Here is a 144,179-nt window from a genome sequence, read left to right on the forward strand (position 1 = left end):
CTCATTTACTCATTCATTCAACAAATTGGAGTGCCCACTGCCCTGGTAACAAAGAGAGACAAGAATCTTTGTGGGTTGTGTCTCCTGTGGTGCAGCTGTCTACAAGAAGGTTTATGAAATTATTAGTGGAGGAGTTGAGCTGACCTAAAGCCACAATACTCAGATTATACCTTTGCCACTTGCCACCCACACTACTCAAGCAGAAACATAAGAATGAGATGCCAAAGCTTCATGCTTCCAGCTCTTGCACTAAGTTCTAACTATAAATATTCAATGTTCTATTCACTTGATGTCTCCCCAGTCAGAAAAGATTCCATGTAGAGTTATATCTACTTTAGGTCTGTAATAGAAAATGTATGCCAGGAAAAAGTAATGTAGGAGTCAAAACCCTCATTATATAATCTTTAGTATCTTTTCTCTTAGTGACTTGGGCAATACATTTTGGTCTCATGAGTATATTGAGCACTAGCATGTAGAACATGCAAATGTGATCAGCTTTGTCCTCCATGAGCTTCCTACGTGAAGATACAGAGACAGACGTATACAAACACACATAAAACTATAAATGAAAACTACAGCTCTAGAGGTACATATATTTTAAATAGATGATATTTGGACTGTCTTCAAAAAAAGTTTTATATTTACAAAGAAAGAAATGAACAATGAGTGAATCAGGAAGACAAGAATGTGTGTTAAAGTTATGGTTTAGGTAATCTTAACACTTCCCACCTCCAATAATAGACAATCCTGTATAATCACCTGTACCACTGACAAAGAAGAGAGTAAAAGGAGGTTGGTACCTGAATGTGACTTTTCTTTGTTGGTTTGTATGTGTGCTGGTCCTGGGGCTTGAACTCGGGGCCTGGGCACTGTCCCTGAAACTTTTTGCTGAGAGTTACTGCTATACTGCTTGAGCCACACACAGTTTCATTTTTGGCTTTCAATTAATTAAGATTGGCTGTTAATGGGAGATAAGAGTCTCACAGACTTTCTTGCCCAGGCTGACATGTGGCTAGAATTACTGGCATGAGCCACCAGCCACATCTGAGTGTGATTTTATGTTTCAAATGTAACCAGTGAAGCCATAGAAAGAGAGAAGGGAAGACATATAACATATAACACATATAACATATATATAACATATATAGCACATATAATACATATAGCACATATAACACATATAGCACATATAACACATATAGCACATATAACAGTGAAGCTGAAATCAGATGCTGAGTTTGAATGGTACAGGGGAGAATACAGTGAAGAAAGGAGCAGGAAATAGAAGAGATGACTATGTTCACCCTCATGAACACTTGAGTTCAGGGGAACACAAGTCACTTGCTACAGTACCAGTTCATTTATATCATCTGGACCTTTTTCTTCTCAGGTATGGAGTTGCTATGTATATGTCAGGCATCACATGTGTTTCGCAGGCATTAACCCACTTCTTAATCACATCTACCATGTCTTGGCCTGCACTGAGTATGTGGGTGGGGAACAGAGCTGATTCATCTTGTTCTTTTCTCATACCAGAGCTGTCTGGTTAATGTACATTAGAAAAGACCATGAATGATGACAGTAGAAAGGCACTAAATGACGCTGAACATGAATGAGGTGATGTCTAAAGTACTCACAAAGTTTAACCGTTGAGGCAATAAATAGGATGTGCAAAGAAAAAAGAAATCAAGGATTCTTAGTTTAAGATATAATTTAGGTAAAAATTTGGGAGGATCTGATTTGAAGTAGTAGCATAACATGTCTGACTTTCTACATATGAACTTAAAGAGACAGAGGGTTAATGGGAGTCTCCAAGAAGAGCTGAAAAGAGCTGTGGGTCTCCATTTGTATGATGGGCCTTTTAGGGTTCCATTTGTCCGAGAAGATTCTAAATATATAGAAGAAAACGCCTAACCTTATCAGAATGTTTTGAAATGTGTTGATCAGGATGAATTCAGATATCGAGACTCGAGCAGGAGCTTAGGAAACAGGATGGAGGCAGAGTCAATATCAAATTTGGCATGGGAGAATTAGGATTCAATATATTTGCTTTAATATGAAGATTTTAAAAAAAGTAGAAAATGATTAGAAAGAAATCCCAAATATAACTGCACTGAACCTCTCATTTGGAAGAGTGTAGGTGAATTTGAGGCTAGCTTAGGCTACAAAGTGGAAACTTGTTTAAAAATAAACCAATAATAATTAAGCAAACAAGAGAAGGAAAGAAGAGAAAGAAAGCAAGACAGCATCGAACTAACAGTCTTCTTTTGCTTTTCTCCTGGTAGAAAAAAGGCACCATCCATTCTTCAGAGAAATCCCCAAGTTTTTGCCTCATTGAGGCAAACAATGGTTTAGAAATTTTACCCTCCCTTTCAATTGTATCAGGATTTAGCCTACTGAGTCCTGGGCTGTGGGTGAACTTACTAAATAGCAGGAATGGGAAACACTGTTCTGAGCCCTGAACGTTGTCCAAGGCCATCTCGATGACTATTCCGGCATCATAGCAAGACAGCAGCTATAAAGCTAGGTGGAAACAGAAGCTACCATTATTTCCAACTAATCATTTCATGTTGACAGTTGCAGTAGCTAAGGTACACGAAGTGCAACTCTGTACCTGCTCACAGTGAATTAACTCCTATTCATTTTGAAAATAGTCCTGCCAAGTCGTCTTCAAAACCCACAGTTATTAAGGGTGGAGTGGGGACTTTCTTCTGGGAATCTTACTTGGAAAAAGCCTTTGCACTTAAGGTACTATAGTGATTATCAAAGAGTCCCAAACTCCCAGAAATGATTGCTGGTGTCCTTCAGACAGCTAGCTGAGCAGTAAGGAAAGGCTTGCTGGCAGGGACCTTCAACATGCCATCCTGTAAGGTTTCAGAATTAGTGTCCTTTTTAAAATACAGATGTCCTGGTTCCATCCCGGTTCCACTCGAAGGCTAGAATTTCATAGTATTACAAACTGAGTAATTCTATGCAGATGCATAAGCACTGTAGATATACATTATCCCATCATCAGGTGATCTCTATGAAGAAACAGTCTTGATTGACAAGTTATAAAATATATAGAGTCCATTATTGTATTTTCTTTTTTTTTTTTTTTTGGCCAGTCCTGGGCCTTGGACTCAGGGCCTAAGCACTGTCCCTGGCTTCTTCCCGCTCAAGGCTAGCACTCTGCCACTTGAGCCACAGCGCCGCTTCTGGCCGTTTTCTGTATATGTGGTGCTGGGGAATCGAACCTAGGGCCTCGGGTATACCGAGGCAGGCACTCTTGCCACTAGGCTATATCCCCAGCCCCATATTGTATTTTCTTAGTTAACATTTTGTTAACATGAAGTGGGTTGTGGATGTGGCTTATTGAGAATCATTTATTATGATAAGTGCCTTTAAGGCAGAACACTGTATGACATGCACACTTAAAAACAGGTTTTATTCAAGTGTCATACAACCACCAGGCTTCTAGTAGTGTCTTCCATTTTCAGATGATGGAAACAGATACAGAGAAAAAAAAGTGCATTAACCAATATCACAACATCAAACTTTAAAACAGTAATATTATACAAATGTGGTGGTAACGGTACACCAAAGATACCCCCAAATCAATCAGCAAATTCTAGAAAATGGTCTTTAAAAAAGAGACTCCACTCTCCGTATCAGAAAAGCATACTCCTAAAAGTTGTATCAGACACAACAATTGGCAAACACACTATTTAAATCTGCCCAATTTATTCCAACATCACAATAATATACAAGAATTTTGCAAATAATTTATTAAAAATAACTGTGATATTGCATTTTTGACTAAGGAATAATGAAGCTATTGAGAAGTAGTTGGTTATTGAACCAATATTACTTCTGAAAAATGAGTGCCATTAGCCAACCCTGTGGAGTCTACATAGACACATTATAAATGTGAGAATTGCATTCAGAATGTCTGTATAGTTAGCACACATAAAGAATTCATCAACTAAAGCCAGCCATGAAGTCTGGCCTGGAATTTGGCTGGTCAATAAATTTAATTTTTTTAATGTTTTAAAATTTAAATAGTTTATCCCAGCCATGTATTTGCTAAAAACTATATTAAAAAAACTAAAACTTAATTTTATAAACACACAGATACGATTTAGCAATATTATCTAGAGTCACAAAAATTGCTTTTGCACAGATCTTTCAAGATCCCAATATTATAAAGCTGATTTCAAAAAAAATCCCTCTTTTGAATTTACAAACTATACTTTTCATTAAAGACAGAAGCTATAAATGAGATATTGCATACTGAATAATCCACTTCCCAACTCGAATTATGCCTTTGCTTTGCTAACATAGAATGGTGATTTTCATAAAATGGCAATGTAGTTCTATAGTTTCAATGACAAAAATTAAAAGATTTTTTGCTAGAAAGTAATGAGGAATCACCAAGATTTTTATAACAATAAAATTAGTATTGTATTTGTTTTAAGAATAAAACAAGAATACATATGCTTATATAAAACAATAGGAATAATTCACTCTATAAGAAAAAAGGGATCAACTTTTAAAAATATTTGAGTTCTCAAACCCAAGTAAAAAATATAAAGACAAAGAAGATAGAAAAAGAAAGAAAGGAAGAGGTAGGAGACATTTGTTATTTATAAGCCAAAAATATTATTGGAATAAAACTACATTCTGAAGGCATTTTTTTTTTTTTTTTTTTTTTTTTTTTTGGCCAGTCCTGGGGCTTGGATTCAGGGCCTGAGCACTGTCCCTGGCTTCCTTTTGCTCAAGGCTAGCACTCTGCCACTTGAGCCACAGCGCCCCTTCTGGCCGTTTTCTGTATATGTGGCTCTGGGGAATCGAACCCAGGGCCTCATGTATATGAGGCAAGCTCTCTTGCCACTAGGCCATATCCCCAGCCCCCTGAAGGCATTTTTTGAAAGTTAAATTTCACTAACAAAGTAGGGAATAGAGAAAATGTAGATTCAGTGCAAGATTCTCCATAAAATAAAACCTAAAAGGCATCTCCAGCAAATTGGAATTGTATTAACAGTCATCACCTGGTTAGAAATCTCCCTTTGCACCATAAAGAAACTACATGTTACAAGAGTTGAAGAAGAGCAAGAATGCACTACACACAGTTTAGGTTGTTTAGGAAAACAAGTTTCTGAGCACCATTCAAGTAATTGTCTCTTTTGTTTCCTGCAGATAATATTCTCTACCATCTCCAATTAGGTTATATTTCAAGTAGTCTATAAATTTAGGTTGAACACTTAACTAAATTTTATTGCACTATAGGTTGGCTGTAGTCATGTTGCCCAAATGTAAACAATAATGTAAATTTCCTTGAATCTTCCATCTGTAGATCTGTAGATCTGCAGATTGGGTGAAAGACAAGTAATTGAAAAATGATGCAAAAATAGAAATTTGTTCTTACTTTACAGAGCTTCTCTATAAATATACCTTTGGCCAAAGAGGCTTTTACAAAATTAAGGAAACAGCTATCAAATACATTTTCTACTTTGTTTTTTTCTTTTATGGGGTGGTTCTGAGGCTTGAACTCAGGGCCTGGGCACTGTTCCTCAGCTTCTTGGCTCAAAGCTAGTGCCCTACAACATGAGCCAAAGCTCTATTTCCAATTTTTGGGTAACTAGTTGGAAATAAGAGTCTCACAGACTTTCCTGCCCGGGCTGGCTTCAAAATGAGAATCCTCAGATTGAAGATCTCCTGAGTAGCTAAAATTCAAAGCATAAGCCACCATTGCCTGGGTACATCTTCTATTTTTTTTAATCCTACTTTATAATTGAGAGGAGAAGAGATGGTAACACATCTGGCTTTTGTTGCTTTATAGAACATGTTCATTTCTTTGTGCATGCTTCTGCTAATGTCCTAAATTTGGGCTCCAAATTATTCAAAAATTCAAGCCCATCTTCTTCTTGTTGGTCACTGCAACAACCTACAGAACCAGCCACAGATCCTCTTCCTTCATAGTTGTACGTGAGGACGTAGTCTTGAGCGTGCTTATCACCGTCATCCTGGTTGCAGAGGTGCACCTTCTGCCAAAGGGAAAAGCACAACATATTTTATTATTATTATTTTAAGCACCAAAACTTTACTAACATAAAAGTAATTGCTTTGATTTACCTTTCCTTGCTTAATTTTTAATCAGAGTGTGTCCTCTAATGGATTCCTACATGTAAAAAATGCACATGATTGGTCTGTATCATTAAATCAAACTACAAATTAAGCATCTAAGCATGTTTCTAAAAATCCCACATGACTGAAAGTACACAAGGATTCACCTTAAAAACTATTGCTTTCCCCCTTTCAAAACGATGACTGAAAGTGAGAATGCATATATGGAGTTATATTCAAATGGGATGTAGGCTCAGACTGTCCCAGACTGGCCTAGAGATGATGCACACAAGTGTGGTATTATACAATTTTTTTGTGGTTTCAAAGAAACATACATCAGATGTACAAAGCCCTAAGAGAATATCTTACTCATTACACCTGCATTTCACTAAGAGCTTAAAACATGTAAATAATCAGTTAAATCTGAACATAACTACATCAAAGAAAAAAATAAGCTTCTAAAAAATAGTTACCATTAACAGAAAATAAAGGTCTAAATAAATATTATGCGGGACCATTACAGAGACTATTAAGGAGACTTAATGAAACTCACTTCACCGAGGCGGGGCTGAGTGAAACTGTACCACTCCGAGTAATTGTATCTGCAGTTGTCTGTCTCCACGTGCCCTCCTCTGCAGGAATCCAGGGAGTGGTGATGACCAGCCACCACCCGGCAGGTGTCCAAGGTCTGATGTCCTCCCTTCATCATCTCAATAGTCTCTTGCCCTCCGTTTTTGATTCCTGATCCCAACGTGCCACAAATTCCCTGACCAGACATGCCCACTGTGTGGGTAGTGAAGCCATTTGTGGAATACTGAAATGAAGAACAACTCGTGTAGAGGAAATGAACAACAACAACAAAAATATGAAAAAAGAAAATCATGAAGAAGATAATGCCTTGATTTGTTTGTGCGCCTGACGATAAGTGCTCTGAGGGCAGGTGGAAGCTAACTGTGTCTTGAGTACCTGGTTACTACACTATTATTATTGAATGCAGGGTCTTAACACAGTAGGCAAATTGAGAATGCCAATGGTTGGCAACTGAAGACAAATAGACAGTTCAATGTGTATTCCTTCTTTCTTTGGATTCCTAACAACTTTATTCATATTCATCCAGCATCCCACCCCTGGATATCAGCACCATTTTCTCAAATATATGTACTTTCTTATTTTAATACATTCCCCTGGGCCTGACTAGAGCAACAACCAAAGTAATGGTCAGTTTTTGCTTTTACGTTAACTTGAACGTAATCCTCACAAGCCTTAAAAAAAATAAGATTGCTATAAAACTTAGCTATAATCACAAATCCTCTCACTCTACATAAATATAAACACTACACTAGGCCAAAGAAAAGTAGCAGAATGTCAAAACTTCAGCTACTAGGTTGTATGTTTGGGTACTCTAATGTAATTGTAGTGATTTATATAATCCCTTTCTAGATAACCATCATGCTTTTGTTTTATAAATCTCTCTTCTCTGATCATCAACTATGCTTCTCTTAGGGAATCTACTCATTCCTCTTCCATCTATTAGGCTAGAAAAACTCAGAGCAATAGAGAGACTCGATAGCATTGCTGCTTCAGATATACACCCTCAGGCTCTTTTCTAACCCACATCACAGCCAGAGAGAACCCATTAAACTTCTTCCCAGGACGATCAAAGTCTGAAATGATGTTACTGCTGTTGCTGGAAAAAATTTAAAACAATTATCCTGGTGATCTCTGACTAATTAAATTCAATATGGTACAGCATGAGCAGAATTTTAAATGATGCAAAACAACAAGAAAACCCCACAAAAATCAAGCCACACAGAAGCCATGAAACATTTGAAGTAATAACAATAATAATGGCATGTTAAAGGGTTTGGGCTATTAAATAGCACTATATAGCCCTGTTGAAATTGGTCAAATATCACCATAGGAATATAAATCATATGGCATGTTGAAAGTAATTACAACAGTGATATAACACTCATTTCCGTAACATGGAGTTCATTTCACTTAGCATCATCTTATGTTTTCATAGGAGCATAGCTATTAGGCTCTTGTGATCCTCTGCTGTGACTACTCTGAACCTGTGCTAATTATTCCCTATGCGGGAAACCATAGATACTTTCAACACACCATGTGAAACTGTAGCTTCTTTTGTTGATGATCCTGTTGTATCCCTTCCTGCGGTTGTACTGGCACTATCACTGTATCTCATCTGAATATACTGGATACTGTATGTACTGGTATTAGAACTAGGGAAGTGAAAGGGAATATCAAAATCGAGAGACAAAGGATAAAAAGACAAACGACTCCAAAAGCAATACATGCAAAACCATTTGGTGTAAACCAACTGAACAACTCATGGTGGGAGGGGGAAAAAGGGAGGGGAGAGGGGGGAATGAGGGAGGAGGTAACAATCAGTACAAGAAATGTACCCAATGCCTAACATGAAACTGTAACCTCTCTGTACATCAATTTGACAATAAAATTTTAAAAAGGAATATAAATCATTTAATCTGTCCCATAGGAAGGGTGATATTTTATGAAAAGTTTCCTGATACCAGATAAAATTATTTTGGAAAGAATACATATTACAGGCCAATACATATCTGCATTTATTTTGTTTTTGTTTATGCAGAACTGAAGAATGAAGCCCAGGGCCTCCTGCATAGTGAGCATGCATTCTACCACTAAGCCACATTCCCAGCCCCTCCATTTATTTTTAAAAGACAGACTTACCACTTTATCATCTCCTGGAGCTTCAGTGTTTGATACAAGCAGGTTCTGCTGGGGGAGATCATCAGGAAGCGTTTTTACTTGTTTTGTTGTCCCAGAAGTCCCACAAACTAATGTAAATAGAATACCTGTAGGAAGAACAAAGCACAAACTATCATTAAGTACTGTGAAGTTATGAATTTAAATGATTAATACAGATAAATCATAAAACAGCAAATCATAAACAAAAGCCTTGTAGATATACAAATATGATTGCTTGTGCCAAATAAATGCATAATGTATATGTGCCACATGCTATTTTTCTACACTGAATTTTACGTCTATGGTGAGGAGGCACTAAAGCATATATACCTAAATGTACTAAAATTGTATGTTAAACATGATTGTGTATTTAATAGAACTACAAATCCACAAATGATTGGCTACAGGTAATAATGTTGATTCTAAGAGGTTTCTGAAGGCTTTAGTTTAAACTCAAGGAAGAACTTACAAAATAGCATTGCTATGCCCAACAGGATTGCAAGAATGGCCCATGGTCCAAGTCTCACATCTCCACTTCCTGATCTTTCCCTTGAGCGAGTAGCGCAGTCACTTGGGGTAATACAATCACATATAATGACATTCAATGATGTGACTGTAGACAGGCCTAGTCTATCTGAAACTCGGATTGGAACTTCATAGGACCCAAACGGAGGATCATTCTGATAAGAAAGACGTGCTGCTGTATCTGAAATAAAGAAGAATGACATCAAGCATTACAGATAACTGATTTTATGTGAGCACAGAAAATGACTTATGGAATAGTTACTGTATTTCCCTACAGATGGATGGGTGGTGTATGTGTGCACATACTCGCATGTGCACTCACTAGCACCTAGTGTTGAACTCAGGGCTTTGTGTTCAGACTGAACTTTCACTGCTCAGGGATGGCATACCACCATTTAAACCACACCTCTTATCCCCTAGGGACACTCTTGATAATGGATTGGTACAAATGCCAAAATACAATCCATGTGACTATCATAAACACATTGCATCATAGTTCACATAAAAGTTCAATCACACTGCCTCATTCTTTGTTGTTGTTGTTACTGGTTTTGTTTATTTTTTCTGATGCTACAGCTTTTTTTTTTTGCTAGTGCCAAGATTAGAACTTAGGGTTTTGAGCTTGCTAAGCAGATGTTGTACTGCTTGGCTCATGTCTCAACTTTTTCCCACGATCAGCACCAACTTCATTCATCCTATTTTATGTTTCCAGCTAAAGCTGGGGTGACAGGTACACATCACCATACCCAGTTCTGTCTTGTGTTTTTTCCTGTTAAGATAGGGGTTTCACTAAGATTTTTATCCAGGCAGGCCTAGAACCACAGCTTTTCTAATCTGAACACTTCTGAATTATAGGTATAATTACAGGTACTGTTACTTGGCTATGATATCTCTTATAAGGTCTTCTGGTTCTTGTATAATACATGTTATCTGCTCATAAACAAATCTTCTCTGTCATAAGGCTTGTTAAAGGATTTGATTTTTTTTAATCATATGTTTAAAATATTCAGTTAAGCTGATCTATATATTCTTTTAAACATGATCCATTAGAGCGTTAGAAGACTGAGGTTCTGGGTATTCTCTTTAATTTGTTTGCATACATTATGACAAATAAACACGAACACTTGTAATTTATTGTCAGAGACTCATTCTGAGAACTTCAAGCACATCTCACTGAGAACATACTAGAAAGTTATAAGTCATTTTGCTGCAATTGCATCTCTTCTTCCCATAGAGTACTGGGCTCAATTACGCATGTTTTGTTTTGATGCATGTTTTGAGATCAACAGTAGGAAGTACAGAGAAGAATATAGCCCTCGGTTCAGGCAGAGAACATCATATAAGTTAAAGTGTAGATAACCATTTCAGATAACAATCCAGCTCTCACTTAACTATCCAATGAGGCATTCTAGTATTCTGTGTAGTCTTTGAAGCTCCAAATATGAATTTGAATTCTTAAGCAAAGAAACCAGTGAGTTAAGATTTTTAAGAGAAAATACTGTTAACCTGTGAGATCTATTTTGTAAAAAATTATCAGATATCATGAGATGAACAAATCAAAGTTATGGCTCATAGAGGACCACAGTCTAGTTCATTAGTCATTTAATTTACTTTCTGTAATAATCCCATTTTACACTTGGGTTAACTGATGCTGAAAGAGGATAAATCACATGCCAAGAGTTACACAACTAATAACTGGTGGGACCAGCATTCAACACTAAGCCTATCCAACTTCAAAGCCTCTGTTGGACTGGTTCTTAACTTGGTGTTTCCCAGGTTGTGGAAAACTTCACCCAACAAAAACTGTTGAGATTTCATTTCACTTAGCATCATCTTATGTGTTCATATGGAGATAGCTATTGAGCTATTGTGATCTTCTGCTAGGATTATCCTAGACGTGTACTAATTATTCCCAATGAGGGAAAACATAGAGTCTATGTTTCTTTGGGTCTGGCTCACTTCATTTAGTATATTTTCCAAGTCCTTCCATTTCCTTATGTATGGAGCAATGCCATTCTTTCTGATAGAGGCATAGAATCCATTGTGCATATGTACCACTGCAAGTTATGGTAACAAGTGTTTTAACATTGTTGGTCTTATTTTTCAACATACCATGTGAAATTATGGCCTTTTTCTTTTGTCTTTTTTTCCCTGTGGTTTTACTCCTGATGTCACTGTAACTGATTTTCATACCTTGGATATTGTGTATATATATATATATATATATATATATATATATATTATATTGTATATATAGTATATATATAGTATATGTACATATTGTATTGTATTGTGATATATATATATATATATTGGAACTAGGGAAGGGAAAGGGAATATCAAAATTAAGAGCCAAAGTATAAAAAGACAAACCAATGCAACAGCAATACTTACAAAACTATATGGTGTAAACTAACTGTACAACTGATGGGAGGGAGGGAAATAAGGAGGGGGAAAGCAGAGGAAAATGAGAGAGGAGGTAACAAGTTGGATAAGAAGTGTACACACTGCCTTACGTATGAAGCTATAACCCCTCTGTACAGCACTTTGATAATAAAGAAATGAAAAAACAACTGTTTAGAACTGACAAAGTTAGGGGCTGAGGCTATAACTCAGTGGCAGGGTTCATGCCTAGTCCAACTAGACAGAGGGCTACTCTAAATGGCTATATAATTAAAGATGCCCCTTGGGGTCATCTGACGCTGAATCTTTGGAATGTACTGACGCTTGGCTTCTTCTTTTATCCACTCTTGTTTCTCTTCTTATTGCAGCTATTGATCCCAAACAAATTCTTTAATAAACATTCAACCTGAGATAGTTGACTCAGTTCACTTTTGGGGAACCAACCTGACACAAGTGGGGACTCCCTCATGATCCAGGATGCTATTATTATGTTGAGAATGCATGTGGGTAAGCATTTAGAGCAGGAATAAAAACTCAAGAATCCTCTAAGAGAATTCTGGGAGCGAGAGGCTAACTCTAGAGGGGCCTACTGCCCATCACAAAATCTGAGAAACCTGTGTTTTCTTCACTAGTGGATCCCACAGAGAAAATTATTTCTCTATTTAGTCAAAGGAAAAAAGAATGGTTTACTCATCTGGATGTTGAAAAAAAAAAAAAAGCAATGACTACAAACATATACCATTAATTCTTGCCAATCTCCACATTCGTTGTACTCCAGAGTCAGAACTCTCCAAACTAAAGTCAAAGGGAGGGCCATTTTCAGGCTCATCAGGATCAACAGCAACAATCTCTGCAGAGGTCATGGTGGCCTTGCAGATCACCACTGTCCGCTGAGGAATGAATGGGCCGTTATCATTCACGTCTTCAAGTACAATCCCCAGGGTCCCAGTACAACTTCTTCCAACTAGACAAATGGGAATCAAAGTGTGTATTTTAATCAATTCAGTTTTCCCCAGAAAATTAAACATAAGAAAATTAAAATATGCTTATTTGTTCTTAGAATGCATAAATTACAGTGACAAATATAGCTGTAAGCTCTGGCCTCAGGAATACCAAGAGAAAAACCTTATTGCTTTCATTTTTATGTAAAAACAGTAACTACTATTTAAATATATTTTTCCATTTATTAAATCACATGAGAGTTCTAATAAGGGAATTTTTAACTGAGTTTTAAGGGGGAAAGGGTGCTTCAATTATTTTTTTAAAAAAACAAAACTATGCATAGAAGTGGAAAGGCATTTTTATACATCTCAATGATCTGGAGAAAATGAAGGAGAAGGAAGATGAACACTGACACTATAGAGAATGGGTAGGAGCTAAGAAAGCTAGGCTAGAGAACTGACAGTTTAATAATGTACATATAGAAAGAAATTAAGGTTCCTGGACAAGAGAAAAGGAATAAGAATAAGATGTGTTTGAAAGATTGAAATAAAAAGAGCACTTAAAAATGTTTAGAGGGTGGAGGACTCTAGAGATGGGGAATTAACATTGTTATTATGGGTATAGCCTAAGTAAGTTTTCTATTTACATAGTCAGCAAAAACTGCTAGCATAACTATTCTGCACAGGACATTGTCTTGGAAAGTCTGGGTCATTCAAAGATGAAGAATTCCTAGGTCCAGGGCAAAAATTAACAACGTAGCTATGAAGTCTGAAACTAAACACACACAAAAACTTGTGTGCCCCACTGCTTGGGCTATATTTTTTCCTGAAAATTTACATTTTATTGTAAAGGTGATATACACAGGGGTTATAGTTACATAAGACAGGTAATGAGTACATTTCTTTTTGAATAGTGTCACCCTGTCCCTCATTTTCTCTCTCTCTCTTTTTTTTTTTTGGCTCAGTCCTGGGGCTTGAGCACTCAGGGGCTTGAGTGCTCACGGCCTGAGCACTGTCCCTGGCTTCCTTTTTGCTCAAGGCTAGCACTCTGCCACTTGAGCCACAGCGCCACTTCTGGCCGTTTTGTATATATGTGGTGCTGGGGAATCGAACCCAGGGCTTCGTGTATACGAGGCGAACTCTCTTGCCACTAGGCCATATTCCCAGCCCTGTCCCTCATTTTCTCCCAGCTATTTTCCCTCCTAAGCCCCTATTCTCCCAAGTCATATAGTTCATTTCCAACATAGTGTCTAGTGACTATCACTGCTGAATGGGTTCACCATTTGTTCCACTGTTTCTGTGATTCTCTTACCTCTCCCCAAATCAGATAAACTTATACCCAAGACAAAGGGTACAGAAATCAAAAACAGCAATGAAAAGAAATAAACCAAAGGAAAAAAATAAAATAAAATAACTGCAAACAGTACAATAAAAACATCTGTTTCCATTTCTTGAAGTTCATTTTGATAAGCATCATCTTATATGATCATATCCACATAGCTATTGAGCCCTTGTGATCATCCCCTAAGAATATCCTCTTTTGTTCTCATTGTGTGACTATTTCGAGTGCTATCTAATCAATCATGTCCAAGTGTAATTATTTGTCTTTTATTATCCATTGGATTTATGACTAAACATAGAGCTTCCCTATGTCTCAGCAATCCCACTCCTCAGCATTTACCCAAATGGCCACAATCTAAGCTGCACTAAAGCCACAAGCACAACCATGTTTATTATAGCATTGTTTACCATAGCTAAGATATGGAATCAATCCAGATGCCCCTCAGTGCATGAATGCATCAACAAAATGTGGTACATATACACAATGGAATTCTATGCTTCGGTCAGAAAGAATGGTATTGCTCCATTCATAAGAAAATGTAAAGACTTGAAAAAAAATCATACTAAGTTAAGTAAGTCAGAACTAAAAATATATAGGCTGCATGTTTTCCCTAATTGTAATAATTAGAATGGGGCTATGACTTATAAGAAGCTATCAACCTTGAGAGGTGAGAGACCAATCTTATCTATTCATTTAGAATCTATGCCAGGACCCCAGTGGCACAAAGACTGGACCTTGAAAGTTCCCAGGCCATCACAGCCAAGAGCACCAGGCACCAAGTTAGGAATTGGTTCTGAACTATAGGCCACACAGAAGAAGCATATACAGGTAAGTAAAGGATAGCTAGATAAGATGTGATAAAATGAGAATGAGAGAGGGAAAAAAATGAAAAAAGCAAGTAATACCTGTTATTTAATAAAAACCTATCAACTATAATTCCTAAATGAGTAATATTAAAAGAAGCAAACAAAAAAGATTAACTCACTCGGTGTAAGCCATTTAAAAAAAAAGGAAGTCAATAAAGATAAATAGCACAAATAAAATAGCAGTATCTTAATAAGGATTCCAGAAGAGGAAAATGGATAGAATGGCAGAAGAGAATACTTATAGTTTCTTGTGAGACTGTACAACTATTTTCTAGAGATGTTTTTAATATCACTGTGCTTGTCCTCTAATGAAATCTCTTGAGTCAAAGTGAACATGATGTAAGTAAATAAAGGAAGCCAGTCTTAGTACAGTGCTCTTTTTTTTCTATTTTTATTGGTTAGTTAACATCGACACTATGGTATCCAGTGTTCTTAAGACTAGTTTTATCATTGCCTCTAACACTGAAGATGCTATTATGAAGGTAGACATGAGTTAATAAATGACATTAAATCTTTCGAATACTGTACATGTCATTCTGGAGAGAAATAAAAACCATAAATGTATAGGTTCAGCTTTACAATTATATGTGCCTGAGCTGGGAACTACACCTTGGTGCTCGAGCATTTGTTTAGCATATGTAAAGCTCTGGGTTTGATCTTAACTCCCAGCACTATAAGTGTGTGTGTGTGTGTGTGTGTGTGTGTGTGTGTGTGTGTCTGTGTGTGTCTGTGTGTCTGTGTGTATTTAAAACTAGGAAGTACATAGGGGAAGATGTATACAGCTGTGTTAAAAACAAATTTCTTACCTTTATCAGATGCAAGAACTGTAATGTTATATATGCCGTTTCTGATCATCTCAGCTTCTCTATCCAAGCTTCGGAAAACTTGGATTGATCCTGAGTTTTCATCCACAGTGACCCACCCTTTTGGATCACTTAATTTCTTATACCTTTTAAGAATGAGGAAATAACATATTAAAATGTGCAGGCCAAATACAATGCAGATATCAAAATAAGCTACAGATTTGTAAAGCAGAAAATTTGGGGGAAAGAACCACAGAACTATGAATACCTTATGCCATTGTTACTACTTCCCTCTGGGTCATTAGCTCTGTAGCCATTGCTTCTTGTTCCTGGGGATGAATTTTCTTTAATTCGGACAATTTGTGTTGGGGGACTGCACTCAGGCCCCTCATCCTGGTTTACCACTGTCACAGTAACCGTGGCTGTGCTCATGGCCAGGCGAGAACCAGAATCTCTAGTATATGGAGCCTCATTCACCACCCCTATTTGCAGTGTTACCTGTTGTCTTTCTTCATAATTCAATGGCTGCAAAAGCAAGGGTGATGAAAGTCAGATCAAGCATTTAATAGCTGCCAATATTACCTTAGTGCAATATGACTTACTAAATTTGGAAATATGTATGAACTTTATCAAGAGTAGTCATAGGAACATTTAACATGTGCCTGAATATATGACAGTGGTGGAGAAAACAGAACCCCTCAATTAACTCAGTATTTGTGTAGGGACAAAACAAAACAAAACTTTTTTTGCCAGTCCTGGGGCTTGAAATCAGGGCCTGAACACTGTCCCTGGCTTCTTTTTGCTCAAGGCTAGCACTCGACCACTGAACCACAGCACCACTTCTGGTTTTTTCTATATATGTGGTGTTGAGGAATCGAACCCAGGGCCTCATGTATGCAAGGCAAGCATTCTACCACTAAGCCACATTCCCAGCCCAGGGGAAATTTTTTTTTTTAATTTTATGACTGTCTTTTAAAAAGGGAGGGACAAGAAAACACAAAAGTTTACTGACATTGCTCTTTATTACTATTTAATTCCTATACTTAACAGAATTCTTCATCTCCATTATACCCTAGTATGTTTTTCTATGATATTATAAATTACAAATTCTTAAATTCTTACCTTAATGACACATAAAATTCCTTCATTGGTTTTGGGATCTGTTACAATTTTAAAATTTCCATTTTCATTGCCTTTCAAGATTGTATAATTAGCTCTCCAATTTGGAGTACCAACTAAATCTTTATCCTCAACAGAAACGCGTAAGATTTCTATATCAATTGTATTTTCTTCCACTGATGTCATATACTACAATAACAGAAAAGAAAAACAAGTTCATTAGTTAGGCTTCATAAAAATAGACCACCATGTGAAGCAAGCTCCGTCTTCCAATTTCTAAAGTACTGTGTTCACATGACTTTAACGCCTTCACACTAAGTTATGATTACATCCCTGAGTGAGTGCTGTATCTGAAATCAGGAGGCATGGCTAGAGATGTAGGTATTTATCAATTAGTAGTTTATACACTTTCCTTTTAAAAACATCATACACTTACGGAAGTACGGGTAAATGTAGGCAAATTGTCATTCACATCTCCAATATTAATGACACAAGCTGCAGTTGTCTTCAAACCAAAATACTGACCATCCATGTCCTGCACTTTTATTTTCAACTGATATTTTTCAACTAACTGAAAACAGAGAAGAAAGATAATGATCAGGGTAAAGCAGCAATAGGACAAAGAAAGTCTGATATTACGTGCTTATCTACTTGGGTTAACAATTAGCAAATTCCATAGCATTCACGTACTGAACAAAAAAATTCCTCACACTAATAACTTCCAGTCAATGTAAAGTGCTACCAACACAGAGACTATATTTTCCACAGCCATAAGTATCCTTAAAATTGCTTGGTAATTAATCAAAATCTTTTTTTTTTTTTTTTTGTGCCAATCCTGGGGCTTAGACTCAGGGCCTGAGCACTGTCCCTGGCTTCTTTTGCTCAAAGCTAGCACTCTACCTCTTGAGCTACATCCCCACTTCCAGCTTTTTCTGTTTATGTGGTACTGAGGAATCAAACCCAAGGTTTCATGTATGCAAGGTTAGCATTCTACCACTAGGCCACATTCCCAGGCCCCAAAATCTTTATCTTCATTACAAAACTGCATTCCTATATTCCAAAGATATGTAGCTGTGATTTCTACAACAATCTTGTAAAAGACAATAAAGTGAAATATCCTCCTGAGACAAGATAGATACTAAAGATTTATAGAAAGATCATTAAATAAATATGAAAATAAAGGTTTGGGGCTAGGTAAATTTTTAATTGGATAGGAAATAAAACATGACTTTCAGAATTCCCCATCCATGAGTTGTTGTAGAGGGTTGATCACAATTTTTAATGCATTTCTTTTCATAATGGTTCTATTTCTTCTAACTGTATGAGATATGGGAAAAATTAACAACATATTTACCTTCCAGATAGAGACAGGGGAGACTTTGTTTCTTTTCTCAGGCACAGAAATAATATAGTCTTAGGCAGTGGAAAATACCTCTGCCTAAGATTCCTCTTCTACAAAACAATTATAATGATTCCCTTTTCACTTAAGTCATCTTTCTTTCTAAGACAAATCACACAGGAAAATCAGCCCTTGCCTTCTCCCTAGAACATTCATCTTCTTTTACAAAGCCATCTACTTCCTGTAAATTCCATACTCTTAAAACTTTCTTATCTACATGTAGTCAAACACTAAACTTCCTCTCTATGTTTTTTATACACATGATTTTCCTGGTTTACTGCTCCCTCATAATCTATCACTTGTATAGACTTGAAAAATAATGGCATGTGTCTCAAGAGAAGATTTACATCTCCTGCTGTTTATTTTCAGGAAGGAACGCATATTTTCTTTCTAATGAGTTGACATTTATTGAAAGAATCAATTGGCTAATAAAACAAGAGAAGGAAGTTTTGTTCTTTTTATTATCTGCCTACAAAACACCTAACGGCATTAAAAACGAGAAACCACGGAATAGAGAGACAGGTTGTTTCATTTCACAGCTGTGTAAGGGAAAGAGCATAGGTGATGCTGTTGAAGAGCTCACAGACAAAATTCCTCTCCCTGTAGATAGCAAATGTCTGCGCCTTTCCACAAAGGTTCAAGTTTTATATTTAACACTTCCTATGCTTACTATTCAAAATATGTTCCTATGAAAACATTTGATTTCATGAACTATAAAACTCAGAAACAAATTAGAAGTTCAAACTTAGCATGTTATTTTCTTAAAAAATTATTTCCCTTTATGTACTTGAGATTGAAATTTTTCCAAAATTTTGGTTTGCATCCTGCTTTTTAAAAGCCCTTCTGCAAATAATACACAATATTATCCAGGTACACAAAATTATCCCTTATCTGTAATGCTTGTGGCTAGAAGTGTTTTGATTTGGGGACTTTTCTGATAATAAAATGTTTACCTATACACAATGAGATTTTTTTGGTGATGAGCCTTATTCCAAACACACATCCATTTATGCCATATACACTTTTCCACATTATTTTATGCAACATTTTCATTATCCCTGTGTTTTGACTATCCCTGTGTTTTGTCCAGATCAGATACGAAATATTCCACTTGTTGTATTATACCTATGTACAGAATGTTTGAGAATTTCAGATATTCAGATTAGGACTAAGTTGGACTGTTACATAGCCCTGTCATAATCAAGGTTGATGCATTGGCATTTATGTTACCTCTCTGTCCAGCTGAGATGATGTTGTAGTGATCACTCCTGTAGTTGGATTCATAGTGAACAGAGTGGGGGAAGGTGGCATCTGCTCAAGGATGGTGTACTTCAGGCGTGTGTGCATAGTGTCAGGCTCATCTTTATCTGTTGCACACACCTGACCCACAGAAGAACCTAGATGTAAAAAATTCCTAGTTAATTTCCAAAACATTCACATTTTCAAGTTCTCAGACTTTTCTCCTCTTTGCCCACCTCAGAAAGTTCTGGACTACTTTATTATTTCCCAGGATTACAGATTGTGTACATTTGAGACATCTGTACAAAGTATCATGTCCTTTTAAATATGTTTATATCTTTAGAATTTGGTGATCATATCCAATTTTGCTCCATAAGCCTATAAACATTAATACTAAATACTATGAACCTTGCACTTCTAAACTAAGAAATTCAGAACTAGGAGTTGGTGTCACACCTATATGTAATCTCAGCTTCTCAGGAGGCAGAGGTCAGAGGATTCTGGTTCAAAGCCAGCCCATACGGTCAAATTTAAGAAACTCAAGTCCAACTACTCAGAAAAAAGCAAGAAATGGAAGTAAGGCTCAAATGGTAGAGCACCATTCTTGAGCAAAAAATCTAAGAAAGAGCATGAGTTCCTGAGTTCAACTACATGCACATGTGTACATGGGCATACACACACACACATACACACACATTTGAATTTTTTTGGCTTTTTTCTGTTTGCAAGTGTTCATTTAGATTAATCATATGAATAAGTTTTCTCTAATAATTATTGGTTCAATTAGGGAAAAGAAATCTCAAAGCCTGCATTTTTACGTCCAGCTAAAATGAGCCATTTCCACTAGATTAGGAAAATATTTGTATTGTTCACAATGACTGTTACAATTATGATGAGAATATTGACACACATTCAATCATTGCACACATCAGCACTTATTTTCAGGACTAACTATCCAATTTCTGAAAGACTATTTTTTTTTGCAATATGTTCTCCTAAAAGCATTCATTTCATCTCACAGGGAAAGCATTTTTCTTCAAAACTAGTGCTCTACCACTTGAGCCCCAACTTCGACTTCCATTTTTTTACTCGTTAGTTACAGATCAAAGATCCATGAATTTTACTGGATAGGCTGGCTTCAAACTAGGATCCTCAGATCTTACCCTCTTGAGTAGGTAGGATTACAGGTATGACCCACCAACTACAAAGCAACTTTTTTGAACTCTTATTTTTGAAGTACTATGCTAGTACTCTCTTGTATCTTATGCTATTAGTAGTCTTCAAAATAATCTGGCATACAGAGAATCCATTATATAGATGAGGAAACTAAAGTTTGTCTCAACTAGGAAACTTCCCCAAGGATGGATACATAGAGAACAACATAGGAAAATTTCTGTCTATGTTCTTTGTTCTTGCCCCCACATTATTAATACTACTTGCCAGTGGCCACCATGGAAACACATTTAAATTGTATCACTAGAATAGATGCTCACCAACTGGGCAGTTTTCAAAAACTGTAAAAACATATGTTGATTCTGTAAAGATTGGGTAGTTATCATTTTCATCCTCTACTTTGATCAGGAGGGGCAGTGGGTACTCTGGTGTGTAGCCATCTGGGGTTGTAGCAAAGGCAGTTATCTGTGAAGAGAAAAAAAATAAGGTACAATAATCTGGTTTGTAGTGCTGGAGACAGAAGAGAATGATTCCTACATGTTAAGTACGTGCTCTGCCTCTGTGCTGACTCCCTATCCCTCTCCTGCAAAAGAACAATCTCCTAAAACAAATTCTGGTTCAAAGATTCTCAGAATTGCTGTGCTTGTCTTTCCATTTGTCCTATTTGGGAAGTATTTTTGATGCCTAAAGAGTTAACTAGTATCTCATGGAGCAGTATAATGTCATGTTGTAAGGTATCTCATGTAACAGCACAGATAATTTTCATTTCCTCATCATTGCACTGCATTGTTCATGAGGAAAAAAGTTTTTTGTTGTTATTTTCCAAAAAGTAGTCTTGCAGATTTTGTTTTGTTTGAGAGATTCAGATTGCAGGGACTTAAAATCACAACTATCTGGATCTTTCCTTTGGGCTACCAATTATCTCTATGTAGTTAAAAAGGATATTATCTTATTTTCTAATAGATAGGATTTTAGGTTATTTCAGTGGTTATCCTGAGATGAGTCTCCTCCTTTTCATATTTTAACTTACAAAGTAGATATAGAACTTAGTAATTGTTGTAAGTTATTTAATAAACATGACAATAAGTTGTATAACTTATGACTTTTAATGTTACAACATGAATTTTTATTTATACATTTCTCATAAGCACTATCTTAGACAGAGTAGACTTAAGAATCTTACAATCTATATACAAATTCTAAACCTAAATATGTAATTTAATGCTTGTGTGCCTATTAGTTCAGTTAATTTAGTATCCTGAGCCATGATTAATGCATCCAAATTGGATAGAAAATAAGTAAAACGGAGTTAAGCAACATGACCAGGTCCTATTGAGAAATGAAACCAGTATGAAGACAGGTTCTTACCTATGAACTCTCATCTCACCTTGGAATGTTAACCAGATACTTAAAAGGCTGAAAGCTTAACTGTTCACTGCACAAGCTGCTTTTCTATAGTGTAAAGATGTTGAGATTCATATAACTTTGAGCCTCTTTATGCTCTTTGATATCTAAGCTTCCACAAAGGTTCAAAAATCTTCTCTACCAACTAGATAACAACTCTTCAAAAGGGTGCTGATTTTTTTCTTTTAAAAAGAAAACTCAAACAAATAGTAAAACAATAACACCAGAAAACACCAACCAGAATCCAGTTTTACTTATTCTACTTAAGTTATTTTTGTTTCAGCTTAATACTGTGCTATCAGATATAGCCAGAGAACTAGCAACAATATCAGAAAATAGAAAATGCAAATGAACTGACAAGGAGAGATCAAATGGCCACATTTAATGCACACACTTTAGACTTTACCTCAAAAGATTCATATTGCTCACGATCAACTGGACCAGTACAATAGAGATTGCCAGTATCTCTTTCCACATAAAATAAATTTAGAGGTTCTTTGTCAACTCCGGGCCCTCTTATGGAATAGTATATAGTGTAGTTTTGTGCTGTGTCAGATTGAACCTAGAGAATAGGTTTTATAAACATAAGACAAAATTTGTTTCATGTACTCATACAATCACATGTCCATTTTTACTACAATAAATAAGTTCCCTCTTTATTGTGGAATATAAATAAAAACATTAATAAATTGAGGAGACCTAGCAACAGACAAATTTCAAGAGCAAAGCATGAACTAAAGAATATACTTACAGCTTAGACTTTCAGAGTAAGAAATATTTTAAAAACTGATATCTATGTGATCCAAAATTCAAAGAATCTTTTGTCCAGTATTAGAAAGCAAAATAATCACAGAGTAGTAACGATCTTATTGTCATTAGAAAAAAACACAGAGGATTTATAATGTGTGACAAAACATGAAGAAACTGAGTTTAACCAGAGGTGGTGGCTCACCACCTATGATCCCAGTAACTTAAGAGGCACAAGCAGGGGGATCTCAAACTCAAGGCCAGTTTGAGCAATACAGTGAGATCCTCTTTCACTTCCCAAAAGTAAAAAATAAAATAAAATTTAAAAATGTAGGAAGCTTACATCTATAACCTTAGCTATTCAAGAGACTGGATTCTAGAGGACTGAAATTCAAGAACCAGTACACAGAAAAAAATGAGCGATTCTGGCTTCAAAATAACCAACAAAAAGCCAGGCTATAGGCATGGCTTAAGTGGAAGAGCACCACCAAAACAAGTCAGCAAAGCAAGCAAACAGGAGGCCCTGAATTCAAACCTTAGCACCAGCAACAAGAAAAGAAAATTGGAAAATAAATTTGTCAATAAATTTTTCTCCATCTCCATTTGTCTCCATCTTCCTTATTATAGAGTTGGGGTGGGGGGAATGGAACAAATAATGAAATAATATCTTGGCAAGGGTGACATTCTGGTCCTTCATTCAGACAACTACTTATTTCCAAACTGTTTTCCTCCTCTCAGTAAGAGCTTAACTATCATTATAGCAGGATAACTAACATAATTATTTCCTAGCAGTTTCTTTCTCAATATTAAATAGTTTTCCTCTAAGCCTCATTAAATGTGTTAGTGGAGTATAAAGGAATGTTCCCTCCCATCATTTCACAGTTCTGAGGCTGATGGATACTGGTTTCTAGTAGTTGAAGAAGGCAAGATTTTCAGGAAGTCCCCCAATAAATTAAAAAGAGAAAGAGATGTGGAACTAATTTGGGTTGAGGACTAGAACTGGTCATTAGCAATAGAAAATCATGTATGTCCTTTTCCACAGCAATGGAAGATATTTTAGAATATCCTAAGAAATGCTCAGGCTCTGTGGTATCCTTATTTGTTTATTCATTTTTTTAATTCATTAAAGAAACATGTAAGCTGGATGCAGGATTGCAGTCCTCAGTCAACCCAAGCAGTAAAGTCATTAGATTTTTATCCCCAGTTAACCACTAAAAAAAAAAAAAACAAACAGAAGTGAGCCAGACACTGGTGGCTCATACTTATAATCCTAGCTACCCTGGAAGCTGAGATCTGAGGATCATGGTTTGAAGCCAGCCCTGGGAAGGAAAGTCTATGAGATGTTTATCTCCAATTACACACCAAAAAGGATGAAAGTGGAAGCATGGCTCAAGTGTTAGAGTGTTAGCCTTGAGCTAAAAATTCTCAGGAAAGGTGCCTAAGCCCAAGTTCAAGCCTCAGAACCAGCATTAAAAAAAAAAAAAAAAAAAAAACTCAACAGTGGAGCTATGGCTCAAGTGGCAGAGTATCAGCTTTGAGATGAAAAATCTAAGGGACAGTACCCAATCCCTGAGTTCAAGCCTCAGTACTGGTGGTACAAAAGGAGAGAGAAAGAGACAAAGACAGAGACAGAGGGGCTAGGAATGTGGCTTAGTGGTAGAGTGCTTTCCTAGGGTGCATGAAGCTCCGGGTTGATTCCTCAGCACCACATAAGCAGAAAAAGCCGGAAGTAGCACCTGTGGCTCAAGTGGTAGAGTACTAGCCTTTAGCAAATGGAAGCCAGGGACCGTGCTCAGGGGGAGTTGAAACCCAGGATTGGCAAAAAAATAAAATAAAATAAAACAGACAGAAAATGTGTTTCAGAGTACTAAATGGGCTTTACCACTTAATATATGTCCTTTTCATAACAAAAGCTGCAAAAAGTAGACACAACTGTAAGAAAATATATTTATACTCATACTGAAATATCTGATATATGTATCCACTCATATATTCATGTACAACTATTTTTGCATGCTTTTTTGTGATACTAGTAATTGATCCCAGGAGCCTCGTGTATCTCTTATAAGCTATGCCTAGTCATTACATGGCTATTTTTTTTTATTTTTTTTTCAAATTTTTATTATCAAACTTATGTACAGAGAGGTTACAGTTTCATATGTTAGGCATTGGATACATTTCTTGTACTGTTTGCTACCTTGTCTCTCATACCCCCCTCCCCCCTCCCCCTTTCCCTTTCCCCCCCTGAGGTGTTCAGTTCACTTACACCAAACAGTTTTGCAAGTATTGCTTTTGTAGTTGTCTTTTTTTACCCTGTGTCTCTCAATTTTGGTATTCCCTTTCAATTTCCTAGTTCCAATACCAGTATACACGGTTTCCAATATACTCAGATAAGATTACAGAGATATTTTAACTGCATATTCAACATCAAAAATACTTGAAACAATGGAAATGATGGGCTTGCTTGACAGAAAGAAAGGTGACTTTACCTGTTGAAGGAAAAGTGGGAAAGGACCCAAGGAATTCTCCAGCATTGAACAAGGAATCGGAGCCCATCTTCTCTTGGCACGATTTAGTACTTTTTCTGTAGAATATCTTTCCTTTACCACCTTGATTTAAATGAGAGAGAAAAAAATGAAGTCAATGACTATTTCATTCCCTACAAAACTCTAAAACATTCTTTTTCTCAAGAGGATTAGCTGAGGAGAGGTAAAACTATGGTAATGGTTGCAAACCACATAGGGTATCAGCATTGAAAAAAGGTATTAGAGAAAGATTCACACAAAGTGTCATCTTGACAGTCCTCTTGAGGAAATAATTTGGTAGTTATATGGAAGTAAAAGGGATGGATTTGGAAGCATAGAAGTAAAACAGTTAAGAAAATAAACGTTGCCATGCAAAAATATGAGAGGAAAAGATGCAAGAAAAGCAGTGAGCGTGCACCCTCCACATTCCACATAAGTGCCTCCCAGTGACCAGCCACTAGGCAGAGCTAGGGGATCAACAGAGAAATCAAGATGTGACAACTCTCAGACTACTACAACAAGAAAAGTCCAGTGGATGAATACTGAGTATCACAATGGTACAGTCCCAAACCTCCTACTAAATTAGTCATCTATTTCCTAACACTACAAGTTATGTTAAGTTGGAAGAGTTAGAATTTATTAGAGATAAAAAAAAATTCAAAACTTGTTTTTGGAAACCCAGGCATAGTGTGGATCAACAGATGTTTCCATATGTCTGATCTCAGTTTTCACGCTGTAGATGATTTTCTTTTATGTCTCAAATGAGAAAGAATGGTAAACTATAATAACCTGTGTTGGGCAATCCTTTCCACTGTAGAGTGGTTTCATGCAATTCATTTTCCTTCAAACTAAACTATCAATGTTATGACTCCACGTCATACTAATAACTTAGCTAAACCAAGAGAAATGACATCACTATACTTCATTTATATAGTCTTACATACCTCTGCTTGACTCTCTAAAAGGACCGAAAGTTTCTTCTCTTCCTGACTCTCTGTGTTGAAAAGTAAGATGGTAAAAGTTCTCTTTTCCGAGGACAAAATGATTGAGTTTGTTGTATAAACTGAACCATCCTCTAAAATTTGGAAATCAGGATCACTGGAATGTATTAGATTTGCAGACCTAAAACAGTCCTTCAGATTAACTGTAAAAAAAAAAGTATATATATATATATATACACAATAATCATGCATAAGGTAAAACAATATGTATTTTAATAGTAATCTATGCATACCAGGGGAGCCACACACTCAAATTATACTCTTACTTGTACACTTAGCATTTTAAAAGGTATATGAACTGATGTGATTAATTGCTCAGATATATACACCACTTCTCAGGCTTGCTTTACATCCTTTCATAGAAAAGACATGTCTTCAAATTAAGGCATGTGAATTCCAGTGTTTGTGTATTTAAACCAACATGAAAAGTGTTTTTCCTTATTGACTGAAACCAGCTACAGAGTAACACAAAAGAACATGAGAAATACACAAAACAGAATGTAGCTGTCGATAGTTATTAAAATATTATGGAGCTCTTTATGAAATCCTCATCATATTCTGTGTTGTCATGGATTGATCTCTCCTTATACACCTGAGTTATGTAAAAACATATTAATAAAACACACTATGTGGAAGTAAAATACAATGTCCAAATATCCTATAATGAAAATTCAAAAACAATGCCTCTAAACTCAAGAAATAGTTTCAGTACTATTTCTCCTTTTCTTGGAGGCTAGCTTAGCATATGGCTATATCTTTCATTTAATGTAAACATTAAAAATTATTCTATTACTCCAACTAAACTTGTTTATCTACTTCATGTAAGCATGGTTTTCAATGAAGATTTCATTGGAATGAAACTGTTATGTATTACAAATTATAATGTGGTGTATTAGTTTAATTATTCATTCAATTCAGTTATGGTTCTAAAAGTATACACTAACTTTTAACAGAGCATTCCCATTTATGAATTATTAATATTTTAACAGGCTTTTATTTTACCTCTACCAATAAATTTCTCAGCGGATAGTTGAGAAGGAACACGTAGTACAACTTGCTTGCAGGCATCACAGGCAAATATTAAGATCTAAAAAAAAGTATATCAATGTTGTCACAGTTAAGTGGTGATATCTAAAAAAACTTATCAATGTCATATATTAAAAAGATCTTGCTTTTATAAACTTCACATAATAATATCATGAAAAGTACATACACAATGTCACATAATGCCAGAGCAGAAGCAATAAAAATAATGGAAAAAAGAAAGCAGAAAAAGAGTTGACAAAGGGCAGCCCAGAGTCTAACTGAAATGAGGAAACAGACCAATTTCCTAACTGAAGAAACATTTGCCAGATAAGGCAAAAACCAGAATGAAGGCTGTGGAAACAGATGACCCAGCTCCTTTAGAGGAACAGCAAAAGAGTAATAATAAAGGACAGCTAGGGAAGAATGATAGGAGATAAAACAAAAGGTCAGTCTGGGACATGTCAAGTAGTGTATTGACAAGTCATGGTAAGAAATGGAAATTCTGTTCTGTTCATATGGAGAAGCAGTGGTTGATTTAGAGGCTGCAGAGTAGCATCATCGGGTATCTATACGGAGTCATTCTGTTGGATATGTGGTGAGTGAAGTAGAATAGACTATGAAGAGGCATTAGTGAAAGCCAGCAGACTAATAGATGGCAAAAAAAAAAACAAAAAAAAAAAAACCAGGAATCCAAGAGAGGGATGATGGTGACTGTAACTACGATGATAATAGAGAAGGCACAAAATGGCCAGATTAATACAATATTTACTGAATATCTGCTATGTGCAAGATGCAGATCAGTAAACATGGTTTGCATAAAATATGTGATCCCAAAGTAAGACCTATTTACCAATTCAGTAAAGTGGGAAGAATCCATGACAGGGAAATACAGCATACAATGTGAGCTCACTTTGTCTAACAAACATGTCACCTCAAGAGTAGTGATAAATTATGAGATGATAAGTTAGCTAAGATGAGACAGGGCTTAAATTCCAAATAGGGCCAGCTCATGCTAAGGCCTAGAATTGATGCTGGCCATGAAAAAGAAACCTAGAATGGCTATAGAATTTGTATTCTACAAGGAGGAAGAAGTTTAATGTCAATTTAGAAGTGTTGGTATGGCCAGTTTTTGAATAATATTAACAAACTATATGGATCCTTTCTCCTAGCGATAAGAAAAAACCAGGATGGCTTTTGTATGAAAACAGAAGACTCATGTGTTTCAGGCTTAGTCTTCAGCTGGTGGCTCCAGTAACTAAGAGGCGATTAGATCCAGAGTCCTTGGCCTAATCAACAGGTCCAAATGTCTTAGAGTCCATGCATGATTGCATTATTAGATGGTTAAAGGTAGGAGGCAGGGCTTTGTTCATGAGAATAATGTCTTTGAAGGCTATGTCTTGTCCTGGCCCCTTTCTGATAATTTGCTGGCTGCTGGTTTCCTGGCTGCTTTGAGATAAGCAGTTATCCTCAGCAATCATTTTTTTCTCCATGATGTTTCTGTCTTCCCACAGATCTAAAAGCAATGGATCCAACTGGCCATGAACCAAAACCTTGGAAACCCTGAGCTAATTTGGAAACCCTGAGCTAAAATAAGTCTTCCTTCTTTTGCCCTGTTTCTCTTAAATATTTGTCACAGCAATGGAAAGCTACACTAACAGAAACCAAAGGCTTGTTTCAAGCAAATAAATTACATAATCAGCTTTGTATTTGAATGTGATAAGTTGGAGCAGTGTGGCCACTAGAACAAGACAATGTCACTTTCATTTCTGATGAAAGCAGGTAAGTAATTCAGAAATTCTCATGCCAAAACTAATGAGATACCATATTTTTAAACTCCTACAGCACCAAAGAGCTTTCAAAAATAATAATAATGTGTTGTTAGACAATAATGTAGATAATACTGAAAGAGTAGAAAGAGGAACCCACAAATAAACTTCTGATGCGTTGCCTCCAGAAAGAAAGGAAAGAAAACACACAGGCTCCACCTATGATCGAAGAGAAGCTCTTCTGCTTCCTAACCTAGGACTCTCAAGTGTTAAACCTATATGAGTCTACCTCGTAATGTTGACTCAAAGTAATCTATCCTTTATATGAACTTTGGATCTACAGTGCATCACTTATTTGTTCTCAAAACTTTAAGCCTCAACTTACGTGTGGCTTATCATCTCTGCTGAAAGGTACTTTGCCAAGTTTAATAACTATACTTATTTTCTCAAAAAGTAAAAATTCACAAATGTATCTGCAATATGATTTTTATATACTACAATCACAACAGCAATGGGAAAGCACAAGAAATAGTGGCAATAAGCGATAAATAATGGCAAATAAATAAACAATAAAAAAATAGCAAGGGAACAGCATAAGCTCCCCAAGGTCAGTAGATGTTGTCCATATTACATTGACGACTCATTAAGCAAGAACATATGAATTGCAAAATAGATCTGTTTGCATTTGTTAGGATCTTACCTAAAAACCCAAGAAAGCCTACCAAAGAGGTACCATATAATTGTAAGAGAAAAGTTATAGGAGCAGAAATAATTTCTAAAATACAGATATTTAAATTTTCATACCCACACATAAAAAGTGGTAAGAAGTCATTTTCAAATGTAATAAACTGTTTGACACCAAAGATGTCAATTTAACAAGAAACATATAAAACCTATTTGAGGAAAACCTGAGAACATTTCTGCAGGGCAGAAAAGTAGTTTTGTATAGGATGGAAGACATACCATTATCTGAGATAGGAAGAAAACATCAATAACATATATATATATCAATCATCATTAAAATAAGTTACAGTTGTATGATGTCAATAAAATCTCAGTAGAATATTTCTGGAACAAAAAAAGTTGATCCGAACATTCAGAGGAAAACTTGTCTTAAGACAGGAGCATTATGAAAAAGAACAGTCAAAGAATATTAGCATTGGCAAATGTTAAAAGATTCTAGAAAATCTCAATTAACTAACACAAGGCAGTATCAGTATAAAAATACATGGGCAATAGATGCATGTGTTAGGAAATTAAGAGGCAAACAAGTTCTACTTACATTTGACATGACTGTAGGCAGCCAAAAAAGACCTGAACCCTTTCTGTTACTGTGCATCAACAATTTATGAGAAATTCTATTTATTTGAATTCTTGTTTACATATCATGCTGTCAAACTTTTGGTTGTTTTCCAAGTGTAAAATGGAATTCATTGTAGTTTCCATTATAAATGAAGCTGACATTTTTTTTGTATTTTAAGCGATAATTTAAGTTTTATAGAAACCTTTCATGTCTTTCATACTAGACTTTTCTTATTAATATGTAAGGATTCCTTATATTTATATTGGACTAGCCTTCTAAAATATGGTTTGCAATTTTTTTCAGTTTATTGTTTATTGTTTAACTAACATTGCTTATGAGGTTTGGTTGCGGTCTTTATTTGTATGTTTTTGCCATACAGAAATGTGTGTGGTTTTATATCATGCATTTTCTCAATTTTAAGAAATCAGGGTCATAAAGTCATTAGTTTGACTCCAAATTAATATAAATGATTATTATTTTCTTCTATATCCCACATAGTATCATAGTTTATATTTTAGTGTTCTATGCTAGAAGTTTTGTTTGGCATTCCACATGAAGTATGGTTTTACTTTCTGGCAAACGTCTGCTTTGTGGAAATAGTATCAAAGCCATTCTTATTTAGCAATTCCTATAGTAATATTAATCTTAATGCCTTAAATGTCTTCTATCATAAAACAGTTCTCTGTCAAGTTGTATACAAGTTTATGGAGATAAAAGTAGCATCTGCTAAAATCATATAAAAATTTAATATTTCTTTGGTCCATCTCAAGTATCTATTCTGATTTGATACCTGCCTACATATGAAATTAAGAATAGCCAAGTAAACAAAAATTAGCACTAAGTAGACAAAGTGATAGATACAAATAAACACATCCATAAAGTATTTTTGAACTTAGATTTATTGAGACTTAATGATAGATTCATGGAGAGAAACAGTAAAGAAGACTCCCAGTTGAAGAACAAGGAGGTACTAGCATGATGATGACAAAAGAAAACAACAATGTTTGGAAAGATAATAAATGCTGGGTCACAGCCTATATTACAAAAGACCTATTGTTCAATGGGTGATATCTGAAACAGCATTCTTAAATTAGGATCTGTTGGCATCTGAGTGTAATTTTTAAGCCATAAAGTTTATGAGATGTCATAGGAAAAGGATGTACATTCCCAAAGGGCAGAACATATAACAGAGCTCCAGGAACATCAGCATTTAAGAAAAGATGGAACAGTATAGGCCAACTCAGAAGCAGAAAAGAAAGACACACTTGTCAGGGGCTGAGGTGTGAGGGAAATGGAGAATTGGTGTTTAGTAGATATGAAGTTCCTGTTATGATTTAAAAAAAACTTCTAGTGTACAATATTCTGCTATGGCTAAGAGTGTTTTGTACACCTAAAAAATTATGAAGAGGGTAGATCTTGTACCTTGTTAGCTAGAGAGAAGATGGAAAAAAGGAGCTTGGTAGAGAGTCGTTTCTGAGTTAATTAGAAAGATGGGAAGAGTGGAGAGACACACATAAAATATTAGATTTTCTGAAGAACAGCAACAACAAAAAATTAGGGGCTGGGAATGTGACCTAGTGGTAGAGTGCTTGTCTAGCATGCAAGAAGCCCTGGGTCCAATTCCTCAGCACCACATACATAGAAAAAGCCGCAAGTGGCACTGTAGCTCAACTGGTAGAGTGCTAGCCATTAGAGGGGGGAAAAAAAAAAAAAAAAAAAAAAAAAAAAACCAAGCCCCAGGACTGGCAATAAATAAATAAATAAATAAATTTAAATGCCCTTTAGATTTGTCAAGGTTGATCGCAGGTGACACGAAAGAAGCTATGTTAAGCATTCAGGCAGAAGGTTGGGGTGGTTAAGACATGCAGGAGGTGGTGTAATATTAGGAAGGGCTAAGGAACTAATCTCTAGCTGCTAGAGGATTACCTGAGAGAACACTCAGAGCAGGCAGCAGAAAGGATGCCCCACCCTTTAGATCATTCAGTTTCACTAAATCTCACACTCATCTGCACATTTCTCACAACCACTCAAAGCTGCCATGGCTTGACACAGATGTATACAAGAGTGCAGAGCAAGTTATCCTTCCATCATGAAATTAGAATAAGGAAGTACTTACAAGGCCAGCCCTCTCGACCTCACTCATTCTCATCTACTAAACTCAGAAGAAGAAGACCAAAGAATGGGACTCCATTTCAGCTTATTCACTCATTCCTGCCTTTTTCTGCTTTTCTTTTTTGCTCAAGGCTAGCATCTACCACCCGAGCCACAGTTCCACTTCCGGCTTTGGGGGTGGGTAATTGGAGATAGGGGTGTCATGGACTTGCCTGCCTGGGCTGGCTTCAAACCATGATTGATCCTCAGATCTCAGCCTCCTGGATAGCTAGGAATAAAGGTGTGAGCCACTAGCTCCTGGTTTACACTTTTATTTATTAAGAACTCTTTGCAAACTGGGCATAGAAGGACCCGCCCCTCCATTGCGTTTATCCTTAAGATTAATGTGAGCCCAAAGCAGGAAGCTCAAGAGGAAGATGATATTTCAGTTCAGCTACCAGCTACCCTTCTGAATCTCCTGAAATGAGCCTTCCTACTTTTCCAGAAGATCCTGAAAAGTACAATCAAACCTTTGATCCTCCCGGAAGCTGCTCACCCCCCCCCCCAGCACCGCCCCCTCCCGCCCCCCGCATGTCTTAGGGCTCTGGGCTTTTCTGCCTGGGATTTGGGGCTGCCCCCCCCCCCCACGCCAATAAGGCCATTTCTTTGATTCTCAAATCAGAGCAAAAAGATCATTTCTGCGGGGCTCCTAAGAGCGGGAAAGAAACTGGAGCGGGGAGCAGAGGCGGGATCTACACACCTCCCAAGACCCCAGATCTGAACCAGGGTACCCATTCCTCCCAACATTTCAGGCACGGAAGCTCCCCAGCTAACAATGGAGCCCACACCTTTGGTCGCCGTGAGCCCGCCCACCTTCCACCTTTGGTCTTTCGGAGCGGTGGGTCGAGCAAGGCGTCCACTCGCGCCCACACTCTCCTAGTTCCCCCGGTACACACACAGATCCAGGTTCCTAAAGGCAAAGGGAGGAATCGCCCCTTTAACCCCAATTACAGTGGCTTGGGGCCCCGTTGGCCCTGAGGCTGCCCTAGTGTTGGCTTGAACCCGGCCCCTGGACTGGGTGGCGGTGCGCTCCGGGACAGTGCTGGAGGAGTGGGGAAGAGACTGTGCACCCGAGCTCACCCCGGCGCACCCCGGCGAACCCAGCGCACCCCAGCGCGTACCCGGAGGCCAGGGTTTCGGATGGGCGTTCGCGCTCCCGCCTCCGTCGCTCTCCGCGCGCGCTGATTACAGCTGCGGACACCCTGCCCGCCCCCTGGGGACCCGGCGCCCAGGTCGCGCACCTCTTCCTGTCGGCCCTCCCCCACCGCCACCAACTCCGCTTCCAGCCATCACGAAGCCCCTGAGACCTAATTTTTCCAGCTACCCCTCCCCCAACTTTTCCCCGTGTCCCCAGCGATCGGTGGTCCCGGGAGCTCTCACCGTGAGGCTCAGCAGGAGCTGCCCGCAAAGGAATCCGCTCCGGGAGCGTGTGGGTCCGGCTGCCGCCATGGAGAGGCCTCAGAGACAGGTCGCTGGCCGCGGGAGCCGGGCGCAGGCTGGGTTTCCAGCGCAGGGGTGCGAGCTCGACCAGAGGCGCTTTTCTTCTCGGTTTCTTTGAAGCGAGTACGTCTCACCCAAGGGGCTTTTCCTCCGGCCGAGGGTGGGGCTCCTGGCGCGCCCGGAGACACTGATCGGCCCCTCCTTGCTCTTTTCTTAAGTCTTCATTTCTTTCAGAACTCAGCAGGTGGGAACTCCCTGTCGTCGCCACCCTGCTACCAGCGCTAGGTGTTTCTCACCAGTGGCCGCCACCTATATGCCCCGACCCCCCCCCTCCCACCTCCGACGCCCCGCGTCCGCCTGGAAGAATCAGCAGCTGGCCCTGCCCAGTAGAAGCCCTGACTGTAGGGAGACTCACTCCCGAGCGCGCCGCTGGCCCGGCCCGGCCCCGCCTCCTGTCCCCCAGGCCCGCCAGGTCCCTGCCCTGGGGCAGTTACAGACCCACAAAAACTGCCCAGGGCCGAAAAGGCTGCACCATTTGTCACTGCCGCCTTAGGCTTATCTATCCAATGGTGAGCCTTAGTTGCACAGTTGACCAGTCGTTTACTGAATAAAATTCTTTCAGATATCCAAATATATTTCAGCACACGTTTCTCCCGGGTAAAGTTTTATAGTTGGTCTAACAATGACGTCAGAATAGTACCATCCTCTAGGAACTTATACATAAGGATGTTGGATCAGTGCTAAGGGAAAAAAAAATAATAAAACCAAAGTTGAGGTATTCTGCAAAGTGTCTTAGTGGAGGTCCCAGGCAACTGTCTAAATCTGAGCTACTGGTTTTTTCTTTTCGAACTTCCTTGCACAAACCTCATTTGTGTGCCCGAATATCTCCTAGTGCAGAAGTCTCTCTTCAACACCGTCAAAACCAGAGTTTTGGGAAAGGATGGGGGTAATTGACGTTTTGATTTGAAGAGCACTTAAACTTGATGAATTGTTGCAGCACTTAAGCAGGAAGATTAAAATTTAAAAAAAAAACTGTGCTTTCAGCCCTTCTGAAAGCCATGACATGGCATCTGACTCATCCTTCTGTCCCTCTTTTCAATTACCGACTTAAACCCAGTAAGTCTGTCCACAAAGGAGAAACTTGCCTCTTCCATTCTGTTTGGTTTGTCTCCTTAGAAGTAATTCTAGAAGGCCTGCTTGAGGAGCCAAGGATCACAATGGCACCATTTCAGTCCTTGAAAATGTTTATCATCACTCACACCACTATGCACAAACTCAGGCGTTATACAGAGCATATATTCAAACCCAAAACTAATGTCCAACTTTACAAGCCTTACACTGGATGTATTGCTTCCATGCGAATGCCACATAATTAGCTGTTCTATTGTCTCCCTATTCATAAAATTATCGCCAAAGCTTTGTCACCTAGTAAAAGAAACCTGGCTCATGAGGATGAGAACAGTTGTCAGGCTATTCTTTCCATGTTTTTTAACTATCATGTTTTTCTGGAAATGATTTCATAAACAACTGTCACCCCATTAATGATGACTTCATGATCTCAAGCTCTGAGAAGTGAGTTAATCTCAGCTTCCAGAAATCCACTCAGACTGTCATCACAGCATCTAACAATAGAACCTTTCCAAACTCTGGCCTACCTTTCCACCCCTGATGCCTTAAGAATGGATCATGTTTCCTCATTCCTGAAAAGGGTGGAAGAGCAACTTGACAGCAATCATCCTAAGTATTTATTGTCATCTCACACACAAGATAACTGAGACTACTAAAAATGGTGAGTTTGCTCATTTCACACACATATGTGGGTATTCATACATATGTTTACTAATCAAATTCAACCTAGCTCACATAGCAAAATACATGTTTGAAATAAAACATAATTATGAAATGAACTATAAACCAGTTCTTATTACAGCCATTTTCATTTAGTAGACCCTGAATAAAAGCAAGCCAATGAATGAATTCTGCAGCAATTATCCTGAAACTGAAGAGAACAACTCATAATAATGACTCTTTGCCTTTAATGAACAGGATCAGTATACTGACATATCTTTCCACCAGTAAATGTACTATGGAAGAACAGACTGTTGAAAGTACAAGATTTTCATTCTTCTGGTATTATGTAATTAAAAATATTTGTCAAGGACCCACTGTGCCTTGGGTAATGTTCAAGGACTGGTAATAAAGTGGCCCACTGATCAGAAATAACACTTGCTTAAGGGAAACCCTGAAGAATTGTAAAATGACTACTAGGAAGAAGCATTCTCCACTTGAGATTTACACAATGTCAACATCTTTGGGGGAAAAAAAAAGACTCATCATGAGTAAGGTACAAATAGATTAAAAGTAGCATTTCATAAAGACAGATTACTGATGTGAAAAAATATTTCTTAATGTCTTCATGGGTTATGAAATATACTCTCTTCTTCACTGGACAAGGAACTTGCCATTGGGAAAGATGACCTCATCTTATTACGTTCTTGGCTACGGTGCCTCCCAGCTTTCTTCTATCCTTTCTAGAAGTGTCACAGCCAGCTGCTTGGGCTCTGATTGGTTTCTAAATGTTACTGTACTTCTAAATATCTCTACACACAAAGACATCTGCATATTTTCAGATCATTGCATTTATCTGGTTCCTTCTTGTACATGTGCTTTGTACAGGCTTCATCCTCTAGAATTAACCTCTAGTTAACTCCACTCTATAAATGTCAGTTTGAATCCCCTCCCTCCAGACCAAACCTTCCTCATTAAACGATTTAATATAATTTATAAAGTTTATGGCACTACTTTAAATTTCTTTGTGTATTTTAATTAAATGGATGTAATAATTGGTCTTCCTTTGGTTCACTGTTGTATTCTCCAGCACTATCACAATTCCCACTATAGACCAGACACCTAGGTGAATGAGTGAGCAAATGTGCAAGAAAATAAATTACAAAAGAATGGTGCATTTGGCCTTTTAATTTTTGGGCAAGTCATTCCTTTTCTTGTTCTGTTCTCACTGTTCCTTAGCATACTGATTAATATCTTAGGTCAAATTGATTTAATATGTTAGAATATATTTGATAGTATATAAGATGGAGTTATCAACAATTTTTAGAATAAGAATCGAAAAGTACAATAACATGGAGGAAGTTTAACTTAGAACTCAAGAGAGACTAATTTACATATTGGGAACCTAATGCCTGATAAAAGTGGCAGCATATACCATGAAAAGAAGAAATCATTGAGTAATGGCCTTGGGGGTGGTGGGAAGTCTCATTATTAGAGAAAAATAAAACTGGTCTTCTAGCCAGGCTCTTGTGGCTCACACCTGTCATCCTAGCAACTCAGGAAGCTGAGATCTGAGAATTGTGACTCAAAGCCACCTGGGGCAGGAGAGACCAGCATACTCTGATCTCCAATTAACCACCAGAATACTAGAAATGGAGCTGTGATTTGAAGTGGTAGACCACTAGCCTTGAGCAAAAGAGCTCAAGGACGGTGCCCCTGTAGTGGAAAACAACATAGGAAAACAACCATATGGCCCAAGAGTAGGAAAGATATTTGAATTAAAGTCTACAAACATACAATCAAGAATTTTTTAAAGATACATTTGACTATATTTTCATTCAGGCTTTCTATCCAACAAAAATAGACACTATGAGTAAATAGGTAAAAGGTAGATTAGGAGAAGCCATTTGTTATGACCAAAACAAATAACAGGAAAAATATCAAGAGAATAAAATAAACTCCGGCATGACAAGAAGAACATGACAAAAACCACAAAACATAAAACAAATTGAAAAAAGAGCATGACCAGGCATTTTATAGCAGAGGAATCTCAAAGCATACAACATCAATTTTAATAAACCAGAGAAAAGGCCAAGTAAAATAATAAATTATCATTTTACACATGACTGGAAAAAATAAGAAGCCAAATCATAGCAAATATGAATAGAATATAGATATTTGAGAAGCCTGGATCATTGTTAAAATAATTATGTAGTTGACAAAATGTTCATCACAGCCAGGAGAGGTTGTTGTATACCCTAAAATACAACTCAGCAATGCCTTACTTGGTTTTATAGTCTTGAGAAATTCTTCTTGAAGTGTATAAAAGTGTTGTACAAGGATTCAGGAACAATATACATTATCACCTTAAATATTGGCAGATCTACCCCCATGTGTCACTGTGCCAAACTAGAACCATTGGCCTATCTATAGCAGCTTCGTTGGATCTTAAAAACATAACATCCAGCAAAATAATCAAAACAGAATGTTACTACGTTTAATGTCAACTAGGCAAAAATTGTTTCACAAAAAAGCAGTTAGGTTTTCTAAAACTTATTCAGAAATATCTTAAAGAAATTCAGGACCCACGCTTCCAGAGACTGTTCAGTATCCCCCAGTTACAGAAGGCACCCAACTCCTACCTGCAAGCTGTGTGAACCATATAGCCCTAAGAGTTAACTAACCAGGGAGACGGGTCAGAGCAGATCCACCCCCTGAAAACTGAAAGCAAATCAAACCAGGGGCAGGCAAACAAACCATAGACCATCATGAGGGAACCAGAGGCTGGAAAGAACCCACCCAAACAAGAAGACTCCTTTCCTCTTCATTTGTTTGTTTGTTCCTGTTGTTTTTAATTCTCTGTTTTATTTTGTTTTTGTGTACTTTTTTCTTTGTTTCTCTTTTCACATTTTTTCTTTGAAATTACTTTTGTTTCACTAATACCTTTACTCTTGTTGGTTGACCCTCAGTCGTATATCATTTTTTTTTCTTTATTGTCAAAGTGTAGTACAGAGGGGTTACAGATTCATCTGTAAGGCAATGAGTACATTTCTTGTTCAACTCTTTTAACTCCTCCCTCATTTTCCCCTCCCCTCCCCCCTCTTCTTTCCTCTTCCCCCATGAGTTGTACAGTTGGTTTACAACAAATAGTTTTGTAAGTATTGCTTCTAGAATGGTTTGTCTTTTTATCCTTTGTCTCTAGAATTTGATATTCCCTTCCCCTTCCCTAGTTCTAATCATTTTGATCTTGTTCTTTCTTCCTATTCTACTCTTTTCCACCTTTCCATTTCACTGAAACTAAGTCAAAATCATCATCTCCCATTCCTTTTACTCCATTCTCTTCACTACTCCCAAAGTACCCTTCTATATTTACTTCCAGGACCTCCAGACTCCACTGACTCCTGGTTATTGGCAAGCTAAATAGAGGGTATCCTTGTTCAACCTGAGTGAGTCAAAGGGGTTCATACAGCAATCCCACCAGTCCAAAGAGAACCAAACGTAAGAACAAACTTGCTCATGGCTATAACTATTTTTTTTATTAAAATTGTATTCTGTGTGGACACCAAATCTGCTTTTATAAACAAATGAAATTCCTTATGGACATAAAGAATGAGACTAAGGAACAGAGGAGGGAAGGGGTTAACAAGAGAAAGAAAAATTCATGTTTATATTGGAATCTTATTTGCTTTAGTAACTGGAGAAAGAAAATATTAACAATTCATTGCTTTCCTAATATATACATACAAATACATATTTACATATATATTTGTGTGTATAAAATACAGGTGTAAATTTGTTTATATTTTTGTAATCAGGAAATGATCATACAAAGAATGATCCATATGCCAAATTAATAGAGGAAGAATTAAATTTGAGCCAGGAGTAGGAAAGACAGACCGTAAAACTTAATGATAGCATAAAAACCAGGTGTTTCCAGTAGGAAATGAATGTAGAGTTGATATGCAGTTTGTTGCACACAATCATCATATGAAAAGAAGGTTGATAATCTATTTCAATAAGATACATAATTTCAGTGTCCTCCAGAGGAGTGTTGACTACATAAATTTAGTTTTTCATAATCCATCCATATGAGATGAAATTCTGTGTGGCGTAGTAGTAGTAGTAGTGGTAGTAGTAGTAAATGAGAGCACAACTTCAAATCAAGTGAACCCACCAAGTCAATAAATTATAATGGTGGTCTCATGTGTTCTGTTGCATATCTATATAAAGATATCCAGTTGCAAATAATAGGTGTCCATGTGAAAAGAGTGACTGAAACATTTTATTCATTCGGCAGTAGTATTTTAATTATAGAAGAAATATGACTACTGCGCAAGCACTAATCACTAATAGGAAGCGAACTAAATTCCATGTCCTAACCAAAATGCAACTGATCCATGAGCCAGACTGCCTCCCTACTGTATTCTTTGGAGCTTCCTAAGACTACCATAACTCAAGAAAATTCCGAGTGGCTTACTAAAGTCTAAGCAGATGATAAATACATATGTCAGGAATCCTAAAAAGGTAAAACAAGAGAACATGAAATAGATTTTAAAAAATTAATGGAAAACAATTGTTTTGAAATCCTTTTAACAATGTTTCTCTTTCGTGTTTAAAATACTGAAGGTGTTCAGATCAATAGCAATTATATAAATTATCTTAGCCAATTTTATAATGAATCTTCAAATGCTCAAGAAAGTCTTTTTTTCTTCTAAGTTTGGTGAGTATGATATAATCATTTTAATCTTGAAGTACATATAGTTGTGACGCTAAAGAGAACAGCATAGGGTTTTAGTAATATTTGATGAGGTAGGTGAGAGATACAAGAAAGAATATGGAACAGTAACCACTACTATGCTCTGAGGAGAATCATTATCACTGTAATTATGAGGAAAAGTGGGAGAGAAAAATGTACTTATTTACCTGCATAGCTACCTTAATTCATCCTTCTATAAGTTTCCACCATTATCCATTTGGAGGTTATGAGAAAGATCTCCAAAGATAGTCCTCATTTTCCTTAGCAATACGTTCTTGCTGACTTGCCTTCCTTTTCATAGAGTACATAAAAACTATCAGAGGAGTGTCTATAAGCTTCTCCACACTACCCACCTCCCTGTGTTACTGCCATCTCTGTGGTCTTCTCTACCCAAAGGAAAACCCACTCCTGTTCAAGGCTTAGGGAAATTTTGTGCCTTCATCCCCCCTGCACCATATTCAAGTCTATAGTTCTACCATTTCAGCCCATTGTTCCTTACAGCATCAATTGAATCCACTTCTCTCTTTCTATAAGAACAACAATAAAAATCTCTGCCTCTTCAATTTCTCCTTCTAACTACTGTGCCTCATTTCTCTGCTCTCCTTTACAGAAATAAAACTCAGAGAAAGTTCCTCTGTATTTATTGACTTTTGGGTTTTTTCCATCAGTATCTCTTGACCCTTCCTAATTAACTCTCTCTTCTGCCTTCTCACTTGAAATAGTCTTACAAAGCTGAAAGATGTGTTTATAAATCTAATGGCCATTTTTTTCAGCATGATCATAGTGTCTTCATTGCTGAAGTTAATACACTCATCCTTGTTTTACTTTTGTTTTTCCTTGTCTATCCCTTTAGTTGATATTGTTCCTTTATTCTAGTTTTACTTGTACTTAATCCTTTGCTCATATCATCCAGTACTAGCACAATGCAACAAGTCTAATGCTGTATCCTAGACCTCTCTCTTGAATTCTGGGTTCCATTGGCCTAGAACAATCTCAATTTAGATGTCTAGTAGGTGTTAAAATTTAATCTTTCTTATCTGGAGCTCCTAATCTCCTCATTACGAATGCTCATCCAAGATAATTATTTTCCTTTTAATTAATATTAAATCCATTCTTCTAGTAGTTTAGGTCAAAACCTTAGAGAGTTTTTGTTCCTCTTTTTCTCTTATACTTAACATCCATCATTTCAATATAGCCTATGAAATGTGCCTTTAGAATACAATAGGGATTCATCTTGATTTCATCATCTCCATCAATACCAGAATGATCCAAATTACTGTCATCAGTTACTTGTGCTCTTCCAAAAGCGCCCTGATTGGTATTTCTGCTTCCAATACTTCTCATTTGGTCTTTTTTTTAAAATTTGGTGGCTATATTGTCTCTATTAATAAGGAAGTTTAAGGCCAGACATGATAGAACTCACCTACAATAGCAATACTTAGAGCTGTACCAGGAAAGTCACTCACTGAAGGCCAGCCTAAAGTTGTCAGCAACAGTGGGATAAAAAGGTATCTGAGAAATGGAAATTGAGATTCACTAAGTTTTACCAGGTTCTTGCCATCTTCAGAATAGAGACAAAATTAATATCTCAAAGAAAGTCTTCTTACACACAAAAAGAGTGAAATGTGTCTTCTCAAAAAAAATGTTACGAGGCCTGGAATTTTTTTTTATAACATCTTAAAGACAAAATTTAATGGAAGGGAACATTATTGATGAGGGAAAAATTGGGAAACTTTAGGAATGGGTCAGGATTTGTAGAATAGCATTTTAATTACTCCCCTTCTATGCCTTACACATTATGGGAACAGCTAATTTTATAAGGCTGATGATATGAACATGTCATTATAATGAGGTAAAGGGAAGTATTTGTTTCTGATGTTCATTTGGATCACAGTCAATTTTGGGTGGTCTTGCTTATTATGGCTTCCACTGTCATATGATATCCTTGTATAATGCAGCTGTGTGGTTCCATCAGCCTCAGTTACCATTGAGCCTGCCTCTATTTTACATTGAAAATATATATACTGCAAGGAGTCATCAACTAGAACCATTGTCTGGGAAGAGGCAAAGTAATCAAAATGAGTACCAACTTAGTTAAAAACAGAAGGGAAGCTCATTCAACTTGGTGTGGGGTGAGGGGTGGTGTGCTGATGTTTGACAGAGATGGGCACTCTTCTTTAGTTTTTTCACACAAGGTTAAAGAAAAGATAGTGTCATTGGAAACTAAGAAGACTCAGCATAATAAGTAACATTGAGGGATTTGGGATTTAGCTAAGTGGATGAGAACTTGCCTAACAAATGCAAGGCCCTAAGTTCGGTCTTCAGCTCTGAAAAAGAAAGAGGGGGCAGGGAGGGAAAGAAGGAGAGAAAGAGGGAGAGGAGAGGGAAGGAAGGAAGCAAGGAAGCAAGGAAGGAAGGAAGGAAGGAAGGAAGGAAGGAAGGAAGGAAGGAAGGAAGGAAGGAAGGAAGGAAGGAAGGAAGGAAGGAAGGAAGGAAGGAAGGAAGGAAGGAAGGAAGGAAGGAAGGAAAATAATGCATAAATAATTACAATTCTCTTAGGCTTGTTTGATGAGGATTTTTTCTGGGCACTGGTGGCTCAGGACTGTAATCCTAGTTACTTAGGCAGCTGAGATATGAGGATTGAAGTTTGAAGCCAACCCAAACAGAAAAGTCCATGAGAGTCTTATCTCCACTAAACTACCAAAAAGCCAGAAATGGAGCTGTGGCTCAACTGGCAGAGCTGTACTTTGAGCAAAAGAAATTCTGGGACAGTTCCCAGACCATGAGTTAGAGCCCAAGAGTGTGTGAGTGTGCATGTTCGTGCGTGCACACACACACACACACACACACTGCCTCCATATGAGTTCATCTATGTTCTTTAAGCCACTGTTGCTTGCAGAGTAATGAAAATGCTAGCCAACTCATTAGGAGGCTAAGAGTGGGAGGATCAAAGTTCGAGGCCAGCCTAGGCAGAAAAGTTCTTGAGACCACTATCAACCCATAGCTTCATATGGTGTCGTGTGCCTGTTATCTGAAGCTACATGGCAGGCTGATATTGGGAGATACTTGGTGCCAGGCAAGTCTGGGAAACAAAGTCAACAAAAGTGTCTCTACAGAGAGAAGCTGGCTATGGTGCAGTGATAAGAGGAAGGCTACAGCAGGTGAATGGGGACTCAGCCAATGGAGGCTTTCCTCATGGCGCATCAGTATCATGCTAACGTAGCAAGCACAAGAACCTCAGTTCAAACATCTAGTACCAGCAGTAACAAAAACACAGAAAAACATTTTATATAGTGTATAATGTGTAACAGAATTCTACCTCAGTCAATCACAATTAATATTCATCATTTGTTATAAAGCAAAGCCGTAGTATTTTTTTCTTGGTAACAGGCAGAAATTCTACAATTACTCTTTGTTAAAAAATCATCTTTGTTCATTCCAAAGTCTATTCAAGAAAGTGATTTAAATAAACAGCTTTGAGTTGTGACAGAAATTAATAGGAAAATATTTAATTTTCCTGGATTAACTGAAAGATGAGAATGTGCTGGGATTGTTGGAACACAGCCAAGGACTAAGCCTCTCAGACTGAAGGAAATGTATTGGTTACATTATACCCCTCATCACCCATTAGAACAGAAAGAGAACTATGGCAGCAATAGTGTCCTTATTTTAATGCATATACATTTAAAGAGAATATTGTCAACCTTAAATGTTGCACACATTAATGATTATTAACAACAAAATCTGTAGGCCTGGGGTGTGGGACTATTCTCAGAAGGCAATTGGTCTGGAGTCCAGCTTCAATGTCACAACAAAAACAAACAAAATCATGTCAAGTTCAAGTCTGAAGGAGATACATTTATGAACACATAAATGGTGATGCAATAAAGAATAGAATCATTTGGCTGAAAAAAATCACAACAAAATCCTGTCTAGAGTTGAAAGATCAAAGTAAATGACGTTCATTGACCTGGGCTGTTTCACCACAGAAGTTAAGGGAAGAAATTTCCTCCTCAATCCCACACTGATTGAGTCTTACAAATCAAAGCTTGGCTTTAAAACAACTGGAAGGGACAACGTTCAAGAAATCCATTATTATGCTATGCATGATTTCTATGTACCCATTGACGGATCCTATATTTTATTTTGCTTTGACACAGATGAGGAGAACACTGAGGTACCTTCAATACTCAACCCCAAAAGAAAATGAGTTCTTAATACACATTAAATTTATTGACTCATAAATTTGGTTAAATTCATTGTTTCCATCCAATCTTTGTTCTCTCCATGTATCAGCTTAGAATTAAAGCATTCATATATGGTCTGCATACGTATATACATACATCTAAATATGTACAATTACATGTATGTGTTTACACCCATATAAATGTATTTCTAAAAAGCAATGTCCTTGAAAAATTGGGAAAAGGTGGGCATGAATGCGCAAAAGGAGAGGTTGACTTTGAGCAGTGGTAGTTCTCCTATGGGGTAGGAGAGAAGGCCAGAGTGATGGCACAAATGCAGTCAAGCAGGTAGTGTAGTGAAGCTTCTAGAGCTCACCTTGAAAGTTTCCACATGCTCTGTGAAATAGAAAGCAAATCAACAATGGACCATAACGTAAGAAGCTTGAACAGGTATAAAAGTATTGCCAAAGAAAATAAGAAAGTGAATGGATTGGGTAAAAGGTGTGACAATCTCTGGACATTATTCTCATAACCTCTCTTTGGAGTGTAGTGGTAAAGACTTAAAAAAGAAAGTATTAAACTAGCTATGCAACTATGTAAGTAAATTAGTTTTTTCCTCCAACGTTTAGGAGTACATAATTTTTAATACTGCATGTTGCCTTATTATAAATATTGAGAGCCTAGTATTATGGTTCCTGCATGTAATCCTAGCTAATGAGCATGGTAAGATTGGGAAGATAGTAGTTCAGGGGCACCCCAGACAAAACAATCCGTGAGAACACATATCTACAGAAAAGTCTAGGTATTTTAGCATGTCTGTTATCCTAGCTACTATGGACAGTACAATTTGGAAGGTTATAGTCCAGGAAGACTCAATGAGAGTGAGTCAAAATAACTAAAAAATAATCTTAAAAGTCTAATCTCAAATAACTCAATCTCAAAAAAACCCACAAAACCTCAGAAATAACTCAAGCAAAGATAGGTCAAGTTATGGCCCATGGCAAAGAATTTGCCAATAAGTGTGTATCTTTGAGTTTAAAACCCTAATATTTCTATGATTTAATTAAATTTATTTTACTATTATTTATTTTTATTTCTGGTGTTGGTCCTGTGGCTTTAACAAAGGACTTGGGCATTGTCCCTGAGGTTAAGGCTAGTGCTCTACAACTTCAGCCATAGATACTCTTTTGATTTTTCTTTGGTGATTAATTGGAGATAAGAGTTTCATAGGCTTTCCTTCCTGAGCTGGCTTTGAACCATGATCCTAGCTCTCAGCCTCCTGAGTAGGTAGGATTACAGGTTTAAGCCACTGGCACCTGGTTCTAATACTTTATTAGTAAATAAAATATTTTATTCCCATCAACTAATTTTCTTTAGGACGTACAGGTTCTAATTTATCTTTACAAACATACACTACAAATGCACTATTTACATTCATTTTCATTATACTTACATTAGTCTGTATATGCATTTAAAAACAGTTCTCTTGTTTGTAGAAAGGATTCAAGGAGATGTAAATATGCTTTTTTTATCTTACATGAGCATGACACCAATTCCAAGAGGTTTTTTCTTAATATGCTCACTTATTTTATTGGGCCCTACAAACTCTGAAAGGTTTAAGCATTCTTAGTGATGATTTCTCTTACCAGGATTTATTTTGTTTGTTTCATTTTCTAAGTAGAAAGACAAAGGCTGGGAACAATGTTACTTCAGATTTATTAGAGAAGCAAATGAGACAGGCTGGAAAAAGGTTGTACACAGTTGCATCACTCTCAGTTCATTTAGGATTTTCACATAGAACAGGGATTTATATAACTGACATACTGCAAAAAGATAACAAAAAATCATTCACTAGACAGATGTGAATGGCTCCTGTCTATAATCCCAGCTATTTAGGAGGAGGACACCTGGAGAATGGCAGTTCAAAACAACCTAAGCCAAAAGGTCCAAGAAACTCCATTTCCAATTAATTACCAAAAAGCTAGACTGGAGATGTGGTTCACCAAGTAAGAAAAACATGCAGGAGTCCCTAACTCAAGCCAGGTACCAGCACTAACAAACGAAACCAAACCCTCAATTCTAAAACATTTATTTTGAGCATGTGGCATAGCTTTAATAACAGCAGGTGACATTTTCTACAAGTAGATATATGCATAGGTACCAAGTTTTATGAAATACTTTTGATTAAGCTTAGAAAGAATTAAAATTTCCAATAAAGCTTGGAAGTATTTAATAAAACATACAAAATTACATGATTTGATCTCTTTTGGTGTTTCCATGGAGTTTCTTTTGCATGAAATATTTGAATGCAAGATTAGGAAAATTGGACTGTGTGCTTCCCTCACTATAGATTTAAGTATAGAAAAACAATTAATAAATGCTAACTTGTTAATACTGACACATAACTTAGATGAAATACAGTATTTTATAAACAAACTTCATTTGTTAACAGTGTGAAGGAATTTCTTAAACCTTACAATTATTGTTAATTTTGAGTAAAAACAGAAAACAACTGAATTACCTAAGTCAAACAAATCATAGTTTCTCTGTAAGTATTTATGTAAGTGTTTTATGTATTTATGTAATGTATTTACTATGGTAGTTTATAATTTGTAACATATTTTGAAATTTCAAAATTCATGTTTCAGAATAACATATACATCTCACAATAAAAAATTACAGTACCTCCCTAAAAGTATCTAAAAATAGCTATCAAATCATACATTATAGACATGTAAAGTCAGATTAGATTTGTTAAAACTACACTTTTCTTTTGTCCCAATATGTAATTTCATATCAAGAAGCATCTTTGCTGAGAATGAGAAAACTAGTTACCAAATATAAAGTCAACAGAATTGTTTATTTTTTAATAAGTAGTTAATGATTTTTAAAATATTTTTGTTTAGATGAGGTTTAAATATGATGAAATTGTTATTGTCTGAGTTTTACAGTTTTCCACAAATAAATATTATTTAAATACATAGTTTCTTATTAGATTAATAAAATATAATATCCTATTAAAATATATGCCTCCAAAATAATTTATTCATTCTTTTGTTCATGTATTCAGTATTCAATGAATGTTTGTAACTGTTATTGGTTTAAATCTTTAACATAAAATTCTCAGACACTATTTTGAATTTCCCATTATTTTAAAAGTAATTCCCAATGTAGAGTGAGTACTGAGTTCCAATATGGATGTTAATTCAATTTCTGGCACGGTAAGAACTAAACCCTGGAAATCAGGGTGGTAGCCTAATATCTTCAGGGCTGGTTGTAAAATACTGGAAGATGAAAGGTAATAGCCACCAAGATGGTGGGTCTGTAACAAACTAGAGGATGAATATTCTCATCAAAGTTACCAGTGTATTATGTTGGACATAGGAAGTGTATCTGTGAGCCCATGGCAGCTCATAGGGATGGGGAATACCATCCTTTCATGGAATTCTTAGCATCTTCTGGTCCCTGTCATCCCAACAGAACCCTAGGAACCAGATAATAGCCACATGAGCAGAGAACCAAGGAGTAAGCTCTAAGAGCTCCCTGAGAAAAGGCACTGCTGGGGTCAGCACTTCTCAGCGGAGTGAAAAGTGAGGAGAAAATTGAGATCATGTATCAATGGAAAGCTCTACCTATGACTATTTAAAACTCCTTCTTAAACCATTCAGGGAGGCAGAAAGCACTTCTTTGGCACTAAAGAAAATAATTCTGGAAGCATAATTCTCCCTCCCCCCACCTGCAGATTTAGAAGAAAATATTTAATCTACACATCCAAAGTGAAAATTTCATTTCAATGACCCTCCACGATAGCCAACTCTCCCCCAGTCTTCTAGAGCATACCCAGAGTACACATAGTACAGTCTTGAAAGGGCTAAGTATACACACAGAGAAAAGAAGATGAACATTAGACCTGCAGAAAACAAAAATACCATCAGACAAGGAGAATGTAGGGAGCCTTCTACTGACCGTCCCCTTGTCTATACATGACTTTACATCCAAGAAACAAAACCACTAGCAGAAGTTGCTAGTGCTCCTTTTACATTCAATGAATTCCTACATATGCAAGTGTAGATGTTACTCTCTGCAAAGCCTTGTTTATTTCTTTACACAGGTCTTTGCTAGTGTCCTAAATTTGGGTTCCAGATGATCTAGAAACTCTAGCCCTTCTTCTTCTTGCCGATCACTGCAGCAGCCTACAGAGCTGGCCATGGAGCCCTTTCCCTCATAGTTATATGAACGGACATAGTCTTCAGAGTGTTTGTGTTCCTCATCTTGTGCACACCGGTACACCTTCTGTATCAAAAAAGAGCACATTTTATTATATTTTTTAAAAACACCTAACCATAGTAGCATAAAAATGATATCTTTGATTTACCTTTTACTGTTTAATTTTTAATCAGAGTGTGTCCTCTAATGGATTCCTACATGTAAAAAATGCACATGATTGGTCTATATTCTAGTCATTCTTAAAATATAGCAAATCAATAAGTGTTTCCAGCAAAGGCAGTTACGATCAAAGCTACACATACATCAAGCAACAATTTTCCATTTGAACACTAGGTGTGGATGGTTGAAAATTACATTTGTAACTTCTTCACATATGTGGGGAAGGACTAATTAGTCTGATTTTTTCTTTGTACACTGTGTTTTATAGCCTTAGTAGAGCTAAGATCAAACTATGCTAACAAATCTGAACAACAACAAAAAGGATTACAAAAAGAGTACCTGAAAGAAAACCAAAAACAAGCACTTAACATTCTATCTAGTTGATTTTGATAGTCAGGACTTCATAATTACATTGAAAGCTCATATCCATGGACAAGAGTCTACAAATTAAGACCTGTCCATCCTCTATTACAAATACTTTATTCCAGATTATTTTTTTCTGGTAACTTTTAGGAAAGAACCTATTTGCCTTTTAATTTTCCTAACCACTTTCACAATAGGCACTCAAAAATGAAGTTTTGCAAGCTATCATTTAAAACCTGAACCTCAAAAGCTTATTTTGCAATTTGGGTTTAGTGCGTATATCCGCATCTATGATGATACATTAGAAGTCTGATGGATTCCAGGCATACAAGAAGCAAAACTTTGAGGAAATCCTGACATATAAATAATATTTAACGTTCATGCAATGTGAACTTGCAGATATTGGTACTTACTTCGCCAAGTCGAGGTTGGGTGAAACTCTGCCAGTCCGTGTATGCATATCTGCCAGTTTCTACAACCCCTTGTCCTGCTCCTTTGCTGGACTCTAAGGTGTGATGGCCGCCTCCTTTGACCATCTCAAAACTTTGCTGTGTTTTGACTCCCTGGCCACCCAGCGTGCCAACAGACATACTTGTGTCACAAATGTTGGATGTCTGTGTGGGGATCCTAATATTTGCTTCCTAAAAAGTAAAGTTGGGGGTTATAAAACAAATGAATCAATATTCACTTCCATTTCCCCCACTATTAAAAAAACACTTACCTGCTATGCCTCAGTTCCTTATACATATATATAAGATAGTGATAGTAGCCTTATCTTAGATGCTATAGGTTAAACTATGTCCCCTTAAAAACTCACGTGTTGCATCCCTGCTCCCTAGTATGACTGTGATCTCGATAAAATGTCTCTGACAGACTCATTTCTGTATGTTTGATTCCCAGCTGGTGGTACTATTTGGGGAGGCTGTCGAAAATTTAGTATATGATGCCTAGCTGGAAGAAATAGGTTACTGGGGCAGGTTCTTGGGAGTGTCTTGTCCTTGGCCCTTCTCTCTCTGTTTGCTGTCCATTTGGAAGTAAAAAACAGCCTCTGATAGGCATTCCTGCCAACAGGATGTCTTGCCATGTGCATGGGGCCAAGTCATCATGGACCCTGAAATCACCAGCCCAAGTAATTGTTGCTTGATAAGATGTTTATGCTACGTATGTTGGTCATGGTGATACAGAAGTAACTAACATATGGGGCTGAAGTGATTGTAGAAGTAATTGCTTAAGATAAAGTTGTTCTATCCCTATTTGATACGTGTATTCTTATAGGGAACTGGGGGGGGCGGATTTGAACATAAATATGCACACTGTGAAAAGATAATAAAGATTTAATTTGTTTGGGCATCACCTACAAAAATACTAGAAACCAGAAGAAAGGCTTAGATCTTTCCCTAAGGCCCTTCACATGGAATAGAGTCCTTCTAACACTGTGATCTCTGATTTCCAGCTTCTAAAACCATGAGGATACACTTCTATTGTTTTAATCACTTAATTTGCACAGCTTTGTTATGATTTTCCTTTGAAGCCAAAACAATAAGACTGTGAAGTTTAAATGACTTAAAATATGCAAGGTTCATGGAGCTCTTCTAGGCATTGTAAGTGCTCAGTAAACACTACAGTTATTTATTGTTCCCACTTTTCAGTAATAACTACCTTTGGATCCTCATACAATTTAAAGGGAAATGAAATCTGATTTACCATCACTTCTTCTCCAGGTCCTTCCGTATTTGATACAATTAAATTTTGCTGGGCTACATCCTCTGGGAAACATTTCTTCTTTACTGTTTTCTTAACAGTTATGCAAAAACATGTAAACAGAATGCCTAAAAGAATACAAAAGAAACCGCAATATTCTTTTCATCTTGGTATACATTATATACTTTGATTATGAGCTATTGTTTACTTAAGTACAACCTTAAAATAAATTCTATCAAATGTGATTATTTCTGACTAAGACAGACTACATTTAAAATGTATTAGTATATAGAACATTTCTGCCTTAGATGAATAAAATCCATTTTCATAAGCCCAAACTTAACCTCTGTATATCTCTTATATCTTCTCCATTGAAAAGATAGCTTCATTTGACTGAAATTTAAGGTAGTTTATTAGTATTTAAAGTCACACAGAGCACTCAGCAATCAGAACAGTAAAATAAAGATCATTAGACACAAACATAAACAAGGAAGTTTTATAAAATCAGTGTCTGCTACTGAAAGTGCACATCACAACTACTATCATACTAAGAGAACATCCAGTTTAATATGAAACTGAAATGAAGTTGAACTCAGACACAAAAAAGACTATGAGAAAGTTTCATAAGTGAGATAGTTCTTTGTAGTTGAGAAATATTTGAATGTGAGGATTTTTTTATTACCTTTGCATCTCCAAAAAGAAATATTTAGAAAGTTAGATCTTTGCTTCCTTTAAATGCATGACTTTTCTTCAGTGGTTCATGCATGACCATTTTTACTCAATATAGGCTCCTTATAAGGTATACTAAATCTCTTCATTACTACTACAGAATATAAATACCTAAGAAAATTTCAAAACTCTCATTTTCACTAACTCTTTTTGTATTTATGTATTCTTTATATAAACTTGACAACTTGGAAGACTGTAATCCTTAATATAGGAGAGAATACTAATAATTTTATTCAACATTTTTATGCTTTTCTTGACCTCTACTAGATAGACTACAATCCTACTTTCACTTCTTGCATAGCTGGGACTACAGGCCATGTCAGTACTCTCAACTTTTATCGGTTGAGATAAGGTATCAACCACGTTTTACACAGGTTAGCCTCAAACAGCAGTCATTCAGGTCTCTACTTCGTAGGTAGCTAGAATTATAGGTCCTGAACCGAGCTTAATTTTTAAAAACTTATTTCTATTATCTTTAAGTAATTGTGTAAATGAGTTGCCATTTAACAAAGCAGTTTGTGAACACAATGCATCATGATTAATGTCAACCTTTCAATATTCCCAACCCTTTTAAGTACCTACTTCCTGGTGTTTATATTGTTGGACTATGAGTTTGCCTTTCTAAGGAATTATACTATTTGAATTCTCTCTTGAAAAGTATGCTAAGTAAGACAGGCCCAGAATTTCCTCATATATGGAAGCAAGATTTAGCTTATGAACTTATAATTAAATATGTTGGGTGCTATGGAATGTACACAAATAAATGCATTAACTGAAATATGCTAGATTAAAATTTTTATTTGGCTGTTATTAATATGTTTCTTCTATGACTCAGAATCTCAAGTCATGAAGTAGCACATGTTTATTCAAAAGGTCATGGGTACCATGAATACATATAATTTGTGTGTGTATGTATATATATATATACACATATGTGTGTAGGTAGGTATGTACATATAGACATATATGAAGAACTTTATGATTTTTTGCCTAAAGTGCCACAATTTGAATAAGTTTCAGCCAAAGACCTACATGTTGACATCTTTTTTCATACATCGCAGTACTATTGGGAGAGGGTAAAAACTGAAAGAGGCAGGACCTAGAAGTCTAGTCATTGTGGTCACACCTTTAAAAGGACCCTGGCTTCTTCCTGTCTCCCTCTTTTATCTTCTGTCTGCCATGAGATGAGCCATTTGACTACACCACAGGTGCCCTGCCTCAAGTCTAAAAGCAACAGAACCAATCAAAGGTGGACTAAAACCACTGAAACTGAACCCAAACACGCCTTTTCCTCTCACAGATTGTTATCTCACATATTTCATTATAGCAAAGGAAACCAGAACATCACAAAAACATTGCATAAAACTTCAGTTGACACTGTCTAGATCATGATACTTACATAATAACAATGCAGAACCCAGCACCATGGCAGCAATAGCCCACCTGCCAAGTATCACATTGGTTGGTTTTGCATCCCTCACACTCATTCTACACTCAGTTGGTGCTGTGCAGTCACATACTCGCACTGACAACATATGTTTTGCAGAAGCACCATGTCTATCTTGTATTTGGATAGGCACAGAATAATAGTTATAATTCATGTATTGTTTTTGACGCAGAATGGCACGTTTACCTAAAGGGGAAAATGACAGAGAGAATACATGTTGATATAACCTTTCAATAGCAATGTTGTTTCTGCTTCTCATTTGGGGGAATAGTATTAATTTAAAATAAAAACTAATGGTGAGCCATTTCCTTCCTTAAAAATGAATTTGACTTACAGAAGACCAGGAAAAACAATTGATGTTACATTTACTTACATCACACTAACCTACATTTGGCATGTTATTCAAATGATCATTTTAAATAGATTCATATAAGTCTCTATGTTGTTTTAAAATTATCTTTAAGTAGGTGTACAAAAAGCTTTTAACTCAACATGTCAATTTATGAATACAGTGCATCTTGATTAATGTCACTCTTTCCATCATCTGCCCCCATCTCAATTCTTCTCATGTTACCTGTTCCATTTTCAAACATGTACATTAACTGTTAGGATTGTTCCTCTCTGTAATCATTTGTCATTATTCCCTTAAACCTCACCCCTGAGGAAAAAAGTTCCAGATTCCTGATTTTTTTGTTAAACTGTCAAAGATAATTAGAATAAAAATCTAAGTGTTAAAATATATTTTAAAACAAGGTATTATTATGTTATAGGATAAATTTTAAGTGTATATATATGCATATACATATATATATAAATATTCTAAACATATTCTAAAGTGAAAGTTGGGACTGTCAACCAACTGTGAACTCATTGATTATGGGTTAGTGAAAATACTTACCATCCTGTGGTTCTAAAGTCCACAGTTTGGAGGCAGAATTATCCAGAAGGAATTGAAAAGGTGGACCATTGTCAGGCCCATCTGGGTCTACAGGTTCCAGAACAACATAGTCCTTGTCATGCTGACAAATGGTCACTTCTTTTTCAATTTGCGGTGGGTGATCATTAGTGTCTTCTATACGAACCACTAACGTTCCAGTGCAAGATCTGCCAACTAAAATAAATTTTTGAAAAATTAAGCTATTTCTTCATAGTGCAATGTGTTTTGTTTCTGCAACTTACACAATACATGAGTGACATCTGCTTTCAATGAGCTTTCAGACACAGAAATAATGACATGTCAATCTGCCTGTTACACTGGTTGGTTGGATGAGGGGATCTTTCCATGTGCTTTCTGAAAGGTATAATCTGTGAAGCAGGTCACTACAGAATCACAATGTGAATGACAAACTCTTTCTTCCCCCTTTCTTTATGGAGTGCATGTACATAGCCTAAGAATAAAATATATTTTACATTTGATCACGTCACCTCCTCCTCCTCCTTCTCCTCCTCCTTTCTCCTCATCCTCCTTTCTCCTCCTCTTCCTTCTCCTCTTCCCCCTCCTCCCTCCTCCTCCTCCTCCTCCCCCTCCCCCTCCCCTCCCCCTCCCCTCCCCTCCCCTCCCCCTTCCCCTCCTCCCCTCCCCCTCCCCCTCCCCCTCCCCCTCCCCCTCCCCCCCTCCTCCTCCCCCTCCCCCTCCCCTCCCCCTCCCCCTCCCCCTCCCCCTCCCCTCCCCCTCCCCCTCCCCCTCCCCCTCCTCCTCCTTCTCATCCTCCTCCTCCTCCTCCGCCTCCTCCTCCTCAGCCTCCTCCTCCTCCTCCCACTTAATATTTTCTTCTTGCTTGACTTGGTACACTGGGAATATTCTGTGCATCTACCAGGAACATTTACTCCTCTTCTTTGTTTAATAATGCTTATTATTTTTCTGGTGCTTGAGATGGAACCCAGGGCCTTGTGTTTATTAAGCATGTGCTTCACCAATGAACCACACTGCCAGTCAAACTCTATTATACTTAAATGCTACCACTCATTACACTTGTGACTTCTACTGATAACGGTAATCCTATTGTTCATGATTTTTCTCAGCTCCATGCATGGCTTACCTGAGCATAAAACATGTAGTACAATAAGTCATATTCATCTGAAGAGCCTACTGAGTTTTCCAGTATCTTTTGACTAGCTGTAACTTAATGCTACTACACTTAATGCTACTGTCCCTTACTCATTTGTTATCTATCACTAATATTAGCCCAATGCTTCACACATATTCTCAAAACATGTTTTTAATCAAGTGTACTTACTACCTTATATATGTAACTGTAAACCCTCTGTGCATCACCCTGACGATAAAATTAAATTAAAAAAGAAAAATGTTCTGAAATATTCAGATTTTATCATTTGTGAGATGATAATAAGCTTCCATAGATAGTACTTTCAAAATTAAATTTCTCATTTTTAACATCAATCAATGGTTGGGCTAAATACTGGAAAATATGTTGAATTTATCATAAGGTCAAATAAAATTCATTTTTTTCCTTAACTTGAAATAACTCTTAAATCATGTGTAGGGATTGCTTTTTCTGTTGGACAATGAAAAAAGTAAATTACTAAAAGTAATTTTTAAACTACATAAACAAAGTAGGTCCTATCATTCTTTCACAAAGGTGTTTTACAGTTACCCACTTTTCCTAAAGAATTTAATGATAATTTAGAAATTGGCTCCAGCATTATTGTACCAGCTAGTCTTATCTAGATAAAAAAGTGGAAACCTTTTTCAGTTAGGCAGAAAGTCAGATGAATCAGTTCATCTGGAAAAGCCCAAGTTCATTGTTATCTTTAATATTTAAGATAATTTGTCTCAAATGGGTAACTATCACCAATACAACAAAGTGAAAGGGTAGAACTTTTATGCATATCTTATTTTTTATGTTGATCTTATGTATTTGCATAGTTTATGCATTATCATGACAATAGATGCAAATAAAAGAGACTTATCAAATATTTTGAATGTACATATGAAATATTTTAAAATATTTTTAAATGTCTGAATGACAGAAGTGTATATTCAAGAGTTTCAAGTCGCTACAACAATGGCAGGACATTCTTTACAAAGTAGGCTTTAAAATTAACCTTGGAGATTGCTATCACAGCAAATCACTATTTTACCCTTCCTTTAGGACTTCGGTTAAATGATGTTTTCTATTATTGGATGCTTAGAACAAATTTACATTGAGCTCAACTGTTTTTAGTAGGTCAAATCCTTTTATTGTGTTCATATATATATTATAACAATCAAAGCCTGAACTCCTAAGCAAAAGGAAATTCTGGAATATGCTAGCAATTTTTTCCTCAGCAGAAATAAAATAATATGACCCTTAAACTTCTTTGTCCATTAATCCCTAATGCATTACTGGTGTACCGGGTCCTGAATTAGTAGTTATCAATAAAATTAACAGTTGTAATGCATACATTTTTATATTATAAATTACTATTACATTAATGCAAACATTAGTTACATTCAATTTTGATCTAGAAATAAGCAGATTTCATCCCAGATTTTCATAGAAATTGTGTGTGTGTGTGTGTGTGTGTGTGTGTGTGTGTGTTATTTCTAGAAAATCATACTCACCTCTATCTGTAGCCACTACTGAAACGTTGTACTGGTTGTTTTTCACAAATTTTGATTCTCGATCTACTATTTTCACAGTTTTCAAGTTTCCAGTTTGCTCATTGATTTCAAACCAGTTATCCTCATCTCCTAACTTCTGATACCTAAGTTTTATAAAGCAAACATAAGAAACTAAACTAATGAAGAGATAGCCTTAAAATTTGTCATTCCAAAAAAAATACAGAGAGCTTTCTTAAGTCTGAAATGAGTTTACATCCCAACTTAAATTGAGAAGCTATTTGAAAAGTATTTTACCTTAAACCGTCACCATTGCGGGTGTCTGGGTCCAGTGCTTTGTATCCAAGGAGTTCTTGGCCAGCTGGAAGGCCATCTTTGCTTTGGATAATTTTTACTGGGGGCTCACATTCAGGGCCTTCATCACTGTCTTTCACATTAACTGTTACAGTTGTGGTACACATTGTGGGAGTCTGCGAGTTTGCTGCTTTAGAGAACTGTGCTTCATTAAGTACACCAATTTGCAAAACAATTTGGCGACTGACTTCATAGTTCAATGGCTGTTTAATAAAAATACTTCAGTGAGTTTACATATATCGTATAATCAAGCAATTCATGATGCTAGTTTTTAATATAAAAGAATTATAAAAAAAAACAACTCCCATGCTCCTGGATTGGGAGGATTAATATTGTCAAAATGACAATATTGTCAAAGGCTATCTACAAATTCAATGCAATACCCATTAATATCCCAACACCATTTTTTAATGAAATAGAGGAAGCAATCCAGAAATTCATATAGAACAACAAAAGACCCAGAATAGCAAAAACAATCATAAGCAGAAAGAACAGTGCTGGAGGAATTACAATACCCAACTTCAAGCTGTATTATAAAGCTATAGTAATAAAAACAGTGTGGTATTGGCACAAGAACAGGCCTGAGGATCAATGGAACAGAACTGAAGACCCAGAAATGAACCTGCACAACTATCCCTATTTAATCTTTGATAAAGAAGCTAAAAAAATAGGATGGATGAAAGATAGTGTCATTAACAAATGGTGCTGGCAAAACTGGCTAAACATCTGCAACAAATTAAAACTAGACCCTTATATATCACCCTGCACCAAAATCAATTCCAAATGGATCAAAGACCTTGAAATAAAAACAGATACCCTGAAAACACTACAAGGAGTAGGAGAAACACTTGGGCTCCTTGGCACAGGATGAAGCTTCCTTAACAAAGGCCCAGAAATGCAACAAATCAAAGAAAGATTGGACAAATGGAACTGCATCAAACTGCAGAGCTTCTGCAGGTCAAAGGACATAGCTTCCAAAATAAACAGAAAGTCCACAGAATAGGAGAAGATCTTTACTGGCCCTACAGTGGACAAAGGCCTCATATCTAAAATATATGCAGAACTAAAAAAATTAATTCCTCCAAAACAAAACCTCAAAGAACCAACAGCCCCATCAACAAGTGGGCTAAAGACTTAAAAAGAGACTTCTCTGAAGAGGAAATAAGAATGGCCAAGAGACACATAAATAAGTGTTCTACATTACTGGCCATAAAAGCAATGCAAATCAAAACAACACTAACAATAACAGATGCTGATGGGAATGTGGCCAGAAGGGAACCCTACTACATTGTGGTGGGAATATAAACTTGCTCAGCCACTCTGGAAAGCGGTATGGAGATTCCTCAGAAGGCTAAATATAGAGCTCCCCGATGACCCAGCAGCCCCACTTTTGGGCATCTACTCAAAAGACTGCAAGCAAGAACACACTAAAGCCACCAGCACAACAATGTTCATCGCAGCACAATTTGTCATTGCTGAAATATGGAACCAACTCAGAAGCCCCTCAGTAGACTAATGGATCAGGAAATTGTGATATATATATATATATATATATATATATATATATATATATATACACACACACACACACACACACACACACACACACAATGGAATTTTATGCCTTTATCAGAAGTAATGACATTGCCCCATTCATAAGGAAATGGAAGGACTTGGAAAAAAATTATACTAAGTGAAGTGATCCAGACCCAAAGAAACATGGAATCTATGGTCTCCCTCATAGGGAATAATTAGTACAGGCTTAGTCTAGTCACAGCAGAGGATCACAAGAGCGCAATAGCTCTTCCCTTATGATCACATAAGATGATGTTAAATGAAATGAACTCCATGTTATAGAAATGAGTGTTATATCACTGTTGAAATTATTAGGGTGAAACGCTAGCTTTTTCTGTTGATGATCCTCTTGTATCCCCTTCCTGTGTTTGCCCTCCTGCTATCACTGTATCTCATCTGAGTGCCCTGGATACTGTATATACTGGCATTAGAACTAGGGAAGGAAAAGGGAATATCAAATTCGAGAGACAAATGATAAAAAGACAAACATGTCCAAAAGCAATACTTATAAAACCCTTTGGTGTAAATCAACTGAGCAACTCATCGGGGGGAGGGGAAGAGGGAGAGGGGAAAGGAGGGAGGAGATAACAAATTGTACAAGAAATGTACCCACTGCCTTATGTATGAAACTGTAACCCCTCTGTACATCACTTTGACAAAAATAAGTAATTATTTTTTAAATGAAAAAGAGAACAAGTAAAGCCTATAGTCAAAAAAATTATATAATATATTTTACATAGTATGTAGTATATATGAACAATATATGAAATAAATACCTATATAATATATGCTATATATTATATATTATGTTATATATTCATAAGATATATATATATACATATATATAAACTATATATTTATAAATAAAATCAGTACTGGGGATCCAACCTGAGACCTTGCACATGCCAGAGCAAATGATCTACTATTGTATTACATCTCCAGCCACAACTATCATTTTTACATTCAAAATCTTACCAAAAGTTGGTGCTAGTATAAAGATGAATAATTAGCTTCTTACAAAATAAACACTATTCCATGCAAAAATATTGATGTTAAGGTTTAACTAACTTTTCTCTTCACTTCTCCTTTAGAAGATACTGTCTTTATTTATTCACTGCTAATTTATATATCAATAAATATGCAAAACAAGTGCTGTTAAAAATTCAGATTACTTTATTAGCTATATAAAAATGATAAGTGAATTCCTTCCCAGCAAATACATAAAATTATTAGCTAATACTTAGCTATAATAGAGCAATTCTGTAGAGCACTGAGCCTGAATATCCAAGTCAAAAGTTATAACAATATTACTTAGTAACATCTTTTAAAACACATTACATTCAATGGTGCTTAGCTTTTCATCCAGTGCTTAGTTTTATATTGAATAATTAGAATGACTCCTAAAATAGCATTTAAATGGTGAAGGAAAAGGCCTAAGAAAACCATTTAAAAGACAAATAAATGAAAAAATAAGTAAATAAATAGGAAAAAGAAAAAATGTATGGCATAAAATTAAAGAAAATTATATGAAATTTTTATTTTAAAATTTTCTACATCAAGCTACTATAAAATATCTGTTCTCTTACTTAGAAATTAATGAACTATTAGCTTTGAAATAAGTTTAAGCATTTTCTAGGAATTGATCTTATATAAAAAATATCATTTGTATACATTCCCTGTGATTCAAATTGTTGTCTTCACTGTCCTTTATGGTCTGTATAGAATGACTCACAGAGCACTGGTGAGTGTCTAAAATCCCTTATTTTAAGGCACTCTATGTATGGGCAAGGAAGTATTCATTTTTAATGTCACTGTAGGTACATAAGTTAGCATCCTTTGAAGTATACCTAGATTATTTTACTAATTTACCTTGACAACACATAAAACTCCTTCATTTGTATTTGGATCTGTGGTAATTTTGAAGTTCTCATTTTCATTTCCCTGTAGAATTTTGTAGACAGCCTTCGAGTGAGGAGTGTTTGGCAAATCTTTGTCGTGCACATTCATTCGTAAAATCTCAACATCAATTCTGTTTTCTTCTACTTCTGTAGAATACTGGGGGAAAAAAGAGTCTTTTTATTATAAGCCTCTAATTTTAAGTGTTGTTTTCTACTCTAAATATTGGCTTTAAAATAAATTCATGTGGAAATACACACTTGTCTTGAATAAGAATTTGAATTTCAAAGTCAAATTCATAGCTTACTCCTTTCTTGGTGAACTGCTTTTTTTTTTTTCAATTTTTTTCTGTTCTTCAAAGACAAATTATATCGTCACTTTGGAGTTTCTCAAAGTTGATTTTCCTAGCCTTAGATTTGTCTCTTTTTTGAATCTCTAAAGTATTTTCAGTTTATCTCTCCTTTGTAGATAATGTAAGCGCTAAGTAAGTGCTTTATATTAATGTAGTAAGCACTTCGTATTTACAGAGAATGGGAATATACATTGATTTTCTTCTATTATTTGACACTGGTTTTCACGATAGTGTTTTTATTTACTTTGATTCATTGGCAAACATTTTAAGGGAAAAGTTTTCTCTTTTTTTGAGAACTTAAATAATAGACCCTGGTCCTCCAGAAAACATGATTAAAGATTGCAAGATATTAAAAAGGTTAAAATATAAAGTAAATCAAAATCCACTAGAGTTGTAAGATAGATTCATAGGAAGTGACTAGATCTAGGTTAGAAACTTAGTTATCTTGTAAATGATAACTTGGTTTAATTAGTTTCTTAATGGACTGTCCATTTCCTCATATGAAACATGGATAAAACATGTATTCAATATTAATGTAAAAATCTATATGAATGTGTCTATCCTTGCATGTGCAGGTTTGTCATTCTTTAATTTGTACTCAGGTGTAAATTCATAAAAAAGAAAATAAAACTGAGCAGAAGAGAACCACTCCCTCAGAAGTGTAGTTCACTCCCTAAAGCAAAGTCAGGAAAGGTCAGAGGTGGCCTAGGTGGGGGTTGAGCAGCCTCAACTCTGACTCCCTCAGAGGATTATAAACCACTCTCCTTTCTATCTTCAGAATGAAATTGACAGCTTATTCTTTCCCACCTTATAAAACTAGTTCAAGGCATCTGCTACTGCCAAGTGAGAACCAAGAAAACGTTGAGCAAGCAAACTGTGTCAAGGGCAATGTTGCTGGGTGGTGAAAAGCACGACTGTTTGCCTACATCCAGGAATAGCTAGCATGTTCACAATAGTCATATTATTCTCTCTATGCTATCTGCAAAGGACAACTATTCAAATAAAGATGTACAATCTCATAGAGATGGATTTATTTCTTTTAGAAAGGTAAAGTTACCAAGGTAAGTGACCAGAGTGGAATACTCACAGAAGTTTCTGTGAAATATGGTGAGTTGTCATTTTCATCCTCAAGTGAAATCGTGATTGTTCCTGTAGTGAATAAACCAAAAGGCTGCCCCCCCATGTCCCGCACTTCCATCACTAACTTGTAAGTATCACACATCTGAAACAAAGAAAAGGGAATACTGATGAACATCTCTATTTTCTTTAATTTATCATAACTACTGTTTGTGTAAATATTGTATAAATATTTATAAATAAGCTTTTAAAGATATATATGGGTGCTAAAGATTGAACCCAGAGACTTGTGTATACTAAGCATGTGCTTTACCACTGAATTACACATCCAAACCTAAATTTAATTTTTTAAATAAAAGCACTGTAAATATTGATACAAAACAAAGACAATGGCTAGCCAGTATATGGAAATCTAATGTTTAATATAATGCTTCAAAATGTAAAGTTACCTTGCTAATAATTGCCAACATTTAAGTGAAAGCATATGCTCTTTATTTGATTAATGAATAAGTAAATTGGTAAGCTTATTTGATAAATGGATAAACAAATTTGTGCATTCAGGCAATGGCATATGACATTATAGTGTAATAAAGAGAAATGAGCAGGGGGAGGAGAGAGGGGGGTATGAGGGACAAGGTAACAAAGAGTACAAGAAATGTATCCAAAGCCTAACGTATGAAACTGTAACCTCTCTGTACATCAGTTTGATAATAAAAATTTGAAAAAAAATCATACCTAGGAAGTTTAAAAAAAAAGAAAAAGAAAAAGAAATCAGCTATCAAGCCATGAAAATACATAGAGGAAATTGAAATGCAAATTATTAGGAGAAAGAAGTCATTTTTAAAAAGCAAATATTATGGGATTTCAGTTATGACATTCTGAGAAGGTAGAACCATGGAGATTATAAAAGATTAGTAATTTCCAGGAGCTAAGGGGAAGGAACAGATGAATAACAGAATCACAAAGGATGTTTAGGACTGTGAAACTTATGTATATGATACTATAATAATGAACATATGCCATTATACATTTGTCCAAATCCATCTACTGTATAGCACCAAGACTAAAGCTAAAACCTACTATAGACTGTGAAAATAATGTGTCCAAAGAGGCTTATTGGTTGTAGCAAATAAACTTTTGTGTGTAGGATATTGACAACAAAAGAGGTATATGGGAACTCTGTGTAGTCTCTATTTAATTTGCCCATGCATCAGGAAAATTAAGCTTATTAATTTAAAAAATGTCAGGTTCCAGTGGCTCACAATTGCAATCCTAGCTGCTCAGAAGGCTGAGATCTGAGAACCACAGTATGAACCCAGGCCCAGGAGTGAAGTCTGTGAGACTTGTAGCTCCACTTAACCACCAAAAAATGTCAGAAGTTGAGCTGTAGTTCAAGTGGTAAAACACTAGCCTTTAGTTAAAAAGGCCTGGGGGCAATGTTTAAGCCCTGAGTTCAAGCCCCAAGACTGGATCAGACACATAAAATTACATATATTGGACTTGAATAAAATTACTATTTTATAAAGCAATTATAAAATAAATCTAGGGGAGTATAGCATCAAAATATCAGGTTAGGTCAAATATAGCCATAAAGACCTTGCCTGCTAGCATGAATTTTCCCTATTATTTCTGCAGATGCAAAAGAAATCTCCAGGGGGCTGGGGATATGGCCTAGTGGCAAGAGTGCCTGCCTCATATACATGAGGCCCTGGGTTCGATTCCCCAGCACCACATATACAGAAAATGGCCAGAAGTGGCGCTGTGGCTCAAGAGGCAGAGTGCTAGCCTTGAGCAAAAAGAAGCCAGGGACAGTGCTCAGGCCCTGAGTCCACGCCCCAGAACTGCCCCCCCCCCCCAAAAAAAAGAAATCTCCAGAAAGGGCCTAACCAAAGCCTGCAGATAAAAATACTTATAGAGGAGGTGAGGATGAACAAATCGTAACTTTCCTTGGCGAATCGAGCTTAATAACTGAGAAAGTAATTAGTGCATTACCTCTCTGTCCAGTAGAGGAGTGGTGGTAGTGATCACGCCTGTATCTGGATGTATGGAGAAATGCTTTGGCTGATCCGGGATTTGCTGTAGGATTTTAAATTTCAGACGCGTATGTAGAGTTCCGGGTTCATCATTGTCAATGGCTGTCACTTGTGCCACGGAGGTTCCTATTCAGATAAGTCCCAATTGTCAAAAAAAAAAAAAAACAATAAAATCATGATATAATTGAATTCTAAACAAAACTAAAATCAAAGTATTGCTGTAACGATTGTCCCAAAAGGAACAGAAAAATTAGTTTTAAGTCAAACATGATGGTGCACATTTGGGAGTCAAGATCAGGAGGATGGTGAGTTTGAGGCCCACGAGGCTTATAGAATAAGACCCTAAATCTTACAAAGAAAAGATGAGTTTTCCTGATAATACAACGAGTATGTTAATAGTCTGCAAAATGCTTCCAAGTGCCTTGGGAATGTTCCTTGGAACGTTAATTAGTTGTCCTTCTATTTATATTCTACATAGAGTAATAGATGAACAGTCTCCTTCCTATCTTTGATAATAGTAATTCACAAATTCTTTCACTCAGACTATTCCAATTCAGGGACTGTTTCAGAGTGGAAATTTGTCTCTGACAACCCAGCATAATGATGTAATTAATGAATGAATCCACATCTTTGCATGGGATAACAAAGATTTCATGTTTTCATACTTCAATAAATGTGCTGGATCGTCAAGCTAGGCAAGTAATTGATAACATACATGAGAAGTAAACATCATGTACCTGTCTGAGGATCATTTAAATGAGGCCAAGTGTGAGAGCATGAGGAATTCCATTTTAGTGATCCAGTGATTGAAAATGCTCTCAGGAATACATCCTTACATGGAAGCACAATGGAGAATAAAAAAAATGAACCTGCCCCTTAGAAGATGAATGGATTAAGAAAATGCTGTAAATATACACACAATGGAATTCTATGCTTCCATCAGAAAGGATATCATCACCCTTATTTGTAAGGAAATGGAAAGGCTTAGCAAAAAAAAAAAATCATATTAAGTGAAGTAAGAAGACCCAAAGATATAGCTATACCCTCATGAACACAAAAGATGATGCTAAGTGAAATGAACTCCATGTTATGGAAACGACTGTTATATCACTGTTGTAATTACTTTCAACATGTGATGTGAAACCATAGCTTCTATTGTTAATGATCCTCTTGTATCCCCTTTCTGTGGTTGTACCTGCACTATCTCTGTATCTTATCTGAGTACAGTGGAAACCATGTATACAGGTATTAGAACTAGGAAACTGAAAGGAAATACCAAAATTGAGAGACACAGGGTAAAAAAGACAAACGATTACAAGAGCAATACTTGCAAAACTGTTTAGTGTAAATCCACTGAACAACTCATGGAGGGAAAAGGAAAGAGGGAGGGGGGAGGGGAGGGGGAGATAACAAACAGTACAAGAAATGTATCCAATGCCTAAAGTACGAAACTGTATCCACTCTGTATATCAGCTTGACAATTAAAAAAAAGAGGACCCAAAGAAACAGGCTCCATGGTTTCCCTCATATGTAATAATTACTGTATGTCTAGGATAGGCCTAGAAGAGACTCACAATAGCTCAATAGCTATGTATATTAGCTGCTAATTTAAAACACAAACTAAAAAGCTTTATTATGATCATTGTAAAGGCTAGTAAGAAGAGTTTTTGCTTCATAAAATATTGGGTTTGATATAGTGTCAAAGATGAAGCATTCTGTTTTCAACTTGTTTTGGAACTATGCCAAGAAAAGCAATGTATATGTTGTTATAAATCTGATTGACATCCTTGAAAATACATTGAATCTTTATAAGGATTCCAATTGTATGTGGATTTATAAATACATCCATTCACAGAGCTACACAGGTGAAAACAAACAATATGAACACTTCTGGGTTACATTCAGATCCATTATGGATTGATGTAAGTCCTTAGAAACTTTATGTATTATTTAGCAGCCCTTGAATGTATATAGTAATATTCTGCATTTCTGAATATATATAGTAAAATCAGCACAAAAGTTTCATTTTTAAAAAGTGTATGATCATATAAAACTAGAATACTGTGATTAGTATATTCTTGAAAACTCAAGTATTTTAAAATGTTCTCTTTATATAAAATATTAATGCAAAATCTAATTGGAGTGTAAATTTAGTGCTTTTCTAAAATTTTCATCATAATAGGCACTGGTTATAAGCTAGGATAAAAATGATAACTAATATCCAACAGTTATTTAATGAAGAATATAGAAAAGCAATAGAGATATTATAAGATAGTAACACTGCCGTTGTGCATTGATAGCCTACAAAAGCTGAACTCTGAATTTCAAATACTAATAAAATATATTCAATGACTTTTTCTGTCTGCTGAGATATAATTTTCTTTCTTGTCACTCTTACTAGATTAGAAGGGAGAGTTAAATTTTACCGCCATGTAGCCTAAGATACCCTTAGAGAATATTCAGGTTCTAAATAACAAATTAGATTGCAAATTTTTGTAGGGTTTTGTTCTTTTTAATTTATACTGCAGGGTTGGTTTACTGTGGTTTTTCTACGAGTGTTAAAATATACTTAAAAAATAGTTCTTCCTTGCCAAGGAATTATTTAAATATTGGTCTTTTTTTTTCCCCTTGAGTATCCTCTTCCTCCGTGAATGATACATGGCAGAGTACCTCAGTTTTTCATTTTCTTTATGAGATATTTTGGATGATCAGCATTTTTTTTTGGTATGTGAAACTTACACTAGTGTTAATACACCTTGCTATCTCAGTTGCCAGTCACCAGTGAGAAAAATCATCAATTTCTGTAATTATAAACCAGAGCTAAAACAAGACTGATAAGGAAATATATATATATATATATATATACACACACATATCACTAAAACATGGAATTTACATTGTGAAATGTGAAGCATAGCAAAGTTGAACAAATGGGCTCTTGTCTCAAGAGTCAAATGGAAAGATATTCCTGTGTTCAAATAGCTTTCTTTGTGAATAAAATGGTCTTTAGAGAATAGAATTATTTAAATGCCACTTCTGTGAGTGAATGAGTGGATGGATGGATGAATACCTTTCCAAGAAAGAGCCACAATGGAAATAGTATGAAAAAGGCAAAAGCTTACATTTCCGGCCTGCCGGGGGTATAAACAAATGAAGTAGTGCAGATTGTACATTGCCTTAATTTATGTGTCTATGGTGAATGACGTTGCCTGTGTACCCCAGTTCTGCCTAAAACTGTTATCCGTCTGCATTATACTAAAATTTAGCTCATCATAAAAAAAAAAGATACCCTTAGAATGATGATAACTTAAAAACAATGAATGGATGAATGAGTAATTTCTCATTTTTCTGGGTACTGGCCCATATAACTCCGTCATCATATTCTCTATGAAATCTTGTCTACTCTCTGCTGTACTGAGCACTGACATTACTGTAATAAAAAAATAAGCAACTTTCCCTCCATTACACAATTTCTAAGCATGCACATGTAAACCAAACAACAAACAACTTCAACAGCAACAATCCTTAGAGAGAATGGAGTTAAATAAATGTTGTCAGAATTATGAAGTTTTGAAATCAAAGGAGAAACACATAGAATTTTACTTTATTTTAGTGAAGACAATATATTCAGAGCCCTTTCACCCTCAATAAGCCTATCATATAACTTCAATTTCTAATAGGAAAAAATAGGTATAATCCAAAATACCATAAAGCATAAAACTGTAATGGTATAATTAAACATTTTAAGTATGACACATATGTAGTACTGAATAATCTTATACTACTATAAAATGTGAACCTACCAGTTCGGCAGTTTTCAGGAACACTAAACACCGTCACTTTAGTTTCAAAATAAGGGGCATTATCATTGTCATCTTCAACTTTGAACAACAAGAGAAGAGGGTAATCCGGAGCATAGCCATCAACAGTGGTTGCATAGCCATAGACCTGGAAAGAAGAAAAGCAACAAGAGCTTGCTTTCAAATGCCAAGCTATGCACAAAAATAAGCCCAGCAGCAGCAGCAGCACAAAATGCACCATTGAAAATGATCCAGCATGTTGTTTGTGAGAAATGACACAGTAGAGAGATATCATCCGTCATTGTACATGTCTGCCATATGGCTTCAAATCCCTCCAGGTGTTAGTTCTCATTATCCTCCCACTAAGTCTCATGAACTCCAAATACCATAAATCCAGAGTATTCTCTGACCTAACTGCTTTCTGTTCTATTAGTTACAATTCATAGATACCATTTCCAATGACACCCGTAACAATTCTTTGCGATTTATAAAAGCACTGTTCTTTTATGGATACACTAAATACACATCACAACCATCTCTGGGTGATGTATATTCACATATTTTCTCATTTCTGAAATAAATGTGCATTTCTTTCCAATGCAAATGCTAGTAAGTGTGAACAAGTGTATACACACATAACCAAACTCTATCTCAAAATTTATGTTGGCCCCAACCACCATGATCTCCTCTTCATTGAAATTCTGCTGAATTTGCTCTTTTCTTTATGTGGTTTTGCCAAGTAAGTGTTCCATAAATAGATGCTGAGTTAAATTCGTCACTGGTAAGGCCAGCTAAAACTTCTCACAGTGAGCTCTGGATTAACTTAGATCTTTATGAAATCTTCCTGCAACCATTTCTACAGTGGACTAAAATTAAAAGCTTAGATACCACACTCTTTTCCTCTCTCACTAGCCTCACTAGTCAGTTTTCAGGTTCTAGAGATTGTGGTATTTTGTACCTCCATCATTAATCTTCTCTTTACACTTGATAGTATTTTATATCTTTTATAGTATTGTTTGCCCATTTTGTTCAGAAGAAATGAAGATCATTTTCTTTTCATGAAAAGATCACATGAGGCCTGAAATAATCTACCTTAATATTTGAATATAAGTGTAAGCATGATTTCATGTGCTACTGACTCAGATGCAGTAGATTTGTTTCAAATAATATTCTGGTTTTATTTTTCACTACTAAGGAGCCAAGTATATCATAATTGAAATCGTTATTAGTTGTAGGCTGAACAAAACTGGAAAGGTTGGTGAACATTAGAGCATAGTTGATGCTTTAAAAGAATCTATTCATGTTCATATAATAAACATAATACTTTCATATCATTACAACAACTTTCAAAAAATGAAGAAAAGTAACAATTTGACTCTCACAACCCTGTTATTTTATATTAAAAGCAATAATAATAGGTTTAAATAAATATCAGTATAAAAAGACAGATAGAGAATAGGATTAGTCATACTGCTCGCCAGGCTAGAAGAGTGAAAAATTTCACAGGTGTCATAATACGATATCATTTCTTTCTATGAATTCTTCTGGAGCCCGAGAAAACTCATCCTTTTATGCAGCAACTTACTGAAATTGTTTTCTTTGGGGAAACACAGAGCTGTGTGATGGAATGTGAGACCACAGTTCTGCCTTCGAGAAAGAGAAAGCCAGAATAGATTAGGCAGAGAAAAGGAGAACAGTTACACCAAAATTGAACAGGTTGAGAATGTGAACTAACAACACATATACATAGACAGAGAGATTTGTGTCCAGAAAGGAAAATAAACCATGATCCATAATAAGGTTCTGTTTGAATACGTAAAAAGTGACCAGACTTAGACATATCTTTCCAAAAGTACAGATTCCCCCCACATCCATCTGTTGGCAGATTCTTCCTTTTATAGAAGAATTTGTTTTATTGGAGAATATTCTCTCCTTCTATGACTACTATTATTTAAAAAAGTCAAACTTCCATCTGTGAATTTCCTGGGAGATTAGATTGATTTAATTGTTCAAGACAAGCACCCAAAATTGCAACATTGGCATGATTTGACCAGCAAGACATTCACTAGCTGAGATGAAAGAACACAACATGGGTCAAGAGAGAGCAGGCACAGAGTCCCTATGCTCATCCATGGCCCCTATTCCCAGCAGTCAAATCAAATGATTTTAAATACAATAACCTATTAGCAAAATTTCACAATTATTACATGCATCAAGTAGAAGTAAAGAATTGAGAAATCCCACCAGAACAAAATGTCTGGAGCATGAACATGCTCTGCTCTACCATTACTGTATCTTTAACACAATATGCAATTTATGCAGTAACGACAACGTTATTGCTCTGTGTGCAAATCAAACTAACTGCTGGATGTTGCAACCTGTCTCAGATGTCAAGGAATACCTGAAGATGTCTTGATTTCTAGAGAAGTAAAGCACCCAGGATGTTTGAAAATGTGAATTTTAATACAATGAACATTATTAAAATATATTATTTCCATTTTAATTTTCTCTCTGAAAGAAAATTCTTCTACCTGCTGCAAGTAATTTTGTAACTCTTTTGACATTTGCATCTCATTGCCATGCTTCACTTCATACATTTTACTAATTGGTAAGTGGAGTTTCGTGATGCCTTTTCTGTCTTACCCATGTTAATGAGCATTAAGGAAATATGAGTATTTCTTAAAAGTAAATTTTGTCCAAAAGCTAATTTTGAGCAGAAATCCCAAATTATTTTATTCACTTGTACCTTAAAAAATGTTTAAAGTAGTGAAATAGCTTATCTACCCTTCCTTCTGGCAATGACCACAATTAGAAGCAAAGAGAAACCAAAGGTGGAAAAAGGAAACCCTGTCAGATGAAGTCTCCACGACTAGATAATGAAATGCATATTGTAACAGAGTGACTTTTAGTATTACCCCTTTATTTCTTGTAAAGAAGCTGTCGAAGCAGGAAGAACCTTTTATACTCTATCAAATATCTAATTTGCTCATGAATAGAAATATGAAAATAGTTGCAACAGGGATGGAGGTGTAACTCTTGATGCAACATGCATGTGACATGTGTGATGCCTCCTGTGCCATCCCAACCAAAGAAGGAACAGGGCTAGGGGGAGGGCCGAGGGTGGAAGAAGGGGTGAGGGAGGGAAGAGGGGGAAGATGAGGGAAGTGGGAGGAAAAGGGTGAGGGAGAGGGAGGAGAGAAGGAAGGAAAGGAGGAGGAGGAAAGAAGAAGGGGGAGGAGCAGGAGGAGGAGGTAGAAGAAGAAGAGGAAGAAGAAGAAGAAATAAAAATACAAAAAATAAAATGATTACAATGGAGCTTTGCAGATCTGGGATAAACTATTTCTCTTAAGTAACAGTTTCCTATTTTTCGGGGAAAAATATTTTTTAATATAGAGAATTTGAGAGGAGATATAAAATTATACACTGTCATGATGATTCTACTATTGTACTCAATAGTGAAATATATAAAGTCTAAATTGTATATTATTTTAAAACTTACACTACTTTATTCAGTGCTTTGGTGGACATTCTAGAAGCGGACTCAGTCTTCGTATGAGTTAGAAGATCTCTTAAGATTCTCTTCTCTCTGGCTTTCTGTTTCAGATTCTTACTGGAGTCAAAGACCCCAAACAGGGTTTGTGATTGCTGTCAATTTATTTTTAAAAGAAATCTACTTTTTAAACAAGCAGTTCTTCCGATTGTGGAGATTATCTTACTTGAAGACCTTCCTCTACTAAGTTCCTCCTCGTCACTGTCAATTCTTAATGTTGACTTATGTGGTCACCAACTCCTGATCAACTGTTAGGTACCAATTAAGACAGTAGTGACTGGGGCTGGGAGTATGGCCTAGTGGCAAGAGTGCTTGCCTCTTACACATGAAGCTCTCGGTTTGATTCCCCAGTACCACATATATGGAAAACGGCCAGAAGGGGCGCTGTGGCTCAGGTGGCAGAGTGCGAGCCTTGAGCGGGAAGAAGCTCAGGACCTGAGTCCAAGGCCCAGGACTGCCCCTCCCCGCCCCCCCCCCCCCGCCCCAAAAAAAGACAGTAGTGACTAAGTTTTCCACTTACCAATTACATTTTTCTTTAAACTTTTAGCAAAGAATGTTTTCTTTACTATGTTCCCTTACTTACAATTCAAGACAATAAAGTGGAATCAATACCCTTCAATGTCATCTCAAAGTACCATTGTGAGTTTCATCCTTCAGATCAGAGATGAGAACACTGAAGAGAGGTGTGAAATTCAAACAAACAAAATGGCTTAATTTTCAGAAGACATAGAATTAGGCTTTGAGTAAAATAAGATAGAATAAAATGAACTGGTAAATGTATTCTGAATTACTAAATTGACAAAACCAACAAGATTGCATTGTGGAGAAACAGCAGTAGAGAAAAAGCTGAGAGAAACTGTGGGAGGTAGCTTCAGGAGATGAAAAGAGTCAACGTATTATGGGACACTGAGAGACATAACCAGAGTAAAAACAAAAAGCCACCATTGTGACTAATTAAGGTATTTTATTATAGAGAATTTTTTTAGATAGAGTCTAAGTCTAGCCCAAGCAGGCATTGAATTCATGATCCTCCTGCCTAGACCTCCAATGTGCTGAGATTATACTCATGTACCACCATACTTGGCAATGGAGAACTTTGAACTCAGTAAAATTCTTGGTCATGTCTCCAGAATTCTATAGATCAAAATCTGACCTTTGAAATTCTGCTGTGGCTTCTCTTACCTTTGGTTCACTTCTGATTTACTTTTCGTTATTTTACCAATGGTAACAAAACCAATTTTGAAGTTTATACTGGGTATTCATAACGCCTCAAATATTAAAATACTTTATTTATAACATTTAAAAAAGCAATGTTGAAGATATTAGTGAACCCTTCATAAAAACACAATTCCAAACAAATAGTTCAGTAATCTTACCATAAACTGATCATACTGCTCACGGTCAATGCTTCGTGTACAATAGATATCACCTGTGTCTTTCTCTATGTAGAACAAATTCAAAGGTTCTTTGTCCACCCCTGGTCCACTTATGGAGTAAAAAATGGTGTAATTCTGTGCAGCATCAGATTGGATCTACAAGTGAGAGTTTAGGAACAGAACAATCATGGTATTGCCATCATCTTCACTTCAAGTAGGTAGAACTATTTTGAGACAATTTATCAGTTATGAAGCTCAGGTTAGCCTTCAACTTATGAATCTCCTGGCTCAGTGTTCAGAGGGCTGGGATGACAGGCACATATTCGTAATTCAGGTGATCGGAGCATCTTAATACTACTAATATTTTAAAACTCAGAAAGAATATTGTATTCATTTTTCAAGTAGAAATTCTGAGCACCCAAAACACTTTTACCACATATGGCAACAAATAAGATGAAATATACCTGCTGAACGTGTTGTGGAAATGGACCTAGTGAGTTCTCCATCAGTGAACATGGAATAGGAGCCCATCTTCTCTTACTGCGCTTGAGAGCTGACTCTTTGGCATGTCTTTTCTTTGGAGACTACATTTGATAAGAAAAAATGAAATACAGTGTTGGTTATTATGATCCGAGCTAGATTTCTGCCCTCCTGCCAAAAATGGATGAATGTGGAGAATATACGTAAGGATGACTTATGAATATTGCCATAGAACTCTTCAAAACATTTCTATTGGGGCTGGGATATGGCCTAGTGGCAAGAGTGCCTGCCTCATATACATGAGGCCCTGAGTTCGATTCCCCAGCACCACATATACAGAAAATGGCCAGAAGTGGTGCTGTGGCTCAAGTGGCAGAGTGCTAGCCTTGAGCAAAAAGAAGCCAGGGAGAGTGCTCAGGCCCAGAGTCCAAGCCCCAGGACTGGCCAAAAAAAAAAAAAAAATTCTATTGTTTAAGAGTAATACACAATAAGCATACAAAACATAAGATCTGAGGCTGCATTTTATCTTCTAGTACCACATAGTTCCTGATTTAATCACTTATTAGAAATGTATACATGTCATCTTGAGTTGGTTGGTATAGATCTTCCTAAGATAGTTATCCATTTACAAATAGTTAAGTAATTTTGTTACATGAAGAATAGCAGTATTATCAAATCTCGTTGTTGTTGTTTTTGTTTTTTTAAAGAAACTCCTCTACAGTGGAAGCATTTATGTAGCTACATAAAGACATGGAGCAGCATTTATTCATTTTATTTTATGTAATGTGGAAATCCTTCACAATTTGGATTTAATTTAAAAATATTCATATTCTGTGAATTGATTTTCTTGAAATCAGAAGGGACTTAGCTTGGAAATCTTCTGAGAAATTGAGTTGCTTGTTAGTATACTATTTTATTTACATGACCAAAATTTTCATACTGGGGTTATTTTAATTGAGATATGAACCCTAGTCATTTTCAGGACCAATTACCATCTTTCTTTAAAACCAAAACAATGCCCATGAGCCCAAGCCTGCAGTCAAGACATCAAAACCCATGGAATAGTTAGAGGCCAAATCCCCACTCTCTAAAGACAGAGATCAGAAGAAACGTTCTATTAAAGATGGGACCAGCTTCTAGAAAATCTTTTGCTTTACAATGAGAAACTCAAACCTAGAGCCAATTAGTAGTGAAGGGTGGAGTATTCCACTCTCTAGCCTGTTTTACTTTCTGAGTTGAGACCCACCCCTGCCTGATCTTGTTCTGCAGGTTGGCTGTTCTTCCTGCCACACCTCAAAAACACTATCTGAGTCCTTTGATGTTCTGACTTTGCTCCCTGGCTAGAGAGTCATTCATCATTATAAAGCTGTGTAAATAGCTCTACTCCTCCTCCAGAGTCTAGTCTTCATCTGTGTACATTGTAAGTAGAAAAGACAAAAACAAATTATTGTTTAATAGCACTTTCAATGTGAAAAATTTAGAATTTTGCATGCACTGCTACTGGTATCTTTGCTTGTTGTACCTTTCTTTCCCTTGATGACAACACAATTTCCATTTCTTTTTGTTGCTGGTACTGACTGTCTGAGAGTAAAATGGAAAAACTCTTGCTTTCAGAAGACAAAAGCAGGTCACGCGTGGTATAAATGGAGCCATCTTCAAGAATTCTGAAGGCAGGGTCACTAGACAGGATTAGGCTGGCTGACTTAAGACACTCCTCCAGATTCACTGTGGAAAAGAAATGTCACAACCATTGGTCAGGCAAAACAGGAATAAAGCACGCCTTACAGGAATGACGACTTTGAGTGAGCATGGGAGTCAGAGCAGGGGTGGGGACACTTTAGCAATTGGTGTTCCAAAAGTTGAGGGTCAAGATAAATTAGTGGAGTCCTAATTCTCATGACTTCCACTGAGTTGATTTTTAAACTGCATTGTTTTCTCATTGCTGTTAGCTCTAATCTGTACCAACTTTACCTAGTATTCCCACGTGTATGTGTGTGTGTGTGTGTGTGTGTGTTTGTGTGTGTGACATATACACATACACAAGCTAGTCCTTACAATTTAGGGTAGTGTAAAAATGACACAGATTCGGTAGAGACTGTATTTTGAAATGTAATTAGGATATATTGCACGATCAACTCTGAGTGTGGGCCTGGGACAGCCAACTGCAGTTTCCACTAGACTTCAAGAGCAGAAGGGAAAGCCACTGAAACTCTTCAATGAAGTTAAGCTATGGTGTTTGGTACATTAGGAGTATTCCATTCTTTTCCACTTAAAATACTTTCAGTTTCAGATGATTCAATTATGAGTCAAAAAGCATTTGGACACATTAAAGACAGATAGATAGAAATGCATACATATACAAGAAATCTGTTGTTTTTATGTTAGATTGTTGATTTATCAATGAACTCTTGTTTTATATAACAAATATTATGACTATGTGAGGTAAAGAGATTTGGGACTCATTTGCAAAGTCTTTGATAGTTGTAACTATTGTAGCAAGTAAGAAAATTGATCTGTTCTTAGCCAATATATCATGGTATGGCAAATAATCTTTCCATAACCTCTGGAGATTTAATAAACTCAATGTTTAATATGCACTGATGATAGTAAGTGCTACTCAAATTTTATAAGATATTCACAAGCTATTCTCATATAAATTCTTGCTGTATAATTGTTCTCTTTTATCAACCTCAAGTGTAAATTTTATCTGGAACATTTAAATTTTGACATTTAGTTCATGCCTAATCAAATAAAAAAAGTTGGCAACAGAATTCAGACAGAAGATTTGTTGATACGAATTGAAATATGCATTTAGTTTTCATGTTTGGTTCTAGTTAAATTCAGATAATTTGCTATTTTTCTGGCAAGAAAAGCATACAGCTTAGTTTGCTATTTTATTTATTTTTAACTATCACCAAAAACCAAATAGCCTGTCTTTCACTATGTGGCTAATTTTAATGTCAAATAGTTTCCTTAAGGCTATTATCCCAAATTTTATAAAACCAGCCTTAAACTAAACATGGCAAATTATGACTACTAAATTCTCAATACAGTTTCTCACCTTTGCCTATAAGTGTTTCAGCCTGAAGATGTGAAGGAACTTGGAGAGAAATTTTTGGACAAGCATTGCAAAGTAATATCAGAACCTCAAAAGGAAGAAAAAAAAATGAGGATTTACATATGATCATATATTTTCATATTACAGTTCTATCAAAGTATCATTAATTTTTAAAACAATTTTAGCTTTTAATTTCTCTATGTTTTAAAAAAATGTTTAAATTAACCAGCAGAGAAGTGAAACAGAGTCATTTAGTAACAAAGAAAAACTTAAAGAAAAAGGTCTTAAAAATCTATCGTATTAACTAATTGCAAGAAACACACAGACTTCACAAAAGTTGCTTATTGTCTCTAAAACTATTTATAAATGATGTTTTGATTAGCCTGAAGACAGTGTTTATGTGCAATTCAGTAATCACATAGTTGGACCAATTCTGAAATAATCATTTTTAACATTTAAAGGCATAATTCATGATGTAAAATATATTTGAGGGTTTTATAACCTTATAAAAATAATGCTTACAACAGTCATTGTTCTCTAATAACTTTTTAAACAATTTTTGCAAGGACTTTAAAGTCGAAATGATCTCTAATTGTATAGATAGCTAAAACAGAAATAATGCTCAAAATATAAAAAATTGGACTGGGAATGTGGCTTAACCCAGCATACACAAAGCCCTGAGTTTGATTCCTCAACATCACATGAACAGAAAAAGGAGGAAGTGGTGCTGTGGCTGAAGAGGTAGAGGGGGGGCTGGGAATATGGCCTAGTGGCAAGAGTGCTTGCCTCACATACATGAAGCCCTGGGTTCAATTCCCCAGCACCACATATATTGAAAATGGCCAGAAATGGAGCTGTGTCTCAAGTGGTAGAGTGCTAGCCCTGAGCAAAAAGAAGCCAGAGACAGTGCTCAGGCCCTAAGTCCAAGCCCAGGACTGGCAAAAAAAAAAAAAAAAAAAACACCTCAAGAGGTAGAGGGCTAGCTTTTTTTTTTTTTTTTTTCTCAAATTTTTATTATCAAACTGACGTACAGAGAGGTTACAGTATCATACGTTGGGCATTGGATACATTTCTTGTACTGTTTGTTGCCTTGTCCCTCATGCCCCCCTCCTTCCCCCCCTTTCCCTCCTCCCCCCTGGTGTTCAGTTCACTTACACCAAACAGTTTTGCAAGTATTGCTTTTGTAGTTATTTCTCTTTTTTTACCCTGTGTCTCTCGAATTTGGTATTGAGGGCTAGCTTTGATCAAAGAGAAGCCAGGGACAGTGCTCAGGCCCTGAGTCCAAGCCCCAGGACTGGTACATATATATGTACATACATATATACATATACACATATATGCATATACATATATAAATACATATACATATATGCATATGTACATATATGCATACATATGCATATATTCAAGTACATAAAATTTTTAATAACTTTAAGTCACAACTACTATTCTACGAAGTCAGACAATGCAAAGAAAACATTCTGTCTGAAAAATAAAAATCACCAATTCAAAGACTTCTATGAGTTCAAAATTCAGTTTTCTTTTTTTGATACTATTTATTTGCTTTGTCTTCTCAGCAAAAATGACTGCATTTTGAACATTTAAATAGAAAACATATCATAGTCAGGTTTTTCAGAATCATATAGGTGTATTTTATAATCAATGTTTCTCCAGAGGAATATTTCTAGAATTACTGGACAGCATTATTTGTGCAGAGGAAAAAGAAGCAATCAACATTCACATGAGTGATATGAACTCTCTCCAATGCAACAAGTCACTTGGATAGTTTAGATTTGCCTTTTTAATGAGCTCATGATTTAAAAAATCTGTTAGGCAGTTAATATGAAAAACTAGAGTTTTAAGTCACATTTTGCACTTAATTTTAATTTAAATAGCCACTTATTAAAACATGAGGGGGCTGGAAAAGGGCCTAGTTGTAAAGTGTTTGCTTTGCATACATGAAGCCCTGGGTTCAATTCTTCAGCACCACATATATGGAAAAAAGCCATAAGTGGTGCTGTGGCCCAAGTGATAGAGTGCTCTCCTTGAGAAAAAAGAAGTCAGGGAATGTGCTCAGGCCCTGAATTCAAGCCCCAGAACTGGCAAAACAAAAACAAAAGACTTTCTTCTCTATTTGACTTCTTAAATATCTACATTCCTAATGCCAGGAAAACGCATTGAATTATATCTCAAGAACTTTTTGAGGAAAAACCCATCTCTTAGTAGTATTCTAAAGCTAGAATATACATTTATATATATATATATATATATATACATATGTGTATACATCTGTACATATTGCATGTGCATATGCTTATACACACATTTAGGTATGTATGCATATATATACATATATGCATCTGAATATATCAGAGGACATATTTGGATTCTCGCTGCCATCTTTATTTTCTTTACTTCCTGTCCTATGATCTAAAACATCACCTCAGTGATTTCCCTTATAAGAAAAGCCAATGGAGGCTCCCAGTGTTCAGTGGTCTTCCAGTCCTCAGGTTAAATTGGTCAAGTAATTTGCAAGAAGTCATGGTCACAAACTCTTTGAGTCAATATGGGGTTAAGGAAGAATGCACTCAGAATAAATGTCAAAAGATACTAGAAAAGAAAGAGACCAAAAGCAAAAGAAAGCTGGGTGGAATGTCTTAGGAAAATTGGACCCCATTTTACCCAATACTAATTCAAAGTAAACTCTTGAGTTCTATGAATCAGAAGTTGACCCCCGAACCTGGGTTGCATGTATCTGGAGAATGTGTGTCCTCTCACATAGTAAAACCTTCAAATCGTTGAAATGTAGTTTAAAACTGACAGAGTTTGATAAAATGTAAAGGAAGAAGATAGAAATTCACAGCTCTTCACTTCACATCAAACATAAACTGACACGCTAATCGCCTCAACAAAGTAAGAAGAATCCAAGTAGAAAGCAATTGAATGGGAGTTTCAAAGACTGTCACATTTTTGTATTATTTTTTCCTTGAGTTACACCATTTACTTAATCTAAGTTATCCTTTTATCATAGCTCACAAAAGTTTTAAAAATTCTTGCATGATCCATATCACTAAGAATCCTTTTTCTCTTCTTTCAGCTCAGCAGAATGATGCATGTTGAATGCATGAGTTTATTTAATGCCTAGTACAAAAGCAAATCTCAGAACTTTCTGGGCCAAATGCCAAACAAATGAATTTATTCCACTATTCCTGAGAAAAACAACACAGCAAGACTGAACATGGCATTCCCTCACAAAGCTGTAACATACTGGCCTGGGTGCTGAGAGGATAAACTGAACCCTCCTCATCCTGGTTCACAAGCCTATCAACTCTTGCCTGAATTTCCTCAAATCTGCTTTTGTCTTCCCAGTCTACCTGCTCAGTTTTCCCCTCCCCACCTCTTCTCTATTTCAAGCCCAAACTGGTGGGTAGAGACCTGCTTGAGTCCCTAATCCTTTAGATGTTACTCACCAGTAGATAGAAAAGGAGCTGCTTACAGAAGATGCTCCCTGGGGCAGCGTAGGCCACAGCCATCAGAAGGGACCCAATGGCCAGGGATGGTGACCAGAAAATGGGGTGGCCCTGGGATGCACAGGGCAGCTAAGCAGATGCTGGCACTTGTCAGGATGTTCTGTGGCCACCTTGGCACAGCTGAGCTGGCTTTGGAAAAGAGTCAGGAGGCCAGTGATAAACGACAGGAGGAGGAGCAACAGGATTGCTTTCCTCCTATGCCCTGGCCAGTCTTTCTTCTTGCAGTCCAATTACCTCTGAATGGAAAGATGATTTTCTACAAGTGGAGAGAGTGAGGTCCACAACACCCCAAATCCAAGCACTAGCTCCACCTCACAGCAGCTTTCAAAATTTCTCCTGCCACTTAACACATAGTCAGAAGCAAGAGGGAACACCCTCCCTCCTGAGTCCTCCTCCCTTTCCCCCCAGGTTGATGCTGTCAAGTCCTCCCCAGTTATTATGCACTCCCACGGCCTCCCCTCCTTCTTGGCCCTATTAACCTGCCTTGCCCGCAGGTATCAACATAAATTGTGCATGCACTCCATGCAAAGAAGTGATGCCTTCTTGGGTGCCATTGGCAAATCAGAAGGCATAGCATGTGTAATCACATCTATCAGGACTTATCTCCCCATCTAAGCATTTAGGTGTTGTCAGTCCCAAGAGCATTGTAGTTTTGCCAGAGAATTGCTATTCCAGTTTATAGCAGCAACTTCACAGGTGTATTGTGTCTACTCCCTATTATTTTCTGTCTACTGGGGTTCAATACTCCAGACATCACAAAGCACTTCCCAGAGTGTATCAGCCTCATAAAAGTAAAATAATAAAGAAGGAGCTGGGATATAATTTTCTTATTGCTTTCTTTTTGTTACACATGGGGCAATACTTTTTATTGTTATCTTTTTCCCTAGGACAACTACAATCTATAAAACTAAATCTCATTAGAATCATTGCATTCACCCTAATTACTTTACATTACAAGTAATATCCTGGACAGCATAGACTTACAGTGCAATAGCACCATCCGGTTTAGGTTTGTAAACATTAATGAGTCTTTCAATGAGGTCTTCAGTGCCATTTTTCCTGTCTCAATCCGTACAAATGACTGAAGCTGGGGGAAGAGAACAAATATTTTCAAATGTTAACTGCTTAATTGTAGATAGAGAAAACTAAAATTCTTACTTTCTGGGTTGCTTCGATGGTCACACATTTCAGTGAATACTCCCAACAGTCCAAATAGAAGCTGAAGGGACAATAAGATGATCACAATTCATCCCTGGCCTATGGGTGAAAAAACAAGAGATGTGGATGTTTGAACCTAGCTCTGTCTGTCAGAAAAACAATATTGTTATTTTTGCCTTTGTCTGTATGTTTGTTGCCCAGTTTGTGGAAGCTACCTAACAAGTTGATTCATTGAATAAATGTTTAAGGGTTTATACATTACACTGTCATCTGCTAGTACACTAGCATCATTCAGGGGGAAAAAAAGATTTGAAATCTTATGATATTAAAAGGCAATTGGAGAACACACAAAAACAGTTGCAGAAGATAAATGGAGGAACTATAGCAAAATTAACTATCTTAGCAAGAGAGAAATTGTTGGCAAGCATTAAATTTTAATTTCACAACCAACTTTAGAAGACCTCATGTAAAGAATGTAATTTGTTTTATACCAAAAAATCGTGTTTATAAAAAGAAATATTTGACCAGATACAAGAAACTTTTAGAACCCCAAACAGACCAGACCAGAATAGGACATCTCATAGACACATTGTAATCCGAATAGGATCAATAGAGACCAAGGAAAGAATCCTAAAAGCTGCCAGGGAGAAGAGAACAATCACATATAAAGGAAAGGCAATCAAAATTACTCCAGACTTTTCAACAGAGACCCTGAAAGCAAGGAAAGCCTGGAATGAGGTAGGTCATACCCTAAAGAAAAAATAATACCAACCAACAATACTGTACCCAGCTAAACTCTCATTCATAGCTGAGGGTCAAATAAAAGCCTTCCACAAGGAAAAACTGAAACAATATATCTCCAGCATTACAGAAAATCCTCAAAGATTTCCTACAGATTGAAAATCAATAAGATCATGATCTGGCAGAGAAATGAACCTAAAATAGAAAACCAGGTTATTAGACCAAGAATTGGGAAGGTACATCCCTTAAAAAGATAAATATAATGAAAAGAACAAACACCTCTCAATACGACCTCTCAATATTAATGAACTTAACTCTCTAATTAAACAACATAGACTGACAAGTTGGATCAAAAACCTTTCTGCTCCCTTCTGAGACACATCTTGCCAACAAAAGCAAACACATTCTGAAAGTGAAAGGCTAGAATAAAGTCTTTCAAGCAGTAGCCCCCATAAGCAGTCTGGAATTGAAATCCTAGTATCAGATAAAATTGACTTCTAATTAAAAGCAGTAAGAAGAGATAAAGAAGGATACTACATACTAACAAATGGAACTTTCCTACAGGAGGAAATAACCATCATAAACATCTGTACCCCCAAGTGCTAGAGCACCCAACTTCATCAAACAAACACTAGTGACTCTAAAAACACATATAGAGCCCAACACATGGATAGTTGAAGACTTTAACACATGACTATGACCTCCGAATAGATCAACATGCCAAAAACTAAGCAAAGAAACCTCAGACCTAAACAATTGCATCGATCAACTACACTTAACTGACATCTACAGAATATTCCATCCAGCAACACCAGAATATACATTCTTTTCAGCAGCACATGAGACAGTCTCCAAAATCGATCACATTTAGGGCACAAAGAAAATCTGTACAAATTCCGAAATAATGAAATCATTCCTTGCATTCTCTTAGACCACAGTGGAATAAAATTAGAGCTCAACACAAAAAGCCACTATAGAAAATCCTACAATTCATCGAGACTCAACAACACATTGTTCAACGACCAGTGGGTCATTGAGGAAATCAGAATAGAAATTCAAACATTTATGGCATTTAGCCAAGATGAGCACACAATATACCAGCTCCTCTGGGACACAGTAAAGGCAGTACTCAGAGGAAATTTTATAGCCCTGAGCACCTACATCAACAAACTGGAGAAATCTCAATCCAATAATTTAATGAAGTACCTTAAGCTCCTTGATAAAGATCAATAAGCCAAACCCCAAGCCAATAGACAGAAGCAAATGATTAAAATTAAATCAGAATTAAGTAAATTAGAGTCCAAAAACACCATAGAAAGAATCGACCAAATAAAGAGGTGGTTCTTAAAAAAATTAACAAAATCTACAAACTCTTAGCAAATCTTACGAAGAGAATGAAGAGAGCACACCCAAATAAACAAAATCAGAGACAAGACTAGAAACATCACCATGGAAACAACCAATATTCAGAATATAACAAGGGAATATTTTGCAAACCAATATGCTAATAAATTTGAGAATCTGGAAGAAATGGATAAATTCCTGCAAAAAATTGATATGCCCAAACTTAACCCAGAAGGTTTAAACCTATTACACAAATGCATATCAAGCAATACAAGATCTCCCATCCAAGAAAAGCCCAGGTCCAGATGGATTAACAGTGGAACAGTGCATAAGGGCTTCAAAACAGAACTCACACCAATACTATTCAAACCCTTGAACAAAATTGAAAGTGAAAGTTTGCTACCAACCTTATTCTATGATGCCAGTATAACTCTTATCTTAAAGCCAGACTGGGACTCATCAAACAAAGAGAACTGTAGAGCCATTTCTTTGATGAACATCGATGCAAAAGTTCTCAACAAAATTCTGGCCAATCAATTTCAACATGTCATAAAAAAAATCATACACTATACTTATATCATATACAACTGGTTTCACTCCAGAGATGCTAAGCTGGTTCAATATATGCAAGTCAATTAATATAATTCACAACATCAATAAGAGCAAGGTTAAGAATAGCATGATTGTTTCTTTTGACACAAAAAAAATTTGACACAACCCAGAATCCATTTATGATTAAATCTTTGGAGAAACTAGGATTGCAAGAAACATTCCTGAATATAATAAAGGCTGTGTATGACAAACCTACAGCTAGCATTATACTTAATGGAGAAAAGTTAAAGCCATTTCCTCTAAAATTAGGAGCAAGACAAGGATGTCCACTCTCTCCTCTCCTCTTCAACATAGTACTAGAAATCCTAGCCAGAGAATAAGGCAAGAGGAAAATATAAAGGGGATCCAAAGAGAAAGATGAAGTTAAACTCTGTCTCTCTCTCTTTGTAGACAACATGATCCTGTATCTAAAGAACCCCATAGTGTCTACTCTTAGGTTACTTGAGCTGATCCAAAACTTTGGCAAAGTAGCAGGACATAAAATAAACCCTCAAAAATCAATGGCCTTTCTATGTGCCAATGACTCAAAGACTGAGGCCGAAATCAGGAAAGCAACTCCTTTCACAATAGCCTCAAAAGCATAAAATTAGGAATAAGCTTAACCAAAGAAGTGGAAGACCTTTATGATGAGAACTTTAAAACTCTGAAAATGGCAACTAAATCAGAACTAAGGAAATGGAAAAACATCCCATGTTCTGGATTGGAGGAATTAAGATCATGTAAATGACAATATTGCCAAAGGCTATCTACAAATTCCATGCAGTACCCATCAATATCCGAACACCATCCTTTAATGAAATAGCGGAAGCAATCCAGAAACTCATACGGAACAAAAAAGACCCCGAATAGCAAAAAAAAAAAAAAAAAAAAAAAAAATTCTAAGTAGAAAGAACAGTGCTGGAGGAATTACAATGCCAAACTTCAAGCTGTATTACAAAGATATAGTCATAAAAACAGCTTAGTAATGCCACAAGAATAGGCCTGAGGACCAATGGAACAGAACTGAAAACCCAGAAATGAACCCGAAGAACTATCACTACTTAATCTTTGGTAAAGGAGCTAAAAAATAGGATGGAAGAAAGATAGCCTCTTCAACAAATGGTGCTAGAAAAATTGGTTCAACACCTGTAACAAACTAAAGCTAGATCCTTATATATCACCCTGCACCAGAATCAATTCCAAATGGATAAAGACCTCAAGGTAAAAACAGATACCCTGAAAACATTTTAAGAAAGAATAGGAGAAACACTTGGGCCTCTTTGGCACAGGACAAAACTTCCTAAATAAAGGCTCAGAAACATGATAAAGCAAAGAAAGGTTGGACAAATGAGATGCATCAAACTGCAGAGCTTCTGCATGGCAAAGGACATAGCTTGCAAGATAAATAGAAAGCCCACAGATTGGGACAAGATCTTCACCGGCCATACAATAATCAAAAGCCTCATATCTAAAATATACATAGAACTCAAAATATTGAATTCCTCCAACACAAATCCTCAGAGAACCAACTGCCCCCTCATCAAATGGGCTAAAGACCTACAAAGAGACTTCTCCAAAGAGGAAATGAGAATGGCCAAGCGACACATGAAAAAGTGCTCAACATAAAAGAAATGCAAATCAAAACACAGATTCCACCTCAGACCAGTAAGAATGTCCATTATCAAGAAAACTAATAGTATCAGATGCTGTCAGGGATGTGGCCAAAAGTGAACCCTACTACACAGTTGGTGGGAGTGCAAACTTGTTCAACCACTCTGGAAAGCAGTATGGAGATTCCTCAAAAGGCTAAACATAGAGCTCCCCTGTAACCCAGCAGCCCCACTTTTGGGTATCTATCCAAAAGATTACAAGCAAGACCAACCTAAAGCCACCAGCACAACTATGTTCATCACAGTACAATTTTTTTTTTTTTTTGGCCAGTCCTGGGGCTTGGACTCAGGGCCTGAGTACTGTTCCTGACTTATTTTTGCTCAAGGCTAGCACTCTGCCACTTGAGCCACAGCGCCACTTCTGGCCATTTTCTGTATATGTGGTTCTGGGGAATTGAACCCAGGGCCTCATGTATATGAGGCAAGCACTGTTGCCACTAGGCCATATCCCCAGCCCATCACAGTACAATTTGTCATCACTAAAATATGGAACCAACCCAGATGTCCCTCAGTAGATGAATGGATCAAGAAAATGTGGTATATATACACAATGGAATTCTATGCCTCTATCAGAAAGAATGACATGGCCCCATTCGTAAGGAAATGGAAGGGCTTGGGAGTGGGAATATGACCTAGTGGCAAGAGTGCTTGCCTCAAATACATGAAACCCTGGGTTCAATTCCCCAGCACCAGATATATAGAAAATGGCCAGAGGTGGTGCTGTGGCTCAAGTGGTAGAGTGCTATATCTGGGCAAAAAGAAGCCAGGGACAGTGCTCAGGCCCTGTGTCCCAAGGCCCACAACTGGCCAAAAGGAAAAAAAAAAAAGGAAATGGAAGGACATGGAAAAAAATCATATTAAGTGAAGTGAGCCAGATCCAAAGAAACTTAGACTCTATGGTCTCCCTCATTGGGAATAATTAGTAGACATTTAGGATAGTCCTCATAGAAGATCACAATAGCTCAATAACTATGTACATATGAACACATAAGGTGATGCTAAGCAAAATGAACTCCAAGTTATGGAAAAAAGTTGTTTATCATTGTTGTTATATTCAACATACCATGTGAAAACATGCCTTTTTCTTTTGTGTTTCTTCCCCATGGTTTTACCCCTGATGTCACTGTAACTAACTTTGGTACTCGGGATAGTGTGTGTGTTGGAACTAGAGCAGGGAAGGTTAATATTAAAATGGAGATTCAAAGGATAAAAGAAAACCTATGCAATAGCAATACTTACAAAACTATATTCTGTAAACCAATTTTACAACTCACGGGAGAGGGAAATGGGGAAGGGGCAGGCAGGGGGGTGATAAATGAGGGATGAAGTAACAAGTTGGATAAGAAATGTATGCACTGCCTTACGTGTAAAACTGTAACCCCTCTGTACAACACCTTGACACTAAATTAATTAATTAATTAAAAAAGAAAGATTTGAGACTCACTTCACCCTCTTCTATTTCTTTAATCGTTAGCTTGAAGGAGCACCAAGAAAACATACTTTTAAAAATTGTAAAGAATAGTCTGGGGATTGCGGCTTACACTACTCACAAGGCAGAAATCAGGAAGATCATTGTTTAGGCCAATCCAAACAAAAACTCCACAACTAACTGAAGCATAAGGGCTAATGGAGTGGTACAAGAAAGTAAAGAAAAAAAAAGTGAAAGGAAGAATAACAGAAAGAAAATGCAGGGAAGGGAAGGAAAGGAAAGGAAATATTTTTATGGAAAAATAATGATAAATTTCATAAGCATCGGTGAGGCCTGGACAACTTACCGAAACCATTGATTATGAATAAATTTAAGGCATCAAACAGTCATATAAAATCAGAACTATATTATCTGTCAGGTGACCCAATGTATTCTAAAAGACTACATTGGAAAGCATGCTGCATGCATTGATAAAGATAGCAAAGAATTTTGTGTTAAATAAACATGACTGAAGATCGATCTACAGGAATAAAAATGGGCATGTGATCTTAACATAAGAAAAGTGCATAATGGAAGAAAAAGGTAGTCTTAGCTGTAAAAAGCAACATCTTTATTCCTATGATTCAGTATATCACAGAGGAAAGCCCCTTCAATCCCATTGCACTCATGCATTAGCTGGGTTAAAAAGGTTATTAACAATCAGAAGTAAAGTATGTCCCCTAAAATTACTAGCCATGTGTTCTTAAGGCTATTTGCATAGAACACTGATTAATTTTACATGAAAGGGCTACTCTCCACTATGATCACAACCATTGGCAGACCAATAAAAAGAAATGTCAGCAGTACCTGGCATCCCCAGATAATTGAAAACTCTATTGGGCACACATACTTCAAACTGACTTAGTGGGAATTTGTTAGGTCATGAACCTGGAAGTCCAAGGCTATCCTAGATTTGGGAATAGGTTTTCATCTCTTTTCATCTCTGGTTCTTTGTGTTGGTTTCATTATCACCATTTTCCAGTGTGAAGGCAAGGATGGCCACCAGAAGCTCCAAGTTTATATTCTATTGGTTTAATGACTCAGCACTGAATTGGAAAACCTCCCTCCCAAGAGTTAGAGTAAAACACAATCCCTCAGGTCTGAATCTTAAACATCAACCTAAAGACAGGGGTAGTGCCAGACCATATGGGCAAAAGTAGAGAAGTCAGTGCCATAAACAAAGAAAGAGTAATGGCTGGCCAGGCAATTCAAAAAATTTCCACTAAACTAATACTTTTCTTAACCATACTTTCAATCATACCATTCAAATATTCATTATTTATTATAGATTCAGAGGATTATTCATGTGGCCCATGATGCAAAGCTGAAGGCACCATCTATGCCTATAATGAGCATTCTAATCTTCTATCCCTTTCTTGCTGCTTCTTCAGTTATTGCTCTCTTTGGGATCTTCAGCAATATATATATATATATATAAAATAAAAATAATATACATATAAAAATAAATATATATATGTGTGGTTTTTTTTTTTTTTTTGGCCAGTCCTGGGGCTTGGACTCAGGGCCTGAGCACTGTCCCTGGCTTCTTTTTGCTCAAGGCTAGCACTCCGCCACTTGAGCCACAGTGCCACTTCTGGCCGTTTTCTAGATATGTGGTGATGGAGAATCGAACCCAGGGCTTCACGTATACGGGCGAGCTCTCTTGCCACTAGGCCATATTCCCAGCCCCAGAAATAAATATTTTTAAAGTGTTTTAAAAATAAATATAGATACAATCTTACATTGCATGTTAAGAACCAAATTAATAAACATTTATTTTTAAATATAGAATATGTATGTATATATTCACCACTTAAACTTCAATATAGAAAGTTAGGAAACCTTACTCATAATTTAAAGATAAATTTTCTACACCTAATTTTGGTTGTCACAAAAATAAACATCATGCAGCAAACCAAGGTACAGAATCAGCCCAAATGCCCTTCAATGGATGAATGGATCAAGACAATGTGATATATATACACAATTAGAAAAAATGATATTGTACCATTTGTAAATAAATAGAAAGACTTGAAAAATATGTTATGTGAAGGCAGGCCTAGAGAGATAACTGATGCATATTTTCTTTTATATATAGGGATAGATTTAACATATAAAGTTAAAACTAAATACCTTGGGTAGTGTGCACCTGTATACAAATGTGTTGGCAGAACGATGGTAGATTCAAATGAGTACTTGAGAGACAAAATCAAATTTCAACAAAATAAGCAAAAAGTTGGTACTTGAAAGGGGTGGGTTGGGATCAAGGGGAAAGGGGAAAGAGATAGAGGAGTGGGGGGAGAAAAAGGAGAAAATGCAGTCAAGAATTCAATGTCTATCCTAAAAAACTGAAGGAGAGTGAGGGAAGGGATGGTTAGGTGAGAATGTTGAAAAAGATGACAATGATTAAGGTGTATTATATTCATAAGCTGTCTTGTTAAGTGGGAACTCCTTTGTATAACTAAAGATAACAAAAATAAACAAGTAAATGTTACTAGTTGTGGCGGTACCTGCCTGCAATCTGGAGGTTGTCAGGAGGTGAAGCCACAGGAGTAAGTTTCAGGGCATCCTTAGTAAAGTAATTAAGATCCTAGCTAATAAACAAAATGCAAACCAAAGGGCCATGTCATGGCTGAGGTAGGAGAACAATTGCCTGGTGTGAATGAGGCCTTGGATTCAACTCCCAGTACCGTCAAACGAAGCTACTGATGAATCTATTGGTCAGTTTCTGAACACTGTTTCATATAATAGGCCTATCAATTCAATCTTATTTAATCTTATCAAATCTAATTGATTATATGTAATCTCAATGTTTCTACTGTTTGTAGGTCTAAGGTCAAAGGCAAAGGGCTACACTGCGTATATTTCCAAATGTCCTCATGAAGTATCACTATTTCTCATGTACTGGAAAATAATCAGGTGAAAAATGAGAAATGGGCACCATTCTGCACCATCAGATAAACACCCTCAACTGTGTGACAGGTAGTGACAGGTAAACTAGAAGGTTTTGCTGCATTTTGCTATCCCTATCCCTATCTCTCTCAGTCTGAACTAGAATGTTTCTGGAAATTTTGGCTTGGTCTCTACTTTTGAGAAATGTGTAAGTTCCTGCCTGCTAGTCTTTCTTCAGGGACAAAAAAGAAGGTTTCAGGAACAAGATGAGCTTCACACAGACTTTCAGGACTCTCTTGCTATGTTGTCAGCTTTCTGGAATGCCAAAGCCCAGCTGGTTTAATGTTAAGTAGAATTATTAGAAATCTGGAGACTATGTTGTTGTGCCTGTCTTCTTTGCACTTTTCACTAGTAAAAAAGAGAAGGTGGACATTGATGTCTTCTGCCCTTTTGAGCAGGAGATCACTTTCCTAATGAGAAGGATGGGCACATACTCACATGCCACAAACAATTGCAGATATGGCATTGGACTGAAACACGAGGTAAAAAAAGCTTGTGATATTTGTCATGTCGATTGCAATTATGCTGGAACATAAAACAAATAAACAAAACATACACTGGAAGGAAATATTTCCTTACACATTGGTAAGAAAAATGTATAAGAACTTTTAACTTAAAAGCAATACTTGCAAAACTGTTTGGTATAAGTGAACTGAACACCTCATGGGAGGAAAGGGAAAGGGGGAGGAGAGAGGGGGCAATAAGGGACAAGGTAACAAACAGTACAAGAAATGTATCCAATGCCTAACATATGAAACTGTAACCTCTGTACATCAGTTTGATAATAAAAATTTGAAAGAAAAGAACTTTTAACTTGAAGATACAGTATATAATATGTAGAAATAGTACAGAAGGAGAGAAAGGATAAGGATTAGAGTAACAAACCACACTAATAATACACTTCTCCATTTTACATTTGTGTTAACTGCGGCTTCCTTTGTATAACTGGATTAAGAGTGATTAATATTAAACAAAAGAAACTACACCCATTAAAGCACACTCCCTTGTGAAATAGCCTCAATTACCAGTGGGTTCAAATTACCATTATGTTATGATGCTTCCACAATCAATGGTTAATAGACAGCCCTCATGCTTTGGGAGAGTTGAAGGAACATGACTCTAGAAAATGCTGAGTTGGGGAACTCCCAATTTCCACTCTCAGAGTTTAGACTCAAATAGGAGCAGACCCAAAAATTTGCCAGGTTCTCAGATAATGCTGAACCAGAACAAGTGTATCAATTATTAATAAGTTGGGCTGGGAATATGGCCTAGTGGTAAAGTGTTCGCCTCATATACATGAAGCCCTGGGTTCGATTCCTCAGCACCACATATGTAGAAAAGGCCAGAAGTGGCACTGTGGCTCAAGTGGCACGGTGCTCTCCTTGAGCAGAAAGAAGCCAGGGACACTGCTCAGGCCCTGAGTCCAAGCCCCAGCACTGGCAAAAAAAAATTATTAATAAGTATCCATATTTTATTTATTATGCTAGAACTTGAGAGGGATTCTTATATTTTGCATGGCTTTTCCCTGTATTATAAAGTATCTGTGTACACACACAGATATAAGTTAATCTTTCATTTATCAAATTAGAAAATTCTGAGAAGAGAGGCATTAGTTAATATTTGTGTCTAGGAAATTTGAAAAAACAAATAGGGGAAAACAGTTATACTATGGAAATGAAAATTTTAAATTGTATCTTTATTATCTTTAAGGAGCTGCACAAAAGAGTTACAATTCAACAAGTCAGTTTAATGTGTAAAATCTTGCTCAATATCACACCTTTCATTGTAAAAGCAAGAACATTGAAATGCAGAAAATGTATATGTATCAAAGGTAGAACAGAGAAAGATATGAACGCAGGCCGAACACTGGTATAGAATTGAAGTGCTTCTGGCACAGAATAGGGGTTTTCAGCATAGTATAGAACTCAGGAAATCAGATGTTCACACGTCTCACAAGATAAGGAACTGAAGGCATAGTGACCTATGGGGAATACTGGCATAAGACATGGACCATGAACTCTGACAAACTAAATGTGTCTTAATGTGAGGAAATATAATCAATAGTGCCTCCTCTACTGTAAGTAAAGCTGAGGCTGAAAAAGATGAGTAACTGCTGCTGAATAGTTGACATGTACAAGAATTAGGTAACAGAAGGAAAAATGGAAACTTTGAAGTAGAAGAGGTTCAAGAAGATAGGTGAACATGAGAATGATCATGGAGGGGAAAAAATCAATTCATGTGGAACAAACTTTCTTCAAGCAATATGTAGTATTTACTAGAAGCGTCTTGTCTTTTCTCTAGATTTTTAGAATGCAGATATGTCTTCTCCTCACCATGTAATAAAATAAACTGATGAGAAAAATCTCACCTAAGCACAAATACCATGAGCATTCGGAGAAAGGAGAAAGTCACTGAGCACCATGGACAAGGAATATGCCATTGTGGTGTTACTAAAAACGAGGTGACATTTTAGTGGGTCTTAAGAGAAGAAGAGAAGTTAGAGAAGTTAAAGGGGCTGATCTTCAGAGAAATATATAATCAACATTTATAAATGTGAAAAAAATCATGTTTGCTCAGGAAATCTCAGAAACATCTAGAATGGACGAAGAACCTGAAGCTAGATCATGGAAGGAACGGCTTGAAAAACAGAAATTTTATCCTATGGGAAAATAAATCTGGTGTGTTAGTTGTTATATGCTTGTTGATGGGGAAATTTACACTCCTTTTCTTACTCTTTTTTTGTGTGTGTTTTAGAACAGTCTCAGATTTACAGAAAAATTGCAAAGATAGTACAGAAAATTTCCGTAACTATCTATAAATGAAAAGAGAAGAGTATAGAAGAAAAATATTGAGAATTCAACGGGATATCATCCCACCAAGAGTTATTTTATTGTTCTGGATGGTGATGTTGTTTCATTTATTTTCACTTGTCTGCTAAATGTGGAAATATATCTGGAGAAGACACTAGATATTTAGCTCCTTAAAATACATTGCAAGGGTGAACGTGTATCTTGAGAATCCAATGTTGATTTTTGACATCCCAAATGTTCATAATAGATGAAGCGAATTAGAATGTTAGATGTAATGCTTAAGCTATGATAACATAGAAGGAGCTCCCTCTTCATGCCCCACCCTTTTGAACATGGTAGCTTCAGTTTGATGGCTAGTGGAAAGACACCTGTCTAAAGGCTTTGTGTGTGAAGTCTCATTGGGCGGAACTGCTTGAAAAGGCCAGTCAGCTGAATGGAGCTCCCTGCCCAACTCAATTAACTCCCAAATGAGGATGAGGTGTACCAGCAGGTCACACGCTAAGGAAATGAAGGAAAAGATGATTACTTGCATGGCTTTCTATGTCCACTGTTGTCAGATATTAAGAATGCAATTAAGAATGTAAGATTCATTTGAATGAAAGATGGTGATTCAGAGTTGGTGAGGAATTGATGTCTGATTATAAAGAAAAAAGTCACTCCTCCCTCTAACATATCCAATTTAGACTTATTAAGTATGTGCAGATGTATTTATTTCCAGGAGTAGCCTTGATCTGATCTGAAAACTTCAACCAGTTGTATTATTAATAATAATAATAATAATAATAATAATAATTTTTACCAGAATTGATTCCAAAAAACTCTACTGGAGACTATTTATATCTGAAGTTCTTAGAGTGGCACTTGGGGACATGTATTTTTAACTATATTTTTATTATCTTCAAGTACTTGTACAAAGGTGTACACATCCATTTACAAGTACAATACATCTTGATGGATATCACAAACTTCCCCATCTTTCCCCTCGATTTTCCTAGTTTCATAGGCTATGTATGGACTATCATTACTGCATTCTCCACAATTTCTCTATATTTGTCTACACCCTTTTCCTCATCCTGCCTCTACACTTTTCAAGTGCCAGTGTCCTGGTATTCATTTTGTGGGGCTATGAAGTAGTTTCTCTAAGGAATTACATCATTTTAATTCTCCCCTTCAATTACCACACTTTGATCAATATACTTGTGTGCACTTGCATGCAATCCCACATGTTTACTTGTAAATTTGTAAGTAAGATCTAGCTTCCACTTGTGAGAGAGAACATACATCTTTTATCTATCTGGACCTGACTTCCTTGTATTTTTTTTAAGTTCTTCCAGATGATTTTAATATGCTACTAAGCTTGGCATTAGTCATCCAAACAGAATACTATTCAAAAACAAAAACCAATGAAATTGAAGTGAATACATTCATATTGTCAAAATATTTGTAGAATTTTAGAAGAGATATTGGCACATGTGGCATTTTTTATTGCTTTTATGACTACAGATGGGTAAATATGTTCTTTTTGCTCATCATTTCACAAAGTCATTTTTGAATAGAAAAGAAAGGAATGCAATAAAGTAGACATCCCATGCCTGTTGGAATTTCTAAAATATCTAAGGACATCACACGGATACCACTAACATTTTTAAGTTTAAACCTAAGTATATAAATACATGCTTGTTAAGAATTTCTGGCTTGGCACTGTTGAGTCACTATTGTAATCCAGGCTACTCAGGAAGCTGAGACCCAGATCTTGGCTCTAAAACAGTCTGGAGCTGGGCACTGATGGCTCACTCCTGTAATCCTCGCTACTCAGAAGGCTGAGATCTAAGGATTGTGGTTCAAAGCCACCCCAGGCAGGAAAGTCCATGAGACTACTATCTCCAATTAACCACCAGAAAACTGGAAGTGGATCTGTGGCTCAAGTGACAGAGTGCTAACCTTGAGCTGAAGAGCTTAGGGACAGCCCCCAAACTCAGAGTTCAATCCTCATGACTGACCAAAAAACAAAAAAGTCTTAGTAGAACACCGCAAGAGATAATTTCTAATTAACCAGCAGAAAGTTGGGCCAGAGGCCTGGCTCAAATTGTAGAGGGCCAACTGAAAAGGAGTTCAATCCCTTGTACTAGCATGCACACAAAACAATGAGAAGGTAAAAATAATTTTTTTGTTATTTTCCTTAGCTTGTCATGTTGTAAAATTCACTCCTTCAATTGAAATAAATTCAAATAAACAAGGAAAAACATTTTTAAAAAGTTTGTAATTAATATTGAGAAAAATCTTAGCTGTAAAAGTATTTATTTCCAGTTAACATCGTTTGTGACTAGTATTATAATTTATTCAAGAAAATACATAAATAATATAATTTACAGGCAGAATTAGCAAAACTAGTACATTTACCTGTAATTTTTAATTTACTTGTTTGAATAGATAGAGATATCACAGTTTGTATTTGCTAAATTTGAAATACTTAAACATTTTCATTTTGTTCTTTATTTTGTTCTTGGAATGCAATATTTTTCTCAATATATCTGTAGGCCTAGCTTTATCAGTCTTAATGTATTATAAATTTTATAGTTTTATTCTTTATGACTCTTTACATTTTATTTTTATTTCTATCAAAATAATATGCAAGGGCTGGGAATATGGCCTAGTGGCAAGAGTGCTTGCTTCGTATACATGAAGCCCTGGGTTCGATTCTCCAGCACCACATATATAAAAAACGGCCAGATGTGGTGCTGTGGTCCAAGTGGCAGAGTGCTAGTCTTGAGCAAAAAGAAGCCAGGGACAGTGCTCAGGCCCTGAGTTCAGGTCCCAGGTCTGGCAAAAAAAAAAAGAAAAAATGCAAATATCAAATATACTACTTATAAAGGATATGTAGGGCACCCACAGCTCATACCTATAATCTTAGCTTCTCAGGAGGCTGAGTTCTGAGGATCATGGTTCAAAGCCAGCCCAGGCAAGAAAGTCTGTGATTCTTGGATCTCCAATTAACTACCAAAAGAGCTGAAAGTGGAGCTGTGGCTCAAGTGGTAGAGTGCCAGCCTTGAGAAAATAAAATAAAATAAAAACAACTCAAAACCAGCACCCAAGCCCTGAGATCAAGCCCTAGGAGCAACACACACACACACACACACACACACACACACACACACGGTAACAATCACTTCTCTTGAATACCAATCCTCACTCCTTAAAATCAACTTCATTGTCCCCATACTAGAGATGGTCCCCACCTTATAGTGATTCAACTTTCAAACTTCACATTTTCCAATAATATAAAAGCAATACATATTCAGTAGGAAGTACCTCTTGAATTTTGAGTTTTGAGTTTTTTCCTTAGTAGCACGTATGTGAAGACATTCTCTTGGAATGCTGGTCTGTAGCAGTGACCCTCAGCCCCCAGGCAGCTGGGTTGTCACAGCATAAACATCAGGTAGTCTACTGGGTACCATGTTAGTAAATGAGGATGTTTAGATTAGGCTTATTAACCTAACCTATTTTAAATTTAACAATATTTTTATTTTACAATGGGTTTATCACAGAATTTCACCATAAATCTTCTGCTACTTTTCATCGTATTATTAAACCTAAATTACTATTTTCCAAATGTAATTGCCTCCTCAATACCAGAAAAACTGGCATTTAGTTCTCTTACAACATTCCTTCTCTAAATCATAGATCTGTCTCCCACACAACTTCTTTCACAAGTTTTACTTAAATCAATATTTACTTTCTACATTATTGTGACTATAACGAGGCCAAAAATATGAAGCAATGACTCAGTTTCATTTATATCTTGCAGGCATCTTTTCTACAGTGCTTAGCATTCCAAGACTCCTCTTCAGCGTCATCATGGGCCTCCTTAGTCACTCATGTCTTCTCTGTGTCTTTCTTTGGGTTCTGCAATGCACCCATAGCAACAAACAATCCAAGCACTCAGTTCTTTGTTTCTATTTACCATGTGCCAATAAAAACATATAAATACTATCTGAAAAGACTGGTTGTAGTTGTGGGAGAAGAAAAAGTACAAATTATTAGACTGTAACGCAAAGAACAAAATTCATACTACAGACCCATGCTATTATAAGTAACTAGAAATTAATAACAGAAAAAATAACTTTGTTACAAACTCAGCTCACTTTCAAGTAATAATTGAGAGAAAAATAGAAGAATCACTTTTCCACTTTTCATGCCAAGCATGGTGATATACATTTGTAATATAAGTAGTTTAGGGGGATGAAACAGAAAGATTGAGAGTTCAAGGCTAGCCTGGGCTACATAATGAGATCTCATCTGCAAAATCAGTAACAAAAACAAACTAATTATACTTCTTTCCATTTTGCTGAATTTAAGTAGATTTAACTTACTAGATTAGTAATCCTCAACAAACAAAATTAAACAATACTCTTAGGGTGCTTATTTGTTTGACATAATCACCCCAGTAAAGAGTTTTGATTATTTGAAAATGTTAAAAGTAGCATATAGTGGTGATTCAACTCATTGAGTCGTAAGACTAGTTGCTTGGCTGCATGCATAAAAGGTTTCTTATTAGTTTATGAAATATTGTAAGCATTTTGAGATGATATTAATATATATTATGGTGCCCAAGTTTAAATAATAGCTCAAAGAGTGCATCTACTTTGGAAGCTATAGATTTATTCCTTTGGTTTCCTTGCTGTAGAAAACAGTGAGAGAAAGGAAACTTGTGACTGTAAGCAAGTATCAAAACTTCAGAGGTTTCCCAACAAATGTGCTTCCTTTGCCACTCCTTCTGTTCCTGCTAGGAGAGCATCCTGCCCTGGCTCACGTTACCAAGGTATAGCAAGACAGGAAGCTTGGGAATATGGAACTTTGGTTTGTGAATGTTGTCACTTCATATTCTTTTTTTTATTGTCAAGATGATGCACATAGGGGATACAGTTACATGCCTAAGGTAATGAATACACATACATTTTTTGTCATATCTGTTATCACCTTCTTCATTTTTCTCCCTCCTTCCCTCCCCGCCACCCCTCATCCCACCCCACCCCTTGCTTTCTTCATTATTTTGTCAAAAACAAAAAAAGTCTTATCCTTAATAATCTACATTGTCACTCTAGTCTACAATGCTTATAATGGTTATTAATTGTAAAAATGATTCCTTCCAGATCAGGTGATATATACATATATATCTCTTTTCTTTTGCTTATTGTAATCTGCTCCTTCTTTTTCTTAATTTTACCCCCTCCCTGCTGCCCTTGAGCTGGTTGATTTGTTCTCATCAGTGCCCATTGTAGCCGTTGGAACCTTTCTACTGTATTTTCCCCCATTTTCCACTCATCCTGTGATCTCTTCCCAGCTTCTTTCAGATGTGTACCTGTGTACATCTTGTGTACATCATATTCTAAGAAGGCTGGAGCTGTGGGAACCAAATTGGAAACAGTGTTTTTCTAAAATACACTTTTACATATGCATACATATATCTAAGAAGAAACCTTTACTGAGTTGATACATGCACTGAAACCAGTCTATTATGATTGTAATGGTGATTATGGTAATGATGGTTATATTTGTCTAGTTCAGTTAATACAGTCTATCACTTCATCTACTCTGTTCCCACTAGAATATATTCTAAGTCCTGATTCAAGTGCTTTACAAGAATTCATTTGAATTTAATCATCAAAACCGCTCTGAGTAAGGGGGGGAGGGAGGGGGGCATGAGGGACAAGGCAACAAACAGTACAAGAAATGTATCCAATGCCCAACGTATTATACTGTAACCTCTCTGTACGTCAGTTTGATAATAAAAATTTGAGGAAAAAAAAAAAAACCGCTCTGAGTGAGGGAAGGGGTGGCATTTTCCAAAAAGAAATGTACTCATTATTTGATGTATACAGCTATAACATCTCAGCATGATTTTTTATAATAACAGTAAGCCACTCTATATGAAAAGCATTATTTCCCATTTAAATATAGGTTAGATCAGAAACTATGATGCTGAATGAATTGTCAAATATTGCACTGCTGTAAAGTAGCAGAGCAGAGATTGAAACCTTGGCAATTAAGCTCCAGAGCTGTTTAAAGGCAGGTCATCACCTCTAACCCAACTAGTTAACAGTAGTTTTATTGATCTGATGAGACAAGAAGAAGAGACTAGATCATGTGGCCTGTGGAATAAATGTTGAATTCATACCTCCTTGGATAATAGTGCAAAGAACCTTTGGAAATATGAGTAAAGGGTGAAGGTGGAGAAATACCAAAATATATATATACAAGCAAGAATGGAAGAGTGGTGTTGAGGTAGGTTAGGTCTCAATTTCAATGTTTGCTCAAAATAAGCAAGATCTTCACTTCAAAATAAAGTAAGAATAGAAGCCAACACTAAATAGCTAAGTATCTACAGTAACCACTGTGTTTAAAGCAATATATTTCTTCTATTTCAGGATCAGGAATGGTCTAATCTACCTCTTTCATTAGAAAATTTTCCATTTCTAATAGAAACAAAGAGAAGGTAAATTCACATTTGAGCTTTCTTAGTCATTTCTAATAAAACTGGGGGTCAAAAAGGTAAGGGAGTAGATGAACTTATACACTAACTGAGATGTACAAATACCACCATCATTACCATAAGCACCATTACAATAGCTGTCATTTATTGACTAGTTTGTACGCCTCAGACATACTGTTAAATTTTTATATGCATTATCTCAATTCATGCTCATAACAAATCTGTAAAGTTGGCACTGTGATTATCCTAGTTTATAGACAAGTAAACCGAGATCCAGATTTAAGTAACATCCCTAAGGATGGGACAGCATTTGAACCTTCTTGATATCAGGCAGGACAGTGCAAATAGTATAAAATATCTAGACCACATATTGAGAGTTGGAAAGCAGATAAACTAAAATTAAGGGAGTGAGAGAATTGGATGACAGGAGGTTGCTTATGGCTGAGTTTATTTGTTGAGTTCTGGGTGACAGGAATACAGAAGCAGTATTCGCTTGATACCCAGACATGTACAATACAGAGTCCAGACACGAACAAAAGAGACTGTGGGACTGTCAAGTATTATTCAGCCATAAAGAAAAATGAAATTATATAATTTGCAGGAAAATGGTTGAAACTGGAGAACAATACGTTGATTGAACCAGATATTGCATGTTATCAGTCATATGCAGTATATACTACTATTACTACTACTACTACTACTACTACTACTACTACTAATAATAATAATAATAATAATGTAAAATAAAGAGAAGCAGAGAGGATGTGGGAGTTCTGGGAGATATTTCATCAGGTTCTTGGGAGTTCACATAAAATCGAGCATCCATTATTCATAATAGCAATCAACTCAATAGTGTTCCAGTGCACTAGCTTTGCCTTCTCCCATGTTTATCTCCTCTGCCTTTTACTCTCTCACTCCTAATATATAAAACTTCTTCCAAAATCATCAACTTGCATTTATGTTTCTCTCTTGTTTTAGACTGGTTGTGGGAGAATGAAGGCTAAACCAACTGGAAAACTACACCTTAGGATAGAAGTTTCCTTCTCAGCATAGAATGTTCCTTTCTGAGAGGACGGGAGGAGGGAGAGAAAATTACTCATTCAATCAGGAGGACTAATAAGCCTAGAAATTCAAGTAATAATTTGTGCCGTAGTGTTTTTTTTTTTTTTTTTTTTTTGGCCAGTCCTGGGCCTTGGACTCAGGGCCTGAGCACTGTCCCTGGCTTCTTCCCGCTCAAGGCTAGCACTCTGCCACTTGAGCCACAGCGCCGCTTCTGGCCGTTTTCTGTATATGTGGTGCTGGGGAATCGAACCTAGGGCCTCGTGTATCCGAGGCAGGCACTCTTGCCACTAGGCTATATCCCCAGCCCCCGTAGTGTTTTTGATTCTAGATTCTACAGACAAACAGGCTCTAAACTCACACAAGTTTTTCTATGTTGTGGTCTTGAGAAGAATTCTATTTTAGAGAAATTCATTCTTGTTCTTAGAGCACTCAATTGAAGTCCCAATACATGGCATTACTTAAAGTCTATTCACCTATCTTTTAAAAATGCCTTAATGGAAACATTGAGAATGGAGCTTGATTCATTGACTCCATAGCCTAGATAAGTTAACACTTCAGAGTTACTGTTATTGGGCCCAACATAAGCTTATAGGAAATAAAATATTTGCTCTGGAGATAATTAGCATGTCCACAGAAGAAATTATAAATGCTAACCACTTCTACTTGCAGGGGCTAGGGGATCCACGGGGAAGAAGATGTTGTGGTAAAGTCCATAAAATATAAAAACAAATGAAGGAGAATGTCCTTATATGAGAGCACTCTTCTATAATTTAGGATTTCATTAATATCCAAGGAAGAGTACTTGGAATTTGTTCTGATATACTGGGGATTTGGATACAGAAATGTAAACTGTGTGGAGGAATTATAAGAGGGGGATTGCCAACTTTTGGAAGGTGGATATTTGAGTTGAGCTCATTATGAGAGATGAGAGGACCTTGAGAGAACCAAGAGACCACTTCTTACCGGAAAGGAATGAAGACCACACTAGGGCAAGGATGTCCTACCTCTAAGAGTGCTTGTGTCTGAAGTCTGGAGTCGATGGAGCATCACTTAGAGAGCTGCCACATCTCTTCACTGACACTGGGGAGAAAGAGATTCTAGAATGGCAGATTTGAGTCTGACATAGTTATTATGAGTAGCAAGGTAAAAATAGTAATTAAGATGTCTGACTCTGTCAGTATCTATGATAGATAATATATTAATAATACATTATGGTGTCCTGAGGATTGAGGTAGATGACTACTTCATCAAGAAGTGGCGACTAGAAGATAATCTCTATGATGGGTCTTCATCCCACATTCAAATGTAAATGAGCTTACAGATACATATTCTCTTGAAGAAAGACTGTAATACAACTGGGCCATTCCATCTTGATCTAGATATTATAAGCCAACTGGACATGAGACCAAATAAGATCATGGAAAGAAATTCAAATTATTCCTTTGGGACTGGCCCCATCAAGGCACAGACATAAGGAAGTTATATGACTCCGGGCCAACTGTTTCTCTTGTATTTGTGTCTCATCCTCAATTAAAAAAAAAAAAAAACTTCATGGGGACTGACTATAATCAACTCATTAAGTAGCGGGAAGAAACCTGCCACAGGCTTACCCATGAGCCAAGGCATTATGTGAAAGCTAGAGGCATAGACCACTACTATATTACAACCCTACTCAGGGGAGGTCCCAGACACACTGGTGAAGAGAATGCTCCCAGTGGATAGAGTCAGCAGCAGCACACTTGATTTGTTAGCTTTATGAGGAGGAAGACCTGGCCTGAACTACACATTCATGAACTCCATTAAATTATTCAAATTACTCTTTCTCCAGTAAAATCTAGTATACTTGTTTTAGGACAAAGGTTCACTGGGAGGCAGAGAAGATACTACCTAGTGCTGCTTAGTTTCTCAGCATCAATTAATACATTGATTCATCAAGACCATGTGCTTCTAGTTAACAATTTATTCAGGGTATATTCAAAAACCTTATAAGAATGGCTATATTTGCATACAATAATCTGAACTTTAGTCATTTGGCTATATACCATAAGTATAATTATAAAGCTGTGTGTTCCCAATAGCCACTGAACCCCTAACAAACACCTATTGTTCATTAATTTCATGCTCAGTAATGTGATGATTAAAGTGCAAACAGTAATGATATTTCTCTCTTTCAATAATTTTTTTCTGCTACCAATCATATTTTTATCTCAGACATTACTTCATTGTCAAAGGAGTGTTCAGAGGTTGAGAGATGAAGCAACTCCATTGTTTACATTTTAATTGGTATGTCTATGTTTCATATTTAAGTATTCTTTGTTCTACTTTTACATCCTTCAAATGAATCTCATTTTCAAAGACAACATGACACAGTGAGTGAGAACATGTAGAAAATGAGCAAAAAGTCTTTCTGGGCCTCCAGTACACATTGACTTTTAATACTGCTCAAAATACCCATCCCATGACTCCATTTATACACATATTTCTGTTCCTAATTTCAGATCATCCTGCTGAACATACAGTATTGCTGCTCTTACACATAATCTGAGCATCATTCTCCCATCTCCAAAAACAACCCAAGCCACTACATGTCAAGAGTGTCACACTGGGTTGGGATACCTGGCAGCTTTGTGCCACATTCCAATTCTTCCAACTTCTTCTGATCAGCTGTTTGATCTTGAACTAGTAGATTCACGGGACTATACCTCTGTTTTCTTGTCCATCTAAAAGCATATGATGGTCCTTGTGAGATGCAAGTGATAATAAGGAGAGTGTGAAACACAGTACTTACTCATCATCTATTATTGATTAAGCTGGAAAAGAGAAGGGGGTGTGCCTATTCTGGAGTCAAAACCACACGATGGCAACTTTATTTATTTTTTTGGCTCTTCAGTCCCATCATAACCTGTCATATGGTTTCCAGAAAATTTTCACTTGTGATTCTTAGCCAGCTGACTCTATCCACTGGGAGCATTCTCTTCACCAGTATGTCTGGGACCTCCCCTGAGTAGGGTTGTAATATAGTAGTGGTCTATGTCTCTAGCTTCCACATAATGCCTTGGCTCTTGGGTAAACCTGTGGCAGGTTTCTTCCCCCTACTTAATGAGTTGATTATAGTCAGTCCCCATGAAGTTGGTTTTTTTGTTTTTTTGTTTTTTTTTTTTTTTATTGAGGATGAGACACAAATACAAGAGAAACAGTTGGCCCGGAGTCATATAATTCCCTTATGTCTGTGTCTTGATGGGGCCAGTCCCAAAGGAATAATTTCTTTCCATGATCTTATTTGGTCTCATGTCCAGTGGGCTTATAATATCTAGATCATGATGGAATGGCCCAGTTGTATTACAGAGTCTTTCTTCAAGAGAATATGTATCTGTAAGCTCATTTACATTTGAATGTGGGATGAAGACCCATCATAGAGATTACCTTCTAGTCACCACTTCTTGATGAAGTAGTCATCTACCTCAATCCTCAGGACACCATAATGTATTATTAATATATTATCTATCATAGTGGGTCAGCGTATGCAGCCGCCATATGATCACAGTGTGCAATCCTTCAGAGCGAAGGTTTTATTGACCTCGAGACTAATCTGCAGTAATACATAGACGTATCAGGCCTCACTCACTGGAAGTTTATAGATATGAGAGTAGATGACAGGAACTAGAAGGCAGAACAAGCAAAACAAAATAATGGCAATACTTCTTAAAAATCCTACCACTTGTGCAGTCACATCATAAGGATTTATTTAGAGCTCTGGCTCTACCTCTGTCAATGCCATAGTACTTGGATTTTTTTTCTTTCTATGTTTTGGTTTTTGGCTTTCAAATTTGATCTCATACTCTTATCTATCATTTACTAAATGTGTGGTTATTTCTAATGTAGGATGTTTAGGGGTTTTTTTCAGGTTGATTTGTTTTTTATTTTACTTGGTTTTTTGGTGCAAGTCCTGGGGCTTGAATTCGGTGCCTGGGCAATGTCCTTGAGCTTTTATGCTCAAGTCTAATGCTCTCCTAATTGAGCCACAGCTCTCTCTCTCTCTCTCTCTCTCTCTCTCTCTCTCTCTCTCTCTCTCTGTTTGTGTGTGTGTGTGTGTGTGCGCGCGCGCGTGCATGTGTATGTATGGTTAAATGGAGGTCAGAGTCTCACAGAATTTCCCATTCAGGCAGGCTTTGAACCATGATCCTCAACATGATCTCAACTCCATGAGGAATCACAGGTATGACTCACTAGCACCCAGCATATGAGTCTATTTTTTCTCCTTTTTTGTGTGTCATGCTAGTCCTTCCTTTTTCCTTCCTTTATGTCAACAACAAGCTTATCAGGAATTTCTACACACAAGAACATTCACTCATATCAAAACGTTGTGCAAAATGAAAAAAGAAAAAAAGACAACTGTCATCCACCCTGGAGTACCTTATCAGACAATCAGAGAAGTCTGGTGAAGCTGTTTAAAAATAAATCAGAATGACTTGAGAAATATCTGCCAAATGGGTATCTTGGGATATATTTTATTGTTGTCTTATATATAGATCAGAAACTCAGATTCATTCACAAATATCCACCTGTTCATGGTCACAGTTTTCCCATGCCCCCTTTAATTTCTGTGCCAGGAAGGTCTGTTTTTTTTCCTATCTACATAGAAAATTCAATAGTTTCTAAAAATACTAAAGAAAAAATTAATTTCTCTAAATCCAAGACTCAAAACTTCTTCAAATTTCACAGAGCTTTAAAATAAAATCTTAATTATTTTTAAATGATTGTACAAAGGGTTATCAGTTCAACATGTCAATGTATATGTACAATGCATCTTGATCAGTGACACCCCTTTCATCAGATGGAGTTTTTAGACCCAGTTAACTGGCCCATTGAATCAAATACAAGCAACAAGGAGCATTTACATAGCTTTAACATATTCTTCACACTGTCCCAACAGTTTTACCTCTATTCATCTGTTCATTGCTTACAAGTTAAATACTGTGAAAAGTGAATAAATTAACAGACATAAACATGCTATTATTATCCCATTTCTTAAGGATAACAAGCCCAAGCCCTAGAGTGGCACCTGGGTACTCATAGCTAGTTGATAGAAACCATGTGTGAGTTCAGGCCATTGGATAAAACTTCCTCACAAATACACGACCGTTTACTAGGGAATATATTGTTAATCTACCCCAGTAAGCTGATCTCTCCTCCTCCCCTCCCAGACAGGGACTTATTGTGAACATACTCCAACTATCATCCTAGGAAGATGAGGATAAACTAGAATCTAAGATGAAAGCCTGTAGAAAAAGGTTTTGGGGGAAAAGTTGACAAGAAAGGAAGTGAAATAACAAAACTACCAAATTTTTACAGTTTTGATTCTACTCATATTTTTCTACCTCCCTAGACAGAGCTAAGGAAACAGCTTATATGTCCTTCTTTACTATACTTGTCTTGAATGTCCAAGCCTTGGTCTAATCCCTGATAATTTGGAGTACCTCTCTGGGTCGCATTGAGATTAAAGGCATTGGGAAACACCCAGATGCTTAATAAATCAGAAATTCCTCCTTTTGTTCCAGAACACATCTGTCCTGGGATGGAGGAAGGGAATGGACTGAGGAAACTAATTGTCTAGTAAGCCCATAAGTAGTATTTAAGTTTGCAAACCCTGACTTTGCAACTATTCTGTCACTGAATTTTCTGTGGTGGCTTTTAAATAGGGAAATAACTGAAAGTGATTCGCTTCACCCAGATCTTTCAGACCTGTTTACTAGACATAATCATAAAGTGCTTGTTTATCTTACAAATCAGTTTTTCCTTTGATATGACAGAAAACTCATATCTCTTACCTGATGCATGAGAAACAAAGTTATACCTGGAAAAGATTGATACACTTAATGTCATTCTAACAAATTTATATAGAGAGAACGTAACAAAATTGACTACTATTTAGTCTGGGCTTATACTATGCTAACATCCCTGGGCACTCTAAAGTATCTTTTTCTTCATTTATATAAGAAATATTTGTGAAAGCACCCTTCCTAGCAAGCAAGGAAATAATTTAAAAACTAAGGTTTACTTTATTTTCAAGCTACACTGGAGGAAGAGATAGGATTGTGGTTTAAGGCCAGCTGGAGCAAATAAAAAAGTGAAGAAGATAGGATGTCGGCCAGGTTTGGTGGTTTATTCCCATAATTCCAGTTACTCACGAAGCTAAAATTGGAAAGATGATAGTTGAAGATGAACCCAAACAAGCAAAGGTTTGAGGACTGCCTTTCAATCAATTTTTAAAAAAATAGCTGGGTGCTCTAGCTCACACCTATCATGCCAGCTGCACAAAAAAAGCATAAATAGCTTGACAGGTTCAAGCTGATCCAGACATAAGAGCAAGAAAAAAAGAAGTAAAGAAATTGATGCTGTTGTTCAAAAGAGAGAATGCCTATGTAGCTGGTGCAAGGATCTGAGCTCAAACTCCTATATCAAAAAAACAACAACAACAACAACAACAAAAAAAACACGGCATGGTAGCATATATCCATGGTCCTAGTTCAAGATGGGTGAAAGTGGGAGAATAATGGTCCAAGAGCAGTCCCAGGCAAAAGCCTGAGTCCCTATCTGAGATGAACAACTAAAAACAAAATGGGCTGGAGGATTGTCTCAAGTGGTAGGCCCAAAATTCAAGCTCCTCTAGTACAAAAAAAGGAAGCATTGCAGTTTGAAATATGATTTCAATACCAGTGTATAAAAGTGAATGTCTATAACACAAATCCATGCTATGAAATTAAATATCATGATATAATTTTCCTACATACCAGATCCATAAGACCTTTCAGAATACCCAAAATACAATGGGCAGAATGAATAAGTATTATAGAATACCAGCAAATAAAATAGTGACTTTCATTTTTCTCCAATAAATGTTTATAATTAAATACCTTTTAATGGCCTAAAATTAATTTTGTAGAATAAAGTCAACTTTATTTACTATGTTCTTCATTTTAAGCATAGAAGATATAATTCCACTTAAAATTTGCAAGAGTTAAGGTAATACTAGGAAACTGGGGGTCCTTCTATTAGTATAACATCATCAAAACTCTGCAATTGTTTTGGAAATGCTGACAAATTTACAATCTTCTCTTTGCTTGTTGGCTCTTCCAAGGCATATAATTGAACAAGTTTCTGCCTGTATCATTAATACTCATCCCAACTAAGAATGTGATTCATTCTGTCTTTGCTGTAAAACAAGTTTTAGTTTCTTGTTAAGTAATCTTCATACAAACTTTATTTTGTCATTGCATTGATAAAACATATTTTCATCCAATGTGATGTATGGAAGAGACAGATACATGAGGGTTTTAAGTTCTGTTTGTAGGATGTTAGTGTTGGAAATATGGTTTGTAACCCCACAAACACAATCCCAGGCCTGTTTACAATAATAATACTTTATGCTATCAAATCATCTTTCATCAGGGATCTCAAAGGGATTCTACAAGCACTAATTTCATCTTTTCCTGAGGTATGTAGTCATAGCAATTCCAGAGGATCTGGTAAAGGTTGGGGAACAGTCCTAACCTGTTCAACCCTTGAGAAACTGAATCAATGGGAGGCCAAAAGGGAGACTGTCCCAGGAAGAGAAAGCACAGAATCATGAAGGGTGGAACTTCAACTCAACGACTGTCCTGGGAGATTTAAGACTCTCTTTCATTTGGAATTTGTAAGGAACCCCATGAATTTAAGTGATGTGCATTCCTCATTAAAAACAAAAATATAAGTAAACTATTCCAGTGGAAGTTAATGTAAGATGATACTTTCTTATTTATCATGTAAGATGTGATACTGTGTTCAAGTCCTGTAGGTCAAGATAGCTAGATGAGAATACAGGAAAGTTAGAGTATCTTTAAATAAGTATTTTAAAACTGCCAAATTCAGAGTTTAGAACTAGAGAGTAAACAAAAAAGATCATTTGGTTCTATTTTACTACCTCCTTTTAAACATTACATTAAAAGACTAGGAAGATATAAAAATTTATCTGTGTGTGACTGCTCCATTGAGGTATGAAGAAGCAGAACATCTCCTTAAAGGAGCAAAAAGTCGAAGACAATAAAAGGTGCCTAGCAAAAAGGAGTCCTGAAGGTTACTTATATTTTGGGGAGGACTCACTCATCTTACCTACCCAAACTGTTTTCGAAGGATGAATACTTGCCAAACACATTCTTCCAGCTCACAAAAGTAGGCTACCAATAAGAACCACCATTTTTAGTCCTTACAGCCATTACCTCCATGGGAAGCAGGAGACAATTTTATTTTTTCCATTTGAGGTTAAAATCAAGAAGATAATAGTTGGAGGCTAACACAATGAAAACAGCAATATCCCCTATATCAACAAGTAAGAGGGCTGTAGTAGCTCATGGTTTACATCTCAACTTTGTTGGATATACAAATAGGAGCTAGTAGCCTGGGCTGGGGGCGTTGGGAGAGCATGAGATCCTATCTTAAAAAAGTAACTAAGCAAAAAGAGCTAGAAGAGTGGCCCAAGTGTAAGAACACTTTCATACATAGCAGAATCTGGCCCTGAGTTCAAACTCCAGTACCCCTCAAAAATTAACACATGAAAAACTAAAATAACAGAATGCAGACCATGTATCTACAGTAATGATGTTTGTATAAATATTAAATGAGTGAAGTCTGTAAAGTCTTTGGTCTCACAATACACCTGAACCCAGGAAGCCTTCAGGAAGTTATAATCCTTATCCATTTATTTGTTCTATCATTACACCAAAGGAAGCTTCGAGTGTGTATTGTTCCACAAAAAGGCAGATGAACTGAAGGACCGTCACTCTTTGAGTCCACACTGACACAAGTTTTCACACAGATTCAGGAAGCCTCTAACACTCCTATTTTAGAGGAAATAATAATAATAACAACAATAATAATAACAAGGCATTCTAACAAGACCAGCAGAAAATAGAACTCAACTCCCCAACTAAGCTGACACTTTCTGTTCAGATTCATCTCAGTTAAACAAGGCAACAATCTGATGAAACTGTCTAAGATGGGATGAGGTATCTTAGAAGGGACTGACTTACCTGCCATTGGTAAAGTCAGAAATAAGCAAATTAATTACTTGGTCAGGATATTATTATACAGCAAGTTTCCATTTCAGATGTACTTCATACTTCTCATTTTTCCCAGGAAAACAGATCTAGTCTGTAATTTTCTAATGAAAATTTCTAATAAAAAGATTAATTAAACATTGATTTTCCAACAGGATCAAGCCCTACACTCATTTAGACTGCTCTACCATTTCTTTCTCAAATGCTAGTTTAGTAGTATTTAGTGACTTGAAATGCAAACACATTCCTGTAGACTTTCCCATGCTGGTCACAGATGCAAATTGCCCCTATAGTCAGCATACCTATGGCTGGTCATATAGCATATTATTCATATCTTCCTATGATGTAAGAGATAAGACAATCAGCAAGCTCTAAAAAGGTGTTGGCTGTATGATTATGATTAAAATATTTGTGTGTACAGAAAGAAACTAATAAAAGGCTCTGCCCACCAGGCTCATATGAATACAATTTTCCTAAACATTATAGTGAATAGCTCAGCTACTAAAAATAATCAAAATATATAATAGTCATAACTGCTGTTTAGAGCATGAGATATATTCAGACATTATCACCGAAACAATAAAAAAATGTTTAATATGATCCATGCCTTAGTGGCTCATATCTATAATCTTAGCTAATCAGGAGACAGAACTGTGGGCCAAGACAGGAAGCCATCCCAGGCAGAAAAGTTTGTGAAAATCTCATCTCCAATTTAAGAGCAAAGGCTAGAAGTGGAAGTGTGGCTCAAGTGGTAAAGTACCAGCCTTGAGGAAAAACATCCCAGCAAGAGTTTGAAACACCTAAATCCAAGTCTGGTACTGTATTAAAAAATAAAAGCTTAAAAAGGATATGTTAACACAAACTAAAATTTTAAGAAACATATAAGTGGAAGAATATTGATCATGTCAAATAAATTGGAATAAATTGGAAGTTGTTAGAAAATGAATCTTTTTAAATTAAAGAAAAATGTATTTACAGTGTTAGCAAACCTTAAAATATATGAAGAATAAGTTTAGCTTATTTAGGAAACTCCAAAATACATATTGCCTTCAAAATAGCATATTAAATTTATTCTATTAAAATTGAAGTGTGTACGTAGCTATATTTATACAAACCCATGCATTCAAAATATAATAACTGTTGAGGCTGGCTCTCTTTATTGCCCTCTCAGCTCTAGTCTGTGATATCAAAAAGTGATAGAATCAGAAACATTTTTCTTGGTCTTTATGGAGTTTATTGAACTGATTTGCATCGTTACAATTAGGAGAAGGACAGAGGTGGTATTGGTATAGTCATTTAAAAACCCTATTTTACCCTCTATACATCAAGCATGGTTGTACCTGACACTGAGATTTTGCCTGACATTCGTCATGCTATAGTTGACATTTGACCTGTGGCATGGTCATAGATAAAGATCAAATGTTATGGACCCTGCCTTTTTTGTTTGTTTGTTAATTTTGAATGCCAAATAGTTCAGAGATCCTTATATTACTATAGAAAGTCTTCACAAGTATCTCTTGAGTATTTATTCATGATCAAAACGTTGTAACTTTTGTTGGGGGGGGCATAAAGGGAAGATGGTGTCAGACAAATGGAGACAGGAAGCGTGGACCAATACAATCTTTATATTCCATGTACCTTTGTGAAAAATTAATCACATAACCTGAGGGTAAGAATGGGATTGGGAAAGATGAGAAAGAACAACAGAAGGAGTGGCACTGAGATCAAAATTCATTGTCCATAATCCATAATCTTACTATGTTGCACTGAAACCCCTTGTGTAGCTACTTAAATATAATAATAAAGCAGTATGAATTCTCATTTTCAAATATTCTAGCACTATTTTGGACAAAGTGTCTATTATAAGTTCCTACATAAAAGATCAATGGACAAGCTGGTACAGAACTGTGATTCCATCTCTACAGATACTGAAACAGGAAGATTCCAAGTTCAAAGGCAACTTGGGCTACATAACAAGAACCTTTTTTAAAAAAGAAAAGTCAATGAACATGCTTTTTAATACAATCAGAATTTCAGTCCTCTTACATGTCATTGTGTCATTAGTAACAGACAATAGGAAATAGGGAAAGAAACAACTTGAAATTAAAAATACCAGAGTTTCCCTGAGCTATAATATTATGATTGCATTCTAAAAGTAGCTGGATACCTTTGATACTTGATCCATATTCTAAGTCTACTTTCTACCTCATCATTTTTGGAAAACAAACACCTACCAGCTCAACACAAAATATTTTTCAATGGTCCATATGCCTTCCATCAGAAACCTCTAGAAAAAGTTTTCAATATCCCAGAATTTTGGTCCAATCTTACCAATTTCTGAGTCAGTAGGTCTATGTTGAATTATTAATTTTTGTATTATGTTAGTACCTTCTTTAAGTTTTGAATGATTTATACATGTACACAGGAAACCATGAATTTTAAGCCTAGTGCCTAATTTTTTCACAGATTTTTATCAACAATAATTTATAAAGCATAATCTTCTTGATTATCTCATAAAATAACTCTGTTCTTAAAGAGTCAGAAGTAGGAGAGAATGGATTTTTGGCCAAAGCCTTGATATATGTAAGGATAGATAAACACTATACTTCTTTGACAACAAAATAAAGGTGTGGTTTTAAAAGTGGTGTTAAAAGTTAACTGTATTTAATTAGCTACAGAATAGTAGCTGTTAGATATAAAGAGGAAATATAAGCAGAAATGTTCATTATAATGTTCATCCAAGGCATATGGGTCATATAATTAGGCATGTGTACAAAGTTCTGGACAAATATAGAGTGAATCAAAAGATAATAAATGAAAGAACTTAGTTCTTAAGTTAGGCAAAGAGAGAGAAGGAGAGAGAGCAGGGGAGAAGAGATCTGAAAAGCCAACCTTAGTCATATAATGATTTGCCCTGGCCAGTCAGCATTTTCAGGAAGTTTCCTTGCTAAACCACAGGGAGCAGAGTGACATGTCTAGAAAGTAGTTTTCAGTGTGCTGAGCTTGAGCAAAGAACAGTTTCCAGCGCAGGTGGGGCGAGTCTTTATTTTTCAGTGAGATGTCACGCCTGTCTGATTAGGACGCTCTGAGTCAGCCTGTGTTTGGCATCCTCTCAACTGAAACACATCTTGGCATTGCTCCCATTAGTTCCCTCCCTCCCTTATCATCATGGGAAAAGATAAAGTTCACAAACTATAGAATAAGATAGGACTTCTTAGTGACACCTCATGTGGGAAGCACACTCTAACTTAGACCCCTACACTGCTCAAGTTGTCTTCTACTTGAAAAATCCTATGTGTGATTACAAAGCAGCTCAGAATTTTCATAATGCTTTCTATTTTTCATTATTCTTTAACTGTATTTTATGCATATTCATTTTGTACCCAGTCAGACAATGGTTATAGACTATTCATTCCCAATTGCTACAAATTTCTGGTGGCAAAATTACAAATTGTTTCTTAATGTTTTGACATTTTCTTTGTCTGTAGTATCTCTCTCGCACTCTGAAAATCCCATAACACTACCTCTGAGTGTCACAATAGAGATATTGGGTCCACAATGGAAAACACAAAAAGAACCTTAAACCCTAGGATAAATAGCTTTATTTTAGTAAATTTTACAAGTATTGCTTATCACTTCAGCAAGAATCAAAGTTATGTGCTTGTGAGTCACTTATCCAAGATCAGACTATTTATTGCAAATATGACTTTGAACCTTGATATCAAATTGCTTTTAGTAAGACAATTGCATTGAATATGTCCTTTCCCACCCATTGATCCTACCCAACAGATGTAAGATTTCTTCTCATGCCATCAGAGCAACTCTAATATCACTGTCTCCTCTCTTTCTAGCCTTTATTCATCCGATTCACGTATCTTCCTGTTCTAAAGAGCTCAGAAATCTGGCACTGACTTTACTGACTATCGAAGCAGATAAAACTTGATTTTCCAGCAAGACTCCAACTGTCTTCTGATGCTCCTTTTAAACAATTCACTCATTATGAAGCTTGCAAAGAAGTGACAACTCCCATGTCAGAGAAATAGGCCATCCACACTTTTCTTACCTAGCAAAAAAAAAAAAATACTCTTTCAGGAGATGCAAATCTAGCTTCATATATGTAGATAATAGTTTGGTCAAAATAAAAATGTACATTTACTAAATGTAGCTCAAATTGGAAAACACATCTTTCAAAATCAAAACTCATAGCCCTCATAGAAGCTAAACTGTTGACTCGTGTATCAAATGCAGATGTAGGTATGAGACAAATATTAACTGGCAGAAATAAACCTTGTGTTTCTGGGCAGAGACGAATGCCCATTTTCTGAAGCAAGAAGCAACACTCAGACTGTGATGGTCATCGCAGGTCTCTACTAGACGCCCTGCTGCCAGTGGTTTCTGCTCACCCATCACTGTCAAATTCTCCACCCTGGCTCCCAAGCCCACAGCATTTGTTTGTTCAGACTTGCCCCATTCACCTCCTAAGGTCAGGCCAAACCCAGGTGAAAGTCTTGATTGCTGGCTAAGATAATCAAGAAAAACTGGATTGCCATTTGCAACTTAACTGAATGGTGGTTTAATCTTAACCACTGTGGAAGAGGTTGGAATCCATACCAAAGACCTTCATGCTCATCTGGACAGTGTCAGCAGCTTCATCAACTTCCTTCCAGCTTCAGGAAATTGAGACCTGACATCTCTATTGACATTACATATATCCATACTTAAGCTGAGAACTGATTCTTTATTGATACCTGCAGGTCACAAACCTCACTTGAGAAGAGTTGACACAATGAAAATGCAAGATACACTGTAAGAGAAGCTAGTGTGGAAGCTATTTATATTTATGACTCATTTCTTGATGAAACATTTGGGTCTTCATGCTATGTGTGCTGTGTGTTTTAGAAATATATCCCCAATTAAAGATGTACACACTAGTAAGCTTTTTATAAAAAATGTAATTTTTTAAAATGAGGCCTTTGTATTGTTTGTGTTTCAGTGAGTGATTTTGTTGTTTTTCTCATTTTATCCTTGTGGCATTCCTCAGGTTTATGAACATTCTGCTTATTAAAATGTTTACCTGAGTAGTCTTCTTTCAGTAGCTAGCATGAGATATTTTAACTTAAGCAGGGAAGATTTATAGCCTTCAGAGGGGAGAAATCAGGAAGCTCTATCAGGGCTTCTCCTGGGTAAACCAGCAACACAGAAGAACTCTAAATCAAATTCTTGTTCTTTCTTCCTTTCCTTTCCTTTCTTTCTTTCTTTTCTCCTTTCCTTCTTTCTTTTTCTCTTTCTTCCAAGGTCTTTGATCCATTTGGAATTGATTTTGGTGCAGGGTGATAGGTATAGGATCATGTCATCTGCGAAGAGAGAAAGTTTAACTTCATCTTTTCCTATTTGGACCACCTTTATGTTTTCTTCTTGCCTAATTGCTCTGGCCAGGAAATCTAGTACTATGTTGAAGAGGAGAGAGCGGACATCCCTGTTTTGATCCTAATTTTAAAATTTGGTACGTATACACAATATAATTTTATGCCTCTATCAGAAAGAATGACATTGCCCCATTTGTAAAGCAACAGAAGAACTTGGAAAAAATTATACTAAGTTAAATGAGCCAGACCCAAAGAAACATGGATTCTATGGTTTCCCTAATAGGGAATAATTAGCACAGGTTTAAGCTAGTCACAGCAGAGCATCACAAGAGCCCAAAAGCTATGCCCTTATGAATGCATAAGATGATGCTAAGTGAAATGAACTCCATGTTATGGAAACAAATGTTATATCACTGTTATAATTACTTTCAATATGCCATGTGAAACCGTAGCTTCTTTGTTGATGATCCTATTGTATCCCCTTCCTGTGGTACCCGCGCTATCACTGTATCTCATCTGAGTACCCTGGATACTGTATATACTGGTATTAGAACTAGGAAAGTGAAAGGGAAGGGAATAACAAAATCAAGAGACACAGGATAAAAAGACAAACGACTGCAAAACTGTTTGGTGTAAACCAACTGAACAACTCATGGGGGGAGAGGAAAATGGGAAGGGGAGAGGCGGGAATGAGGGAGGAGGTAACAAACAGTACAAGAAATGTATCCAATGCCTAACGTATGAAACTGTAACCTCTCTGCACATCACTTTGACAAAAAATAAGAAAAAAAAGGAAAGGAAAAAAAATAAAATTTAAAAATAAATTGAGAATAAAAACATTTGGTGTAAACCAACTGAACAACTCTTGGGAGGAGAGGGAAAGGGAGAGGGGAGAGGGGGGAATGAGGGAGGAGGTAACAAACAGTACAAGAAATGTAACCATGGTCTTATGTATGTAACTGTAACCTCTCTGTACATCTCTTTGACAATAAATAAGTAATTTAAAAAAATAAAGAGGACTTTCAAGTGGTCAAAGGATGTGTTTCCAAAAGAGGAAACAGTATTTAGGAAGGTCCACAATAGCACATATGGGAAACTGAGAGAAGTTGCTTGAAGTAGAGACTAAAAGGTGAAGATAAAAAGCTATGGAAACAAGTGTTATATCACTGTTGTAGTTACTTTCAACATGCCATGCAAAACTATAGCTTCTTTTCATGATGATCCTCTTGTATCCCTTCCTGTGGTTTTCCCCGTGTTATCACTGTGTCTCATCTGAGTACCCTGGATACTGTATATACTGGTATTAGAACTAGGAAAGTGAAAGGGAATACCAAAATTGAGAGACAATGGATAAAAAGACAAATGACTCCAAAAGCAATACTTGCAAAAACGTTTGGTGTAAACTAACTGAACAACTCATGGGGAGAGAGGAAAATGGGAAGGGGAGAGGGGGGAATGAGGGAGGAGGTAACAAACAGTACAAGAAATGTATCCAATGCCTAACGTATGAAACTGTAACCTCTCTGTACATCACTTTGACAATAAATAAGAAAAAAAAAGGAAAGGGAAAAATAAATAAATAAAATTAAAAAGTTAAGTGAAAAAAAAAACACATTTGGTGAAAACCAACTGAACAACTCTTGGGAGGAGAGGGAAAGGAAGAGGAGAGAGGAGGGAATGAGGGAGGAGGTAACAAATAGTACAAGAAATGTACCCGTGGCCTAATGTATGTAATTCTTTTTAAAGAAAAGCTAAGGAAGAATCTTCTTTTGGGAAGTTTTGCTAAAAATGCTTCAAAATGGAGCTTTCTTCTAAGAGCAATGAATTCTAGCCAGTTTGGCAATATAATTGGGAAAGAAGATATTAGAAACTGTTGATTTTCATACTAATATGAAGAACTGAGACTATCTAATACTTTTCATGAATAGAGGTTTCCCTGTGTATGCTGGATCTCTGTAATTTACCTACATTATGGTCACCACAGTCAGTTCATATGTAGAAATTAATTATCTGCTTTCAAAACAGTTGTGGACTAGAGTAGAAGAGGATTCATCACCTTCATCAGCCCAACCATCCCTGATTCCTCCCACTGTAGCTCATCTTTGGCTCTAGCCACCATGCACCTATTTTCTGAGGCAAGAGTTACAAGGGAAATGGGGAATAATCTGGAAGCTCAGTACTACAGGATTTCACTGAGAGCATCTAGAACATATTTCTAAAGAAAAAATGACCATCCCCAACCCAACCTAATTTATACTTCATGCCAATTTCCCCTGGGTAAACTTTACATATTATATCCATTCATTGTGTTATCCTGTTGTGCCCCATTAATGAGTACCAACAGTATGTGTCCATTATCAGCAATATTTTCAAGATCACATCATTTCATAGAGGTAGTGTACATGGTGATTTTCCCATGGCATTGTGAAATGAAGCAGTACACTGAACACATGTTAAATGGCAGTCCTGAATTTACTTTGTGAGTTTCTGTGTTGTGTATGGAAAGGAAAGCAGGTATCTAAGTCAAAAGACTTCAAATACAATATTAGCTATCTGTGACTTCCACAGAAATGAAACCACTGTAGCCTCCTTCTCCAACTCTGTAAAGAAGAGCCTCGTGTAGGATGAGGTAGCTCAATAGAGTTAGGGGAAGAGGTGACTATATGAGAAAAAAAGCCCAAGTGCTTTATTCTATACTGTGTCCTGATTATGTTACTTATTTTGTCTAATCCCCATTAGACAGCTAAGACCTGCAGACATGAAGTAACTTCCTAAAGCCCAAGGCTAGGAGACGGAGCTGAGTTGGAATTTGAACCCCATTCTTGCTTACACCAAGGTCAGCCACGCTATTTACTTCAATGCTACTCTTCCTCTCTTTTTCTTACTGATCACACAATGACCTATTGGTTAACTCAATTTATTGAGCACAAGTAGACTTTTATCTGAAAACTTAAATCCATTCTTAGGTATGCTCCAGGCTCATGATTTCATGAACACCCTATTTTTTGCAATTCAAGTCATATTTCTGTCCCACCCTAATATTCTGTCTGGCCGATACCATCGGCCTGTTCCCGATACCATCCTTCTGTGCTTCAGAGATGCGCAATCCTGCTTGTGCTTGCTCAAGTGAACGTCAGTGGCTGAGTTCCATGCACTCCTCCAGCCAGCCACAAGAAGCTGTCCAGCTGGTGAGTAATGGAGCACCATGGAAAGGAAGCGGCCCTTAGAATGAGCAACAACATAAAGGAAGACATTCAACCCTGTTCCAGCAGTTGTAAATGATTTATTGGACGAGCCCCACCAATCCAGACCCAGCAATTTCCCATCTGTCCCTTGCAAATCCAGCCCTTCCCAAATCTCCACCCTCCACAGCCTGCCCTTCCCAGGATCCTCCCTCCTTTTATGGTGATTACACTCCAGCACAGCTCACAGGCCACACCCTGTCTACTGCACTTGCTCTCTCTGCCCCGGTGCTCTGTCCTCTTCCTAGTGTTTTTATAGGAGCCTCTCATTAATAGGTCTTCCTGACTTTGCTACTGACAGTTTCCAGGGGATTCCTCACTCTGTTTTCTTTGAAGTTCCCTTTTTACATTGTAAACCCTTTCCAAATTACTTCAAATCACCAGCAATCTTCTCAAGACTGTTCTAAAAGAGAGGTCACCCCTGGTGGTAATTGCCCACAAATGGATTGCTAGAGTCTCAATTAGTCATGCCAACTCTCTAGGGCAAAAGACAACACCCAAGGCAAATTCTCTATAATGTCAATTCTAAAGCACACAATTGCCAATTACTGATTAATAATTAGGATGGCACTTACTTCTTTATGGTAGTCATAACAACAACCATAACCTTTTGCAAGGTTGCCCATGTTGGCACACACCTATAGAGTTACTCAGGAGGTGATCACAACGATTAGCATTCGTGGCTAGCATAGGCAAAATGTTAGCATAACCCCATCTCATCTAAAAGGCAAATAAATGAGGCACATGCTTGTTATTCAAGCTATGCAAAATACCTTGCTTCTGACTTACCAAAGGACTTTTCTCAATATCTACTTTACTTTCAGCCTAAGTTCTTCCTAATCTACTGTGCCTCAGATAGGTGTTCTCTTTCTTTCTGTCTCTTTCTCTCTCCTTTCCTACTCTCTCTCCCCTTATACTCTCCCTCTCCATTCCCTTCTCCTCTTCTCTGTCCACATTTAGAAATCTCTCAACATTATTCTACTGTTGGAAGTCACTTATTGCTTGCTAGGCTGGTGAGAGATAGGCAGGACAAAAAGTCTCTCATTTTTGGTTAAGCCGGCCCCCTATGCAGTATCTGTGTCCCTGGATCTCGAAGCTGTGTCCTCCCTGCTGCTTCCTCACCCACCAACTGCCATCATGGACCCTACACATATTTCCCCAAGGCTAGGATACTCTCCAGTTCACTACACACAGCTATTAGTTCCCCACAGAGGCCCACAGAGGATATATTCCCCCATAAGCTTCTTCTTGGCTTCTTCCATTTCCTTAGCTGACTTCCTCACTACTCTCATTCTGCATCTGTGCCGGATGAAAATATGATCAAATCTCTCCCCACTCCCAAAAGCAAGCATTTTTCTCTTCTTAACATTTCAGGTCACTTGTTGCCTGACCTTAAGTAACTGATACATTCAAGAAGAGTGAAAAATCTGTACTTGTGTCTACATGCATTAATGTTGGAAGGGTGAGAATCATGTTCTTTCTACCTGTCAGGCTCCCAGGAGAAAAAACAAAGTTTTTAGACATTTTTAAACTATTTCAGATTATAAGACTTGACTTTCAGCACATCAACCTTAAAAAACACATTATCCTTAAGTACCATTTCATTTTAAAGATGTAAACCAAACTTCATTCCTGTGATCAGAAGTTCCTCACTGATTTTATCCAGTTTATACCTGTGGAGCCTGATTACCTTGGTAAATATTTTGTTAAAGTGGCAACACAGAAAATTGAGGTCAGCCTGAACTCTCACTAGTGAGACTCTATCTCAAAATAAACCAAAAGTCGTGATGCACACTTACCTATAACACCAGACTACTTAGGAGATAATGAGAGAAGGATCATGGTCCAATGCCAGCCCTGGGAAAAATAAAAAATAACTAAGGCACAGAAGGACTCTGGACACAACTCAAGTAGTAGAATGCGTGCCTAGCAAGCACAAGGCCCTTAGTTCAAACCCTAGTACCTCCAAAAATATGTAATAAGTAAAAATTAAAATAACACCCCAAAAACAGTAGCTCAGTTAGAAAACAAGTTTTTTACTAAAAGTATGACTTTAACCTTTATTTGAACATTTTTTGTCTCTGCTTTCTTCTCTTCAAGTGGTAAATTAAGGTAGATGGCTTTTATAATCTTTTCTATTATAGTAATTTTTGAGACAGTTTATTACATGTTAAGAATTCAATTGTATCAGATCATGCCTAATTCTTACCCTGGAGTTCTCCCAAAGTTACAAATCTATAGCACAGCGGAAAGCCAGCCAGGTCAGGGGTTGAAACTGCCTAAAGTCTTTGTATACTTTGTGATTGGTGGAAGTAGAAGCTATAATACAATTGGTGCCAATTACAAGGCTGCATTTCCATGCCACAGCCTCTTTTTGGCTGTATAGCCAGGATGTTGAGCTTACTTTCTTAGGCAGCCAGGAGATGCTCTCCTGTGTTTCCCCCCCAAAGTTGTAACATTAAGCTTAATAAAAGACTTCCCTGAAGTTGTCTTTTCTTGTTCACTTATGATCTCTACCTTGAATTGCATAAGTGCACTGGCAACAAGAGCAGCAAAAAAGAAAAGGGTGGCCCCAGAGGTGTTAACAGCTGTAACCTTTCAGTGGAAGCAAGGAAAATCAATGACAGTGGTGAGAGCAGCAGGAACAACAATAAAATGGCTGAAGAGTTCCAAAGAGTGACTAGGGCCAGAAACAATGGGAAGCAGAAGCAGCAGAGATGACAAAGGACCAGGGAAATAAAGAGAAATGGGGAGAAGCTGAAGCACCAAAGAAGAGAGATTCTGGACCAGGGCCTCTGGAAGAGTTTCAGAAAGTTTCCATGGCCTAAGATCTATGAGTTCCAATACCTGAAGTCCATGAGGTCCAATGCTAACCATCATTAGGAAACAGGCAATCCAACACCCCAGGATTAGGGGGCTACACTGCTCATTCCTGCTGCCACCAATACTAGCTGCTTCTAAGATCCATGGCAATCAAGGCCCAGAGCATTAAGCCTCTGCGCTGAGTACACAGTACTATAAATCTCTGACCTCCTAGAGCTTTAAGGCCTAAGTCTATAGTTATTAACACAGCCATTAAACTCCTGGTCTTGTTAGTCTAGCCTACCAGTTCTTAGAACTCAAACACCTAAAACCACCAAAACTATGGAAGCCACTCTTTGCCTACCTCAGATTTCCATCCAGTTAGAACAAATGAACCCAGGCAGCTGGTTGGTAAAAGATGCATAAGTCTCCTAACTCCTAATCCTGCCTTTCATCAGCCTTCTTTTTTTTTTTTGGCCAGTCCTGGGCCTTGGACTCAGAGCCTGAGCACTGTCCCTGGCTTCTTCCGCTCAAGGCTAGCACTCTGCCACTTGAGCCACAGCGCCGCTTCTGGCCGTTTTCTGTATATGTGGTGCTGGGGGATCGAACCTAGGGCCTCGTGTATCTGAGGCATCATCAGCCTTCTTTTAACCTAACATTCCAAGACTAACAACACTGTCTTCAGTTTCCATGTCATTCTTGGTCTACACATGCGGCAACCATACCCTATGTCTTTTCTTTTGGTGGCCAAGATATTGTGGTTAATGTCCTAGTCTGGGTAGAATCAGCACCCTGATTTACTAAAGCCAGTTCCTCCCTTCCCCTCTAAGGAGCTCAAGAAATCATAGACACTCAAGCCCTTCTTGCTTCCTGATAGAAGCAACGAACTTGCCTGCATGCTTCATGTATTGCCATCCGTTTGGTATGTGAACCCATCACTCAGCTTTCCAGCCCAACAATTTAATTTAAATTTAAATTCCCACATTTTCAAACTCCTGATTCTGGCCAAGGTTTTGTCTCTTTTTAGTTAGTTCATTTAGTTAAGTTTAGTTGTTGTTGTTTTTTAACCATGCTGGGGATAGGACCCAGGGCCTCACAAATTCATATATAGACTAATGTTCTACCACTGAGTGACACTTTCAAACCTCTGGCCAAGTTATTTTTAACTCCCTGACCTCCCGATAAAGTGGCCAAATTCTTACTCTACCCAGAAATGTCACACACTTAAATTACCTTCATTAGCCTGTGCGGAAGAAAATCTCATGGAATGTGGGGTTGCATACCCCCTTTGCCATGCTTTCCTCTGCCTCTCATCTCACAATCCTTTCCTATCATGTACATATGTACATTCATCTTTTTTAATTGGTGGAAGCCCTAGCACTGCTTTGAACTCTTGGCCTGGGCACAATCCCTGAGCATTTGTACTGCAGCATTCGAGCTACAGCTTCACTTTTGGCTTTCTGTGGTTAACTGGAGATGAGTCTCATAGACTTTCCTACCCAGGCTGGCTTTGAACCATGATCCTCAGATTTCAGCCTGCTGAGAAGCTAGGACTACAGGTGTGAGCCACTAGCATCTGGTCACATTCATCTGTTTTTAAACAGACTTATCAATGCATAAACAATATACAAAAATATTGCCTATTATAAATTTAGAATTCAGTGTTCTCTTATAAATTTATCTGGCTTGCAACCATTACCTCAATCTAGTTCCAAAACATCAACTCTTAAATTTCTGTTATGGTCATTTCAGATCTTTTACCACTCCAATCCTGGAATTGTCCCTGATAATCACTGACCTTTCCATTTCTATTAGATATTCCTTTCCTGGATGTTTCAAATTAATGAGATTATAGAGTATATTTATTTCTAGCTTCTATTGCTTGACAAAGCATTTTTGAGATCCATCCTGTTGTCATGTATTTAGAAGTTTATTCCTTTTCATGGTGAATAATATTCAATCAAATAATATTCAATCCATATTTTGCTTAATTTGGTTGTTTAATAGCAAGCTTTTCTTTTCTGCCTGTTACAAATAAAAGTGGCCTTGTGAGGCACTGGTGGCTCATGCCTATAATCCTAGCTACACAAGCAGCTGAGATCTGAATATCACAGTTCAAAGCCAGCCTAGGCAGGAAAGAACCTCATTTCTAATTAAGTACCAAAAAGCCAGAGGTGTAATTATGGCTAAGTGGTAGAGACTTATCCTTGAGCACAAAAGCTCAGGGACAGTTCCCAGGCCCTGAATATTCAAGCTCCAGGACACACACACACACACACACACACACACACACATGTTGCCATACCATTTTGCCTATTTCAACCTTAAAAATTTTACTTCTTTCTGATAGACTGTTTAGCAATACTTCCCATTTTTGAATAATTGTCACAACTGTTTTTCTTACTTAAACATATGTATTCTGATTCCTATACTTTTACAGATTTATTTGTAATATTTGACTTCATTTCTTTTTCCTTTTTTTTTTTTTTTTTTTTTTTTTTTGTCAGTCATAGGGATTGTACTGGCTTGGGCACTGTCCCTAAGTCCTTTGCTCAAATCTAGTGTTTCACCACTTTGAGCCACAGCACCTCTTCCAGTTTTTGAGTGGTTAATTAGAGGTTAGACCTCACAGGGACTTTTCTGCTTGAGATAGCTTTGAACCACAATCCTCGTATCTCAGCCTCCTGAGTAGCTAGGATTATGGGCACCAGCCTGACTTAAAATGTCTATCTACTAAATATAACAGAGCCAGAGACAAGTTTATATACTAAATATAACCAAGCCAGAGACAAGTTCCATTGAAGCTACTTTTCACCCTCAACATCATTCATACTTTCCTCTTTTTCAATTTTCATAATTTATTTGTAGAAAATTAAAAAAGTAGAGAATATATAATAGCATCTCTTGATTATGAATTCCCTTTTATTTTCTGCTGTTTATTTTTCTTGCTGTTTGTTTATCATTGATTTGATCTGAGGAAATTATAACCCTTGTGTGTATTGTACCCCTGTGGCTGAAAGTCTCCATTTAACTTTAGTATTAGTACTTTAATATTTTAACCTGATTTTTTCTACAAGTTTTTGTATTTTAGTGATCAAGCAATAAATTTAATAAGAGTAATGCTGAAACATATTGTGTTGTAGTCCTTGTGTGGTAGTCCTAGGTTTGTTTTAAGGATTGATTCACTTTAGACAATTGTCAAGTTTTGCCTGACTTTTCTTTCTCTTTGGACGACCTCTGACTTCCATCACCCATGCACTCAGCTCCCAAAGAGCCAGACATGGGAGATGTTTAGAGTTCCTTAACTCTATCTTCCTTCTACTATATTATTAGTGTTGTTTGTGGGTTGGTTTTGTTTGCTTGTTTTGAATTTGTTGTAATGCTGGAATTTGAGCTTAGGGCTCGGTGCTTGCTAGAGAGGCACCATTATCACTTGAGCCACAATTCTAGGCCTTTTTGTTTTAATTTTTAAAGATTGTCTCCCGCCCAGGTTGAACCTCAATCCTCCTATTTACCCTTCTCATAAACTGGGCTGACAGGATTGTATCAGTACATCCAGCTTTTACTGAAATGAGGGTCTCATGGACTTCTGCCCTAGTCTGGCTCTGACTGCAACACTGTCCATCTCTGCTACCAAAATAGATGGTATCACAGGCATGAACTGCCACACCTATCTTATTAGCGAGACCTATGGAAATACTGTTTAACCTAAGCTCAAATTGAAAAAGAAGATAGCTTCCGGTGAGAATGCCGAAATGTCAACCACTTTTCCTTAATATTTCCCTCATTTTGTTGCCTTCAATAGATTTCAGCATTTACTATTTTTAGAATATTTCTCTTTTTTTTTAATTTTTGAAAGGACGAGAGCTTGTCAGCCTCTTCTGTCTACTGCAACTAAACTTGCATCTTTTTTCTTCTTTTTCATTTCCTGTTCTATTCTCTTAATCTGCAGCCCACCGATATAAATAGCTATCTAATCAACTCTTCAGGACTCTCAGCAGCATGAAGGGCTCTTTCTTGAACAAGATCTAACTTTCATTAAAGCCAGTTTGAGATTCAAAATAGTATTTTTTTTTCTTTTCTAAAACCACTACTACTAAAAGTATTGCTGGTATGATCTTATCTTGGTGAGTGATCCTTTATCTTTTTCTCTCCATATAATAATTGAAAAGCAGTAAGACAAGCAACAATTCAGATGTTCTGTGGAATTGATTCTAATCCTTCCTGTCGCCTCACTTACTTCTCCAACACACTTTCCTTCCACACTCCTTCTTCTTCTGTGCACCACTAGTAGATTTTCTCTCTACTTGGGCTCTGAGCTTTATGTATCATCTCGATTACTCTACTCATTATTTACACAGAGACATATTTAGTGGTCTCATTTGATATCTCAGATTTATACACCATCTTTAGAAGCTAATGACATTTAAATTCAGCCACCTACTTTACATCTCAATAGAGACATTTAAGAGACAGTCAAAGTTGTGTGTGTGTGTGTGTGTGTGTGTCTGTGTGTGTGTGTGTATTGGTTTCAGACTAATGTCAAATCTGTTCCTTTTCTATTCTCCCCATCTGTTTAGTTTTTGTTTTCACCCCAAACCATATAATCACTTGGATTAACTCTGTTTCCTTATATACTATACCAAGTTCTATAGGATTGATGATTTAAAATATATCCAGAACTGATGCTCCTCCCTCACTGCCAATGAGCTATTTCCATAGTATCTAGAATGTTCTTCCTGTTCCCACATGGTCATGTTTCTTTCTATAAATACAAATTAAACCATATTATTACTCAGATGTATTGGTTTATACCATGAACTAACTGTTCTACCTTTCTGGCATATAGCTAGTCTACCTCTCTGGCATCCCATGAACCCTGCCCTCCTCTTTCTCTCACATTGCACATCTTTTTAACCTCAAAAACTTTGCTTTGCATATAGTTAAACAAATGAAGCAGAAATTGTGTCCAGCAATGTAATTTTTCTCATAAAGCATTTGCTTGAATTGAAACTCATTACACTATCATGAATATAATTTCTGCCAAAGTAACCAACCATATGCTTAACTTAATCTTCATCACTACAGAAGGAGAGAGTGGAATTCAGTCAACAGTGCACAAGCAATCTCTGATACAGTACTTGGCCCTAGCCACACAGCTATTTCAGAGTAAACTTCTGGCTATAAATAGAACATACTTGTTCACTTTCCAAGGGAGATAATCCAAAATCTGAGTCTATTATTTTACCCAGTTCATGTTTGGGATCACAGGATAAACTACAGGCCATTTCATCAAATGAATATGCTACCTCCCTCCTATGCTGCCCTGAAAATGAACAGCAGCAAAGCAGGAACAGAATAACTGCAACAGGAACCAGGATTCAGAGTAGAGCAGGACAAGGAGCACACTAGAGGGGATAATTAGAGCAGCCACCACGTGACCAGGTGAAATTCCATCAATCTGATCTGGCAGTAAAATCTGGCCTCAGTGTTGTCCTTGCTTGTGCTCTCTGAGAAAATCTCCTTTGTCCAAGGACCTTGATGGCTTCTGCTCTCATCTTCTGGAAGTTTGTTGTTTGCTTGTTTGGTTTGTTTCCTTTCATTAATTTAATGCAAGTCTTAATCAAATACTAGAGACTATGTACTTCTTAAGGACTGCTTCATATCTCTCCATTTTGCTTTTGCAGTTTGTTGATCTCTAACTTGTTAACATGATCCCTTAAAATAGTCATCACAAGTGGATTTGCTTATTAATTGATGCCATGTTCTAGTTTAAAAAACAAAATAAAACAATAGCAACAGAAAATACCAATGTATTTATTTTTAATACTATCCTTGACAATATTGTTCTCTGACTTCCCTTTATCCATCCTTTAGTCTGGAAATTTCCAGCCAACTTCACCTATGTAGATCATTTCAGTGAGGAAATTACATGCAAATCCTCACATGTAAATTCTTCCTTCTACTCCTACTCTGCTGATGAGAAATGAGCATAGCCAGGCAGTTCCTGCATGGATGTGCATGTCCATCTTGCAACAGAATGAAACTGTTTTTTCTTTTCTTTCTGCTTTTTTTTTTTTTCCGGCTGTGAGGCTTGAACTCTGAGCCTGGGCACTGTTCCTGAGCTTCTTTTTGCTCAAAGCTAGCACTCTACCACTTGAGCCATAGCACATTTTTTGGTGGGTTGGTTGTAGGGCTTGAACTCAGGTGAATTGAAACCAGGGTTGGTTGTGGGGCTTAAACTACAGGTGAATTTCCTTTGGCATACCTCCTGTGGTCACTGTATATGATTTTGGTACACTGGGTATTTATTGTATGTATGCTTATCTGAACTAGGGAAGGGAAAGAAAAATGAGGGAGGGTGTAACAAATAAGACAAGAAATGTACTCACTATCTTATTATGTAACTACCTCCTCTGTACATCACCTTGTCAATAAAATTTAATTTAAAAAAATAAAAAAATAGTGAACAACAACAACAAAAAAAGATTTTTGTTTTATATTTTGGTTGTACAATGCCCCAATGCTGGGACTTCTAAGTATGACTCATAGGTATAAAAATATATCATAAAAAACCAAAGCAGAATTATTATCCAGGGAGCCTGCTGTTTCATCCAAAAGGTATTAACGATGCTCTGTTTTAACAAGTCTCCTTTTCGGTGTGAAAGATGGCCTTTTTCTTTTCAATGAATCATCTCTAACTAAGGACATGCCACAACAACACAGTGAACGCTTAAAAACAGCACAGGCTTTCTCCTTGTTTCTTGGAGAATGGACAGGGCAACCTATGCTGGTTAGTTAAGGCAGGTTTCAGCTAAAGACACATTTGTTTGTAAAGCAAATACTATTTCTTCAAAGTGTATTTGATAGTTTATTCTCAAATTACTTATATGGGCTTATTCTGGTGAGTCCAATTAATAAAATGTTTATCTGGATGGATTTACAGATTTATAGTTCTCATGAAACATTAGATTATAAATAAAGTTGTTTTAAAAGTCAAAGAAAGTAAAATTCTTAATTCTCTGTAAAGAATGGAGCATACTACAAAGAATCAATTAAAATTGTGAAAGAATTAAGTCTACTACATAGAGTACAATTTACCATTTTCAACGTCTTGGTATATTTTGAATTTTAATTTAATTTGTATTTATCTGAAAATTGAACTGTGTGAAGCCTGCTTCTTGTATATACTATATTTTTGAATGTGAAATCATTATATGTTACAAATAATAAAATTGTCAAAAATATAGAAGTGAAAACAAAATAAAATTTATTTCCTATTATATTCATGCCATAAGTTTTAAAAGCTGAAATCTAGAAGATAATCTTGTGAACCTTAGTACTATTTCACAATTAAACTATCAAAATCCTAATATGCATTAACTGTACAAAAATGTTTCATTGTGATATTCCCATACTCATATATAAAGTACTTTGACCAAATTTATTCCTCCTTTACTCTTCATTATCCTCCATCCTCTTTTTTTGAAAAAAAAACTTTAACAGGTTTCATTATCCTACTTTCATATATGTGTGTATGAAGTATTCCAATCCTATTAACATGTCCATCCCTTCACCAAAATTGTTGCTTGAAATAAGGTCTCAGTAACTTTTTGTCTTGTCTGGCTTCGAACTGCAATCTTTATACCAACACTTTCCAAATAATTAGAATTTCACTCATGAGTCAGTGCTGGGGATTGAACTCAGCTTCATTCTTGCTTAGCAAGTACTCTACCACTTGGGCTATAACCAAGTACAAAAGAAAAAAGATCTTTTATAAATCACAAGAGTCTCTAGTTTCTGAAAACCCACAGCCTATGTAAAAAGCTTGTATAATCGTATCATTTTCAGGTAGGTGAAGTATTTGACCTTGTATTTTGAAAGTAACTCAGTTACTTATTTGAATTAGACAATGGTAAGTACAGATAATCTGTACTTCTGGTTTGAAGATCTAGTTATAGAACTTGCCAATGAGGATGGCCAAGTATACCTTAAGTAATGACTAGCATTTTATTCATAGAAATGTTTGCAAGTTTTTAATCCTATTCTCTGTCTTCATGAAACATGTTGTTTTAAGATGTCCACATGAAATTTTCTTCCCAAACACACTTCAAAGGATGTATTTCAAAAATAATAGTGATTAACCAGTGATGCTAGGATTCTGCCAAGTAAAACTGAATGATGTCACTAACAAAAAGAAATATAAGAATGATTATTAAGGAGAAAAGAGGTGCCTTCAAAAACAATACATCATATTAGAAAACAGTGGATGTGTACTGAAATTTCTGCTTGACTGAAACCTTTTCTAGTTTAACTAAATCATGGTAAAGATTACAATGCACGTGAAATAGGCAGCCTTGGTAATTCTAGGTTGCTATTTATTTTTCTGTTTCCAGAACCTTAGTTCAGCCTTTACATGTATAGTTGGTAACTCATTCATTTACGTGTGCCTTCAACACACATTGCTGAGGCCTAATATGTTCTAGGAGCTTTGTAGTCATTGCTCTGTGGAGCCTACACTGTGTGCAGAAGTAGAAGGGGGGGGATTTGAGCAGATTTGTTAAATTCAGACAATTAATTTGAAGTCTAGATTGATCAAATTATGGAAATGTTTAAATTGATTATTTAAAAATAGAGGGGCTGGGGATATGGCCTAGTGGCAAGAGAGCCTGCCTCGTATACATGAGGCCCTGGGTTCGATTCCCCAGCACCACATATACAGAAAACGGCCAGAAGTGGCGCTGTGGCTCAAGTGGCAGAGTGCTAGCCTTGAGCAAAAGGAAGCCAGGGACAGTGCTCAGGCCCTGAGTCCAAGGCCCAGGACTGGCAAAAAAAAAATAGAAGTATTTTCCCTTTGTACAAAGCGTAATGTAGCAAGACGCTGGTGCCTCAAGTCTATAGACCAAGCTACTCAGGAGGCTGACATCTGAGGGTCATGGTTCAAAGCCAGCCCAGGGAAAATCCATGAGACTCTTATCTCCAGTTAACCACCAGAAAACTGAAAGTGGTACTGTGGCTCAAAGTGGTAGAGCACTAGCCTTGAGCAAAAGAGCTCAGGGACAGAGCCCAGATCCTAAGTTCAAGCCCCACAACTGACAAAAAAATAAATAGCGTAGTGTATATTAATTAAAATACTCTACAATTTAAATGAAGCACTTCTGTGTTGCACTTATTTCAGTACCATAGGCTATTTGTATTGAGTTTGGTCAAGAATTGGAGTTAAGCACTTCTGCCTAATAAACTGTGGAAACTATTAAAAACCTAGTACTGCAGCTCATTGGTTGCAAAATAAGACAATTACAATAGCCTTCCTAGAAGTCAGTTTGATGACTAAGGCGCTTGTTCCAAGCCATGGTAGTCATGTCCGTTCCTGTGTCAGTGGACCCCATGATTTGTTTTCTGCTCACTGCATGAATGAATCATTCCCAATGATCATTCCTTTCATTTGATCATGCATCCTTAGATACAAATAAACCATGCAAATGCTATTCTTGGAATAGTATTCCAAAATGAATGAATAAGAAAAATGATTTTGAATAGAAACAGAAGTGGTAATATTTGATAATTAAATGCTTACTGTAGTCTCATTTGTATTTTTTGTGTTGTTATTATTTTGTTTGTAGGGTTTCACTTTGTAGCCCAGACTAGCCTTAAATTTCCTATGTAGTCTAAGGCTGGCTCAGACTTTTGATTCTGTTGCCCCACGGCCCAAGTGCTAAAATTACAGACACAAGCTACCAAGCCAGCCATAATAATTTTTAATAAGCATAAATATCTTTAGTGATACTATTTTTGATAAAAACATTTGTTTGGGGATTTTTCTTGGTAGTTAAGACTCAAACATATATTCTCTTTTTCCTTCTCTCTTCTTTTCTCCTTTCCTCTCCACTCTTTTCCTCTCCTTTCCTTCCAATACTTTGAAATTCTCAGGCTGACTTCTGCCATTATTTTGTCAATGTGTTTTGACTGGATACAGGCTTATTTAACATAAGTATAAATCAGCCTCACCAAGGAAGTAAAATCTACCATAAGGTTGTCATTCAATTATCTAGTAATGATCTTTGGGCTTACAATCTTCTTATTCAGCTTGTTTAGTATAAATAGTATACAGCAGAAAGATCATTGCTGCCTGAGTGCCTGAGCCATGAAACATACATGACAATTAAGAGGAGATCACAAAAATAAATAAAACACCATTAAATTCCAAATGAGCAATGACACTTATGACAACATACTTGGCATCATAGGATAAAATTATTCTATGAAAATAAAATGAACAATTGCTCAGAAACTATAAACAACGCACTTCCATGAGGCAGGTGGGTGGAGCATCAAACCTATTTAGTACTGGCTGAAACTGTAGATTTGATAGGAATTGCAAAATCTGTAGCTGAGCACCAGCATGGTTCCATATTACACCCCATGGTCTACTGAATCAATCCTATTGCCTTATTTCCAAAACCCAAGTTACAGGTGCAAAAGACATGGGGCAGGACTTTACGTTGGCCCCAATATAGTTAAAATTCCAGGTTTCTGTCCCAAATGCAACAAATTTTCAATGACATTCTTCTTAATGTGGAGAGATAAGTGGGATGAATGTTAAGGACACAGTGAGGTCCCAAATAAAGATGCATCCAATATCACTTTGCTGTTTAAAACTGTGCTGCTCCATTTCACATCATTAAAATAAAGTTTATCCAAACTTTCAGAAAATGCCTTTACTATCCTTTCTTCCTTCAAGCTTTTCTTTCTTTCTCTCTGATGTCCCTTCTTAACCCCAACACAAACACAAATGCATCTAGCACTTTGAGACCTTATGCGCTGCTTGTAAAGCATCACCATGGTAACCCAGATTTCCACTCTTACCTTCTTTAAAACTGACCACCCTTACCTTCTCCTTACCAACATATTGTCTTGTTAGTATCAGTGTTGCACTGGTTTGCCCTTTGTCTTTTGTCTCACCATTTTGATGTCCCCCTTCCCTACCCTAATTCAAATATATAGTACCCAGGGTACCAAAATCAAATACAGTGACAACAGGGGATAAACCATAGTAAAGAAAAATGAAAGGAAAAAGAAATAATTCCACACAATATGCTAAAAATAACAACAACAATGTAAAACATCTTGTTTCCTTTTTTGGAGTTCATTTTGCTTAGTGTCATCTGATCATATGTACATAGTTATTGAGCTATTGTGATCCTCTGCTAGGACTATCTTAGACATATACTAACTATTATCAATGAGGAAACCATGGAATCTATGTTTCTTTAGGTCTGACAACATTGATATTCTACCTCACCCCAGTTAGAATGGCCACTATCAAGAAATCTAGTAACAGCTGGGAATGTGGCTTAGTGGTAGAGTGTTTTCTCAGCGTGCATGAAGCCCTGGGTTCAATTCCTTAGCACTACATACACAGAAAAAGCCAGAAGTGGTGGTATGGCTCAAGAGGTAAAGTGCTAGCCTTGAACCAGTGCTCAGGGACAGTGCTCAGGCCCTGAGTCCCAAGCTCCAGGACTAGAAAAAAAAAAGTCTAATAACAACAGATTTTGGTGAGGATGTGGCCAAAAGGGAATGCTACTACTACTACACTGTTGGGAGTGTAAACTTGTTCAACCACTCTGGAAAGCAGTATGGCGGTTCCTCAAAAGACTAAACATAAAGCTCCCCTATGACCCACCAACCCCACTTCTGAGCATTTGCCCAAAAGATTGCAAACAAAGCCATACTAAAAGTACCAGCACAACCATGTTCATTGAAGCATTACTTACCATAGCTATTATGGAACCAACCTAGATGCCCTTCAGTAGATGAATGGATCAAGAAAATGTTGTATATATGCACAAATGAATTCTATGCTTCCATCAGAAAGAAAGACATTCCATTCATAAAGAAATAGAAAGACTTGGAAGAAAATGGTCTGTGTCAAATTCTTTCTTTTTCTTTTCCTTTGGTCAGTTGTGGGGCTTGAATTCAGGGCCTGAGTGCTGTGTTTGAGCTTTTTCACTCAAGCCCAGTACTCTACCACTTTGAGCCACAGCAGTGCTTCCAATTTTCTGGAAGTTAATTATATATGAAAGTCTCATGGACTTTCCTTCCTTGGCTGGCTTTGAACCTCAATCTTCAGAAGTTGGCCTTTTGAGTACACAGGATTATTAGCATGATCCATCATCATAGGGCTCTAAGTCACATTATTTTATCTCTGTAAAGTGTGCAAAATAATACCTCCTAAGATTTTTTTAAAGAATTAACTATAAAGATGCTTATGTAAAGTATAGTGCCTGGATATAGTAGATGAAAAAATATGTATTCTTTATCATCTTACTTGAGTCTGTGATAGTACTTAAACACACTAAAAAAGTTTATTTATATACTTATTTCCCAAATTGGTGCTGTTTTAGAGGGAACTGAAGTCCTTATTATGTCCTTCAAGTCATTCTAGTTATTCTACCATCTGCTCTTTTAGCTACATTTGGCAGAATAAATGATCACAAAATATATGTTATCAATAGAAATACACAGAGTATCCAAAACATAAATTCAACACAAGACATGAATTTATTTTTTAGTCTTAACAGCAGTAGCCATGTATTCAAGAATTCTTCACTGGTCACCTCATGGTTCTGGTGTCATGCTGAGCTCTTGGTATAAATAATGGAGACATGAAGAGAAAACATCTAGCCCCAATCTGCTGGAGAAGGGCTAAGCATCTTTAATTTGTGTCTAATTATTAATTTAGCTGTTTGTTATGGATTTTGCTGTATTGCCCAGGTTGATCTTGAACTCCTGAATGCAACAGATCCTGTGATTTAAATCTCCAGAGTACCTGAGACTATCCATGTGAACCACTGAATAAGGCTATAATTCATTCATGTTCTTTAAAACTACAGGTTTCCTTGAATGTTTGGGATAAAGATACTAGGGGACATAGAATACCTGCCAAATCAAAGTTTCCAGGAAATTAAATGAAAAGCATGGCTGTACAAGGATTTATTTCTTATCTCCTTTTGTCTAAGCAAATTTTACCTAAGAAAAAAATAAGTGAGGTAACCAAGTATGCATTCTCCTTCAGTTTTTATAATTAAGAAATGCCATGTACAGTGTGTATGGGTACAGATGTGTGTGAACGTTCTCTAAGCTTTGTTAAATACTATTTTATCATGATTTTCCCACTGTACTAGAGGGCACACTTCCAACTTATCTCCATTCATTCACAACTCAAAAATACTATTTATAAAGAACGTTTAAATCTACTTGCCAGATGGAATGTTGGGGAAACAGCTATGACATGCTACCAGCACATTTTTAAAAGTAGTTCTGAAGGAAGATTAAAGGAAATTCCATTTGCTTGTAGTAGGATAACTACTCTCTTCAACATCTTCTTTGTGTGTCATCTTCATGTAAAATAAAATTCTCTATACAAATGTGGCAATGTCTCTTTAAAACTCTCTACCAAGCAGCCAGCAAACCAGCTTAGCAACTTCTCTGGGTGGATTCTCAAGTGAATAATTAGCCTGAAGCAATGAAACTATTCAGCAACTCCTCACCTTGAAATCTTTGATCTGTTTGAGACTGGAAGATTCACACACACACACACACACACACACACACACACACACACACACACACCCCACACACACAGGCTTATTTTATGCTGCATTGGAATATTGACCTGGAAAGGATATCCTCCCTTTGCAAGAATGCAGTGGACTTGGGTGGTAACTCTAGGCAATGAAGTTCTGGGGAGGCTCAGGGACGCTGGGACTCCCTAGGCTGCTCTAATCACTGCCCCTGCTGAGGACAGTTCCTTGTCTAGTTTCTCAAACCCCACCTTCAAACACTGACGCTGAAATTATGTGAGTCATATTTATTTTGATATCATCACTGTTTTGCTGACAGTGTGGAGTCTTTGTTTGCCTTTATTAGGAAGTATACTCCTCATGTTCTTAGATAAATCCAGGCCTTTCTTAGAGACTTAGAAATAAAAACTGAAGTTTTGATTGGATTCAGTTCCCCACTCATCTCTTTTTAATCATGGTGAAGATTAGGGGTTTGGCAAATTATGCCTTATTACACTAACTTGAATCCACTCAGCAAGGAGGTCTTAGTAGCAATTGATTCTGGTCATTCCCCTGCCACTGAAAGTTAACCATTAGAACTCATCTTGATCTGTGAGCTCACAGACATGTGGACATTTACAGACAGGTCACTGTGTAAGTCCAGACAAGACCCAAGGTAAGACTTCTAATATAACTTGACACATCAAACACCATCATGAATAGCAGGTGGAGTCATTTGTTATCTTTCACACTGCACACAAGCCCAGGCGGAGTGGGGTAAGGGAAATCCCACAGAACAGAGCGAGCTTTCACCCTAGGAATGGAGCTGTGGTCACCCAGCCACAGACAGAGGCAGCTGGAAGAACACTGCCCCCTCACTGGATCGGCAAGCAGTGTCCTGCACAAATGCCTTGGGCATGCTTTCTTCCCACAGCATAGAAACCTAGTCATGCAAGGCAAGTGGTTTCCAAATCCAGGAAAGCTCTGTGAGAATGCATCTAAAAAGAGTACCAAGCATAGTCCTCCTACAGGGAATAACAAACATATTCAATTGAAATGCATCTTCATACAATCAGTATTTTAAATTGGCCCTTTATCACAAAAGCTTTTTCTCTCTATTTCCTTCGTCTTTTTCTTCCCTTTGAGAAATAAGACACACTTAAGGTCTTCTGGAAACAGAAATAAACAATCCAAAGCAAAACAAGACTGTTTTCTGAGCACCTTAAAATACAATTGGAAAATAAACGAGCTTTCACCCTGCCCTTGGCAACTTCTTAACCTAGATAAGTTTCCGGAACACAGAGATCACAGCTTCGTAGTCTTGTGAGGATCCAAAATAATAACAATAAATTATTATGATATAAAAATGTTTGTAGGAGGGGCTGGGAATATGGCCTAGTGGTAAAATGCCCGCATAGGATACATGAAGCCCTGGGTTCGATTCCTCAGCACCACGTATATAGAAGAAGCCTGAAGTGGTGCTGTGACTCAAGTTGGCAGATTGCTAACCTTGAGCAAAAAGAAGCCAGGGACAGTGCTCAGGCCCTGAGTTCATGCCCCAGGACTGGCAACAACAACAAAAGTTCATAGGATTCAAAGACCTGCACATTTGGAAAGCTTTGCCTCTCCTGGTTTTCTTTTTTTGTTTTTTGTTTTTTCGTTTTGTTTTGTTTTTGGCATGTTCTAATAGGGACATTTATCTTATTCTAAGCACAATTGGCCTAATAATAGCTTAATTTGAATTCAGCACCATGGCATCTGAGATATTTAGTTAAGAAAAGCACTGAAAATAGAAAAACAGATTAACCTCTCCCAAAAGTCCATTCTAGTAATGACGATGATGATGATGATGATGATGATAATAATAATAATAATAATAATACTCTATTTCACAGAAAAGTTCTTAACAGAGAAAAAGAGTCTTGGCCAGTTTATCTAATATACACTTAATTTGTCCAACAAATCTCTCATGTCTTATGATTGAACTCTTCCTTTAACATAGGGTTGTTTTAACTGGACAGAAAACAGCTGAATCTCAAGGTGCTCTGTAGTTTGTCAAACAATGCCAGTCTGTACTGCAAACAGAGTACACTCCTTCCTTAATCCTTTTTGTCTGTTCAAGCATAGTATTTTCTGAAGTCTTATGAGTTGGACAAAGAATATTTCAGCTTCAAACACAAAGAAGGAATACTTGAGGTGAAATGAACTATAGGCTAATGGGAAGTACCTGAGTGAATATCAAAATAAGAGCTCACCTTTATGAAAGAAACCTATGTTAACAGCGCCCCAAATTGGCATTCCACTTTTATCTTTACTAGTTTAAGTTCCTAAAATGTTACCAGGGAGCATTTGAAAAACAAACATTGTTTCATTCTACCCCTGATAGAGATGTACATACCATAACTGAAAAAATTTAAAAGACAGGTGGCAAAAGGAAGGAAATAAGTAACACTAATTATCCCATATCCAAATTCCATGCTCATGAAATAGAAAAAAATTGCTATGTCTAATGTAAGTTTTCTTCTCCCTAGCAGTCTGGCAAATGGATCTTTGTATGGGATAAAAGGCTTATCTTTTAATTATTAAAAGAAAACCATAATTCAACTAGTTTATTAGAACTGTGACTTAAAAATTTTAAATCAAATGCATAAACATTCATTAAACTAACAACTCTGGTTTAGTATGGGACTTACATGACTGAAATTACAATGTGTTATTTTGGGAAATGTATTAAAATAGTAGGATAGGAAAAAACAATGTGAGCAAGGTTTGGAGCCTTCACTGGTGCCAGAATATGAGCCAGCAGCATTCTCAGAAAAATCATATCTAAATATTCCACAAAATGGATGTTTTCACTTAAAAACATGGGAAGCCTGCTTGTTACTAGGGCACATTAATTTATTCTTACTTTGCTTATATGTCTACCTAAATTATGTCTAGGTGTTTAAGCCCTTTAATTTTAAATTGTTTTTATTTCCATTTTTCAATTTAAAAACAAATGTCAGCATTCCTCTCGTCTTTTTTTTTCCCATACATATACTTTGTGGTTTTATTGAATTGGTTGTGAACTTCTTTTTTTTTTTTTCAAATTTTTATTATCAAACTGATGTACAGAGAGGTTACAGTTTCATACGTTAGGCATTGGATACATTTCTTGTACTGTTTGTTACCTTGTCCCTCATGCCCCCCTCCCTCCCCCCCTTTCCCTCCCCCCCTCAGGTGTTCAGTTCACTTACACCAAACAGTTTTGCAAGTATTGCTTTTGTAGTTGTTTCTCTTTTTTTACCCTGTGTCTCTCAAATTTGGTATTCCCTTTGAATTTCCTACTTCCAATACAAGTAAACACGGTTTCCAATATACTCAGATAAGATTATAGAGATAGTGTAGGTACAACCACAGGAAGGTGATACAAGAACATCATCAATAATAGAAACTACACATACACATAGGACGTTGAAAGTAGTTACAACTGTGATATAACAATTGTTTCCATAACATGGAGTTCATTTCACTTAGCATCATCATATGTGTTCATAAGGGTATAGCTATTGGGCCTTGTGATGCTCTGCTATGGCCTGCCTAAACCTGTACTAATTATTCCCAATAAGGGAGGCCATAGAGTCCATGTTTCTTTGGGTCTGGCTCACTTCACTTAGTATAACATTTTCCAAGTCCTTCCATTTCCTTACAAATAGAACAATGTCATTCTTTCTGATAGAGGCATAAAATTCCATTGTGTATATGTACCACATTTTCCTGATCCATTCGTCTATGGAGGGGCATCTGGGTTGGTTCCAGATTCTCGCTATGACAAATTGTGCTGCGATGAACATTGTTGTGCTGGTGGCATTACTGTGATTTTGTTTGTGGGCTTTTGGATAGATACCCAAAAGTGGGGCTGCTGGGTCATAGGGGAGTTGTATATTGAGCCTTCTGAGGAATCTCCATACTGCTTGCCAGAGTGGCTGAACCAGTTTACATTCCCACCAACAATGAAGTAGGGTTCCCTTTTGGCCACATCCCCTCCAACAGTTGTTATTATTAGTTTTCTTGATATATGACATTCTTGCTGGGGTGAGATGGAATCTCAATGTTGTTTTGATTTGCATTTCCTTTATGGCCAGTGATGTAGAGCATTTTTTCATATGTCTCTTGGCCATTCTCATTAGCTCATCAGAGAAGTTTCTTTGTAAGTCTTTAGCCCACTTGATGAGGGGGCTATTGGTTCTTTGCGGTTTTGTTTTGGAAGAAGGTAATTTTTTTAGTTCTGCATATATTTTAGAGATGAGGCCTTTGTCTGTTGAGTAAAGATCTTCTCCCAGTCTGTGGGCTTTCTGTTTATCTTGCGAGCTATGTCCTTGCTGTGCAGAAGCTCTGCAGTTTGATGCAGTCCCATTTGTCCAACCTTTCTTTGATTTGTAGCCTTTCAGGGTCTTTGTTAAGGAAGTTCTGTCCTGTGCCAAGGAGCCCAAGTGTTTCTCCTACTCCTTCCTTTAGTGTTTTCAGGGTGCCTGTTTTGATTTCAAGGTCTTTAATCCATTTGGAATTGATTTTGGTGCAGGGTGATATATAAGGATCTAGTTTTAGTTTGTTGCATGTGTTGAGCCAGTTTTGCCAGCACCACTTGTTAAAGAGGCTATCTTTCTTCCATACTATTGTTTTAGCTCCTTTATCAAAGATTAAGTAGGCGTAGTTCTGTGGGTTCAATTCTGAGTCTTCAATTCTGTTCCATTGGTCTTCAGGCCTGTTCGGGAGCCAATACCAAGCTGTTTTTATTACTATAGCTTTATAATACAGCTTGAAGTTGGGTATTGTAATTCCTCCAGCACTGTTCTTTCTACTTAGGAGTGTTTTTGCTATTCTAGGTCTTTTATTGTTCCATATGAATTTCTGGATTGCTTCCTCTATTTCATTAAAGAATGGTGTTGGGATATTAATGGGTATTGCATTGAATTTGTAGATAGCCTTTGGCAATATTGCCATTTTGATTATATTAATCCTCCCAATCCAGGAGCATGGGAGGTTTTTCCATTTTCTTAGTTCTGACTTAATTTCATTTTTCAAGCTGTTTATCCATGTGCAATCTTGTTGCTTCCAACTTCTTTGTATTTTTTACCTTGCATTTGATGAACACCCTAAACATTAAAGTATTCTGTTTCCTATTCTTGGAATTCACATTTTTCCTTCCATAATAAATCGTGATAGGGTTGCTAACACAACCAAGCTTGGTACCTTCTCTCTGAATTATGGAATATCTTAGAAACTAATTTACTGCCTGTTCACTAATTGGTTATCTAAAAATAGGAAGATGCTGTTGATTTATTTGCCATACTTGCCCTAAATTAAAGTTGAGTTCAGGTACCTGTGTACCAGGTTCAGTGTTCAGAGAAATAGAGGTTAGAGGATCAGGTGAGGAAAGAACGGAAACCAGAAGCTTTATTTTAAAAATTAGTCTGGTTTTCTGGTGAGGACACCAGAGATCAGGAAGAAGATAACCACCCACAGGGAAACCTTGGCCCAGATAGGCCATCAGGGGTATGGTTATTTGCTGCTACAATTTGCTCTATCCTTCATAAAAACCAGGAAGTAAGGAAATTCTGACCACACTTGCCAGAGGCAAAACTAGAAAGAGTCAGAGAGGTACATTGTGTATGAGCCTAAACAGTTTAGCTGAAAACACCTTTTTCCAAGGCTCACAAGTGTAGGCAGCTTAAGTGAATGACTTCATTGTTCTGGGGGTCATAGGGAGAGGTGATAATAGCCAAGTGTTGGGTAAACTAAATAGATATTTTTTTTTCTTTTTTTGGTGCCTGTAAGGGGGCTTGAACTTAGGATCTAGGCATGGCTCCTGAGCTTTTTTTTTGGCTCAGGGCTAGAGTTCTACCACTTGAACCACAGTTCCACTTCTGGATTTTTGGTGATTAATTGAAGATGAGAGTCTCACAACATCCTGACTCAGCTAGCTTCAGATCAGGACCCTTGGATCTCAGCCTTCAGAGTACTTAGGATTACAGGCATTAGCCTTTGGTGCCTGGAAATAGATTTTTTAAAGAGTAAATTCCACATAAACTATACATCTTTATAGTTATTAACAGTATATAAAACATGTGGTTCATTAAGATTTTAGACATTTTAATAGAAATATTGTTTAACCCTTAATGACTTAAAGAGTAAATAGTGAGAATTAAGCCATTTGGGAATATTACATGGAACTCCCTGGGAAAAGAGGCAGCATAACAACACTTACAGTCATCATGCCTAGAAAGAGACTTAATTCTGTTTAAAATTAGTAATTCTGCCACATTTAAGGCAAGGCAACTCAGAAAGAGGTCTTAATTTTCTTTTCCTTTTTTGCTGTAGAAAAAAAGACTATGAAATGAATCTGTATACCAAATATTAGGCAAATTCTAAATGACCCAGGCAGTTGTAAAACTAGGGCCATAAGTTGGGTGCAGTGTGGCCCATGCCTATAATTTTACTTACTCAGAAAGCTGACATCTGAGGATTATTGTTCAAAGGTAGCCTGGGCAGTAAAGGTCCATGACATTTTTATCTTCAGTTAACTACCAAAAGCCCCTGCTTCAAGCAGTAGAGCACTAGCCTTTAGCACAAAAGCTCAGAGACAGCACTCAAGCCCTGAGGTCAGGACCAGCACACACACACACACACACACACACACACACACACACACACACACACACACACACACACACACTAAGGTCATGACTCTGAACTGCTAGCTACCACTTTGGAATTAGATCACTTCTCTCACCAAGTGGTAATAGCTTTGCCCAGCACTTCACAGACAACTGTCTGCTTCACTCATGACATAAATTTACAGTGGCAGTGTCATTAGGGAAAATGAGATTTCTTTCTGGTAGAGACAACCTAACCCCTTTGCTAAGAAATAATCCCAATACCAGAGATGGTCTCTTCAAAAATGTCTGTAAGCAGCCAAACATTTGAAACTCCTTCCTCATTGTTTCCTGCCATAAAGAGCAGGCTCTTGGAGCTCCCGCAATAATTGCATCAATTTTGTAAACATTTGTAGTTTCTGTGTAAGAATGGGAATGCAAGTCTCAAAGCTTACTTCCACTTCTATTTTACTTCAGTTATGTGCTCACTTATTTTACTAATGTCATGGGGCAAGGAGAAGTGAGTATATGTCAAGACTGTTTATTGTTTTCTAAGTTTTTAAAATCAGATATTTGACATTCATTTCTGCTGAAGAAAACTTATATAATCAAAATGTCAAAAAATCTGATCAACATTTTAACCAACTATATGTATCTAGTATATATGACACTTTATTACAACTCCTTAAAACTATTGTCCAAAACCTCCAAAACGGGCTGGGGATATGGCCTAGTGGCAAGAGTGCTTGCCTCCTATACATGAGGCCCTGGGTTCAATTCCCCAGCACCACATATACAGAAAATGGCCAGAGAGGGCACTGTGGCTCAAGTGGCAGAGTGCTAGCCTTGAGCAAAAAGAAGTCAGGGACAGTGCTCAGGCCCTGAGTCCAAGCCCCAGGACTGGCCAAAAAAAAAAACAAAAAACCTCCAAAACATGAAAATTCCTGTAAATTATTCTAATGATTTCATCTTTCCCATATGACTATTTAGATAGAAGCACTATAGCTAATGCTGATAATTATTATAATGATAATAATGACACATCTTTTGCATATTGTTCCATTTCAGCTTTATTCTCAGATGTTAGAATAAAGTCATAACTCATAAATAAAGAAAGACATTTTAAAGACAAATACCTGGACTCTGGGCATAAAATTAACTTAAAAATTTAAAGTTTATAAGCAAATAAATTCAAATTTTTATAAATTTGATCAATTTAGAGGACATATACGAACTTGATACACATACAAGGACTTGCTGCAGTGTTAGAGATAAAAGTTAGATTTGCCCTCAAAAATGCATATCTGAAACTAGGCTAACATATTAGTCAAACTGTCTCCAAAGAAAGAGAAATGAAACAGAGTTATTATTATGAGGAATTGGCTCATGCAATTTTAGGGATGGACAGGATCTGCAGAGTGAGTCAGCAAGCTAGAGATCCAAAGAGCTGATGGTTTCATTCCAGTTTGTCTGCTAGAAGGCCTGACACATGGGGAAAAGCTAAAGGTTAAGTGTAAGACAAAGACAAGGCACAGCTGATGTCCTAATACAAAGACGGTCAGGCAGGAGAAGAGTCCTCTTTTTCAGGGACAGTCAGCCTTACGTGGCTTCAGATTGCAAGAGGCTCATTAGGAAGCGTGATCTGCTTTACAGTAGCATTTTAAATGGTAATGCCATTCAAAGAACATGCTCATGGACACACCTAGGATAATGTTTTATCAAAAGTCTGGGCATTCAAAAGCCCATTCAAGTTTATATGTAAATTTTACTATCTACTCTAGTATCAACATGATGAAGTTGACTTTCAAAAGCTCAGGAATGTTATAATATAAATACACTTGGATAATCATAATACTGATGAAATAAAATATTTTCTATGATCATTTGTTGTAATAAAGATGGAGTTTTGAGAGTTAAACCTGACATGCAGACCAACAAAGAATTCCAATGATGCTCAGAATTTTCAGTTATGCTTATTCTTTAAATGATATGTGTCATGTTAATGGTAAAAATATAAGTGCAGTGAAATTGGGATGGCAATTCTTAGAAGAAAGAAAGTAATAAATAAGGGCTGGGGATATGGCCTAGTGGCAAGAGCGCTTGCCTCGTATACTTGAAGCCCTGGGTTCGGTTCCCCAGCACCACATATACAGAAAATGGCCAGAAGTGGCGCTGTGACTCAAGTGGCAGAGTGCTAGCCTTGAGCAAAAAAAAAAAAAAGAAGCCAGGGACAGTGCTCAGGCCCTGAGTCCAAGGCCCAGGACTGGCAAAAAATAAAAAATAAAAATAAAAAAAGAAAGTAATAAATAAGTAAATAAATCTGCCTGATCATAGGAATGAAATACAAATCCAGTATTCTACCTAAGCACAAGATAGACACCAAATGAACACCAAAAATAATTTTAAAACATTTTTTTCAATCTTTCTCAGCTAAAATTATAATAAGTTATGATTTAAACCAAAATATTTATAGACAAGGTTCTGGATATAAATTCAGGAAATATGAAAATTATGCAACCATGGCAGTGTGTAAATTTTTTTTCAGAAGTTTAAGGGTCAATCAATGAATTTCTTATGAATTAATTACTTTGCCATTGACAAATCTCAAATAAAAATTATTTTTGCTGTCCCCAACTAGAAAGAAATTTGAGAAGTCTATCATTAAATTCCTTTAAGAACTCAGGAAGAAATTTCAAAAGTCTGTCATAAATTTCTATAAGAATTCGGAAAAATCATTTTGGTATGGCTCATAGACTTTTTATATTTTTGTGCTTTAATCACTTCATGTAGGAACTGGCAGAAGAGAGCACAAGGATCCTCAGTCTTAGGAATGAGGGAGGCATATTAGTAAAGCAGAAATGAAGTCACTGAAGTCCCTGATAACTGCTTGAATTTACTCTTATCTTGAAAGATTTGTGAAAGACTGTTTTAGAAAAATCAGAAAATTGCTGTAGGAATAAAGAAAACCCTCAGTTTCTATCAATTATCAATCCCAATCCCCAGATACCAAATAAACCCCTCCTACATTAACAACAACAAAAAGACAAAGCACTTTTTTCACTAGAATTTTAGATCGGCAATGTCATAGTTATTTAAAATTCAAATTGCAGGGCTGGGGATATAGCCTAGTGGCAAGAGTGCCTGCCTCGGACACACGAGGCCCTAGGTTCG

The 144,179-nt window shown here is 36.7% G+C and overlaps 2 protein-coding genes across 6 annotated transcripts; both read right to left on the minus strand.

Moving 5' to 3' along the window:
* Positions 1-5,700: 5,700 nt before the first annotated feature.
* On the minus strand, positions 5,701-34,339 carry Dsc2 (desmocollin 2). 2 transcript variants are annotated; one of them, XM_048363558.1, is made up of 17 exons: positions 33,967-34,339; positions 27,343-27,427; positions 26,284-26,483; positions 25,304-25,423; positions 22,474-22,629; positions 20,984-21,128; positions 19,482-19,648; positions 17,289-17,423; positions 16,856-17,041; positions 16,002-16,258; positions 15,737-15,879; positions 12,521-12,745; positions 9,323-9,559; positions 8,836-8,960; positions 6,659-6,919; positions 6,115-6,160; positions 5,894-6,026 (listed from the first exon to the last, which is right to left on the minus strand). In XM_048363558.1, exons 1-16 carry the CDS (start codon positions 34,033-34,035, stop codon positions 6,125-6,127), a joined length of 2,547 nt encoding a protein of 848 aa, XP_048219515.1. In that variant the 5' UTR covers positions 34,036-34,339; the 3' UTR covers positions 5,894-6,026; positions 6,115-6,124. The 2 variants fall into 2 exon arrangements, with proteins under 2 accessions (XP_048219514.1, XP_048219515.1); XM_048363557.1 differs by lacking the exon at positions 6,115-6,160 and having other exon boundaries at positions 5,701-6,026.
* Positions 34,340-48,849: 14,510 nt separating this feature from the next.
* Dsc1 (desmocollin 1) lies at positions 48,850-80,026 on the minus strand. Of its 4 annotated transcripts, none has more exons than XM_048363231.1 (16): positions 79,964-80,026; positions 76,497-76,581; positions 74,958-75,160; positions 73,420-73,539; positions 72,956-73,111; positions 68,033-68,177; positions 64,189-64,355; positions 62,207-62,341; positions 60,741-60,926; positions 57,240-57,499; positions 56,946-57,088; positions 54,279-54,491; positions 53,333-53,566; positions 51,208-51,332; positions 49,917-50,144; positions 48,850-49,047 (listed from the first exon to the last, which is right to left on the minus strand). In XM_048363231.1, exons 1-16 carry the CDS (start codon positions 80,024-80,026, stop codon positions 48,850-48,852), a joined length of 2,661 nt encoding a protein of 886 aa, XP_048219188.1. The 4 variants fall into 4 exon arrangements, with proteins under 4 accessions (XP_048219188.1, XP_048219189.1, XP_048219190.1 ...); XM_048363232.1 differs by having other exon boundaries at positions 73,420-73,530; positions 74,949-75,160; XM_048363233.1 differs by lacking the exon at positions 48,850-49,047 and adding an exon at positions 49,140-49,175.
* Positions 80,027-144,179: the final 64,153 nt, after the last annotated feature.

The sequence above is a fragment of the Perognathus longimembris genome, chromosome 15 (genome assembly GCF_023159225.1).
Source record: "Perognathus longimembris pacificus isolate PPM17 chromosome 15, ASM2315922v1, whole genome shotgun sequence".
Classification (NCBI taxonomy): domain Eukaryota; kingdom Metazoa; phylum Chordata; class Mammalia; order Rodentia; family Heteromyidae; genus Perognathus; species Perognathus longimembris.

What these genes read in the sequence shown, in the direction of transcription:
- Dsc2 (XM_048363557.1), bottom strand. Translation starts at nt 34,035, where the DNA reads ATGGCGGCAGCCGGACCCACACGCTCCCGGAGCGGATTCCTTTGCGGG. An exon ending in TTTTGAAAACTGCCCAGTTG is followed by an intron (nt 19,649 to 20,983) that starts GTGAGCATCTAT and finishes TTTTACATCTAG; the next exon opens with GTTCTTCTGTGGGTCAGGTG. An exon ending in AGTAGTAACAATGGCATAAG is followed by an intron (nt 15,880 to 16,001) that starts GTATTCATAGTT and finishes CATTCTTAAAAG; the next exon opens with GTATAAGAAATTAAGTGATC.
- Dsc1 (XM_048363231.1), bottom strand. Translation starts at nt 80,026, where the DNA reads ATGGCTGTGGCCTACGCTGCCCCAGGGAGCATCTTCTGTAAGCAGCTC. An exon ending in TGAAACACTTATAGGCAAAG is followed by an intron (nt 75,161 to 76,496) that starts GTGAGAAACTGT and finishes TCTTTTCCACAG; the next exon opens with TGAATCTGGAGGAGTGTCTT. An exon ending in TCCTGAAAACTGCCGAACTG is followed by an intron (nt 64,356 to 68,032) that starts GTAGGTTCACAT and finishes TTATCTGAATAG; the next exon opens with GAACCTCCGTGGCACAAGTG.